This window comes from Mustelus asterias, chromosome 1 (assembly GCF_964213995.1).
Source record: "Mustelus asterias chromosome 1, sMusAst1.hap1.1, whole genome shotgun sequence".
NCBI classification, from domain to species: domain Eukaryota; kingdom Metazoa; phylum Chordata; class Chondrichthyes; order Carcharhiniformes; family Triakidae; genus Mustelus; species Mustelus asterias.
The window spans coordinates 37307917-37448757 of NC_135801.1; the positions used below are offsets into that span (position 1 = coordinate 37307917).

General features: G+C 42.2%; 1 protein-coding gene across 1 annotated transcript; it reads right to left on the reverse strand.

The window, feature by feature from the left end:
- Nucleotides 1–56403: 56403 nt before the first annotated feature.
- Nucleotides 56404–119871, reverse strand: adad1 (adenosine deaminase domain containing 1 (testis-specific)). The gene is made up of 10 exons (XM_078231865.1): nucleotides 119697–119871; nucleotides 112402–112590; nucleotides 112161–112313; nucleotides 101841–101966; nucleotides 92087–92213; nucleotides 81765–81932; nucleotides 79910–80142; nucleotides 62092–62329; nucleotides 57176–57308; nucleotides 56404–56520 (listed from the first exon to the last, which is right to left on the reverse strand). Exons 1-10 carry the CDS (start codon nucleotides 119869–119871, stop codon nucleotides 56404–56406), a joined length of 1659 nt encoding a protein of 552 aa, XP_078087991.1.
- Nucleotides 119872–140841: the final 20970 nt, after the last annotated feature.

The following is a 140841-nucleotide window of genomic DNA, read 5'->3' on the forward strand; positions in this document are numbered from 1 at the left end:
TCTGAATGGAGACAGATCATGACTTGGACCACAGAAGCTTACTACCTGTAAATCTGTGCATAGTTACATTGCAAAATCTCGATTGCAATTTTTAACAAATGACCGGAGTGTGCACCAAGCGCACTTAGTTGAGTGGTTGCTGAACAAAAGTGCCTCAAACTTCTTTTCTTTGATTTTTTTTTGTTACAAATCGGAATGAACAGGAATGTTCCTCCTGGCTACAACAAAATACCAGTTTCCCACTGTCCAGTTCTCTCTACCGTCCTTGATGGAGATGCATGTGTCCAAGATGCATGTGTTCTTGGACACACGCATCTCCATCAAGGACAGTCACCTCAGCACTTCACTGTACCATAAATCCACGGATAACCTCACGATGCTCCACTTCTCCAGCTTCCACCCTAAACACATTAAAGAAGCCATCCCCTACGGACAAGCCCTCCGTATACACAGGATCTGCTCAGATGAGGAGGATCGCAACAGACACCTACAGATGCTGAAAGACATAAGAACAGGATATGGTGCTCGACTCATTGATCGACAGTTCTGACGCGCCACAGCGAAAAACCGCACCGACCTCCTCAGAAGACAAACATGGGACACGGCCAACAGAGTACGCTTCGTCATCCAGTACTTCCCCGGAGCGGAGAAGCTACGACATTTTCGCTGGAGCCTTCAACATGTCATCGATGAAGATGAACATCTCGCCAAGGTCATCCCCACATCCCCACTACTTGCCTTCAAACAACCGCACAACCTCAGACCATTGTCCGCAGCAAACTACCCAGCCTTCAGGAGAACAGTGACCACGACACTACACAATCTGCCACAGCAACCTCTGCAAGACATGCCAGATCATTGACACGGATGCCATCATCTCACGTGAGAACACCATCCACCAAGTGCACAGTACATACTCTTGCAACTTGGCCAATGTTGTCTACCTGATACGTTGCAGAAAAGGATGTCCTAAGGCATGGTACATTGTGGAGACCATGCAGATGCTACTACAACAGATGAATGAACACCACTCGACAATCACCAGGCAGGAGTTTCTCTTCCTGTCGGGGAACACTTCAACAGTCACGGGCATTCAGTCTTTGATCTTCGGGAAAAAGTTCTCCAAGGCGGCCTTCACGACATATGACAACGCAGAATCGCTGAGCAGAAACTGATAGCCAAGTTCCGCACACATGAGGACGGCCTCAACCGGAATCTTGGGTTCATGTCACACTATCTGTCACCCCCATGACTTGCCTGGGCTTGCAAAATCTCACTAACTGTCCTGGCTGAAGACAATACATGCCTCTTTAACCTGTGCTTAACCCTCTCTCCACTCACATTGTCTATACTTTTAAGACTTGATTACCTGTAAAGACTCGCATTCCAACCATTATCTTGTAAATTGAGTTTGTGTCTATATATGCCCAGTTTGTGAACACAACTCCTCACTCGCCTGAAGGAGTGACATTCCGAAAGCTTGTGCTACCAAATGAACCTGTTGGACTTTAACCTGGTGTTGTGAGACTACTTACTGTCTTCACAAGAGCAGGGAAAAAAATTGCAGAGAAAGCAATGAGAATTAGGTGACCCTGGTGATTGCAAATGAAGTTTCCTTTCCAAAACCTCAAAAGATCACCAGAAGTTAAGATTTTAGATTATGCCACAAGGAAATGTACTATTGCTAACTATCAACAGCACTGAAGTAATTTCCCTTTATCTTTAGAACAGTTGTTTTATTTCCAACTTTAAAAATGGCTTTTGCATTTATTTTTCTTTCAGTTATTTTACTACGTTAATACTTTAAACCAGATTTTATTCTATTATGATAGTAGTTGTTTAATTTTTCGACATATTTGCTGCATTTACTTTTTGTCATGCTTTAAGTTCATAATACGGTAAGTTATTTGAATTGACAATCTACTTACATAATTTTGATTGTTTTTTAAAATCAAACATGGCTTTAAGAAATGGTGACCCTGAACATCCGATCTCCTGATGGTTGTACCCCAGAGTATCCCAGAAAATGCTGGTGGACAGCCCCAGAAGTCCCCAAGCAAGGACTCCATGTAATTACTCAGGAAATTCAAACTTCTGATGGGCAATTTCCCTACACTGAAAACCATCTAATGCTCCAATTTAAATTGGAGACTTCAGGTGGGATTCTCTGGACCCCCACTGTGTTTCTCATGGTGCACCATTCTCTGGGATCTTCTGGCCCCGCCACTGTCAATGGGATTTCCCATTGATTTCACCCCACGCCACCAGGACTGCACCATCAGCAGGACCGGAAGATTCTGCCAGCATGGATGGCTGGAGAATTCTGGCCTTCAGTGGTTCCGCCTCTCTTGGTAGAATGGTTACCCAGGAAAAGTTAGGAGAATTAAAACCACTCCTAGCTCCTGGGTAAATATAGTACTGCCCTAGTCCTGACCCCCACTGGATCGCCCTCCCCCCCTCGACTCCCCCAACACCCTGATTACCCCCATTTCCCCAATTACATTCCCACCCCAACAACCCCCCCCCCCCCCCAACTACTTCCCCAAACCCCTGATTAACCCAAACCCAATTACCTCCTGACTTCATGAACTATCCACCCCTGACTATAGTCCCAGGCTCCCACTCCCATCAGACCATCAGCCCCTCCCCGACTAATCCTATATCCTCACCCTAACTGACAACCCAACTACTCGATGCTCAGCTGGCCAAATGACTGAGCACCTTACCCATCATACCCTTCCTACCTACTCCCTAGCCCTTCAACTACCCTGCTGATCCCCCAACTATTCACCATTCCCAACTGATGATGTAACACTGCTCCTGACCCATCCTAACTCTCCCCAACAGACCACCCAAAACCCCCAACTGGCCTCCTGCTTTCCTCAACCCATCATAACGCCATAACCTGCTTATCCTCCTGGTCTTTTCCAAAAACCAGGATATATCTACTACCTTCCAATTTGAAACATCAAACAAAAAATCATTATTCCACCTCTCAATCTTTAATATTATTTGATATTTTTATGAATTTGACCTTCCAATGGATGCTTTCTCTGATTCAATGCTCACAATCATCTCCATTAACGATCTGATTGGAAATTGACTTGCTCTGCCATTTACCTATTTGTGTGATCGCAGGGTCCAGGAAAAATAAACATCTTCTGAGATCTGCCCTGAAATTTTGGGCTGAATTTTCACCACTGAGGCAGGTAATGAGAATCAGAGAAATTCCCAGCTCAGCCCGCCCACCTCAGTAGAAAGTGCCAGAAGATCTTCAATACTGAGATGTGGGTGTGGGTTGGCTTCCAGCCAACCAGCCAGGGAAACGTTGGAGGCAGCCAAAGAGTCTGCTGGGTGCCGAGGTGGGCTATTTAAAAGGCCTGCCATGAAGCTCTGAGACTACATCCCAGTTAAAATAAAATATAAAGGATTTCCAGCCCTCACCCTCACCTCCATAGCGTCCCCATAACCCATCTACACTATCTCATGCCTTCCCCCCCCCCCCCCCACCTCCTTTGGTTCCTCATGGCCTCATGCTAGGCTATACCTTTCCACCAACCCCATGACTGACCCCTCATGGCCTATGCCAAGCTATGTCCCTGCAGCCACCTCCCCTTGGCCCCTCAATCCCCCTGTGCAAGCTATGTCCCGCACCTATGGCCCCATGTTCCCTCATGTCCACTACCCCATGTTCCCTCATGCCCCCTATGCCAAACTGTGGCACTACCATACCCATTGTCCCACTATATACTGTATAGAACCAATAACATGTGTTTAAAAATATTTTTTAAAAAGGCCTTTGTACATTACTTTCCAGTATGTTTAAAAAAAGCCATTTCACTATCGTCCAATAAATGTGTCAATCATCCAGACCCTTTAAAATACCAACAACAGAAACTTGAAGGACTTGAAACACCTTAACCTTGTGCAAATAAACATTGTGAAATTGAAACAGAGTTCAGAGTGCTAAAACTGTCAATCAAACAATTTTCCACTGGGACTCAGGTGCTTTAGAACTCTAATAGCTGTCTAAAATCGCAGCCAAGCATACATTGTGAGGCTTAGATTAAAGACCAGAAATCCGTTACTCTTGGGTGGGACCCAAAGCAGTAGAGAGACAGAAGAGAAGGTTGAAGAGAAGGTTGAGGACAGCACAGAAGTTAAAGAGAGCACATTAAATAGTAAAGGCAGTGTCAGTAATCCTAATACCAGACAGATCAGGCAAAAACAGGGCAGAGAGCAGGCGAGACCCGATTAAACTGCATTTATTTCAATGGATGGGTACATGGGACTGGGATATTATAGCTATTATTGAAACATGGCTAAGGAAGGGACAGGACTGGCATCTCAATGTTCCAGGGTACTACAGGAAAGATAAAGCAGGAGGTAAGAGAGGAGGGTGGAGTTGCATTTTTGATTAAGGAAAATCTCACGGCAGTACTGAGAGGGGATATTTTTGAGGGTTCACCCACTGAGTCTATATGGTTAGAACTGAGAAATAAGGAGGAGGAAATCACTTTGATAGGATTGTACTATAGGCCCCCAAATAGTGGGAAATTGAGGAGCAAATATGTAAGGAGATTACAGATAGCTCCAAGAAAAATAGGATGGTAATTGTAGGGGACTTTAACTTTCCCAATGTTGACTGGGACAGCCATAATATTAGAGGCTTGGATGGAGATAAATTTGTTGAGTATATTTAGGAGGAATTTCTCATTCAGAATGTGGATGGCCCGACTAGAGAGGGGGCAAAACTTGACGTCCTCTTGGGAAATAAGGAAGGAAAGGTGAAGAAGTGTCAGTGAGGGATCACTGGGACCAGTGACCATAATTTCATTAGTTTTAAGATAGATATGGAGAATGATAGGTCTGGCCCAAAAGTTAAAATTCTAAATTGGGGCAAGGCGATTAGACAGGAACTTTCAAAAATTGATTGGGGGAGTTTGTTGGTAGGCAAAGGGACAGCTGGTAAGTGTGAGGCTTTCAAAAGTGTGTTGATCAGGGTTCAAGGTAAGCACATTCCTTTTAGAGTGAAGGGCAAGGCTGGTGGAAGTAGGGAACCCTGGATGACATGGGACATTGAGGCCTTGGTGAAGAAAAAGAAGGAGGCACATGACAGCGGCAGTAGCAAGTAGTTCCATCGCTGCATGCCTGTTTATTTCCTCACTGTCTGTCCGACGCTTATGGTGTCTGAAGCCATAAGACCATAAGACCATAAGACATAGGAGCGGAAGTAAGGCCATTCGGCCCATCGAGTCCACTCCACCATTCAATCATGGTTGATTTCAACTCCATTTACCCGCTCTCTCCCCATAGCCCTTAATTCCTCGAGAAATCAAGAATTTATCAATTTCTGTCTTGAAGACGCTCAACGTCTCGGCCTCCACAGCCCTCTGTGGCAATGAATTCCACAGACCCACCACTCTCTGGCTGAAGAAATTTCTCCTCATCTCTGTTCTAAAGTGACTCCCTTTTATTCTAAGGCTGTGCCCCCGCGTCCTAGTCTCCCCTGTTAATGGAAACAACTTCCCTACGTCCATCCTATCTAAGCCGTTCATTATCTTGTAAGTTTCTATCAGATCTCCCCTCAACCTCCTAAACTCCAATGAATATAATCCCACGATCCTCAGACGTTCATCGTATGTCAGGCCTACCATTCCTGGGATCATCCGTGTGAATCTCCGCTGGACCCGCTCCAGTGCCAGTATGTCCTTCCTGAGGTGTGGGGCCCAAAATTGCTCACAGTACTCCAAATGGGGCCTAACCAGTGCTTTATAAAGCCTCAGAAGTACATCCCTGCTTTTGTATTCCAAGCCTCTTGAGATAAATGACAACATTACATTTGCTTTCTTAATTACGGACTCAACCTGCAAGTTTACCTTTAGAGAATCCTGGACTAGGACTCCCAAGTCCCTTTGCACTTTAGCATTATGAATTTTGTCACCGTTTAGAAAATAGTCCATGCCTCTATTCTTTTTTCCAAAGTGTACAACCTCGCACTTGCCCACGTTGAATTTGCCCAATTGCCTTGATGCCTGTTGGGAATCAGGGTTCCTGCAAAGGCTGGAGAATCCGCCCATAATGTCCAACATTGTATGTGATTCAACAATTGGACAATACTTGCTAAACAATTTTGATTCTGCCAAGAATTACACTTCCCACCAATTTAAGATTATCAGTTGGGCTTACAGTGTTAGTGTTATCTATTCTAGGAACCATATATAGTCACTCACAGGAGCATGTCCATGTAATACGCCTTTTTTAACTAAACAAAACAAAACCATTCCCTGTTTCCTTCTTCATGGCATTGCCTTGGTCAGTCAGAGTGGATCTGCCTGATCTACATTTGAACCAAACACTTGGCAGTTAACTCTTCCTTGATGCGTTCCCCACAAGAACATCTCTACCAACCAGAATCCATTTGCCAACCAATCAGCACACCCTTCTCATTCTGTATAAATTGTATTTCCTTTTCTATTGGTAGTTTCTTGCATGCTATCCTGATGAGTGCAAGACAAAAAGCTTTGATAGCTTGTCTCTTTTTTCAGCAGTACATCAAGCTGTTGAGAAGACATGGCAGAAGCAGTCAGCAACCAGCAGCATACCACACAGTAGAGGTTCAATGGCTTCACAAAATCAATTGGGCAGGTCTATGGCCTGGTTCCAATACAAATCCAATACCAATCATATGGCTTTCATTCCATTCCTTATTTATAATTTGTTTTCGCTTGTGGCACCTAGATATCAACAAAACACAATTACACGAAGGCCAATATGTACAAACACTCAAGTATCACATTAATGAACGACCAAGGACCCTTGAAGTTTTAATTTAGAAGGCCTGAGAAATTTTTTTAAGTTTGTAGCTCCTTTGGTTTCATGTGGTTGCACACATGGATAACTGAGCTGACATTTGTGTGGCCTGTTCAGGGATTTCCATGTTGCTGCATGACTACATAAACAGGACGTTGTGAACAATTATTCAGTTAACTCACATGCAACAAAGGATTTCTACTAGTCTTCAAGGATGTTTCATTTATAGGAATAGTGATTCACTCATCATCATAGGATGCAAGTGTTCATATAAAGCAAGTGTCCATGCTCCTCGCATGAAATAACCTCATCTTTGTCTCCAAAATACAAGCTCCAGCATACTCATCATCTTTTTGGTCTTTTTGATTCGATGTTGGGGCAGCATGGTGACACAGTGGTTAGCACTGCTGCCTCACAGAACTAGGGACCTGCGTTCGATTCCGGCCTTGGGTGGCTGTCTGTGAGGAGTTTACACGTTCTCTCAGTGTGTGTGTGTGTGGGTTTCCTCTGGGTTCTCCGGTTTCCTGTGATGTGTAAATTAGGTGAATTAACCTAGTAAATGCACAGGGTCATGGGGAGGGCAGCCCTGGGTAACATGATCTTCTGGACAGTCGGTCTAGACTCGATGGGCCGAATGGCCTCCTGCACTGTAGGGTTTCTATGTTTCTGACAAGACTTTAAGCTGAAGTCCCATCTGGTCTTGAGGGAGAATGTAATAGATCCAATGACAGCATTGCAAAAAAGAGCAAGGGAGTTATTTTCAGTATTCAGACCAATACTAGACCCTTTTAAAAATATCACTAAAAACAGATTAATGTGTTGTTATCACTCTGCTGTTTGTGGGAATTTGCTGTGTGAAAATTGACTATTGCATTTTCCACATTAGAACAGGGTCTATACCTAAAGATAAGTACTTAATTGACTGTAAAGCACTTTGGCATGTCCTGAAGTATTGACAGAACTGTATAAATGTAGGCTCTTTCTGTTATCTGAGAAACACAACTGACAGAGGTGGGCCATCCGTGAAAACACTGAGGACATCTGAAGAGTAGACTTTAGGCACCAAAAGCAGACAAATGTGACAGACAGTGGAGTGGGAAAATTGGAGGTGTATTGGCAACAGAATGTTGGTGCAAGTGCATCATATGTAGTCTCACCTTCAAAGTATTTCAGTGCTTTTCCTCTGTGCAACCTGTGCATACCTGAACATGCATTAATCTAGGACAGTTATTTTTTAGCTATTTGAGGCAATAGTTTTCAAGAACCCATTTTACTCCATTTCATCCCCCCAAATAGGTAATATTTCAGAGGAGAATTCAAATAAAAATTAAGGTTTTTCATTCAGCTAACTGAAAACCTCCTCTAAGCACTGCCTTGTTTTTCTCAGAAAGGGAACAAAGTTGGCAGAAACAGTTAACCTCATGAAAATCAGCTTTAATCAAGTCCTCAGCTCAGTAAAAGTGCAAAATAAAGGCTTAATAATTCTTGTTCACCAGTTAAAAGCAAAACAACAACACATGTATTCACAGTTAAAGACTATGCAGAGGCTTGCAGCCTCATAGTTGAAGTCAGCTTGCGAGATCATTCTGGAACAGAAACCTCTGCTTGTCAGAGTCAAAGAACAAAGAACAATACAGCACAGGAACAGGCCCTTCGGCCCTCCAAGCCTGCGCCACTCATGCCCAACTAGACCATTCGTTTGTATCCCTCTATTCCCAGTCTGTTCATGTGGCTATCTAGATAAGTCTTAAACGACCCCAGCATGTCCACCTCAATCACCTTACTTGGCAGTGCATTCCAGGCCCCACCACCCTCTGTGTAAAATACGTCCCCCCGACATCTGTGTCGAACCTTGCCCCCCTCACCTTGAACCCGTGACCCCTTGTGTTTGTCACCTCCGACCTGGGAAAAAGCTTCCCACTGTTCACCCTATCTATGCCCTTCATAATTGTATACACCTCTATTAGGTCGCCCCTCATCCTCCGTCTTTCCAGGGAGAACCCCAACCTGGTCCCTGATTGGTTTCCTGGGTCATGTGACCTTTAAAAGAACAATGAATACACCCCCTCAAGCTCTTTTATACGTTTGACAACAATCATTTTACTCAGTCCCCAATAATTGAACACTTAACACATGAATCAAGTCCATTATAAATTAAGTCTTTCAGGTGGTTTCCAACTCCCAGTGGAGCAGCATAACACCCCTGTCAGGGGTGCTTCCACTGGCGTATTGTCAGTAGAAATCACAATCACAGGTGTCTCTTCAGGCATGGGCATCTCAGTTCCATCTATTTCCATGGGGATGAGAGTTGCGTCTGTAATAAGATGACCTGGTACTTCAATTCTTGGAAATGTCGACGACATTCCCAGATGGCAGTATTGTTCCAGATGACCATACTGGCTGCAGGGGCAATTCTTGCTCTCTCAAATGGTCTATGTGTTTCTGATTACCCTTCCTTCTGTGTCTATTTGATAAAACAGGAGTTTTGGATACAATGACTCCATGGATCCAAGTGAACCAACCTCCAAAATTCCTCACCTACACGGCTTCATTCAGTGAAAACAACCGTGTTGCCGGTTTGTCTTCTGACTGTTTTGGCTGGATTCTATCCTCCCTGGCAAATTTGGAAACACGAAGCTCAGTCTTGTTCCGAGATGATGGTTCATTAACAAATCTGCTGGTGGGACTCCCATTGTTACAAATGAAGTGATCCTATATCCCAGAAGGATTCTGGGATATAGACTCCTTTCCTGTCTTAAAGGTTTGAGTGGCACATTCAGCTAGTCTGTTGGATGCTGGGTGGCAAGGCACATTCCTAATGTGTTTGATACAATTGCGGGTGGTGAAGTTCTGAAACTCAGCATTCATGAAGGCCATTCCATTATCAGACACTATGAATTCAGGTATTCGATGGGTGGAAAAACATTGACGTAATTTCTCAACTGTAGCGTACGATGTCAGAGACTTCACCATAAAAACATCCATTCACTTTCAATGTGCATCAAAGGAAGGATAAACATTGTGCCCATGACTGGACCAACATAATCAATATGGACTCATAGCCATGGCTGGCCAGACCTCTCCCAAAGATGCAATGGTGCTGCAGCAGGCAACCTTTGTTGTAATTGGCACTGTTCACAGTGCTTGACTAGACTCTCAATGCCAGCATCAATGCCAGCCACCAGAATAGTGTCCAACTGGCACTGTCAGGGTGCCAAGTGGGTACTGCCCAACCATGTCCCCAACCACCTAGGAGCTTCAATGGCCCCCGTGAAGGCATGGCCATCACGCCTGGTCTTCGCTACTGGAGACCAGCAGTGATTCTCGCCGGATTGGTGCTGCGCCTGAGGGTTGGGAGATCTCAGGGACTGGGAGAATCCAGTGTTGAATGGACTAAGCATATTTAAATGCTACTTTAAATATGCTAATGGGCCTTGATCCAGTTTGCGTTCATAGAAAGGGACCGGGGAGATTTCAAAACATTTGGCTCCGGGCGTGAAACCAGTTTTTAGGCCCACATGCTATTTTCTCAGATTGGCACAATCTGTGCTAACCGCAGCGAGGCCAGAAAATCGCCCCCATGATTAAACAGCTTAAAACACTAATTGACCTGAATTTCATGTTGTCCGTGCAATTTTAAGCTCTTTGCATGGGCAGGAGGTGACCCAAACTGATCTATCTTCATTCAAGTGCAGGATAAAAGGACGCTGAAGTAAATGCTGGCTCAGGAGTTAAGCGTTTGTAGGGGTGAGGTGTTCTGGAGTGTTGATAGGATGTTTCCTGTGTTGGGTACATCAGAGTGTTGAGTTAAATGATATTTCTGTTAGCTGACACCAAAGGTTTGTGTCTCGCTGTCACCCTTTGTGCATGGGTGAGCCCCATTAGCCGACCTGCTGATGGGCATTGTATACATGGCAAGGAGCATTTCCTCCTCTGAGGAGGAGAGGAAACAAAGATTGAGATCTGGTGATCACAGGCACCTCCCTTTGGGCAGAGGTACAGACACAGGATGGTCAGGGCCATCAAAGAGAGCAAGGAGGCTGCTGCCACAGAAGGTGCCACTATCCTCCTGCCAGGGTGTACGGACAGTGGTCAAATTACCTTGACATGACCGTGTAGCAGGAGGCTCCAGCTTTCAAAGGAAGCCATGACGAGCGTCTGCCAGATGATTGGGCCTGAGATAGTCTCCAAATATGTGGGAGTTACCCAATGTCCGTGGCTCTCAAGGTCATGGTAGCACAGCTTTTATACTTCTGGATCGTTCCAGGTCGCTGTGGGTGATCTTTGTGGAGCCTCACAATTAGCTGCACACAGCTGTGTCAGGCTGGTCACTGATGCCCTGTCCCAGCGTGTGATAGGATTCATTCATTTCAGGACAAACCAGGTCAGCCAAGCTGAGTGGGCAAAAAGATTTGCAGCCCTTGTAGAGCTCCCCTGCATCCAGGAATCCATCGATTGTACCCATGTGGCCATCAAGTGAACAGGAATGGCTTTCACTTGATCAATGCTCAGATTGTATGTGACCGCAGGACCTAGATTCTGCATGTGTGTGCAAGGTACCTGGACAGCTCACATGATGCATACCTGATGCATTTGTTGCCCTCAGGTGTCCAGGTTCTTCGCTACTCCAGCTCATCTAGATGGACGGTTGATTGACGACAAGGGTTACCTGTTGAAATGGTATCTGATGATACCTACCAGGGTGACCAAGGACAGGCGCCAAGGAAAGAGAGAGAACGATGGGGGCTGTGGTGGAGAAGCTTGCTGAAGATAAGGTTCAGATGCCTTGAAAGATCCAGGGGTGCCCTACAGTACCGCCCAAATGAATGTCACTCATAGTAGTCACCTGCTGCGCTCTTCACAATTATGTTGTCTCCAGGGGGGAGCCTCTTGAGCAGGAGGATAATGATGCAACGGCTCCAACCACAAATATGGACACAAATGCAGGCTCCGATTCTGATGCCAGGATGCAATGTGGAACCTCCTGAGGGCAGGAACACCAGGGAAGCACTGATTTAGCAGTTCATCAGAGAGGCTGGCATGCCTTCCCTGCCTGCATTACCAATTTCCACAATAATCCTCAACACTAGTGCCCCACAAGGCTGTGTCCTCAGCCCCCTACTATACTCCTCATACACCTATGACTGTGTGGCCAACTTCCCCTCCAACTCGATTTTCAAGTTTGCTGATGATACCACTGTTGTGGGTTAGATCTTAAACAATGATGAGACAAAGTACAGGAATGAGATAGAGAATCTGGTGAACTGGTGTGGTGACAGTAATCTGTCCCTCAATATCAACAAAATGAGGGAGATAGTCATCAACTTCAGGAAATATAGTGGAGAACATGCCCCTGCCTACATCAATGGGGACAAAGGGTCAAGAGCTTCGTGTTTTTAGGTGTCCAGGTCATCAACAACCTGTCCTGGTTACCCTCCCCCACACTATAGTTAAGAAAGCCCACCAATGCCTCTACTTTCTCAGAAGACTAAGGAAATTTGACATGTCAGCTATGACTCTTACCAACTTTTACAGATGCACCATAGAAAGCATTCTTTCTGGTTGTATCACAGCTTGGTATGGCTCCTGCTCTGCCCCAAGACCGCAAGAAACTACAAAAGGTTGTGAATGTCACCAATACATAATGCAAACCAGCCTCCCATCCATTGACACTGTCTGCACTTACCGCTGCTTCGGAAAAGCAGCCAGCATAATTAAGGACCTCATGCACTCGGGACATACTCTCTTCCATCTTCCTACATCAGGAAAAAGATATAATAATCTGAGATCGCGTACTAACCAACTCAAGAACAGGGTGTGCTTTTTTGTGCTTCCAAAACTTGCTCCAGCAGATGAAAATAACATCGGGAAGGAAATTCAAACTTCCTGTGGTCCTCACAATGGGGACTCAAACCTCAGAAGAGGTGCAATTGCATTTTGCACCCCAGGCCTTACTGACTTGTGGAAAGGTCACATAAAAATAGCATTGGGGTTGGGAGTGCAGAGTCATAGTATTTTTTTCCAGCAAGACCTGGACAACATTCAGGCTGGGTTGATGACTTCTGCACCATATAAGTGCCTGGCAATGACCATGGCCAACAAGAGAGAATCTAACTACCTCCTCTTGACAGTCAATGACATTATCATTGCTGAACCCCCACTATTAACATCCTGGGGAGAGAGAATGCTGAAGAGGTTTACAAGGGAATAAGAAACTCCAGTTATGAGGATAGATCGGGAATGCTCTCCTTGTAGAGAAGAAAGCTAAGAGGAAATTTGAAAAAGGTGTTCAAAATCATGAGGGAGCTAGGCAGAATAGATAGGGAGGAATGTTCCCATGCGTAAAAGGACTTTGCATGAGTGGGCACAGATTTAAGTGATTTGCAAAAGAATGGGTTGAGTCTGGAATTTACTGCCTGGAAGTGTGGTGGAGCCAGGTTCAATTGAGGCATTCAAGAGGGTATTTGATGATTATTTGAGTAGAAGCAAGGTGCAGGGCTTTGGAGAAAAGGCAGGAGACTGACACTAAGTCGTAATGCTCATTTAGAAAGCAGGAGCGAACACAATGGCTTTATGGCCTCCTTCTGCATGTAACAATTCTGTGATGTAATGAAATCATTGTGCCTGGAAGATAGTTTGAGGCTAATATTTTAACTAAATAAATATAACCAAAAGCACTTCTTTATCGCATATCACTAATACCAAATATGAAAACTATTATGAATCTCATTATTGTTTCTCACATAACAATAGGTTTTCATTTTCACTTGTGCTTTGTTTTCTGTGAGGAATTCATACCAGAAAAGCACAATTTTAACGTATTTGTATTAATTTATCAGTTGCCTGAAATAAAAGCTTTGAAATTCAATCTCCAGTTTCTTTCAAAGTTTATTTTTTAAGACAGAAAAGGAACTCTCAAATCAGAGGATGCTATATACCCTGTTACCCTTCATTACCCGTTGAAGCAAGATGTGAATGCCTGTAAACAGAACACACTCTGAATGCATAGATGTGATTGAAAATTTTTCATGGCTGTTACAAAATACAAATACTGAAAACCCAGGCTTTTATGACATAAAAGCTAATTCAATGATAAATAAAGTTATATTATTGTGAATTATGTTATATCTTCAAATGTTATTGTGATCAGCCAGGCTAATGAGGTTGGCTTGCTCGAGTATGAACTACCTGATGACTCTCCCACGCAACAGTCCTGTGCAACTGTAGGTTCTTCAGGTTCACGGGCTCCCAAGTTTGCCCCTTCTGTGGTCTTGTGGAGTCCGTGGACCATGTCTACATTTTGTGTCTTAGGTTGCACTCCCTTTTTGTTCACCTGAAACACCTTTTACTGATGTTTTGTTTGCACTTCAGTCCCATGCTCCTGATCTAGGGGCGGAGAGGGGCGGGTCGGGAGGGCGACCTCCTTGTGAACTTGCTCCTGGGCCTGGCGAGACGCACCATCAATAGGTCCAGGCAGCGGGCGATCGACGGGGCCGTCCATCCTGACTGTCTGCCCCTCTACCGCGGCTACATTCGCGGCCAGGTGTCCCTGGAGAGGGAGCATGCGGTGTCCACAGACGCAGTTGACGCCTTCCTCGATCGCTGGGCACCGCAGGAGCTGGGATGTATTATCGACCCTGACAATCACCTTTTGGTTTGATGTTTTAAGTTTCCTTTCGACTTTGTTTTTGGTTCGGGCTGTCCCCCCTTCCTTTTGGGGAGCTGCCCCTTTTAATTTGCCCCTAAGTTAATTTGAGTTTGTTTACTTGGTTGGTGTGAAAAGACATACCTGATGACTCTCCCACGCAGCAGTCCCGTACAACTGTAGGTTCTTCAGGTTCACGGGCTCCCAAGTTTGCCGCTTCTGTGGTCTTGTGGAGTCCATGGACCATGTCTATGTTTTGTGCCTTAGGTTGCATTCCCTTTTTGTTTACCTGAAACACCTTTTACTGATGTTTTGTTTGTACTTCAGTCCCACGCTCCTGATCTAGGGGCACCTGGTGCGGAGAGGGGTGGGTCGGGAGGGCGACCTCCTCATGAACCTGCTCCTGGGCCTGGTGAGGCGCGCCATCAATAGGTCCAGGCAGCGGGCAATCGATAGGATCGTCCATCCCGACTGTCTGACCCTCTACCGCGGCAACATTCGCGACCAGGTGTCCCTGGAGAGGGAGTATGCGGTGTCCACGGGCGCAGTTGACGCCTTCCGCACCCGATGGGCACTGCAGGGGCTGGGGTGTATTATCGACCCTGACAATCACCTTTTGATTCAATGGTTTAAGTTTCCTTTGTGATTTGGTTTTTGTTCGGGCTGTTCCCCCTCCTTTTGGGGAGATGCTCCTTTTCATTTGTCCCAAAATTAATTTGAGTTAGATTATTTGTTTGCTTTTCAAAAGAGATACCTGGTGAGTCTCCCTAAGTTAATTTGAGTTTGTTTATTTGGTTGGCGTTGAAAGAGCTACCTGATGAGTCTTAATTGATGGTTAAATCAGGGAGCCTCATGCTCCCTATTTAAAGGAGGTGTGTCAGCCTCCTAGTCTGCATTCAGCAGGAAGCAACTGGAGAGCTGCCTGCATACAGATGTATGGTGTAAATAAAGTAACTTGGTGGTGGACTTTCACCTCCGTGAAGTTATTACAGTTATTTATACTTTTATTTGAGCTGATAGATATTTCAGTTATTGAGAAACAAATTGGTGAATGGAAAATATTTCACTTTGAGGGAAATCCTCAAAGCCCAGATTGTAATGTAATATATCTCAAAATCGTGTTGCAGGGTGATACTTCTAACATCGAAAATAACTGTCACAGCACCAACAATAGAACTAATGGATACAGGAGGTAATTTTCTGTAATTCTGATAACTGGTGATTCAGACTTGAAACGTTGGCTCTACTGTCAGACCTGCTGAGATTTTCTAGCACTTTCTGTTTTTGTTTCGAGCATCCGCAGTAATTTGCTTTTATATTAAAAGGAGAGGTCATAGTTTTAGGTGAAGGGGTTTTAGGTGAAGGGGTAGCAAATTTAAAACAAAGATGAGGAGAAACTAAAGGGTTGTGAATCTATGGAAATCACTACCTCAGAGTGAGGTGGATGTTGGTACATCGAGTAAATTTAAGGAGGATAAAGACAGATTTTTAACTAGTTATGGGTTGAAGGGTATGGAGAACGGGCAGGAAAGTGGAGTTGAGGCTGATACAAGATCTACCATAATTGTATTGAATGGTAGAGCAGGCTCAAGGGCTGAATTGCCTACTCTTGCTCCTAGTTCTTATGCTTTAACATGACTGGCCAGAGCACACGTTCCCGCTGTCATTTTATGCTGGTGGAAAACTGACTTTTTGGTTCCTGTGCATTGCCCCCACACCCCTACTCCTGTTCTCCATTAAACCCTCTGCGAGGAGTCTGGAAAATTCTACCGTAAACCCAGGAAATTCACAAGTGCTCCACCTTCTCTCAGTTTGACAGTTGCAACTGAGGCATGTGAGGAATGAATGATGAGGTTGTGGTGGAAAGGTGCAAGAGAAATCTGTGGTGAGTTCTGAAGGTGCAAAATGGGTGAAAATTCAATATGTAAACTAGTTGTTGACAGATGATAGTGAGGAAATTCTCTTGTTATATATTAATTACATCTTTACAATCATACTTATTGAAGTTACCAAATAGGCTGAGTTCTAATTCTCCTGCCACACCAAATGGCAGAATTTTGTCAGTTTCCATAGCTAGTTATTCACTTTTTGAAATTCACTTCTTTCATTAAATCAAATTTATTTAAAATGAAATTATAGAATGTTATTCCTGAAACATGTCGTCAGTCTGTTGTCAGAAGCTTAAGGGGGCATCACTTCACATCAAGTTTGGCTGACCAGGAGTCTCTTACCACTAGCCATTGGCATGTTTGAAAGGATTTGCATGTTGACACTCAACCTGTTTGACCACATTGTGAATGCACCTTCCTTAGCCATCAAGTCCTGAACTTTCTGGCTCAGAGGCAAGGATGCTACCCACTGTGCCACCTGCCACTAAGATTGTGTGTTACTTGCTAAAGAGTGTATTGACGCATATAGGCAGTGGAAGCATAGTTAGGGCTGTTTTGCCCTTTTTCATGTCATTACTTAAAACACCAGATTACACAAAATCAGTTGTAACAACCACAGAATCAAGTCTTAACAAACTCATGTTACATGGTGCAACTTGAATATTCAGGTAAATTATATTTCACTATTCCAATATAATTTCCTACATTCATAGGAAGGGGATCATTCTCAGTAAGCAAAAACAAAATACATTCAAGCCTTGCACCTTTTTTGAACGACCAGCGAGCTTGGGGAACATATAGTCCTCGTTTGCTTTCTCCACAGTAATGCCTCAGCCAATTAAAGTCAAATTGCCAACGAATCAGTACCTTTTCTCTGCTGATATAAATTGTGATGGATTAAAATTTGGCATTCTTGCTTTTGTCCTGATGAGTGCAAAATGAAAAGCTTTACTAACCTGTCTCTCCCTTCAGCAATAAACCCAATCAATTAATTAGTACAAAAATTAAAATCATCCAATTTGATAAAATACATGAACATATTGAATTTTATACTTTGTATATTGGATAATTAATCATATAATAACCAATATTTGATTAATTCCAGGAGAATCTTTCATTAAACTAAAATCTGGGATACATAGATAATAGAACAAAGAACAACAAAGAACAATACAGCACAGGAACAGGCCCTTCGGCCCTCCAAGCCCGCGCCGCTCCCCGGTCCAGGATTGAATCCTGAATCCAGGATCCCCGCCCAATTTTCCAGTCTATCTACATACCAATATCCTATCCACCGAGCTGTCCCTCACAGCTACGATGCTTTGTTCATCACAACAGTGATGAAGTTGAATAAAAAGTTAAAATCAACCTACCTATAAAATAAAGTGATCTCAGTACAATGGAAAGAGCTGATTGGTGAGTAGCTGGTGAATGTTTATTTAAATCTTGAAGTTTTTTTCTCTTATTTTGTTAAATAGGTAAGTAAGCCTTTGCCAGTTCCAAATTAGATATATTTTATAATCCTGAAAGCCAAATGTGAAGGACAGAACTGGAGCTAATCTTTAGAATGTTATCTTTATTTACAGTACTACACAGTACAAGCATAAACCTTCTAACCTACCAAATACAGTTTTAGACTTTGTCTGTTTAATGGGTTCAAGTAAATCTCTAGAAAATGCCCCATCTGCATACAATCAAACAGAATTTGTATAAATTAGATTCCCTTCGTGCTCTTTAAATTAAAAATTAGAATTAATATGTACCTGCAAGAACTTCTGCTTCTAGTTTTGTTCAGAAATTGTTTTGTGGTCTTTACTGCATTGTTTAATCTATTGAGGGACTGTTCCTCATTTTGGGTGACTGTGTGGAGTTTGCACATTCTCCCCATGTCTGTGTGGGTTTCCGCTGTGTGCTCCAATTTCCTCCCACAGTCCAAAGATGTGCAGGTTAGGTGGATTTGCTATGCTGAATTGCCCTTTAGTGTCCAAAGATGTGTAGATTAGGTGGATTAGCCATGGTAAATGTGCAGAGTTACGGGGATAGGATGGAAGGGAGGGCTTGAGTAAGATGCTTTTTCAGAGAGTTAGTGCAGTCTCAATGGTGTGAATGGCCTCCTTCTGCACTGTAGGGATTCTATGGATTCTATAATTTATATAGGCCAAGGGGACATTGCGATGGGGAGTCTGATGTAGATTGCAATTGGGCAATGGTGGCTCCATGTAAGGTTGGGGAAGTTTCTTTTAACTGAAGTGAAGCCTCACAATACCGTCCCATTCCTCATAGAAGATCATAGAAATCATAGAAACCCTACAGTGCAGAAGGAGGCCATTCGGCCCATCGAGTCTGCACCGACCACAATCCCACCCAGGCCCTACCTGCTAATCCCTTTTTTTTTTACCCGCTAATTTACCCGCTAATCCCTCTAACCTACGCATCCCAGGACTCTAAGGGGCAATTTTTAACCTGGCCAATCAACCTAACCCGCACATCTTTGGACTGTGGGAGGAAACCGGAGCACCCGGAGGAAACCCACGCAGACACGAGGAGAATGTGCAAACTCCACACAGACAGTGACCCGAGCCGGGAATCGAACCCGGGACCCTGGAGCTGTGAAGCAGCAGTGCTAACCACTGTGCTACCGTGCCGCCCATCTGGTCTCCTCCCTTCCTCCTCCCGCCCCCCCGCCACCGCAAGGTGGCCTCTGGACTCTAGGCAGTAGTGACAACACCCTCAGAATGACCAACGTGTGGAGGATGCAGCACGCCCCTACAAAAATGGGCACCCTCACTGGTCTGCAAGATACACCTCTCTCCAAATGATCTCAGCAGTGAAACTGTTGCTTGAAGAGGTCAGTGGCTTGTTCCACAGATTTGCGGGTCACTTCATGACTCTCATTACAGGCCTCTGATCTCACATGGCGGAAAGGCTGGATAGCAAAGCTGGATTTACAGGTGATGGGGCCTTGTGCTCAGCCTCATTTTCAGGCTCCCCCCTCCCAAGCCGGGATCTGAAGGCTGAACCCCACCCCTCACACACACACACACACACACACACACACTCTTCCCCCCCACCCCTTGCACACCCTTTCTTTCCCCGACCCCTTGTGTCTGGCTTTTCTGGCTGCAGTAAGAGTTTTAACAACACCTGGTTCAAGTCCAACAGGTTTATTTGGTAGCAAATACCATTAGCTTTCGGAGCGCTGCTCCTTCGTCAGGTGGAGTGGAAATGTGCTCTCTGTTTGAGAGCACATTTCCACTCCATCTGACGAAGGAGCAGTGCTCCGAAAGCTAATGGTATTTGCTACCAAATAAACCTGTTGGACTTTAACCTGGTGTTGTTAAAACTCTTACTGTGTTCACCCCAGTCCAATGCCGGCATCTCCACATCTTTGTTGGCTGTACCAGACCCCAGAGGAGGCTAAATGTTCATTTCCCCCCCCCCCCCCTCATTATGCCCAGGAGTGTAGGAGCTTTTTATCCTCTGCTATCTTGTTAGCTTGATCAAAATAGTCAAACCATTCCATATACAAGCTCCTTCATTCTGTATTCTTGTCGAATGATCCAACAGTGCCAATAACCTCTGCCATTTTCTCTCTATGTGGAAGGACCTGAATGTGCAGAGTGTGCTACATATGTTTAGCGCTACCTTGCTTCCTACTTCCCAAAGCAAGACACACTCTAACACAGCCCCAGCTCAAAATTTGTTGTTGCAGGGTACTTGCTACTCACTGTTACCGTGTTTGTTTCAGGTGGTGCATGTGGTAAGCTTCTCTTCAAAGATTTTTTTAAAAGGTTTTTTCCTTGATTTTTGTTTCCTCCATAGGATGAAGCACTGTTCATCTTCCTTGTCACAGTTTTTGTGTGGTGTTCACAGGTTTGACTTCAGCAGGCTGGGCAGGTTCAACAAAACTAAGAGCTTTATTCAGGAGCTGTCAACACATAGGCTGCAATATCACCAGTTTGCCTTTGTAAACAGCCAAAGATGTCATCTCTGATGACATCATGCAATCATTCTCTTAAAATGCCCCTGTTAAGTTGCAAGGCTGCTAGTAAAGAAACATGAATAATACACAACAGATACCTATAAATGCCATTTTGCAAATCATTTTATACTTTGTGAAATATTTATTTTTGAGGTTACTGTGGTAAACCACTGTTAGCTTATTGCCTGTGTGTGTGTGACATGCCTGGACATGCCCCTGCCAGCCCTGCCTGGGACTCCTCCCCCCCTGATCCAGGTATAAACGTGACTGCTCCCCACCCCCTGCCTCAGTCTCTGGACCAGTTCATCGGCATGGGTGTGCTCCAAGTCTTTTGCTAATACAAACTAGTCTTTGCTTGATTGATAGTGCATCAGTTACTTTCTGACTATTTATGTAAATAACTTTATTTTTCTTCTCTATAACTTATTTCCATCAAACTGCACACCCCAATCTCCATTTTTGAAACCTTTTTTTATTCCATGAAAATTGAACCCATTCTTAAAGCAGATAAAGCATGTTGTCTGCAGCATTAGTTTTGTCAACCAATGAAATATGGTGATACAATGACTACTGATAAGAATTGAGGGGTTGTTAGGACACAGAATGTTCCTTCCAGAAACAATGGCAGGAATAAAATCCATCAAACATTTTATATCTGATTGTTTTAAAATAGAGAAGTATGGGAAATGGGATAACGTGAATAGTTATTGAGAGCTGTGCAGTTACAATGGTAGGCCAAGTCACTTCCTTCTGTGTTGTGAATTTCTACAGCAGCAATAGAATATTGTTGCTGATTAAATCCATTACCTCCTAACATGTTGGGGAAGGAAGAAATTCTTGCCCGTATCCTCAGCTACCTTTTACCTGCATTAACACATATTGATTAAAGTAACGCACCCTAATTTCTGACCAATTGTCAGCGTTTCATAATATACGTAGCTAATTTTAAATATTGTGGTTCTAATAGGATAAATTAAGTGATTGACAAAACTTGGATCAAAAGAAACTTCTGTATTCTTAAAGAATTTGGCTTAAGTCTTGATCCTTATAAAATATTTAATAGGTTGGGAAGCCTAAAGAGATTGCAACCCTGGTGCTAAGATTTGATAATAGAGGCCATTGCCTTGATATGCACCTGTTTGCGATAACACACAAGAAGAAAGGACATTAATTGAAAAGCAGAATAAATTGTTCTTTCGGGGGAATGCAGTCCTAAACCTAAAGTGGACTGACTTGGCCTTACCTCAGTGGTAAGTTAAAGGATTTACCTGAAGAATGTGCTTTTCTCTCCCAGTGAGCTGGTGGTGCACTCCTGTACGCCACATCCTACTGTGATAGTGCTGCCCCTTAAACAATTCCGATAGCCAAATGCATCACAATGCCAGGGGACACCTCTCCAAGTAGAGGCCACTGTCAGGATCAGCTCACTGTTGAAGGAAACTGGATACAAATGGGTCAACACACACATATATGTGGAGGACATGCCCTGTCTACATCAATGGGGATGAAATGGTCAAGAGCTTCAAGTTTCTAGATAACCAACAACCTGTCCTGGTCCTTAAAATCGATGCTATAGTTAAGAAATCCCACCAACGTCTCTACTTTCTCAGGAAGCTAAGGAAATTTGTCATGTCTACTATGACTCTCACCAACTTTTACAGATGCACCATAGAAAGCATTCTTTCTGGTTGTATCACAGATTGGAATGGCTCCTGCTCTGTCCAAACTGCAAAAAACTACGAAGCTCGGTTTATCATGCAAGCCAGCCTCCGATCCATTGACTCCGTCTAAACTTCCCGTTGCCTCGGAAAAGCAGCCAGCATAATCAAGGATCTCCACACTTCCTGGACATACTCTCTTCCACTTTCTTCCATCGGGAAAAAGATACAAAAGTCTGAGGACACTTACAAACCACCTCAAGAACCGTTTTTTCCCTGCTGCCATCAGACTTTTGAATGGACCTATCTCGTATTAAGTTGACCTTTTCCTACACCTTAGCTATGATTGTAACACGACATTCCGCACTCTCTCCTTTCCTTCTCTGTGTACAGTATGCTTTGTCTGTACAGCGTGCAAGAAACAATACTTTTCATTGTATACATGTGAAAATAATAAATCAAATCAAATCAGACACATATGCACACATATACACATACATACGCACACACACTCACTCACTCCCACACAAGCAGCGTTTTCTGACTGGGGAATAGGGGAGGGGTTGAACGGGAGAGATGGAGGAGGGGGATGGCAGTGTCAAGGAGGGGGGGAGGAGTGAAAGAGGGGGCAGGAGAGAGAAGGAAGGGTTGGTGGTGTGAAGGAGGGAGGATGGGGAGTGAAGGAGGGGGTCAGGCAAGTGAATCTTAAAATCCCTACAGTGCAGAAGGAAGCCATTCGGCCCATTGAGTCTACACTGACTCTGACAGAGTATCCCATCCAGGCCCTATCTCTGTAGCCCACGTATTTACCCCACTAATCCCCCTAGCCTACACATCTTGGGACACTAAGGGGAAATTTAGGGTGGTCAATCCACCTAACCTGCGCATCTTTGGACTGTGGGAGGAAACTGAAGCACCCAGAGGAAACTCACGCAGACAAGAGGTGAACATGCAAACTCCACACAGTCTGGAATTGAACCCAGGTTCCTGGCACTGTGCGACAGCAGTGCTAACCACTGTGCCACCCTGAAGGAGGTGGTTGGGGGAGTGTGAAAGAGAGAGGCATGGGGGGTGAAGGGGGGAGAGGAATCGGTGGGTGAAGGAGGTGAGAATGGGTGGGTGAAGGGAAAAGAGTTGATGGACAGGTCATGGGGGGATGAATGAGGGGGTCTGGAGGTGAATGTGGGTATGGGTGGGTAAAGGAAGGGGGCAGTGAGCCGGATGGGTTTTCACAACAATCGATGATAGTTTCAGGGTCACCATCATCGAGACTTTCTTTCAATTGCAGATTTATTAATTGAATTTAAATTCCACCAGCTGTCATGTTGGAATTTGAATGCATGTCACAGGAACATTAACCTGTTGTTCTAGAATACTAGTCTTGGGTCATTACCAATAGGTCGACATCTTGAATCATTCAGAGAGCGATCGCCCTTATAGGTCCAATATCACTTCCCATTGACAAAGAGGCCTCATAGTTTAAGTTTTTTAAAGTTTATTTATTAATGTCACAAGTAGGCTTACATTAACACTACAATGAAGTTACTGTGAAAATCCCCTAGAAAATCATAGAGCCAGATTCCCACAGCCAGTGGTTTCCTGTACAGTCAGTGAATCCATGTGCACTTTCATCCTATTGTCCCTTCCTCAATGAGAATAGCATGAAGTCCTTCTCCTCATATGCAATGCCTCTCTAGCTCCTTCATGCATGTTAATAACAAACAGTTCCTTATGCTTCAAGCTGCTGCCTGGAAATATCCACTGATGCAGAATGTGAAAGTCATGGTAACCTTCGTGGTTACTGTGCTTCAAGTTTCTGAGCAGTGAAGGAGTTGGACAATGTTGTGACGACCTCTTTGATGAAGCACAACCTCCTTGGATGCTACCTCTGATTAGGTAAGAGTGGTGGTCCCAGAAGACCCCTCCTCCTCCTTTATCCTCACAGAGCTTCCGCTCTGCTTTTTCCTCACCTTATCTTGCTTATGCTGCAGAGCAAGATGTACTCTGTCACCAACAGAGGATTCAGAAGACACTTATCCACAAAAACAGCAGCAAGAATGTGGAACTCGCTACTACAGAGAGTATTGGAATTGAATAGTATAGATCACTTAAGGGGAAACTAAATGAGCACATGAAAAAGAAGGAAGTAGATGGTAGAGAAAATATAGGTGGAGTCTTGAGTGAAACATATGGACTGTTTGGGTTAAATGGTCTATTTCTGTGATGTATATTTTATGTAGTCATGCCCCCAAACCCATGTAAAACACTGGTCTTACATTTTTTACTGTGTGTAAATATTTCCAAATTGCTCCAGCAACTCAAAACAGTGCTTCCACAAACATTGCCATAGCAAATGTCTAAAGCACATCATCGGCACCTTGCTGAGTGACCCTATAAGTATCCTCAGAACAGAGCCCATCTTGCTTTGGGAACAATTAAGAAACTGCTGTCTGCACAAGTTGTCCAAATTTAGTATTGTTTGGTAGCTTGCTGCATTCTCCATGGCAGCACCTTCACCAATTGGTACCCAATTGTCAATCAATCAGAACTCTCTTTTCCTGCAGTATAAATTGTTGTTCCTCTGTAACTGTTGGGAAATTCTTACAAGCTATCCTAATGAGTGCAAAATTAAAATCTTTGATAGTGTTTGGGTTTGGAAATGTAATCCTGTTCTGCCTGACTGACTTGTTACAGTCATGTGACCATACCTTGAGACTCTGCCTCTGGAGGCAGACATCTTGAGATCAAATCAATAAAGTGTCTCAAAGAAACACACTAATGAAAACTGCTGAACTGCTATCCTTATACTTGCAACATAGTGTCAGAGAGTGGTAAAACATACATTTTTGAAACCTGCAAGGAGCAAAGAAGACTGAGAACCCATGAACACAAAGGTTCAAAATCTGCAAACAGCTACTAAAAAAAAGAAAGGTAAACAAAGTCTGCAAGAGACAAAAGAAAAGTGACAACAGGCTATGAGTGAAGTTACTGGCTACAGAAAAATGGAGAAAAGAATAGTACATGCAGGCTGCAAGTAAGAAAGGACAAAAGAAAAGCGCACACAGGTTCCAAGTGAAATTACTAGCTGCAGTAAAAAAGTACAAAAAAGCACACATAGGCTGCAAGTGAAATCACTTTCTCCAGAGAAAAAAGAAACACAGACCCAGGTTGTAAGTAATTCACTGAGTGAGCAGAAATTGTCGCTATAAATTTTCCAATCCCATCTCTAGTTACATTGGATGGTGATGCATGACAAACTCGGCTGTGTTTCCACTTATAATGGTAAAACTGTGAAATTGCAATAGCTTTAATTAACAAGCCTGATGTGGCTCAACATGGTGATCTGAAAATGAAGCCCTCGAAGGTGAAATTGGGGCCATATAATGGTATAAGACTCAAACAAAGAGGACAAATTAATCTGACAGCCCAATGCAAAGGCACAAATGAAACAGAAAGAATTTGATTTGATTTATTATTGTCACATGTATTGGAATACAGTGAAAAGTACTGCTTCCTGCGCACTATACAGACAAAACATACCATTCATAGAGCACATAGGGGAGAAGGAAAGGAGAGTGTGCGGAATGTACAGTTGCAGCTAGGGTGTAGAGAAAGATCAGCTTAATAAATTGCAGGTCCATTCAAAAGTCTGATGGCAGCAGGGAAGAAGCTGTCCTTGAGTCGGTTGGTATGTGATCTCAGACTTTTGTATCTCTTTCCCTACAGAGGAAGGTGGAAGAGAGTATGTCCAGGTTGTGTGGGGTCCTTGATTATGCTGGCTGCTTTTCTGAGGCAGCAGGAAGGATAGACAGAGTCAATGGATGGGATAGTTTGCATGATGGACTGGGCTACGTTCACAACACTTTGTACTTTCTTGCAGTCTTGGTCAGAGCAGGTGCCATACCCAGCTGTGATATAACCAGAAAGAATGCTTTCTGCGGTGCATCTGTAAAGGTTGGTGAGAGTCGTAGCAGACATGCCGAATTTCCTAAGCCTCCTGAGAAAGTAGAGGCTTTGGTGGGCTTTCTTAACTATAGCATTGGCGTGGAGGGACCAGGACAGGTTGTTGGTGATCTGGACACCTAGAAACTTGAAGCTCTCGACCATTTCCACTTCATCACCATTAATGTAGACAGGGACATGTCCTACACTATGCTTCCTAAAGTCGATCACTATCTCCTTCATTTTACTGACATTGAGGGAAAGATTGTCATCACACCATTTCCCCAGATTCTCTATCTCATTCCTGTACACAGAAAACGTCTCCAGAGAGAGGTAGACAGAAAAACCCAGATAGCAGGACACAATATTCAAGCAAACCACAAGATGATTGCCAATCATGGCAGTGCAATGAAACATAAGGCTGAAGGTAAATGTTCTCCAAGAAAATGATCACATCAGAGCTGAACTGGAAGACTTGAAAGGCAAGATTCCAGCTGAGTCTATACCTTTGAAAGTGCATAATAAACTGAAGGCTTCAATGAACCAGGCTGTGCGAGATCTGGCGGAAGAAATTTCAGGTACAACACAAAAGTACCAAGAGGAAAGAATGATCCACAATTCCATAGTTGACAGTTCGAAGAGGGAGTTGAAAAACTCAACCAGATATACAGGCGGAACTGCTGGCATATACGCTCAATGAGTGAAGTTGCTCCTTCACAGCAATTGGGTGGTCAGGGAGAGGCGTCTCACTAGCTGTACTGAATACAGAAGTTCACACATCCCCAACAGCCAAAATGGAACAACAGTCACCAAGGCAACAAGTGGCACAGGAATGACATTCTCTGGACAAAGAATATTATCCAGAAGAACAGCATGCATTTCATTGAGTGACCTGCCTGGTTTAAAGACAGTGGGTGGGGTTTTCTAGCCCCTCCCATTGGCAGGATCTTCCAGTCCCACTGAAGCCAACCTCTTGTGGCAGGTTCCCCGACAGTGGGACATGTGAGCCATACAAAAGCCCATAGTCTGCAGCAGGACAGAAGATCCCATTGGCAGCCAATGGCTCATTGTATCCACCGCAGGAAATCCTACCTTGGGGAGTGGGTACTGATGGAAAATCCCAGCATTTGTGTGAAATGCATGTGCAGAGACTGACTAATACTCTAAACAGTTGCCAATGCATGAGAAGAGTGGGCATTTAGTGGGTAACCTGAGCAACTCACAATCACACAGGATTATGCATGCAAATATGTATTTTGCTCACTGGGGAAAATGGGATGGTTGTATCATTTTTTTAATATGAAAAAGGGAACATTTGGGTTTTAGAAATGCAACCCTGTACTCCCTGACTAGCCAAATTACCAGAAACATGACCATGCCATGTGACTCTATCTGTGGAAGTAGACATCTTGAGATTAGTTCAATAGAGTCTCTCACAGAAATACTCCAATGAAGAGTATTCTCCTTTTACTTGCAGCAGATAGTATGTCGCTTTTTTCAGCAATTCTGAAATTTAGTATTCTGGCATTGCATCAGTCCATTTGAGTTACTCATGTCCATTCAAGATCTTTGACTGCATGCAGGGGTGTACATGCATGTGCTATTCTAATTCAGTAATGCCATATGGGCCTCACAGGAAACTGCCAGTGGTGTGTTTTGTACACAGAAATCTGTAGTAGGCTGGAATCAGTGCTACACTACACAGTTGCAAGACCTGTCACTGGATGGGCTGCTATTGATGTTTTATTTCCTGCTCTGTGGTAGTCTGACCTGTGCTGAGGCAGCTTGAGTATTAAGGTGGGTGTCATAATACACCAAAAAGTAATTCAAATATTAAAAATGTATAATGTTCTAGTTACATTATCCCTATAATTTTCAAGGCCTAAAGAAACGAAAAGGACTTACTCAAGAAGCCAACATACAGTTTGCTGTAATTAGAGAAAATTTCACCAATAAGCTCACCTATTCCATTATGTTTTTGGAAGATATGAATCTGCTGTGACATAATAACAGGCCTCATTTCTTGTAACTTTCCCACAACATTTTAATATGCCTATACAGCATCACAAAAAACACCGGACCTTAGTGACCCAAAAACTTTGCATAAAGGTAGGAAGACCCCCTCACCACCAGTAACCACCTCCCCTTACATATATGCTGAACAGCCTTAGCTTCAAGTTCATGACAACCTTTTTTTTCCATATAACCACTTTACACCCATCAGTCGATTCAAAAAGCCCTTGTGGTGATGCTGTTCCCCAGAGTTTCACTTCAGTGCACACATTGAAGCCAATTACTGACCTCATTTCCACAAGTACCCTTTTCCATTTTGCTGACGCTACAAATGCAAACAAAGGAAGTCTGACTCAGGTTAATGTGCTGCAAGCTGCAGAATACTGTCTAAGAATTCTCCAAAAGCACTAATCAAAGATTAATATTTTGCTTTATCTTTTCGTATGCAGTAACCAAAACAATTTTGATCAATAAATTAACCAGAATGCAAGTTATCTATTTCCATATCTATTTCAGCAGAAAAAACTGAAAGTGCAACAGGTCAGAAAGTTTAGTTGGCTTAAGTTTGGGCCTGATCTTCGACCAAGACCAAAATGAGTGGGAAACATTTGGGACCTTGTTGATAACATCACATGCTCAACCACGAAGAATAAGAGCTCGGAAACTACCTATGCCCGCTACAATTTACTCATATTGAACTGCCTGACCACTGTCATGAGTCAGGCGTGGAGCCAATTTGTAGCACTGCCTGAATACCTACTTATGACCATGAAAGGGTGGGCAGATATCAGGTACCTCGAACATCACTTAAAGCTGGCCAGTACCACTTATAATGGGGTAGTGCATTCTGGCTGCAGATACAAAGGAAATAAATTGCTACAGCAATTTCCAATATGGCAATAAGGCTCCCTGATAGTGTCTTGGAGTTCCTGATGCAGGTAATGGATGGGAGGAGGCAGATCCACTTCTCCTTAGGATCAGGTGAATGTATTCCAAGCATCTACTCTGTCAGCAGTGGGAAGAAACAGAGAAGCATGTGTTTACCACATGCTAGGGCATGACTGCAAGTGGAAGAAATTCAATTATCTCACTGGAGATGCTCTTTTCCACTTTGCTCATGGCTGCACCACTTAAAGTTGCGTTAATCACATGACTCACAGCCCGCAAGACTCCCCTCCCCACTTCCTTTCACACTTGCTCAATCACTGCACCTCAATTTGCTACATCTTCTTCTGCTCTCGCTCATTGCTATCATACCCTCACTTATCCATAACTCACATTTCACACACTAATTATCAGCTATTCCACTATGATAGCCACATTCTCCAAACATTGCAAAATCCTCTTACCAACATATTCCCTTCTTTCTTACAGGAGAATGTTGTACACACCTTCAGAAAGCTGGATGGTTGGCACCAAATGAGGAAGAAGTCACCTGCTGACGCTCTCTTTCTCCTTCTTCAAAGAAAGTGTGTTTGCCATTAGGAGTAGGAGCACAGTGGAGGCCGTGGTGACTGCTGGTACTGTAGGAGTCGTCATGCAGGGTTTCTTTATACTTAATTCACTTTGTTCTTTCTGATTTCCTTCTCATCCCTGCACAATCTGCATGACAAGTTGCAGATACATTCACATCCACTTCTCTCTCAATCCTCTCTCCTCACACCACAAGCTGTTCAATGTTTGGAGATCATTTAGTCCAATGTGGTCTGCTCTGTTTTACAACATTTGCACTCACCATGATAGAACTTCTATTGCCACAGAATCTCAGGAGGCTTTATCCTCTTTTATTTCAGCTATTGAGACTGTGGAAACCCCTCTGCCCAAAGAGGAAGAGGGGGCTCTCCTTCCTGAACATGCAATATCATTCAATCCCATCCTCACAGGCATCAGCTCAGATACTGGCATTTTGCATACTTTAGAGACTCGGTCAAAGGAGATGAATACACAAATTAACTCACTCTGCATGTGTACAGGAGCCTGGCTGGGAGGACAGGATGCCACATCAACCAGGTTATTGAATGGAGAGGTTGTATGCTAGTTCTGCTGCAGATGCTGTGTTTGAGAGGCCAGGCAGCCAAAGAAAGCTGACCAGGAAGTGTTGGGTGTGTGAAATAGCCTGCCCAAGAGTTTATGTAGAATATTAAGAAGCACAAAGGAAACACATTCTAATTTGTCTCAAGACTTTGCACAGACATAGGTCTGGATTTTTGCCATGGAGAAACTGTACACCATGGCAAAAATTCTAAGTTCCACCCCCAAACCCAGTATTTCCCATCTTCACAGGGGACTGGAATTGGGCCAGGGTTTCTATTTGCAGCATTCATAAAGGTATTTGGCCACTTAAATCACCAGTTGGCTCCACTCAAGTACGACTTCTGAACCTTAGCTTTGTGAATCTGGCAGCATGCAGAGCAGACCAGGTAAGAGGAGCTCTGAACTTGGTGGATTATTGTGATAGCCAGGATATCCCTTTGGAGAGGTAAGGTGCTCCTTTGGCTAGGGTCCCGGGACATGTTTGGGAGAAGTAAGGCACTATTTGGGAGAAGTAAGACACCTTTTGGATTGTTAGGATTAAACATGATTATGCACTTCTCATGCACAAACTCATTAGAACTGTTAAGCTGTCCAGGAAGTTTCATAAGATAGTAGATGAGTTGACATGGATGAGGGAAGAGCAAAGAGTGGTGGGTGGTGATTACGGGTTAGCATGAGTTGGCATAGGGGCCATAGGTGGCATGGATGGGACAAAGGAAGTGTGTGGGGATGTGAGGGTGGGTGAAAGCTGAGGGCTGAAGGGATGTTTTTTGTTTTTAAAAAATCTAAACACAGCACTGGAGGACTGAGACATGCCTTGCGCCCACTGCATCCCCACATCCAACAGCCTCCACACTTCTTCTGGGGTAACTCGCCCCAGCTCTTATTTCAGCCCAACCCCTGACTGAAAATCATTTTTAAAGGTCGGGTTTGCTGAACTGCTAAGTTCTCAACTCTGCAAACCCGACCAGGGATGAAAATAGTGACCATTCTGTCTGATATGGTCAGCTCCATCTCCAACACATCAACATCAACCATGATGGAGCCTCTCCAACCTCAGAGAACTGTCATAAACACTCTAGGGGCCAATGTCAACTGAAGCCTCGGAAGTGTCACAGCAGTCTTGCACTCGGTTCTAGAGAGTTCAGAAGTTCTGAAGCACTATGGCAGGAGAGTGACCTTTCTTCTATGGTCACTCTCAGGACTGGTGGGGAGTGGGTTGAGATCCACTGCCATCCAGAAAGGGGCCATTAAATCCTGGCCACTTAGTGCTTCTCTTATCAGAGATGCTGCCTGGCTTCCTAAGTTTTTCCAGCATTTTTTATTTATAACTTATATTTGTTGTTTTAAAAACCACTGTCGAGCTAATCCTATTTTCAGATCTCTTTAAAAAATCAACAGTGAGTGCGTTAATATGATTCAACAAGTCTTATCATTGTACACAATCTGTCATTCACCATTTATATCTGTAGCACTGAAACGATAACTGCAACCAAAATATTGAGTATATCAGATAATAATCAATGTGTTCAAGAACAAAGAACAAAGACAATTACAGCACAGGAACAGGCCCTTCGGCCCTCCAAGCCTGCACCGACCATGCTGCCCGACTTAACTAAAACCCCCTACCCTTCCGGGGACCATATCCCTCTATTCCCATCCTATTCATGTACTTGTCAAGACATCCCTTAAAAGTCTCTATCGTATTTGCTTCCACTACCTCCCCCGGCAACGAATTCCAGGCACAAACCACCCTGTATAAAAAATCTGCCTCGTACATCTCCTTTAAATCTTGCCCTTCGCACCTTAAACCTGTGCCCCCTGGTAATTGACTCTTCCACCCTGGGAAAAAGCGTCTGACTATCCACTCTGTCCATGCCTCTCATATTCTTGTAGACTTCTGTCAGGTCACCCCCTCAACCTCTGTCGTTCCAGTGAGAACAAACCAAGTTTCTCCAACCTCTCCTCATATCTGATGCCCTCCATACCAGGCAACATCCTGGTAAATCTTTTCTGTACCCTCTCCAAAGCCTCCACATCCTTCTGGTAGTGTGGCGACCAGAATTGAACACTATATTCCAAGTGCGGCCTAACTAAGGTTCTATAAAGCTGCAACATGACTTGCCAATTTTTAAACTCAGTGCCCCGGCCGATGAAGGCAAGCATGCCGTATGCCTTCTTGACTACCTTCTCCACCTGCATTGCCCCTTTCAGTGACCTGTGTACCTGTACACCCAGGTTCCTTTGCCTATCAATACTCTGAAGGGTTCTGCCATTTACTGTATATTTCCTTTTTTGTATTAGACCTTCCAAATGCATTACCTCACATTTGTCCAGATTAAACTCCATCTGCCACCTCTCCGCCCAAGTCTCCAACTGATCTATATCCTGCTGTATCCTCTGATGGTCCTCATCGCTATCCGCAAATCCACCAACCTTTGTGTTGTCCGCAGACTTACTAATCAATCCAGTTACACTTTCCTCCAAATCATTTATATATATTACAAACAGCAAAGGTCCCAGCACTGATCCCTGAGGAACGCCACTTGTCACAGCTCTCCATTCAGAAATGCACCCTTCCACTGCTACCCTCTGTCTTCTTTGACCGAGCCAGTTTTGTATCCACGTAGCCAACTCACCTCTGATCCCATGCGACTTCACATTTTGCACCAGTCTGCCATGAGGGACCTTGTCAAAGGCCTTACTGAAGTCCATGTAGACAACATCCATTGCCCTACCCTCATCAGTCATCTTTGTCACTTCCTCGAAAAACTCGATCAAGTTAGTGAGACACGACCTCCCCTTCACAAAACCATGTTGCCTCTCACTAATACGTCCACTTATTTCCAAGTGGGAATAAATCTTGTCTCAAAGAATCCCCTCCAATAATTTCCCTACCACTGATATAAGGCTCACCGGCCTGTAATTACCTGGATTATTCTTGCTACCTTTCTTAAACAAAGGAACAACATTGGCTATTCTCCAATCCTCTGGGACCTCCACTGTAGTCATGATGTGGAGATCCCGGCATTGGACTGGGGTAAACACAGTAAGAAGTCTCACAACACCAGGTTAAAGTCCAACAGGTTTATTTGATAGCAAACGCCACTAGCTTTCGGAGCGCTGCTCCTTCGTCAGGTGAGTGGGAGATCTGTTCACAAACAGCAAACAGAGCATATAAAGACACAAACTCAATTTACAGAATAATGATTGGAATGAGAGTCTTTACAGCTAATCAAGTCTTAAAGGTACAGACAATGTGAGTGGAAAAAGCATTAAGCACCGGTTAAAGAGATGTGTATTGTCTCCAGACAGATCCTGTTCTCGCCCATTTCCTCTGGCTCCACGCATAGATTCCCCTCCCTTGTCCTTGAGTGGGCCAACCCTCTCCCTGGCTACCCTCGTGCTCTTTATATATGTATAAAAAGCCTTGGGATTTTCCTTAATCCTGCTGGCCAAGGCTTTTTCGTGACCCCTTTTAGCTCTCCTTACTCCTTGCTTAAGGTTCTTTCTGCTTCCTTGTATTCCACACTTGCTTCGTGTGTTCCCAGCTTCCTAGCTTTGACAAATGCTTCCTTTTTCTCTTTGACTAGGCTCACGTTATCCAAGGTTCCCAAAACTTGCCATACTTATCCTTCATCCTTACAGGAATGTGCCGGTCCTGAATCCCTACCAACTTGCACTTGAAAGCCTCCCACATGCCAGATGTTGATTTTCCTTCAAACATCTGCTCCCAATCTACATTCTTCAATTCCTGCCTAATATTGTTGTAATTAGCCTTCTCCCAATTTAGCACCTTAACTTGAGGACAACCTTATCTTTATCCATCAGAACCTTAAAGCTTACTGAATTGTTGTCACTGTTCCCGAACTGCGCTCCTACTGAAAAATCGACCATCTGGCCGGGCTCATTCCCCAATACCAGGTCCAGTATGGACCCTTCCCTAGTTGGACTATCTACATACTGTTTCAAGAAGTCCTCCTGGATGCTCCTTACAAACTCTGCCCCATTCACGTCCCTAGAACTAAGTGAGTCCCAGTCAATATAGGGGAAGTTAAAATCTCCCACCACAACAACCCTGTTACTTTTACACCTTTCCAAAATCTGCCTACATATCTGTTCCTCTATCTCCCACTGGCAGTTGGGTGGCCTATAGTAAACCCCCAACATTGTGACTACACCCTTCCTATTCCTGAGCTCTACCCATATTGCCTCGCTGTATGAGCCCTCCGTGGTGTCCTCCCGCAGTATAGCTGTGATATTCTCCTTAACCAGTAGTGCAACTCCTCCACCCCTTTTACATCCCCCTCTATCCTGCCTGAAACATCTGTATCCTGGAACGTTAAGCTGCCAATCCTGTCCTTCCCTTAACCAAGTCTCTGTAATAGCAACAACATCATAGTTCCTAGTACTAATCCAAGATCTAAGTTCATCTGCTTTACCTGTTACACTTCTCACATTGAAACAAATGCACATCAGTCCGCCAGACTCTCTTTGATTAGCAACCTCATGCTGCCTGCTGTTTCTCTGAGTCTTACTGGCCCTACTCTCTGTTTCTCCTTCAGCTAATTCACCTTTGCTTTGGTTCCCCCTCTGCCAAACTAGTTTAAATGCTCCGTGTGACACTAGCAAACCTCCCAGCCAGAATATTTATGCTCTTCCAGTTTAGATGCAACCCGTCCTTCTTGTACAGGTCCCACCTGCCCCGGAAGAGACCCCAATGAAACCCTCCCTCCTACACCAGCTGTTTAGCCACCTGTTGAGCTGCACTATCTTCCTATTCCCAGCCTCACTAGCACGTGGCACAGGGAGTAATCCTGAAATTACAACCCTAGAGGTCCTGCTTTTTAACTTTCTACCTAACTCTCTAAACTGCTGCTGCAGGACCTCATCACTCTTCCTGCCTATGTCGTTAGTACCAATATGTACCACGACCTCTGGCTGTTCACCCTCTCCCTTCAGAATGCTTTCTGTCCGTTCAGAGACATCCTGGACCCTGGCACCAGCGAGGTAACATCCCATCCTGGAGTCTCTTTCACGTCCACAGAAGTGTCTATCTGCACCCTTAACTATAGAGTCCCCTATAACTATTGCTCTAGTCCTCTTTGTCCCTCCCTGCTTAACAACAGAGCCAGTCGTGGTGCCACTGCTTTGGCTGCTGCTGCTGTTATCCCCTGATAGGCCATCCTCCTCAACAGTGTCCAAAATGGTATACCTCTTAGAGAGGGGGAAGACCACAGGGGATTCCTGCACTGATTGCCTGCCCCTTCTCGCGGTCACGCATCTATCTGCCTGCACCTTGGGTGTGACCACGTCTCTGAAGCTCCTAGGTATGACGCTTTCCGCCACCTTCATGCTCCTAAGTGCATCCAACTGCTGCTCCAACCAGTTGGAGTGGTCTGTAAGGAGCTGCAATTGGGTGCACTTCCAGCAGACGTAATCGTCTGAGACGCTGGAAGCGTCACGGATCTCCCACATCTCACACATGCAACACTTAATCCCACTGACTGACATTTCGAGCACCAATTAAATTATTTTAAGAAAATTTATAAAACTCTTACCTTCACTTTTACCTTCTCACAGTGGCCTTTTTTTTGGTTAGAGGAGGGAGGGAGGGAAACACTAATGTAGTGTTTGGGGCTTACTGCTCCTAGACACCAGATCTTCCGCTTCCCACTTCTTGGTAGATATTGCTGGTCCGACTTCTCCCATTCTGCACCAGTGAAGTCCCTCAGCTGCCTTTACGTTTTTGATGGGTAATCTCAATGTTGTAATGATGAAGGCTGGGATAACTCACCTCCTGGGCCTCTGACCTGCAACTAACCAATACCAGCTGCCAGGACCATTCCATTTTGGAAGGAGAGGGAGGCCCACAGCAAAGGTGATTTTAAAAATTCATTTTATGGGATACGGGCATCACTGGCCAGCGTTTATTGTCCATCCCTGGTTGCCCTTCAGAAAGTGGTGGTGAACTGCCTTCTTGAACCACTCTGATCGAGTATTCCCCTGACAATTGGTGAAGCAATCATATGTTCCTATAGTCCTCCTGGAATTTTTTTTTAAGCTTGAGAACTTATCTTTTTGTTTCTCTTCCGGCCCTGGGCATCTTCCCCACTGCTTTCACCTGGCACAAGACACAGTAGACTCACTGCACCATCCTACTCAAATCAACCCATTAAATTCACTCAGGTCCTGATTACCTCTTTGGGACCCAGTGAACTTGGCTGAAGTGCAGTTATTTTTGCTGTCTCCTTTGTTGAGCAGGTTAAAATTGGGAACCATTAACTCCTTACATTTCCAGAGCAGTTGATTTAATGGAACAATTTGCCATCCAGCCATTCAATTTTATCCAGTGAAGTAAGGTTGAAATTGCACTAAATGATTAATGTAGATATGGGGAAGAATAACAGGGATTAATTTATCTACTGACTATTTAAAAACCAAGCTTGAGAAATCCTGAAAAAAATGAATATAATAATTATTATTGCTTTGGGTAAATATGGTTGCCATTTTGTGCTTAGGAAGATGCCCAATGCACCTGGGAACATTGGAAGGTATGCAGAAGAGCTCTGCTCGTTTTCAAGAAGTGCTTTGGGATATTTAACAATCAACTAAAGAGCTTGAATAGTGGCAATGAGCCAGAGAACTGAATTTGTATTAATTCAGCAGTCCTTCAATTCGGCACTGAAATTATGAATCTGTATTATATCCTCAGGTCCATCAGTAACCACCTGATAAGTTTGTTAGCAAAATTAAATTAATATATTCTATAATAACAAAGAGCGGAGAAGAAGGGCCCTAGTTAATATTGTTTGACATTAAAAGGATTAATTTAACTTAAAGGACTAAGACATGGCAAGAGAGCTCCAAGCCGTAATCTGCTCTTCTTGCTAAATGTGGGGAGACCAGGAATGTTTCCAGTTCCCAGGACCAGCATGTGTGCAGGAAGTGTCTCCAGTTGCAGCTCCTGGAAGCCTGTGTTTCAGAGCTGGAGCGGCATCGTGCGACACTCTGGAGCGGCGTCTGGGGACACTCCGGAGCGGCGTCTGGGGACACTCCGGAGCGGCGTCTGGGGATACTCTGGAGCATCCTCAAGGAGGAGGGTATTATGAATTGCACGTATAGAGAGATGGTCATACCGCAGGCTCAGACTCCACAGGTCGGAAAGGAATGGGTGACCACCAGACACAGCAATAGAACTATGCAGGCTGTGTGGGGTCTGTTTAGCTATTCCACTGCAAAATAGATATACTGCTTTGGACACTGTTAAGGGGAGTGGCCTCTCAGGAGTGGTAAACCTTTCAGGATTGAGGTGAGGAAAAATTTCTTCACTACCGCAGAAAGAGGTTGAGGCCAAAATGTGAGATTTCAAAAAGGGAATTAGATATAGTTCTTGAGCTAAAAGGATCAAGGGATGGGGGGAAGGCAGGATCAGGGTTTTGAATTTGATGATCAGCCACGATCATAATGAATGGTGGAGCAGACTCAAAGGGCTGAATGGCCTACTCTTGCTTCTATTTCTATGCATGTTTCTATTTATTAAATCTTGTGAATACAATGTGCACTTCCTTTGTTACATGAGCAATGTAACAGAAAATTTGTCATTAAAACAACAGATAGAATAAAACAGATTAAAGTGGTTTAAATTTACAATTTTGAATTTTCCAGAGATATGCATACTCTGGATGTCCCAAAGTAACAGTATATTCCTGGAATTAATGGTTATTAAAGTTTGTGGAGAAATGGGAACTCTATAGAGCTGCTCTGCTTGGAGTCTGCACCTTGTTAACACATCAGCAAGTCAGTGAAATACTACAACAGTTGCAAGTAACTTGACTTTAAATCTTATACAAATCAGCAAAAATAACTGAACTCTAACAGCGTTTTTAGTTGCATGTTCAGTCAACAGTCAACACCCATACAGGTTAAACCGAGGAAACTCTGTTTTATTCACTGCAGCAGACTACCTGGTAACAGGAAGCCAACACTCTTCCTGTTGTTTAGAAGAACAAACAAGCACATATTTTGTTTTTATGCTTCTCTGAAAATGAACTCTTGCTGCCTGCATTTTAACATCATTTTTGCAAGACAAACTCATGAAATTTTAAAGGATTTTGTCAAAAATGTGGTTGCACGGATAAAAGTGCGAGTCGCTTTTCAAAGCAGGAAAATTGTAGTCATGCTCACACATGAAAGTGTGCAACTTTATGGGTTTTAGTGGTTTTAGTCAGAGGTTAGCCAAAAAGGGATTTTACCAGCATCCTCTACTACTACCAGGCTTGAAGAAATTCCAGAGAGTCATCAGAGAGGAAAGTCTAATATTATTCATCAATCACAAAAGGTACAGAAAACTAAACGGATGACTACTGAACACTCCCACGATTTCCCCCAAGAAGGGTATAAATTTAGATATCTGCAACTATGGTTAAACTTGTATCAGACTCCTGTCTTCAGAACAAATGATGTCTACGATCATGAAGCGGTTACTGTGCACATTCTTTGTTGTGTTAACTTACACCACTTTCACAGGCGCCGACACTCACAGAGTTGCAGCCCTGGTTGAAATAATCAATAATGCTGTGAAACTCAAGGAAATTGGGCAGGTATGATTTAAGCCTTGAAGTATGTGTTGGTGTTTTTAGTGTTACAGCTTGTATTTATTTATTTGCATCTATTAAAGATTAATTTGTGTTGTGTTGCATTTTCCAGGACACCTGGGGCCCTCTACTCACTCCTGTAAACATAGAGGTAAGCATGATTTAAATAGAAACAAACAAGTCTTAATTTACATTGTTGTATAGATTTGTGTGAAAATATAAAGAAAAAGCAAACGTTATACAATGAAATATAGCCTGAATTAATGACCTATCTTTAAGTATTTCTTTCCTGATTGTTAAGTTGATGCCAATAGTAAATTGTTCTTGAATAATGATTCAAAGATTGCCACATTAATTTGAAATGATAAACCTTATATAAATAGAAGAATAAAGAATGTAGCAATTAAGAAAAGAAAAAAAATACCTCTGGCAACTATAGGACAGTGCAAAAGTTAGACTGCTCTACTTGAGTCTGAAAGCCTGGCTATGAATCAATTCATTTTGGTCAGAGAATGGGAGAAAGGTTTCATGATAAAATTGTAACCGAATTGTCATCAAAAGCAGATATATATTCCATTGACTCAGGGATATCAAATTAACAGTCCGTTCTGATTTTGAAATTCATTTTTAATGTTTGGTTAAGATTTAATTGTTGCATTATCACTTTAAAGTGACAGTTAAAGTTTTAAAAATATATTTATTTCTATGCTAAATCATGTTTGTGGTTAAAGTAGAAAAATATTGAAGTACTTGGGTTTAATCTATAGTAAGCTGTAACCATATTCATCATTCTTTTGAGGAATATAGGTGCATTGCTAGTTCAAAAAAAGTTGAAGTATCAAGCTGAATTCAGTCAAAGGTGACAACAGTTAACTATTGCCCTCATCAGTTGCAAATAGTAAATGTTATAGGTATAACTGAAACTGAAAGCTAAGCGTGATTTTACACTCAGTCATGCTTTCTTTAATAGCTTAAAAACTATTCACAATATTTCAAATTATACTTTTACACCAATAGCATTTTCTGAAATGGAAAACATTTCCATCTTCCGGTTTTAGCAAAAAAAATTGTATCTTTGTGCTTTAGGATGCTGCATCTCAATAGGTCATGTCAAATATAATATTTTATTCTAATTTTGTTCATTTTTCAGCTCAATTGTTCTGTGCACCACTTTAAAGAAGGATTGAAAAGCTTGAAACTGAAGTGCATTGAGGTTGCCAGTGAGCAAAAAAATTGTAGACGCTACATAAAAATTATAAGTAGGAATATGAAGAATGTGGTAAGTACAAGATCAAGTTCTAACAAGTAAAATTATTACACTTTGGTCAAATTAACTACTCTATTTGAACTAATGGTTATTTCTTCAGAATGGGTTAGCTTTTTAAAATAATTGCCTTTCTTGAAACACAAGAACAGAAACAAATACCTAGAAGATGGATGGCACAAAATAATTAACAATAGGTGGCAGTACACTAAAGTGGAGGGTCATGTTCATCCATGATGAGGGTACTGATGCTTTAAAAGAAAGTAATGACTGCAATCTTATTTCCAGGAACATTATCCAGAATGTAAATATGAACAGAAGAGCTTCACTGACTTCATGTCTCAGCTGATTTTGTTCTCACAGAAAAAGTACAGAGAATACAATGCAAATGTCCACAAGGTTCAAAGAACATAAAGACACTTTAAGCTATGCATGCTGTCAACAAAGCTGCCATAAAGTAACTTGAAAATTCAGATTGGAAAATTATACTTCACTATTTAATTTGTGTTTTTAATAATCATATGAAGGCTGCTCTGAAAATATAAGGTTACAAACTAATCACTCGTGCTGAATGTAAAGCTGTTGCACTAGTCTTGTTTGTAATGTTCCTGAACCTAGCCTTATTACAATTAGTGTTTTGTAAACAGGTTATTTTTATGTGGATAACTATGATGTTGATATTTATAACTTATTCAAAAATGTCACAATTGTTAAGAGTACACAGTATTTAATCTACCTTATTTATATATGACATGTTTCTTCACTATAAGTTATTAATGTTTCTGGTGTATTTAAAATTTACAGTGTTCTGATTCAAGATATAAACACAAATAAAAGTGGTTAAACAATGCTTTCTTGTGTGTCATTAATGCTGCCAGGCTTACATACTGCCAAACTTAGAAATTGGGATTTGTCTCAATGCAATAGTTGGTTTAATGGTGCACTGATCAAAAATAACACGGCACCCACAGCTTTGTCATTTTAAAATCAAAAGGTGACACAATCTTCAAAGATAATTTTTGTGGCTCATACGTTATAGATCAATTGATTGCAAGTGGTGCAATTTAATGTACACTCAGATACTTGTGGGAAAAAGTCACTTAACTACAAAGTGGGATCCTTATCCTCTAAAGCTTTGTTTGAAAGAGAAAAAGTAAAAGTCTCAGTGCAAGATAACTGAAACCATAAAATTGTCTGGCAATCTGCCCATTTAAAGCAAATGAAATTAACTGACTAGTGCATACAGAAAGCTAAAGATTTTTAAACGTCAAATGATATGCAGGAGTCGACACAAAGGTAGCTGGGTTCTCCACCTACAGAAAGCGAACAAGTCATAACATCTTTTCTTATATACAAGCTGAAAATCCAGATACAAAAAGAAAATTAATGTTCTGCGCTCACACTCTTAACCAACACAGGTATCACTGGAAGAAAATACAGTGGTGACTATTAGAACAATTCTTATTGCTTTGAGAAGGAGCAGCATTCCAACAATTCCTTTAGCATAAAAGCAAAATGCTGCAGATGTGGAAATCCGAAATAAATTCATAAAATACCAGAAATATTCAGCAGGTTAAGCAACATCTGTGGAGAGAGAAATAGGTACTAGGCTGTATTTTTGCAGGGTTGTGGAGACCCTGCAGACCTTTAAAAAACTGGGTGGGACCCATTTATGGAAGTCCCAACCCATTTCCAACAGATCCCATTTTTGCCAGGAAGGGAAAGGGGGAAGGGCGTAACTCACACAGGAGACCCAAACTAAGCAGGGCCATTTGAACTCAGTGCATGGTTTAAACGGACTCCATTTTTACTGTAGTAAAGGCCTTATCCCGCTTTGTAGGAGTTTCCAATTTATGGAGGAGGTATAAATGCTCAGAAAGGTTGGATAAGGTCTGTAAATTTATTTAAATCCCAACTCATCAAAAATGTTTAAATGTATCAGTGAGCGGTCAAAAGACCTGTTCCAGCAGTTACAATAGGTGTTGACATTACCCCAAGGGCTATCATTACATAATTCTTAATGGTTGGCTATTTTCCACAACCTACAAGGAGGTGGTAGGTTCAAAGTTTCATTGGCCAAATAGGTTATTAAATAATTAGTTGTAATGAATACAAGTCTGTTTGTTTTGAGAAGTGACTAAGTATCTGAGTGGCTTTAAAGTTTTGAATTAGCTTTCATGAATATGAGTTTTTTTTATATGAAGGCTGTAATAGATATTTGGATCATTGTTTTAATTCATCTCCACATGGCTGCTGAGGTCTGCCCATGGCAGATACTGGGCAAGTTGGCATGGAGTGTCATGGCAAATGGTTGACATGAGTTAGCAATAATTCAGCATGTGCGCTATAAGGGGAAAGGGATGGTGATTTTGAATGAGATCTCTCCAGAGTGAATTGTGTTTCCTGATTCCACATTATCAGCCCATGTCACCGTTCTCTCTGACAGTAATGGGGGCTGAAAATCACCCCCTACATGTTAAAACATTGTAATTTCATCTGAGCAATCTCGTCAAAACGCTTTTCTTTTGCTAATTTATATGATCATCTCTCCTTTTCTTGCCACAGATTGGAAGCAAAACAGATTTAAAAACAGCTGATTTATGTTAAACTGCATTATGCATCTGGACAGACTCTTGTCAGTTGTAAGGGATAAGGATGATTGTTAAAACATTGTTCTGACTACAAATAGAAGTAAACATATCTAACTACAGATCTATTGTTAATACATCTCCAATTACAATTGCAGAATTGTTAATACAGTTTCAAGCTTATTTACAGCTGCAACGTTGTTCATAAACAGGAGAAATTGCAGGTAATGGGCTAGATTTTCTTGGGCAGGTTTGTTCCAAAACTAAACATCCCCCCACCACTGTAAGTAACCCCATTCTATTTTACTATTGGTGGGCTTCCAGCACTGTTTACACCCTCAATTAGAAACTAGTTTAATTGGTTCTGAGAAGGGAATAATCTTAAAGTTAAAGTCTCAAGTAAGGCTTACATTAACACTGCAATGAAGTTACTGTGAAATTCCCCTAGTTGCCACACTCCGGCGCCACTTCAGATACACTGAGGGAGAATTCAGCATGGCCAATGCACCTAACCTGCACGTCTTTCAGACTGTGGGAGGAAACCGGAGCACCTGGAGGAAACCCACACAGACACGGGGAGAATGTGCAGACTCCACACAGACAGTGACTCAAGCCGGGAATCGAACTTGTGTCCCTGGTGCTATGAGGCAGCAGTGCTAATCACTGCGCCACCATGCCGCCCATAATCTGGTGTTGCTGCTGTAGTTAAATGGCTACCAGCTACCAGGGACAGGTCAGCTATCAACTGGTTATCAAAAATCAGTAGAACCTATATCAAAACATAGGCTTCCATATTTATTCACCTCTTCAGTGAAGTTTAATTGACCCAAAAGTAAGCACCAAGGTAAGGAGTCAACAACAGTGATACTACAGCCTAGCTGACAATCTTGTCTATGTGCTCCACCTTTCACAACCTAGGTATGATTACTCAGAGCAAGACTAGCCTAGTCAAGATGATACAAGACACACAAGCATATTCTCAAGCATCTTGCATTACTATTGAAACGTTCATGAGGAAGAACATGACCTTTTTCCTCTTGGGCAACTGTTCCATCACAGCTTACATGCTTGCAAACATTTCTTTCGATGGAGTGATACAGATGAACCAATGGAAGCTCTGAAAACATCATTCTTTTTGTTCTGATTGAACCACTTTGCATGTCTATGCATTTCTACTTCTGGATCTCAGATTTGCAGCATTTGATGATTTGGACACCAGTTAACACAGGGCCTCCAGGTTACATGAACTATATACAAGAAACATTTAAGAGTAACCAGGACTATTCAATAAGACTGGAGACAGCTGTCTCAGGCACTTCTCATATATATATTAATAAAGATATTAACATCTCCACTTAAGTATGATCTGGAATGCCGTTTAAACTGTTTTTAAATGGAAGGCCTGATTTAACCCATTTTACAATAAAAACAACTGCACTTAATGAAAATTTAATACTAAAGAAGGCAGACAAATGGTAAAGTGATATGGAGTGCACCCAAAAAGGAGATTTGGGAATTAGTCGCTTTTTCAGTGACACTTTGTGCTCCAGTGATATTTGATTTAAATGTTCAATCATATGAGACCTGAGCTTTCTCAATTTCACTGACCTCACCTGCATCTGAGTTATTATTGAATCCGCTTTCACCAGGCACTGCATTCCAGAATGTAACAATTCCCTGTATAAAAATATTCTCCTGATATCAGCTTTGGGTTCTGAAATTGTAGCTCACTTACTCAAATCTATTGTTCAAGATATCCCACAGCAACAAGCTGATGTAGAACACCCAGAGAAACCTCATTAATTGGGCACCAGAATCTCTGCCTCTATTCTCAAAGCTGTTTAATCTTTAGCTTGCAGAGTCCAAAACAGGAAGTGCAAATTAGATTATTTCATTGCAAAATCATACACAGAAAACAAATTAATGAGGAATAGGAAGGTGCGAGTAAGAGACAAAGAGCACTTTTAAAATTTTTAATGGATCTCTAACAATAATTTGGCTATGAAGGAGAGTGATTCCATAAATGTAAAATGTTATTTCCAGCACCAGGAGGTTGTTTGGCAGTAATTATGGCATCACACAATTAAAAAATCACTTATAATGAATGAATTAGCCCTAAGTTTTATTGCCATGTTTAGTGGAGATGGTTAGTAACTTGACACCCTTACATGGATTTCAATGCTGAGTCTATCAGTGAGACACTAATGCAACACAGCTTGCGAAGGAGCAGGGTAAATGGACAGCAACTTCCAGAATTCTATGCTTCACTGCACATTTACTCTGACATGAACTCTGAAGTTGCTATCCAATTTACCCTGAAAAATCACCACTAGCCTCATTGTATTCTTAATGCAAAATCCAGGCCAATGAATGGTTGTCTTCACACCAGCATTGACATAGTCGATAATATTCTACAAAGTGTAAAATGTTGGGTGTAATCGATTACACAAGGGGAAATCCAGTCACAATGTGAAAGCTTCTTAGTTTGAGGAACAGGTTCTGTAGGAAAGGGAAACTGGCCTGTGTACTGTTACAGGATTTTTTACATAGAATATACAGTACAGAAACAGGCAATGTAGCCCAATCAATCCATGCTGATATTTATGTCCAACCCAAGCCTCACCACATTCTTCTTCGTGCTGCAGCCACTGGCCTGTCTGGCCTTGCAGTGGACGGATGTCACCCTCCTCTTCCACAGCAGCCACAAGAATGGCCACCAGGTCCATTGGCTCCATGTTTGCTGGGGGGGTGTGAGAGAAAAGAGAGAGACAGATAGTCCATGAGGTTATCCATCCCAGCAACCCGTGTCCCCGTGAATGTGGACGATGGTAACACACCATCCCCAGTGTCATGCGCCACCTCGTTGACCTTCACTGCACCCTCACCATGGGGGCATGGAGAGCATACGGGGGCTGTGCGGGGGTCCCAACTGGGGAACCCTTGAAGCATGGACATGGGTGCACCCACCTGAATATCTGGTGCAGTGGTTTCCAGGAATGGCTTGCAGTTCTGACAGAGGAGGGGGGAGGGGGGCACCTTGTGGCTATCATGAGATGGGTTCCCATCAAGGGCAGCACTGCAGAGTCCATGCAGTGTGAGGAGCCATGTTAACACCTGCTGAGCTTCCTTGATTGGGGCAGCAGCTGACAGAGCTGCTGTTTGTTACTGTTAGTGGGGTCTGGGGTGGAATGTCAGCAGAAACCACAGAGCCTGTCCAAGGAGACAGATGGCAAGGCAACTGTGGGGTTGATCTCATATGCAACCCCTCGGGGGTCATTCAGTGGGCAGGGAGAATGCGTGCAACATGAGCCTCCAGTCAGTTGTGACCCCAGACTGGCATGAGCCCTCCCAAACCATTGCACCCAGGCAAGACCCCCACCGTGCACCATGGCTGCAGCTGGGACCACCTTCACCGCCCCTTCATGACCTCCACTCAGGCCGCATCTCCTTGGCATTGCCCCAGCACACAGCACCAAGCTGGCAGTGCCCATTTGGTACTGTGCCATGTTCCCGACACTCGAGCTTCAATGGCCTCTGAGCCCACTCCGGCATGGAGACCAGTAGTGTTTCTTGCCAGGTTCACGGCATCTCTGATAGTTGAGAGATCCCGGGAGCTGGGAGAATCCAGCATGGAATGGGCTAAGCATATTTAAATGCTACTTTAAATATGCTATTCAGCCTCACGCCCTTTGTGGGTGAGATCCGGTTTGTGATCGTAGCAAGGGATGGGGATGATCGCAAACCTTTTGGTGCTGGCGCAAAACCTACTTTTAGACCCGCACGCAAATTTGGTCTAACCAAGGTTCAATACAACTTGAGCCTAATTTCTCTTTTCAATTCTACCCCTCTACAAATAAATCCTGGAGTTTGGTTTGCTTTTGTTATTGAACAAAGTACAAAGAAAATTACAGCACAGGAATAGGACCTTCGGCCCTCCAAGCCCGCACCGACCATGCTGCCCGACTTAACTAAAACCCCCTACCCTTCCGGGGACCATATCCCTCTATTCCCATCCTATTCAGGTACTTGTCAAGACGCCCCTTAAAAGTCACTACCGTATCCGCTTCCACTACCTCCCCCGGCAACAAGTTCCAGGCACCCACTACTCTCTGTGTAAAAAACCTGCCTCGTACATCTCCTTTAAACATTGCACCTTAAACCTGTGCCCCCTAGTAATTGACTCTTCCACCCTGGGAAAAAGCTTCTGACTATCCACTCTGTCCATGCCTCTCATAATCTTGTAGACTTCTATCAAGTCGCCCCTCAACCTCCGTCACTCCAGTGAGAACAAACCAAGTTTCTCCAACCTCTCCTCATAGCTAATGCCCTCTATACCAGGCAACATCCTGGTAAATCTTTTCTGTATCCTTCTGGCAGTGTGGCAACCAGAATTGAACACTATATTCCAAGTGCGGCCTAACTAAGGTCCTATAATTCTGCAACATGACTTGCCAATTTTTTAACTCAGTACCCCGGCCGATGAAGGCAAGCATGCCGTATGCCTTCTTGACTACCTTCTCTATCTGCATTGCCACTTTCAGTGACTTGTGTACCTGTACACCCAGATCCCTTTGCCTATCAATACACTTAAGGGTTCTGCCGTTTACTGTATATTTCCTATCTGTATTAGACCTTCCAAAATGCAATACCTCACATTTGTCCGGATTAAACTCCATCTGCCATCTCTTCGTCCAAGTCTCCAACTGATCTATATACTGCTGTATCCTCTGATGGTCCTCATCGCTATCAGCAAATCCACAACTTTTGTGTCATCCGCAAACTTACTAATCAATCCAGTTACATTTTCCTCCAAATCATTTATATATATTACAAACAGCAAAGGTCCCAGCACTGATCCCTGAGGAACGCCACTTGTCACAGCCCTCCATTCAGAAACGCACCCTTCCACTGCTACCCTCTGTCTTCTTTGACCGAGCCAGTTTTGTATCCACCTTGCCAGCTCACCTCTGATCCCATGCGACTTCACCTTCTGCACCAGTCTGCCATGAGGGACCTTGTCAAAGGCCTCACTAAAGTCCATGTAGACAACATCCACTGCCCTACCCTCATCGGTCATCTTCGTCACTTCCTCAAAAAACTCGATCAAGTGAGAGGCAACAAAACCATGTTGCCTCTCACTAATATGTCCACTTATTTCCAAGTGGGAATAAATCCTGTCTTGAAGAATTCTCTTCAATAATTTCCCTACCACTGATGTAAGGCTCATAGGCCTGTAATTACTTGGATTATTCTTGCTACCCTTCTTAAACAAAGGAACAACATTGGCTATTCTCCAATCCTCTGGGACCTCCCCTGTAAGAGTTTTAACAACACCAGGTTAAAGTCCAACAGGTTTATTTGGTAGCAAATGCCATTAGCTTTCGGAGCCCTGCTCCTTCGTCAGATGGAGTGGATATCTGTGTTTGGGAGCAGGTATCCACTCCATCTGACAAAGGAGCAGGGCTCTGAAAGCGAATGGCATTTGCTACCAAATAAACCTGTTGGACTTTAACCTGGTGTTGTTAAAACTCTTACTGTGTTTACCCCAGTCCAACACCGGCATCTCCACATCATGACTACCTCACCTGTAGCCAGTGAGGTTACAAAGATTTCTCTCAAGGCCCCAGCAATTTCCTCCCTTGCCTCTCTCAGTATTCTGGGGTATATCCCATCAGGCACTTGGGACTTGTCTACCTTAATGTTTCTCAAGAACCCCGATACCTCCTACTTTTGATCTCAACATGACTCAAACTGTGAGTTATTAATGTAATTTTCATCAGTCCTCTTCACTATTGGCATGTGACATTGCCTGAAAATTTAGAAATTGTGCTTTTGTTTCCAATGTTTAAATTATTAATGCACATGATATGTAATGGTCCCAGACCTGATCCTTCTGGGATCACATTGTCATTTTAAATAGCTACATTTCCCTTTACCTCCTGCTGTCTTGCAATCAGCTAGCTATCCACCCTGCAACTTGCCCCCTAATTCCATGTACTCTGGCCTTATTTATTAGTCCATCATGTGTTATCTTAACAAAGACCTTAAGTCTACCACATTATCTTGTCTACTCTGTAATCTCTACAAAGAATTCATTGCTCTTGCATTGACTGACCTTTTTGAAATGCTATTTACTTTTTTTTTGGTTTCCAGCTTTTTTTCTATTTTCTCCTTTAGTGGTATTCCATTATTATTCCTCTCACTGAAGTTAAGCTGGTTGTTCCAATCTGCCCTCAGGATGTTCTATTCCACTTCTTAAATATAGGTGTAATGTTAAGACCATAAGACATAGGAGCAGAAGTAGGCCACTCGGCCCATCGAATGCTTCACTATTCAATCATGGAAGATATTTTTCTCATCCCCATTCTCCTGCCTTTTCCCCATAACCCCAGATCCCCTTATTAATCAAGAATCTAGCTAACTCTGTCTTAAAGATACTCAATAACCTGGCCTCCACAGCCTTCTGCGGCGAAGAGTTCCACAGATTCATCACTCTCTGGCTGAAGAAATTCCCCCTCATCTGTTTTAAAGGATCGTCCCTTTAGCCTGAGGTCGTGCCCTCTAGTTCTAGTTTTTCCCTACTAGTGGAAACATCCTCTCCACGTCCAGGCCTCACAGTATCCTGTGAGTTTCAATAAGATCCCATCTCACCCTTCTAAACTCCGAGTACAGACCCAGAATCCTCAACTGTTCCTCATACGACCAGCTCCACATTCCAGGGATCATTCTTGTGAACCTCCTCTGGACCCTTTCCAAGGTCAGCACATCCTTCCTTACTTACAGGACCCAAAACTGCTCACAATACTCCAAACGGTGTCTGACCAGACCTTATACAGCCTCAGAAGTACATGCCTGCTCTTGTATTCTAGCCCTCTCGACATGAATGCTAACATTGCATTTGCCTTCCTAACTGTTGACTGAACCTGCACATTAACCTCAAGAGAATCTTGAACAAGGACTCCCAGATCCTTTAGTGCTTCTGATTTCCTAAGCATTTCCCCATTTAGAAAATAGTCTAGGCCTCCATTCCTCCTTCCACAGTGCATAACCTCTCACTTTTCCACATTGTATTCCAATATTTAGCTAATCAGTCCTCTGGCACTATATTTATTGAATAAAATGGTCTAACAATGCCTTTGCTATTTCTGCCGTACACTACCCAACACTATTTGGTTCAGGATGTCATGGTTCACAAACATTTTTAAAAATTAATTCATGGGATGTGAGTGTAGCTGGCTAGGCCAGCATCTATTGTCCATCCCTAATTGTCCTCGAGAAGGTGGTTGTGAGCTCTCTTCTTGAACCTCTGCAGTCCATGTGATGGAGGTACACCCACTCTGCTGTGGGAGTTCCAGGATTTAAATCCAGTGACATCTTGTTGTGCTGGAATCTTTGAATGGCATCAAGATAGATAAGCCGCCGGGTCCGGATGGGATGTACCCCAGGTTACTGTGGGAGACGAGGGACAAGATTGCAGAGCCTCTGGCGATGATCTTTGCGTCGTCGATGGAGGCGGGAGAGGTGCCGGAGGATTGCGGTTGTGGTTCCTATTTTCAAGAAGGGGAATAGGGATAGCCCAGGAAATTACCGACCGGTGAGTCTAACCTCAGTGGTTGGTAAGCTGATGGAGAAGATCCTGAGGGACAAGATTTATGAGCATTTGGAGAGGTTTAGTATGCTCAAGAATACTCAGAATGGCTTTGTCAAAGGCAGATCGTGCCTTACGAGCCTGGTGGAGTTCTTCGAAAATGTGACTAAACACATTGACGAAGGGAAAGCGGTAGATGTGGTTTATATGGATTTTAGCAAGGCGTTCGATAAGGTCCCCCATGCAAGGCTTCTAGGAAAAGTGAGAGGGCATGGGATCCAAGGGGCTGCTGCCCTGTGGATCCAGAACTGGCTTGCCCAAAGGAGGCAGAGAGTGTGTATAGATGGGTCTTTTTCTAAATGGAGGTCGGTCACCAGTGGTGTGCCCCAGGGATCTGTTCTGGGACCCTTGCTGTTTGTCATTTTCATAAATGACCTGGATGAGGAAGTGGAGGGATGGGTTGGTAAGTTTGCCAACGACACGAAGGTTGGTGGGGTTGTGGATAGTCTGGAGGGATGTCAGAAGTTACAGAGGGACATAGATAGATGCAAGACTGGGCGGAGAAGTGGCAGATGGACTTCAACCCAGATAAATGCGTAGTGGTCCATTTTGGCAGGTCAAATAGGATGAAGGAGTACAATATAAAGGGAAAGACTCTTAGTACTGTGGAGGATCAGAAGGACCTTGGGGTCCGGGTCCATAGGACTCTAAAATCGGCCCCGCAGGTGGAGGAGGTGGTTGTTAAGGCGGCATATGGTGTGCTGGCCTTTATCAATCGAGGGATTGAGTTTAGGAGTCCGGGGATAATGATGCAGCTATATAAGACACTCATCAGACCCCACTTGGAGTACTGTGCTCAGTTCTGGTCGCCTCATTACAGGATGTGGAAAAGATTGAAAGGGTGCAGAGGCGATTTACAAAGATGTTGCCTGGATTGAGTGGCATGCCTTATGAGGATAGGCTGAGGGAGCTCGGTCTTTTCTCCTTGGAGAGACGTAGGATGAGAGGAGACCTAATAGAGGTATACAAGATGTTGAGAGGCATAGATCGGGTGGACTCTCAGAGGCTTTTTCCCAGGGTGGAAATGGCTGCTACGAGAGGACACAGGTTTAAGGTGCTGGGGGGTAGGTACAGGGGAAATGTTAGGGGTAAGTTTTTCACACAGAGGGTGGTGGGCGAGTGGAATCGGCTACCATCAGTGGTGGTGGAGGCAAACTCAATAGGGTCTTTTAAGAGACTCCTGGATGAGTACATGGACTTAATAGGATGGAGGGTTATAGGTAGGCCTAAAAGGTATGGATATGTTCGGCACAACTTGTGGGGCCGAAGGGCCTGTTTCGTGCTGTAGTTTTCTATGTTTTTATCTTCCTCAATGTTCTCACCACCACTTCTGTGGTTTTAGGATACTCTTGCTTCACCGGAATCCATGGTGAGAAGTAGTCCATCACAATGAGGAAGGATTTGCCATTGAATTAGATCAATGCTCAAACATTCCCATGCCTGGTTGAGAATGGTATGGGAATAAGGAGCTCCCTTTAGTCCAACTTGCATGGCACACACGCATGTGTGCACACACGTGTCCTAGCATGTCCACAATTGTTCTTGAAATGCCTGGCCATCACAATGTAGATCTGACCATTGCCCTGCATTTGGTAATGCCCCGGTGTTCTTAGTGCGTATTTTGGAGCATCTCCAGCCAATGATACTGAAATGACCACTCACAAACCAGATCGTTGATGGTAAAGTGCTTCTGCTGTTCAAACCAAGACTACCGCTCAGTCTGAACTCTGACCACCTTTCTTGATAGTAATGGTGGATATCAGTACACTCAACAGACATTTGTCCCTGGTGGAATTGCTGGAGTTTTCCTGTGATAGCTGGCAGATATCATTCCATCAATTGGGAGTATGATTGGAGCTCCTCAATCAGGTTGACATCACATTTCATTGGAAAGTCAATTGCATCTCTGTAGGAAAGTGTGACTACCATTGTGTTTTTCTTCCAAACCTCATGAGTAATAGGTGGACATCTTTCATGCTCAACTCCTTTCATCTAGCAATGGCTGCGGTCGGTTTCAATAATGACCTTTAGGCCAAGAATGAAGCCCAAAAGCTTCATGCGTGCTCATGTGACTGCAAGAGCTGCTTTTCCAATCATGGCGCATCATTTCCAGGTCTGACAAATGTTTGGATGAGTAATACACTGGCTAGTGACACCTGTGCAGTTGTTACTGAAACAAGACTGCTCTGAGCTCTGTGGACGAAGTATTGATTCAGAGCAGCTTTGGCTCTGATGCAGACCAATACTTGCACTGTGTGTGTCCCCCAGCACAATTCCCGTTCTTTCGTGAGAAGGTGTCAGACTGGGTAAAATTTTCACCATCGGATTATCATTCCCAGGAATCTCGAGGTCTGGACTAAAGGATGGGATTGGGAATATGCTATTAGCTTTTATTTTCTGTGGGTCCACCCTGATGCCTTTGTGGCTGACAACATGTCCTAAAACCGAATCAAGGATTTGGAGAATTTGCATTTCTCATCATCAGCCCTGGATAGCTGGTTTGTGATGCAGAGCAATGCAAACAGTAGGGGTTCAATTCCCAAACCAGCTGTTATTAAGTCCCCGCCTAAGGTGTGGTGAATCCCAAGTTAAATCACCAATAATCAGCTCTCTCTCAAAGGGGAGAGTAGCCTATCGTCCTCTGGAACTATGGCATTTAATGTCTTGGTGGTCAGTTTTAAGAATATCTTCCATCGGTCTAACAGACCAACTACAACCCCGCAAATCTTCCATCGGTCTAACAGACCAACTACAACTCCGCAAATGGGTTGACTTACAAAATGGATTAATTCTTAAATGTGAGGGGAAAAAAGACAAAATTACACAACGGAATGTTGCCAACCATTTATTTTTGAAACAATTTTATTTAGCCATAACAAATCAAACATTAACAAATTACCATAAAAAACAAACTCCTCCAATTACTATATCATTACCCCTCTCTTCAAGGTAGGACAATAAGAGGGCATAATTATTTTGGACAGTCATTGCAAATCCGATAAACTTAAACAAGCACTGTTTGCACACCTAAAAGGCTCACAAAAATTGTATTTTTGAATCAAACTTTCATTTACTGCAAGTTGTTCAAGTTAGACATTAAGAACCTTGAGTAAATTCACTGACTGTGACCAAAATAGTTTTACAGTAATGAAGCTGTTCAAATTTCAGAAATATATTTGCTCAACAGAAGTATACAACAAAAAAATTAAAGATTCACATTTTTAATTTTTGTTCACAATATCTCCCCCTCCTAAAGTTGCTTCTTCATTCTATTTCTCTTTATATTTATTATTTTAATCCTAACTTAGTGTGACCATTTATTCATCTAAACACAGCAGGATTCTGCAGGTCACTGCTGTGTTCAGTGACCCAGTGGCAAATCTGCCTTATTACACATCAAGAATCGACTTGGTTGTGTAATAGATGCAACCATATGGTTACACATTCGACTTTCAATTGGCTTAGATAAACCCTTTATGGTCAGTGTTCAGTCAATCATACCACTCTTTGGTAGATGCCTCCACTTAGGAACTGGACTCATTCCCGAGAAAACACCTAAAGAAAGGGATTTGGGGGGTGGGGGGAGCAAGGTTAAAATTTAAAATAAAATCCAAAGCTATATTCGGAAAGAGAAACTAGGCAATAAAGGAAGACAGGGCAAGTGCACTTAGCATTGATTATTTTGTACTTTTAGTCTTAGCTTTAAAGTATACAAATGAATTTGTCCAGAGTAAGATTTCTTGAAAAGGGATTTTCCCCAAAAGCAATTTTGGCTTCCAACCATCATGGAACATATAAAGTCGGCACACAGTCATACAACACATAATTAGGTCAAGCTCTGACAAGGTATTTCAATTTTAAACGTTCAAGGATGAGCTATTGTCAGCAGCACCCGTATCAAAACTGGGCAGCAAAATAATTTTTCCACAGAGTATTAAAGATTTAAGTACAAAACTACTTCAGGTCAAAATATTTTTATACACTTTTGCAATTCTGCTGTGCTTATTTTCAGAGCTCTATGATACTTGAAAGTATTAATGAATAATGTGTGAATGCTGTATTTTCGTGTTACTCTCCCTCATAATTCAGATATCTTGTTTCCTCTTCCTACAACTAGGTTTGCTATCAATCAAAAGTGTGCATTTCTTGTTAACACTTCCCTTTACAAATCCTTGAGCATTTGAGAACCCATAATTGGCAATTTTAGTCTGAAGTCAATACCAATATTACTTTGGGATGTTAAAGTGAAGAACCTTCTGATTTTCCTAACCCTCAACTGGTGTGAAACAGAGTAGGTAGCATGAAGGAATTTCAACAGCTGTCGGTTTCTCACATGGAGAATGGGTAACTTGACAATTGAAAATCAAGACTATGTCCTGTCTACTGCTGCCCAAGATCTGTCTCTGTTACAATATTTAGGATGACCTGTAAATTGGCTAACAATCCACTTACCTGAAACAGATAAAAACAAAATGCTGTGGATGCTTGAATCTGAATAAAAACAGAAAATCCTGGAAAATCTCAGCAAGTCTGACGAAGTATCATCTAGACTTGAAACGTTGGCTTTATGCGCTCTCTACAAATGCTGTCAGACCTGCTGAGATTTTCCAGCATTTTCTGTTTTTGTACCTGAAACAGATGGAAGGTTGCTTAAAACCTGGAACACATTTTAAAAACCTTGCGACTTGTGCACAGTCCAGCTGCCCCTCCTCTCCTGCCTATTGTCAGATGACCAGTCTGATTTCCCATCCTCCCAGATCTAACAAAGTGCGACGGCATAATCATTCCTCCCAGTTTTTATACTTTGCTTCAACATGGACCACAATTGAGAATGGAGAATTTAGATTATGTATCTATATTTTGTACCAGTAGCAATTCAATAATACTTAACTTGTGGGTGTTTCTTTTGAAAGAGAAAATTGGGAGCATTATATCAAGGCTGACTTGTACTTTCTGACACCCAAGAGCAATAATGGCAATGGCTTAGTTGCAAAGCTGCCTGTCCTCAAGAGAAATGTGGCTTTTGGAGGGAATTTTGAGGGAAGGAATGATGGATAAAGATGACGGTGCTCAAATTTAGGGAACAAAAATTCAATTTTCCAGCACACTTACAACACAAGTAGGTACACAAGCTACTGTATTGTCATGAAAATTATTTCTGTCAGCCTTGCTTTCAAATACATCATTATTATACATGGAAAGTAACCTAAAAGAGGTGCCTGAATAGTGTATGGATATATCTCATTATATTCTAAACATTATGCTTTAGTTGTGCACAACATAAGGTAGTGGGTTAAATTTGACCATCAGATTGGTATAAAAAGTTCAAATCAACCAGTTTGATTGTCCTTCTTTATTCCTCAAGATACTTCAAGAACATATGTTGGTAACAGCAGTTTCAACAGCCTTATAAATCATGAATTAGCATTCTCATATAATCATTTCTGGAACCATTATCTCCCGATAAGGGCTGGGGAAAGTGATAAGATACATTGGCAAAGGCAAGAAATAAAATGAAAGTGAAAGGCCGTTCAAAATTGAACATACCAGTGGGAGTTTTGTTAGTACTTGCTATTCTCTACAATGAGTATCACATCGTGAATATACCACTATGGGTACGTGGTGGAAGTTAGGCACATGTGCAGAATGGCCAATAGTCATTCAGTTTCTAGTGTACTCTTCACCAGTTGAATAAATTTAATCATATGGTACCTTTGAAGGATACTGCATTTGTGTATCTGAGGTCAAAGTATGTGTGCACTACGTCTACATCATGGAAAAATAAGCTTAATATCAAACTCTAACATAAATCAAATCTCCTATTTGAACCACATACACATTTTCAGCCACACATTTTCAAGTGTGTCTTTGGTGCAAACAGTGCAATGGTTTTAATGTAGGCAGGGCAAATATTCAAAAGTTTTCAGTTGTCAGTTAAAGTTTACTGTATACTTCTCTTATAACTACTCCAATGCTGCACCAATGAAACAAATATGATTTTGCATATAGTCTATTTCACAATCAAATAGCTAGAATTTTGTCCAGTATTAGCTAGTATACTTATTTTTTGCCATAATACCTTTACAGCAAACATTAATAACGTGCCATTTATCATCACACTGCTTATGCAGAGCTAGCCAGTAAGCAATAACTCCGAAGAGGGGCCTGTGTCTTAAGAATGCTTTACTCTAAAGCAAAAGTGATATTCTAAACTTTAATTTCTTTGCCCAATATTTCAGCAAAGAATATGCAACAGTATGCAGCAGGCTTCTGATGTGAAAAGAGGAACAGTACAAGTTTACGATCAAGATTTTCCCCAAGCATTTCTCCTCATTGCATGTGGAACACTTCTGCATTTGGATTCTTGACTAGCCAGGTACCAAAACCATGATGCACCAGAGATGATTTCAGCAAAGCTTTTGCTTCTTGATATGATTTTGCCATCATCTGAAAGGAATGGAAATTGAAAGACATAAAAAGAATATGAATGCTGGAAATCTGAAGTAAAAGCTTTAAAATCAGTTTCTTTAAAGAAACAGACTAGTGATTTTAATTGGTTAAAGAAGCAGTTTAGAGATTTTAATCATGTTGAATGCCCAACAAATGCACAGCAAACCAACCTACAAGGAAATCCATACAAACTCCACTCCCAAATAACTTCCACTATAATAGGTACAAACTGCACGTTGAAACTAGAGAGACGGATATCAAGCAAATGACGGACAAACTTTGATGTACCAATAATGCTATTAAGTACGAAATGGTAGTGGGTGAAAGAACAATTTTTGCGCAATGATTTTTCAGTCAACATGAATTTCAGCAAAGGAATTGCTCCATCTATGGAACTGAACACACAAAAGCTGGGAATTGCCAGTCATTGCATGAAGGGAGAGTAGGGTGGAAATAAGTGGTCTTCATCATGTAATGAATATGAGGTTATCTTAGGATCAAATGTGACATCAAGGTTGCGAACTTGCTATTGCAGGGAGAAGGACGGAGTCTAGAGTGGCAGCCTAAAACAATTTAATCGAACAATATTTTTCTGAAAAGGCTAGTGTAAATTTGACCGAGAGATGTTTCCTTAACCAGAAAGCAACTTTACCTTTGCTGCATGGTATGTTGGAACCGTAGACAAATCTTCTCTATTTGCTTCTTTTGCAACAAGATAGAAGCGACTCAGCATGGCAGCTTTGCATAAACGACTGGTCATGGAAGTACCACTTTTAAATGGGGAGCTTAAAAACAGAACAAATACCACTTTATTTTTGAAAAGACAATTAAATAATAAAATCAGTGAATAAGAACTGCTTCTAAGTTTAACATTCAAGATGGGTTTGTTTCAGTAGATTAAACTGAGTTAATCATATTCTTACAAGTTCATCTTAGTGGAAACAACTTCAAATTATTGTCCAAACCACTGGAATGGTACATATCATGGAGGGAGGGCTGCATTGGATTTTTAACAAAATAAAATACATTGGTTTGAGGGAAGAGCTGGTTGAGGTTGATTGGATAAAAAGACTGAAAAGGTATGACAAATAAGCAGTGAAACATTATTTAAAAATGTTAATATAAAGATATTCTTTAAAAAATAAAAAACTAAGCAAGGAAGATCCACCTGTAGTTGACTGAGGAAGTTAAGGATAACAAAAGATTAAAAGAGGTTTGTAATGTTTGGAAGAATAATAGAAAGCCTGAAGATTGAGAGTACTGTAGAAACCAGCAAAGAGAGACCAAAACATTGATGGGAACGGGAAAAAAATAAAATGAGAGTAAACAAGCCAGGAAAAAGGCAAAGGATTGGAGGAGCTTTTAAAAGCATACTATAAGGACAGTAGTTAAAGTAAAAGTTGGTCTCATAAGGGGAGAAATCATCATGGGGAATGAAGAAATGGCAGAGCGTTGAACAAATATTTTGTCTGTCTTCACAGGTAAAGGACACAAAGTTGCAGAATTAGACAACAACCAAGGATTGACTTTTACCTTTTGTTTTGCATAATGTGGCAGCAAGCCGCAAAGGTGGGGCTGAAGCCACCGTACCAATGGCGGCTTTCTCTACCTTAATGTTAAGGACATTTAAGGAAAAGTAGAAGGGGCACTTCCCACAATCTCATGCTGGCAGAGCCCGTCCTGCCAGCAACTTAGTACTTTTAAATATTGGGGTGCACTTTTTTGGGCCCCATTGCACAAAAGTTAAAATAGAACCCCCCTGCATTGCCCTGTCATGACCCTTTCCTGCTAAGCAATGCACTCATCTGAGCTCCTCTGGTAGGTTTGCCCGCCAGATGTACGTTGTAGGAGACCAGTTGTAATTCATGCCAGCATGCCCTCACTCCGACATGAACAGATTAAAATGGGGAGGTTGATCAGGCATAGAGGTCTGATAATTATATTCATTATAATGGGGTTCCCGACATTGAACGTTGGGATTCCCATTATCTCACTGGCGTGGGACAGTGACAATCACGCTGAGACTTCACCCTTATGTAAAACAAGATTTGGGCCTATCGCAAGATTTCTGCTCCTATTACCAAACTCATCCAGGAAGAACGGGAACATAAAATCCTGGCCCAAGGAGATTAGAGTGAGTAAATTAAAGTATCTATCAATAGAGCAACTTAAACCAAGAGCCAATAAAGTGACAGGACTTGATGGGCTACATCTTCAGGTTCTCAAAGAAGCAGCTGCAGAGATAACAGATGTTCTGGTTATGATTTTCTAAAATTTGCTAGATTCTAGACCAGTATTAGCAGATTGGAAGTTAGCAGCATCAGATTCAAGAAAGGAGGGAGAGAGAAAACCAGAAATTATTAGTCTACACCATTCCCACGACTAACTCCTTTCCCTGGTGATTAATTCCATCCCTCTACCTGCCAAGTTAAAATTAAAGCCAACTATTAATAACATCGTTGCCATACTTGACCCCGAGATGAACTTCTGATCACACATTTGTGCTATTATTAAGACTGCCTATTTCCACCTCTGCAACATTGCCCGATTCTGCCCATCTATTGCTGAAACCGTCATTCATGCCTTTGTCACCTCTCGACTTGACTATGACGATACAATCGCAGTTGGCCTCACACACTGCTCTCTGTAAACTTGCCCACATCTAAAACTCTGCATCCTGATATTCTATTTGCATCAAGGTCCATTCATCCACCACCTTTGTGCTTGCTGACCAAATTGGCAATCAATCATGACCTCAATTTTGACACACACAAGCTGGTTTTTAACTGCCTCCATTGTCTCACTCCACCCTATCTCTGTAATTTCTTCTAGCCCCACAACCCTCAGAGATAGCTGCTCTCACCTAATTCTGGCTACTTGAGCATTCCAATTCTAATTGCTCTACAATTGGTGGCTATGCCTTCAATTGCTGAGACCTGAAAATCTGGAATTCCCATCTTAAACAGCTCCAAATCTACCCCTCTTTACTGCTTTAAGGCACATCTTAAAACCTACTTCTTTAATAAAGTTTTTGGCCAACTGACCTAATATTTATTGAACAATCAACAATCCATTCCGGACACAAAATTAACAATAACAGTAGGCACTGGTTGTAAAAAAAAACAATGCCGACAGGATTCCTTTACACTTCAGTTATAGAAGTTTTTGAAACAAACTTTTGTCCTAAACTTTTCAAGCAACAGAACAGGATGTTTTACAGCAATTAGCTGTCAACTGACTTCAATGATTAAACATCATGGTCAACATATCCTTTAATTTTCTTTTGGAGTAGTCCCTTTAAATTTTTTGTGCTGCATTGCACAGGCAGTAACACAAATGGACCAATTTGCGGGCAGCCTGCCCAGTGAGTTTTAGGCTGTTGTGTGGCCTAGAGGGAACAGTACTCATGACCTTGAGGAACATTCGAGTACCAGACAGATTCACTGCAGAGCAAGACATTGTATAGTATAACATCCGTTCCTTGCAAAACATATTCTCCAATCTTCACCGAATGTATACAGTGAATATTACATGCATCTCAGTTGTGTTGAAACACCTCGGAGTGCAATTTGAACAATGCAGACAACTTTTAAATACCCTTGCACCATTTGTAAGGGCCATTTTGAAATGTCTCCAATGTTTCTTTGACTGTATTGAAGCACCTCAAGAGTGTAACTTGTGAAGAACCTGAAGATTATTGCACTTCGCATTTTGGAATGATATTCTTTCAGATATTCAATAATTAAAGTTTAATTTTCAAAAAAAAAATTCTCCAATCTACAGTGAGCAACACTGAAGGCCAAATCACAAGAAAGCACTGACAACAGATCAGAAAGCTGTTACTTTGGAAACCAAAGATCCTTTGAAGCACAGCACAGTATTTTTCTTTTACATAACTAGGCAGGGCTCCTTCCCTGCCAGGTTGGTTCGCAGCACTACTACATTGCGTAGCTCATGGCTCCATTAAAAACAGTCTATAGCACCAATTATGTGGAGAATCTGGTCAGCTTTGGCCATTGTTCATTACTTTTTACCCTGGGAAAGGTGGGGAAAGCCACCACTGGTCTTCCACTCAACCTTTAGGTTAAAAACAGCAGATGACATGGCAGGATTCTCCAATCTCGTTCACCATCCCTGCTGCCAGCGAGAATGGAGAATTTGGCATTCAGCCAAAACTCCATTCACTGCAGCAGGCCCGGAGAATTCCAGGCACAGACGAGGACAGAGGTTTCTGGTGCATACTGACATCTGTAAAGAGGACATCAGCGGTTACATGTGAGTTTTCTTACCATTTGCAATTAAAAATTGCAGTCCACGATTCAGATTGGAAATTGAGTGGCTAAGTTCCCTGCTCCAATTTATCTCCAGGATTTTCACCAACTTGGAGGGGTAGAAGGGGGTAAAATACCCTATTCCTTACTAGAACCTGTAAACTCAGGTGTTTTGTTATGTAACATTTGTCCTCAAAATCTAACAAAACTGCTGAGATAAATATCAAGATAACCACTGCAGGCAGTTTCTTCTGAATGTTCTGACAGACATTTATCCTCCATATGCATAAAGGAATCGAAGTCCATTCAGAACTACATTGGTTGGACTATCCCCTTTAAGATGGGAGTCACAAGTCAGGAGACTTCCAACACACCATGATCTCACCTCCTATCCAACAGTACCTTCCCTCCACTATTTTTGCATTGGGACTGCTGCCCCCCAGGGGCAAACTCAGGGTGGAAACAGAGGCTGACAGATACCTAGGCAGGCAGGTTAGGCAGCCTGCCACAGTTCCCTGGGACATCAGCCCAGTTCTACACAAGTGTTAGGCATCTTAGCCCTCAACCCCATGCCAACTCACTAATGACAGAACTCATGAGCCCTGTAATAACATTAGCAAGTGTTTGAGATGCTCACAATACTGCAAAAATCAAATATCCATTCAAAAACCTCTTCAAAAAACCTTAATCCTTAAGTGGACATAAAACTCAGATAAACAAAACAACCATCACAAAGCGCTTCAAAAAAACCCTCTGAATCCAGGTGCTGAAAAAGGAGTAGCATTAATAAAAACAAGAACCGCCTATAAGTTTAAATACTTGGAGCATAGTGACAGATAACCAAGGGAGAGTTGGGCTCTGATACCAGTATGAGTTAATGAGAATTGGGAATTTAAGTTGAGGGGCATAGAGGTAGTATTCAATCACAAATCAGTTTATCAGCATTGTTAATTAATAATGCCAGCTAATGAAAAACAGCAAACTATGCAGGTAACATATCCAATGATCTCATGAGAACAGCTTATGCTAGTCAAAGCAGCAAGAATTCAGATTCTGGCATTAGTACTTCTTAATGAGCAAATCCATTGCACCAGAAGATAATCTAAAGTGAATTATAATTAAAGCAAAATACCACAGATGCTGGAAATCTGAAAGAACTCAGCAGGTCTGGCAACAACTATAGAGAGAGAAACAGTTAACGTTTCGAGGCACACAAACTCAAAATATTAACTCTTTCTTTCTCTACTGATGTCAGACCTGCTGCATTTTCTGAAACATAGTAAGTTAACGGTATTACCTTCCAGCAATCCTTCCAGTTGCACCATTCACCACTTCTATCAAACAATCCGACTGAGACCAGTTGAGGCTGAGGGTTTTAGGAATAGAATTTGGTTGGCAAGGATATGCAGTTTCTGTAAGGCATATTTGCGGTTTGCTGACAATGTAGAAATTTGGAAGCTTTGAAGTTAATGAATCATCCACACGCTGTTTAATTGCAACTTCCACTCCCCGCGTGTCTATGCAGTTAGCATCACCTGGAAGGTCAACGTAAATATGATTTTTAAAAGTAAATTATAGCACGATGCACAATAATACAGATAAGCGTTGACACAAATTGAAGGGGAAATCATATGAAAACTTTTAACATTGTTTAAAGCACAAAAACATAGGAGTAGGCCATTTGACTCCTTGAGTCTGCTCTGCCATTTTACTAGATCATGGCTGATGTTCCATCTCAATGCCATCTTACCACTATCCCCACATCCCTTGAAGTCACAGGTATCCAGAAATCTATCGACCTCTGCTTTGAACATACTCAATGACTGAGCCTCCACAGACCTCGGATACAAAATTCCAAATATTCACCACCTTTTTACTAAAGGTCCTCCCCAACTCAGTCTTCAGTTGCCTACCTCCTATTCAGAGACTGCACTCTCTAGTTCTAGATCCTCCCCACTGCCCTCCACCAACCAGAGAAAACATCCTTCCTGCATCTACCTTGTCAAGACATGTAAGAATTTTGCACACTTCAGGTCTCCCTTGAAAGGGTTAATAATCACAGCAGTTTAAAAATCACATAAGTTGCAAGCTTCTAAACTCAAGTCACACAAGGAAAACTGAGAAAACTACAGGTCTCGATTAAAGCAGACGCAGATAAGAGTCAAGGACCACAAAACTCCCAATTATAAAGGAGGGCTCAGTCACACAACCTATACACAAGGCCTCTGTTGAATTATGCACAGCTGCAGCTTGTTAGTGTCTGTTTTGACAAGGGACAATGAACATAGGATGACACGAAGGGTTGATATACCACTGGTTAGACATATAGCGATCACAATTGTGTCTGGAAGTTCATAGATATATAGAAATAAATACTTGCTTAGTGATATTACAATTAGGTAGACATGCACAAGTTGTTATTGGGCAACCATCCCCTTATGTTATACCATATGTAATCCTAACTGTTAGTTTGAGTTGATACAGATAACTTCTGAGTAAATGTAAATCTCTGATTGATATATGCTAATTACTTATATCGGACCTCAAAGTACAACTGTCTGTGTAATGCTCTATTCGGGGCTCTCTGCTGCGCCACCAGCTGGCATATCAGATTCCTTGCTATAGCTCAAAGAAATAAAGGCTGATTTTTAAAAAAAACTCCAAAATTCTTTGTCTCGTCATTTGAAGGGGACGTCCGAAAGTGGCCGGACAGCTAATTTTGTCCCACAACATCTCTCATTTTTTTTAAACCCTAGAGAACAGCACGGTGGCACAGTGGTTAGCACTGCTGTCTCTCAGTGCCAGGGACCCATGTTCAATTCTGGCCTCGGGTGACTGTGTGGAGTTTGCATGTTCTCCCCGTGTCTGCGTGGGTTTCCTCCCACAGTCTAAAGATGAGCAGGTTAGGTTGACTGGCCATGCTAAATTGCCTCTTAGTGTCAGGGGGACTAGCAGGGTAAATATGTGGAGTTACGGGGATAGAGCCTGGGTGGGATTGTTGTCGGTGCAGGCTTGATGGGACGAATAGCCTCCTTCTGCACTGCAAGGATTCCATGATTCTAATACAAGCCCCATCTCTTCAATCTCTCCTTATAGGAAAATCCTGCCATCCTGGGAATCAGTCTGGTGGAACACCACTACAGTCCCTCTGCGACCTGTAGGTCCATCCCCAAGCAAGGAGACCAAAATTGCATATAATACTACAGATGTGGTCTCACCAAAGTTCTATACAAATGTAGCAAGATTCCTTACTCCTGTATTTAATTCCCCTTGCAATAAAGGTCAACATACCATTTGTCTTTCTAATTGTTTGCTGCACCTGCATGTTAACTTTCAGTGATGTATGAAAAAGAACACCCAGGTTCCTTTGGACATCAAAAATTCCCAATCTCTCTTCACTGAAGAAATACATTCATATTTTTCCTTACCAAATTGGATGAATTCACATTTTTCCACATTATCTGTCATGTTCTTACCCACTTAGCCTATCTAAATCCCCTTGAAGCCTCTTTGCATCAACCTGACAAAGTTTTGTGTCATCAGCAAACTGTGAAATATTACATTTGGTCCCCACATCCAAATCATTGCTATTGATTGTGAAGAGTTATGAAACAATTATACCCATTTGGGTATCCAACAGTTAGAATGGATTTAAAACAGGACAATGGGGTAGGGGCGCTGGAACCCTTTTCTGATGTGGTGACATCAGAAAGATCATCATCATTGAAAGAAGTCACAAAAATGTATGAAAGCAATCAACAATCTCTGTTCAAAAGGTCAAGCAGATATATTTCTTGGATTTAATAAAGAGCAAAGAATCTGCTAATCATTTCACTTTGCAAGCATTTTAAACACTGTAGTCAGCTTTGTTAATTGTAGACTGCAAATCATGCCAAATCCAAAGCATATTGATTTAAAATATTCTATAGTTTCATTATTAACATTTAAGCAGAATTGCTTTCCATGGTAATTTAACACCTCTTTCATAAAACTGTACGAAGTAAATGTTATGATACGATGTGTGTATACGGAACAGGTGCATCAGATGGAAAACCAACGCAAGAGAAGGATTATTTGTGTTTCTCTTGGCGCCACAAAAATCTGTCACAGGTTTTCTTTCCAGTGTTCTGGAGTGGCCTAATTACTGCCAGTTCGGTTCTGCATCCAGTACCAAAACACTGAGTGAGCACTAGTATGCTCTGCCCACTGGTACTGGAAAACTGTATTGATGCCCTGCAACTGGCATAGAGCTATGATTTATAAATTTAGTAAGAGTGTAACCTGTTTTGAGCAAGTTCACTGGCCACCCCATTTTGAGGGTAGTGTGAAAACCAAGTTATACAGGCTTTGGGCAGCATGCAGGTAATAACGTTTTAAATGTCACTCTGCCTACTGTCTCATTGTTCAGATATCCTAGTCCATTCAACATGCAAAGAACAACTATTTAATTCAGCTTTGAGAAATAAAATGGGGGGGGGGGGAGGGGAGTCATTAATGTACAGATGGGAAGTACTGATCACAACATTGTTAGGTTCAGTGTTAAAAAACGGTGCTGCATTGAGAAAAAGCTAAAATCCTGTGGCCTGAACCTTTAGAGGAATGGCAGTCACCACTGGATTAGCACTCAGGTCCTCCTTTTCTCCATCATGCCGGAGCTCCACATTTCTGGCCAGGATTTCAAATTCCAACTTCTCCAGGAAGTGTACCTGAAGTGGAACTACTTCTTTGCAGCAATGGATCGCTGGGAAAAAACAAGCCATGTCCCAAAGCCCCATTTTCCAAATGCCCCAAAGATTTTTTGCAGAGCTATGGAGAGGCAGCCAGTAGGTAAGGTGATTGGGTAGGTGAGGGAAGGACAGGGTAGGTAAGGTAAATGTAGAACTCCAGCATGGTAGAAAAAAATAGGAGTGAAATGGCAATCCAATAACAATTGTCACTCTTCGGAAGATTTAAGTGGTTTGGGTGGGTGGGAGGGTCAGGGGGTAGTTTCGGCGTCAAGGAGGGTGTTGAGTGAAGTTGGGTCAGGTCAAGGAGGAGTTGGGTGATGAGCTCAGGTCAGAGGGGGCTGACAGTTGTACAATTACGCAGGAGTCAGACTAGGGATTTTCTCTCTCAGGTTTCCTGGGTAACTTTCTAGGTAAGTAAGCTGGAACTGTCCAAATACTTTGACTCTTGGAAATCTTTCAGGAGGCCCCAGAGAGAAGGGGAATTGCCCTTCAGAAGTTCAAACTTCCCATGCAATTCCCACAAAATCATTGCAGTTTGGCTTCCAAGAAGTCCCATTGGCAATCTTGGAGGGTGTGTCTATCCAGAGACTACATCATCTTTCTAGGCCAGTGAAATATAAGAGGGGGGGGGGGCGTATTACAGAGTAAAGTTAAGATTAACAATACTAAAAATCATGAGAAGTATAGAGGTGAGAAATAATAAGGAAATTATGAAAAGAGATATAAAAATAGAATGAGTATGCATATAAAAATTAAAAGAATAGTCAGAGGGAGAGAGAGCACTCGGCAACTGAGTGGGGATTGGATCATTGAATATATTCAAGGCTGTATCAGGCAGATTTTTGATCTATAAGGGAGTAAAAATTTATGGGGGGAAGCAGGAAAGTGGAGCTCAGGGCACAATCAGATCAGTCATGATTTTATTGAATGACAGAGCAGGGTTGAGAGGCCAAACAGGCTACTTTGCTTTTATTTCTTAAGACTGCAACTATGAAGGTTGGAAGTTGAATGTAATAATTGAATTTGTCCCAGTTTTACAAGTAATAATAGAAGGGAGAACAAAAAAATAAAATTGTAGGTATGAAATTAGATCTGAAAACAGTTGCAAAATTAAAGGTAGATTTGATTTACTTGATTTATTGTCACATGTATTGGGATATAGTGAAAAGTATTGTTTCTTGCACGTCAAACAGACAAAACACACCGTTCATAGAGTACATAGGGGAGAAGGAAAGGAGAGGGTGCAGAATATAGTGTTACAGTCGTAGCTAGAGTGTAGAGAAAGATCAGCTTAATATATGGTAGGTCCATTCAAAAGTCCGATGGCAGCAGGGAAGAAGTTGTTCTTGAGTCGGTTGATATGTGATAAGACCATAAGACCATAAGACATAGGAGCGGAAGTAAGGCCATTCGGCCCATCGAGTCCACTCCACCATTCAATCATGGTTGATTTCAACTCCATTTACCCGCTCTCTCCCCATAGCCCTTAATTCCTCGAGAAATCAAGAATTTATCAATTTCTGTCTTGAAGACGCTCAACGTCTCGGCCTCCACAGCCCTCTGTGGCAATGAATTCCACAGACCCACCACTCTCTGGCTGAAGAAATTTCTCCTCATCTCTGTTCTAAAGTGACTCCCTTTTATTCTAAGGCTGTGCCCCCGCGTCCTAGTCTCCCCTGTTAATGGAAACAACTTCCCTACGTCCATCCTATCTAAGCCGTTCATTATCTTGTAAGTTTCTATCAGATCTCCCCTCAACCTCCTAAACTCCAATGAATATAATCCCACGATCCTCAGACGTTCATCGTATGTCAGGCCTACCATTCCTGGGATCATCCGTGTGAATCTCCGCTGGACCCGCTCCAGTGCCAGTATGTCCTTCCTGAGGTGTGGGGCCCAAAATTGCTCACAGTACTCCAAATGGGGCCTAACCAGTGCTTTATAAAGCCTCAGAAGTACATCCCTGCTTTTGTATTCCAAGCCTCTTGAGATAAATGACAACATTACATTTGCTTTCTTAATTACGGACTCAACCTGCAAGTTTACCTTTAGAGAATCCTGGACTAGGACTCCCAAGTCCCTTTGCACTTTAGCATTATGAATTTTGTCACCGTTTAGAAAATAGTCCATGCCTCTATTCTTTTTTCCAAAGTGTACGACCTCGCACTTGCCCACGTTGAATTTCATCAGCCACTTCTTGGACCACTCTCCTAAACTGTCTAAATCTTTCTGCAGCCTCCCCACCTCCTCAATACTACCTGCCCCTCCACCTATCTTTGTATCATCGGCAAACTTGGCCAGAATGCTCCCAGTCCCGTCATCTAGATCGTTAATATATAAAGAGAACAGCTGTGGCCCCAACACTGAACCCTGCGGGACACCACTTGTCACCGGTTGCCATTCTGAGAAAGAACCTTTTATCCCAACTCTCTGCCTTCTGTCTGACAGCCAATCGTCAATCCATGTTAGTACCTTGCCTCGAATACCATGGGCCCTTATTTTACTCAGCAGTCTCCCGTGAGGCACCTTGTCAAAGGCCTTTTGGAAGTCAAGATAGATAACATCCATTGGCTCTCCTTGGTCTAACCTATTTGTTATCTCTTCAAAGAACTCTAACAGGTTTGTCAGGCACGACCTCCCCTTACTAAATCCATGCTGACTTGTCTTAATCCGACCCTGCACTTCCAAGAATTTAGAAATCTCATCCTTAACGATGGATTCTAGAATTTTGCCAACAACTGAGGTTAGGCTAATTGGCCTATAATTTTCCATCTTTTTTCTTGTTCCCTTCTTGAACAGTGGGGTTACAACAGCGATTTTCCAATCCTCTGGGACTTTCCCTGACTCCAGTGACTTTTGAAAGATCATAACTAACGCCTCCACTATTTCTTCAGCTATCTCCTTTAGAACTCTAGGATGTAGCCCATCTGGGCCCGGAGATTTATCAATTTTCAGACCTTTTAGTTTCTCTAGCACTTTCTCCTTTGTGATGGCAACCATATTCAACTCTGCCCCCTGACTTTCCTGAATTGTTGGGATATTACTCATGTCTTCTACTGTGAAGACTGACGCAAAGTACTTATTAAGTTCCTCAGCTATTTCCTTGTCTCCCATCACTAGATTACCAGCGTCATTTTGGAGCGGCCCAATGTCTACTTTTGCCTCCCGTTTGTTTTTAATGTATTTAAAGAAACTTTTACTATCATTCCTAATGTTACTGGCTAGCCTACCTTCATATTTGATCCTCTCCTTCCTTATTTCTCTCTTTGTTATCCTCTGTTTGTTTTTATAGCCTTCCCAATCTTCTGACTTCCCACTACTCTTTGCCACATTATAGGCTCTCTCTTTTGCCTTGATGCATTCCCTGACTTCCTTTGTCAGCCATGGCTGCCTAATCCCCCCTCTGATAACCTTTCTTTTGTTTGGGATGAACCTCTGCACTGTGTCCTCAATTACTCCCAGAAACTCCTGCCATTGCTGTTCTACTGTCTTTCCCATTAGGCTCTGCTTCCAGTCGATTTTTGTCAGTTCCTCCCTCATGCGCCTGTAATTACCTTTATTTAACTGTAGAACCTTCACATCTGATTCTGCCTTCCTTCTTTCAAATTGCAGACTGAATTCTACCATATTATGATCACTGCTTCCTAAGTGTTCCCTTACTTTAAGATCTTTTATCACGTCTGGCTCATTACATAACACTAAGTCCAGAATAGCCTGTTCCCTCGTGGGCTCCATCACAAGCTGTTCCAAAAAGCCATCCTGTAAACATTCAATGAATTCCCTTTCTTTGGGTCCACTGGCAACATTATTTACCCAGTCCACCTGCATATTGAAATCCCCCATGATCACTGTGACCTTGCCTTTCTGACATGCCCTTTCTATTTCGTGGTGCATTTTGTGCCCCTGGTCCTGACCACTGTCAGGAGGCCTGTACATAACTCCCATTATGGTTTTTTTGCCTTTGTGGTTCCTCAACTCAGACTTTTGTATCTTTTTCCGACAGAAGATGAAAAGAGCATGTCTAGGGTGTGTGGGCTCTTTGATTATGCAGGCTGCTTTGCCAAGGCAGTGGGAAGTGTAGACGGAGTCAATGGATGGGAAGCTGGTTTGCGTGATGGACTAGACTACATTCACAACCCTTTGTGGTCTTGGTCAGAGCAGGAGCCATACCAAGCTGAGACGCATCCGGAAAGGATGCTTTTTACGGTTCATCTGTAAAAATTGGTGAGGGCCGTGACAGACATGCTGAATTTCCTTAGCCTCCTGAGAAAGCAAAGGCGTTGGCAGATTTTCTTAGCTATGTTAGCGTGGAGGGACCAGGACAGGTTGGTGGTGATCTGAACACCTGGAAACTTGAACCTTTTGACCATTTCCACTTCATCACCATTGATGTGGACAGGGGCATGTCCTCCACTATGCTTCCTGGAGTCAACGACTAGCTCCTTCATTTTACTGACATTGAAGGAGAGATTATTGTTGCTGCACCATTTCACCAGATTCTCTATCTCTTTCCTGTACTCCGTCTCATCATTGTTTGAGATCCAATCCACTACAGTGATGTCATCAGCAAACCTGAAAATGGAATTGGAGCAGAATTTGGCCACACAGTCATAAGTGTATAAGGAGTAAAACAAGGGGCTGAGGACACAGCCTTCTGGAGCACCAGTGTTGAGGATAACCGTGCAGGAGGTGTCATTGCCTAGTCTTACTGATTGCGGTCTATGGTTAGGAAGTCTAGGATCCAGTTGCAAAGGGGGAAGCTGAGTCATAGGCCGTGAAATTTAGAGATGAGTTTTAGGATAATGGTGAAGGCGGCTGAGCTGCAGTCAATAAATAGGAGTCTGACATAAGATACATCACCAGGCCCTGAAAGCATGCAACCTTGGCTCTGAAAGTCAAAAGTAAAGTTTATTTATTAGTCACAAGTAGGGCTGACATTAACACTGCAATGAAGTTACTGTGAAATTCCCCCAGTCGCCACAGCCCGGCGCCTGTTTGGGTCAATGCACCTAACCAGCACGTCTTTGAGAATGTGGGAAGAAACGGAGCACCTGGAGGAAACCCACACAGACACGGGGAGAACATGCAAACTCCACACAGACCGTGACCCAAGCCGGGATTCGAACCTGGGTCCCTGGCACTGTGAGGCAGCAGTGCTAACCACTGTGCTACTGTGCCATCAGAGGAGACAACAAAAGCTCTGACTGTAATATTTTGTAATCTTCCTTAAAATATACTACTGGAGTGGAGAACAGACACTGCATCAAGGGAGAAAAAGTCAAATCATGCAAAACCAATTAATCCAACATCGATTATATATAAATTTGTAGAAATCATTATTCAAGGTAAAATTTGCATGAATTTAGAAAAGCAAGAGTTTATCAAGTATGGATTTGTTAAAGGCAAGTCATACTTGAACAGTTAAATGTTTTCTTTTGAAGGATCAATTAAATAGATAGAGAGAATGAAGTTGCATTATATGAATTTTCAGAGGATAACACCTCTCACATTAGGTTTATTAGGAACATTTGGCTATATGCCATAAATTGGTTGATGGGTGGGGAAGTTAGGATAAATGTTTTGCTAGAAATAGGTATTGGCAACACAATCACAACATTTATTGAAAACACTGAAGAGATTTGACACAAAAAAAGAACATATAAGCCTTCATGATGACACAGATATGTTAGCACAACAGACAATTAGGTGCCAAGTGCAATTTATTAAGTGTGAAGTTCGTTATTTTGCAAGACTAAACAAAGCATGAAAGTATCAACTTGACCAAAAGGTTAGGAATGAACAGAAATGCCAAGAGTTTCAAATACACAGGCCACAATATTAATGCTAAAATGAATTCTGAGCAGGGGAATGCATACTTGAACCCTAGAAGTAAATAGAGTTGGCTGGATTCTGTGGGTTTAGCTTACCAAAGGCAATAAATCTTGGCTCCAGAATTTTGCACTGCAATGCTGCACAGTGGGCATGATGTTTTAAGGAGTCAATTATTTAAAGGGCTAATGCAGAGATGCAAGCTAGAGAAGCCAAGTGGCGTTTAGGAGGATTGAATAAAAAAACAAGGGCAGTGCCAAAGTTTAATGAGTGTCTGCAGATTTAATGTTGCATGCAGTCAGAAAGTAAGCAGCAGGCACCTTGAGCCTTGTATATTGTGCCTTGGAGGTACTGCAGGAAATGATTTAATGACCAAAACAGGTCAGGATAAGGGAGTACATTTGCTGTTTCACCAACATTGTGCAGTGTAACCCTCCAACGTGTCTTTGTAACACAGGCTCTTTAGGGAATAAGAACCACTATCTTGTCAATCACACAATTTCTCACACTCACTCGAGTTTCTGCAGCACCATCCTCACTTTTCTATGTGCTTCCTCACCTCTCCAAGTATTTCATTCACCTTTGTCCCTTATCCCAATCCTTATGTAATGCTTGCATGCAAGTCACTCTCACAGAAGGCACTGCATACATCATTGAATCCCTAAAGTGCAGAAGGTGGCCGTTCAGCCCATCAAGTTTGCATCAACTCTCAAAGAATATTTTACCCTAGCCCACCCTCCTACCCTATCACTAACGGTGCGCATTTACCATGGTTAATTCACCTAACCAACATCCCATTGAACCCTAAGGGGCAATGGACAATCCACCTAATCTGCACATCACTGGAGGACTACCTTTTACTTGCAAGTCTGATTTGCACCCTTTATAGGAAAAGGGAGTGCAAAACACATGGGAGAATATAGAACATAACAGCGCAGTACAGGCCCTTCGGCCCTCGATGTTGCGCCGACCAGTGAAACCAATCTAAAGCCCATCTAACCTACACTATTCCAATATCATCCATATGTTTATCCAATGACCATTTAAATGCCCTTAATGTTGGCGAGTCCACTACTGCTGCAGGCAGGGCATTCCACGCCCTTACTATTCTCTGAGTGAAGAACCTACCTCTGACATCTGTCCTATATCTATTACCCCTCAATTTAAAGCTATGTCCCCTCGTGCTAGCTATCACCATCTGAGGAAAAAGGCTCTCACTATCCACCGTCTAATCCTCTGATCATCTTGTATGCCTCTATTAAGTCACCTCTTAACCTTCTTCTCTCTAACTAAAACAACCTCAAGCCCCTCAGCCTTTCCTCATACGATCTTCCCACCATACCAGGCAACATCCTGGTAAATCTCCTCTGTACCCTTTCCAATCCTTCCACATCCTTCCTATAATGCAGCGACCAGAACTGTACGCAATACTCCAAGTGTGGCCGCACCAGAGTTTTGTACAGCTGCAACATGACATCCTGGCTCCGAAACTCAATCCCCCTACCAATGAAAGCTAACACTCCGTACACCTTCTTAACAACCCTATCAACCTGGGTGCCAACTTTCAGGGATCTATGCACATGCACACCGAGATCTCTCTGTTCATCCACACTACCAAGCATTAGCCCAGTACTGTGTAATCCTGTTACTCCTTCCAAAGTGAATCACCTCACACTTTTCCACATTGAACTCCATTTGCCACCTCTCAGCCCAGCTCTGCAGCTTATCTATGTCCCTCTGTAACCTGCAACAACCTTCCGCACTGTCCACAACTCCACCGACTTTAGTGTCATCCGCAAATTTACTAACCCACCCTTCTACGCCCTCATCCAGGTCATTAATAAAAATGACAAACAGCAGTGGCCCCAAAACAGATCCTTGCAGTACACCACTAGTAACTGAACTCCAGGATGAACATTTCCCATCAACCACCACCCTCTGTCTTCTTATAGCTAACCAATTTCTGATCCAAACCACTAAATCACCCTCAATCACATGCCTCCGTATCTTCTGCAATAGCTTACCGTGAGGAACCTTATCAAACGCTTTACTGAAATCCATATACACCACATCAACTGCTTTACCCTCATCCACCTCTTTGGTCACCTTCTCAAAGAACTCAATAAGGTTTGAGAGGCACGACCTACCCTTCACAAAACCGTGTTGACTATCCCTAATCAAATTATTCCTTTCTAGATGATTATAAATCCTATCTCTTATAATCCTTTCCAAAACTTTGCCCACAACAGAAGAAAGACTCACTGGTCTATAATTACCAGGTTTGTCTCTACTCCCCTTCTTGAACAAGGGGACAACATTTGCTATCCTCCAGTCTTCTGGAAATAGAAGGAATAGAAGGAATAGACTAGAAGTGGTCTTCCGCAAGTAGTGCAATTCAGAACCATAGGAGGGTGCCATGGAGGTAATTAGTACATTTGTGTCTCTCTTAATTAGGGACAAGTCATATTATGTTGAGTCTATAACAAAGAAACAGGCCAGTCGGCCTAACTAGTCTGTACCAGCATTTTTATTCTACACTACTGTCCTTCTATCAACTTAGCCTGATGTTCTTTTCTCCATATGTTTATTTAGCTTGGATTAATTAGTAATTGTCTTATATATATGGCCCCTAGTTTTGGTGTTTACTTCATTTTCTTCAGGGTGACCCATCAAAGCTGTTCATTATCTTAAAGAGTTTTCTGTGGAGAGACTGGGAACTTCAAATGGTTGTTGACAGAATTTTAAAACACAGCTGTACAAACAGAGCCATCATTGAGAATGAGTGATCTGAAGTTTAAAGACACCATGAACTGAAACTTGCCTCCTTTTCACTAGAGTTTCTAAGTCCCGAGAAACATATGCTGGAGGCACTGAATCTCAAGGGTCGTTCAATTCATCTCAAAAGCCTTGTTTTTGCACATGATAGTGAGTTTAAATGGAACAGTGAATGTTGGCCCGCCTGTGCTAATGATTGTGCCAACTCCAGCAAGTTACATTCATACAGCCAAATGTACCAGCCTTAAATTTGAAGTGTGCGGATTGGAGCCAGGTTGCTCCATTTCTCTATCCCTGAGGATTGGAAAACTTTCGATGTAACACCCTTATTTAAAAGGGGAGGCAGACACAAACAAGTAACTATAGGTCAGTTAGCTTATCAGTCATGGGGAAGATGTTAGGACTCATTATAAAGGACGTAATAGCATAGCGTTTAGAAATACATAATATAAATCGAGAGTCGGCATGGCTTCACGGAGGGGAAAATCGTGCCTGATAAATTTATTAGAATTCTTTGAGATGGTAATGAACAATATAGATAAAGGGGAACCTGCAGATGTAATTAGTACAGGTGAAGGCCATTCAGCCTGTCAAGCCTGCTCCACCATTTAATATGATCATGGCTGATCAGACACTTCAATGCCTTTTACACCCACTATCCCCCATAACCTTTTATGTTATTGTTAATTAGAAATCTATTCATTTCTGCTTTAATCATAGACGATCACTGAGCTTCCGCAGACCTCTAGCGTAGAGAACTCCAAAGATTCATCAGCCTCTACATAAATAAATTGCTCGTCCCAGTCCTGAGTGGCACCCCCTTTTTTTGAAATTGTGCCTCCTGGTTCTAGGCCTCCAACCAATGGAAACATCTTACCTTTGATTTGATTTATTATTGTCACATGTATTAACATAGTGAAAAGTATTGTCTCTTGCGCGCTATACAGACAAAACATACCGTTCATAGAGAAGGAAACGAGAGAGTGCAGAATGTAGCGTTACAGTCATAGCTAGGGTGTAGAGAAAGATCAACTTAATGCAAGGTAAATCCATTCAAAAGTCTGGCAGCACAGGGAAGAAGCTGTTCTCGAGTCGGTTGGTACGTGACCTCAGACTTTTGTATCTTTTTCCCAATGGTAGAAGGTAGAAGAGAGAATGTCCGGGGTGCGTGGGGTCCTTAATTATGCTGGCTGCTTTGTCGAGGCAGCGGGAAGTGTAGACAGAGTCAATGATGGAAGGCTGGTTTGCGTGATGGATTGGGCTACATTCACAGCCTTTTGTAGTTCCTTGCGGTCTTGGGCAGAGCAGGAGCCATACCAAGCTGTGATACAACCCGAAAGAGTGCTTTCTATGGTGCATCTATAAAAGTTGGTGAGAGTCGTAGCTGACATACCAAATTTCCTTAGTCTTCTGAGAAAGTAAAGGCATTGGTGGGCTTCCTTAACTATAGTGTCATCATGGGAGGACGAGGACAGGTTGTTGGTGATCTGGACACCTAAAAACTTGAAGCTCTTGACCCTTTCTACTTCATCCCCATTGATGTAGACAGGGGCATGTTCTCCTTTACATTTCCTGAAGTCGATGACAATCTCCTTCGCTTTGTTGACATTGAGGGAGAGATTATTGTTGCCACACCAGTTTCTCTATCTCATTCCTGTACTCTGTCTCATCATTGTTTGAGATCTGGCACACTATGGTGGTGTCGTCAGCAAACTTGAAAAGTGAATTGGAGGGGGATTTGACCTGCATCTACCCTGTCGATTCCTTCAAGTCCTTTGTAGGTTTCAATGACATCACCTCTCATTTTTCGAAACTCAGACCCCAGTTTGCCCGATCTCTCTTCATAAGATATAGACGGAATGGTCAAATGGGCAGATAAGTAGCAGATGGAATTTAACCCTGAAAAGTGAGAGGTGATACACTTTGGAAGGAGCAATGTGACAACGAAGTATTCAATGAATAACATGACACTAGGAAGTTCTGTGGAACAAAGGGACCTTGACGTGTTTGTCCATAGGTCTCTGAAGGCTGAAGGGCATGTTAATTGGGTGGTGAAAAAGGCATATAGGATACTTGCCTTTATCAATCAAGGTATAGATTACAAATGCAGGGAAGTCATGTTGGAGTTGTATAGTACTGTGCGCAGTTCTTGTCACCACATTATAGGAAGGATGCGATTGCACTAGAGGGGGTGCAGTGGAGATTCACCTGGATGCTGCTTGGGATGGAACATTCAAGTTATGAAGAGACATTGGGTTGTTTTCGTTGGAGCAGAGAAGACTAAAAGGGGCGACCTGATCAAGGTGTACAAGATTATAAGGGACATGGACAGAGTGTATAAGGACCAGCTGTTCCCCTTAGTTGAAGGGTCAGTCACAAGGGGACATAGGTTCAATGTGAGGGGCAGGAGGTTTAAGGGGATGAGAGGTTGGTGACAGTCTGGAATGCGCTGCCTGGAAGGGTGGTACAGACAGAATGCCTCACAAGCTTTAAAAAATACCTGGATAAGCACTTGCCATGTCAAAACATTCAAGGTTATGGGCCAAATGCTGGTAGATGGGATTAGCTGGGAGTTCAGGACTTTCTCACGTGTCATGCTATGGGCTAAAGAGCCTCTTCTACGCTGTATGATTCTATGATTCTAAGACAGACTCGCCATTCCGGAAACAAGTCTGGTGAACCTTCGTTACACCCTCACTATGGCAATAATATCCTTTTCGAGGTAAGGGTACCAAAAATGCACACACAACTCCACGTGTGGTCGAACAAAGCTTCTACACAACTGAAGCATGATTTCACTACTCAAAGCGTCTTGCAATAAAGGCTAACATTCCATTAGTCTTCCTAATAACTTGCTGCACCTGCATGCTAACCTTTAGTGACTTATGGTCAAAGATACCCTTTGTACATCTACACTTTATAATTTCTTACCATTAGAAAATGCTCTGCACATACATTATTCCTTCTACCAAAATGGATTACCCCACATTTTTCCACTTAATATTCCATCTGTCATGTTCTTGCCCACTCAAGTTTGTCCAAATCCTCTTGTAGCCACTTCACATCTTCCTCACAAATTCACACCTAGCTTTTATCATCTGCAAACTTGGAAATATTAAATTTGGTCCCCACATCCAAATAATTGATATAGCTAGAGCCCAAATACAGAACCTTGTGGTACCCTACTAGCCACAGCCTGCCAATGTAAGAATGACCCGAATTACTACTGTTTTCTGCCTCTTAGCTAATCCTCAATTGATGACAGTATGTTGCCTCCTATCCCATGTGCTTATATTTTGCCAATTAACTTCCTGTGGGGGACTTTATCAAAAGCCTTCCGAAAGTCCGAATATGTTATATCCATTGGCTCTCCTTTATCAATTTTGTTAGCAACATCTTCAAAGAAAACACCAACATTGGTAAGCCAACACTTGGAATAGTGTGTACAGTTCTGGTTACACTATTATAGAAAGGATATTATTAAACTAGAAGGAGTGCAGAAAAGCTACCAGGACTTGATGGTTTGAGTTATAAGGAGTTATAAGGAGAGGCTGGATAGACTGGGACTTTTTTCTCTGGAGCGTAGAAGGCTGAGGGGTGATCTTATAGAGGTCTATAAAATAATGAGGGGCATAGATCAGCTAGATAGTCAATATCTTTTCCCAAATGTAGGGGAGTCTAAAACTAGAGGACATAGGTTTACGGTGAGAGGGGAGAGATACAAAAGGATCCAGAGGGGCAATTTTTTCACACAGAGGGTGGCGAGTGTCTGGAACAAGCTGCCAGAGGTAGTAGTAAAGACGGGTACAATTTTGTTGTTTAAAAAGCGTTTAGACAGTTACATGGGTAAGATGGCTATCGAGGGATATGGGCCAAGCGTGGGCAATTGGGACTAGCTTAGTGGTTTAAAAAAAAAGGGCGGCATGGACAATTTGGGCCGAAGGGACTGTTTCCATGCTGTAAACCTCTATGACTCTATGTTAGTCAACACGATTTCCCATTTGTAAATCCACGCTGACTATGCCAATTGTCCAAATGTCTATTTATCACATCCTTTATAATAGATTCCAGCATTTTTCCTACTACCGATGGAAGGCTAACAGGTTTTCTCTCTCCCTTCCTTTTTAAATAGTGCCATGATATTTGCCACCTTTCAATCTAAAAAATTTTGGAAGATGATCACCAACACATCTACCATCTCTACAGCAACCTCTTTCAAACCTCTGGGATGCATGATATCAGGTCCCAGGGACTTATGAGCTTTCAGTCAGATTAATTTCTCCAATATAACTTTCTTACTTATATTAATTTCCTTCAACTCTGCATTCTCCCTAATCCCTTGAATTTTTACATCTTGGAGATTTACTGCATCTTCCTTAGTGAAAACAGACTCAAAGAAATCACTTAGTTTCTCTGCCATTTCTCTATTCCCTATTATGAATTCTTCTGACTCTGCCTGGAATGGACCCATATGCATCTTAGCCAAACACTTCCTTCTTACATACCTATAGAAGCTTTTACACTCAGCTTTTATGTTTTTTGCTAGACTGCGTTCATATTCTGTTCTCCCTTTCTTTATCAGTTTGTTGGCCTTCCTTTGGTGTATTCTAAAAACCTTCCAATCTTCAGGTTTACTACTATTTCTATCGACTTAATAAGTCTTTTCTTTTAATCCTATACATCCTGAACTTCCTTTGGTCAGCCATGGTTAACTGGCATTTTGGGTTTTTGCACTTTGAAGAAATGTATAGGTGCTGTAAGCTATGTAATAATTCTTTGAAGACTATCTGTGACCTATGCACACTCATCCTCTAATGTATTTTTCCCAATCCATCTCAGCCGATTTGTCCCTCATGTCTTCATGGTTTTATTTATTCAACTTTAACACCTTGGCTTCAATTTGAACTTTCTCACTTTCAAACTGAACTCAATGAATTTATTCTGTGCTTACATGAATTAGTGTATAACAGTGACTCATTGTAAACTACTTTCTGAAAAATAAGTAGGATGCCCCACTATAATCTTCCTTTGTTTCAGAAGACAGAATATAGTATCCTACCAGATTGATAAGTACAAGGTAAACAGCTTGTTTAGATTTATTTGCACTTAAATGCATGTGAAGTAAAACAACATGACAAGATACTAATGCAGTACAAACTGTCCTGACCATTCAAAATTCTTGTCACTTTTCTTCAGCAAACTCTTGGTGCTGTACACCGGAAACATCCAAACTCATCCTGGGCTGGGATTCTCCAGTGCCACTGCAGTGAATGGAGCGGTGCGGGAACGAAGAAGATTGGATGTCTCACGGTTTATTTATTTGGCCTTAGATTTTCAATTTTAGGCACCTTGTCATCTATTTCATCTAACCTTTACAAAACCCCAAAATGATTTCTAGGTTAGAAGGTTGTCCTCTCTTTGATGCAAATAAAAGCCCTTAAGATTTGTCCTCATAAAATACATATCATGGCAAAGTAATGCATTAAGAGTTCAGCAAGCAAAGTTGTTTCAGGTGCTATTGCAAGTTATACCTGAAGCAACTTCTACCCGATTTCATCAGGAATTGGAAATAACAGAAGCTCGAGTAGAACAAGCTTGACAGGAGTCACCTTCAGTGACCAATGTGAGTGAAGTTTATAAAAGGATCACAAAATACCATCTTTTGACAAGCTGCAAAATTTTTAATAAGTGCAAAAATTTTCAAAATGTATCAAGTTCTTTAATAATGAAAGCTAAATGCAGTACATTTTAGCAGAATACCAAGTGTTGAAATATCACACTCACCGATAAGAATGCTGTTGATGTAGATGGGTTCAATGAAGTGACTCAGTAGAGCTCCCTGAACTCCAAGCACTTCCCAACGAGTAAGCTTATCACTGGCGGACATACTGCACACTTTACTACTGGTTACTTCAGGACTGCAATGACTAATTGCGTACACTTTTCCATCCAAAATAACATGAAGTTCCATTTCTTTGTTAGTGTGAAAGGTAGATATTGAGTGAGGAGCCAAATGCCTATGTAAGGAAAGTTACACATTTCCTTTACAATTAAAGTGCAAATAGTGGAAATTACAGCAGGTCACTTAGCAACTATAAAACAAATAGAAAAGTTAACTTTTTGAGCTTAAGCTTTTGTCATAACTAAAAAATAAGCTGATCCCTTCGTGGGATTGAGAGCAGAACAAACAACAAATACTCAAAACACAGGAAGGAACTTGAGGATTTGAATACCTGCAATTGGCTACATGGAAAAGCAGGAAACCATTAGATAATATAAGCTTGCCTTAATTTACATTGTAATTTAACGTTTGATTCTTCAAAGTACATTAGTGGGTGAGTCCCAATCAGCCATTAGAAGTCAGAAACCAGCCCTAAAATATTAATCTATTTTCTGCATGTGCATGCTGACAGTTTTGCTATGCATTTGCAGAAATCTGTTAGATTTCACTTGAAATAATTTGTTTTGGGTGTAAACATAAAGCTAGAAAGTTTTACTTTTAGAAAGATTTGCTGAAATATTTTGTAATAAGAGTTCACATGATGCATACATCCAAGGCTCGGTGAGATTTACTTCTAGAGATGCTTGTGTTATATATTTTACTTGGGTATAGGATCACTGGCCACTCCTGAAAAATTACGTTGAACTCCAATGTCCAAGAGTAATCATCTGTCAAAGAACTATGGGGTGGGGTTCAAGAAGCAAGCTTAATAATAAAGCCAAGATCATTAAAAAATGTTTGGCACCTGCATCACCTCCCTAGAAACTTTGGAATTGAGACTTCCTGACTCCTCCACCACTGGCAGCCAGAAGAACCCAATTTTCAACAAGCCTCTTTCTTACCATCTTACTGATAATGGTGGACACAGCTGTAATATAAAGTTAAAACAAAACAGCTAGCTGAGCTCAATGATGCAAGGTAGAAGGCCCTTAGTGTTGAAAGGATTAAATATGTAATTTTAAGTTATTTTTAGTGTTATTCATTAGCAGCAGGAATTGTGCACAATGAAGGAAAGTTGATCATCAGTAAACTACCCATAATCAACTGATCAATGCAAACTTCAGTCAACGGAAAACAAAGTGGCGAACATTTAAGTTTATGTAGCTCAATCTAGGAGTAGGAAGCATAGAGCTAATACTAGCGACACCAATAACTGCTCATTTAATAATGGAAATCCTTTTGTGTTGCGGCCCAAATAAATGACAGATTAGTGATCAGGAACATACCAAGTATAAACAGCAAGTTTAACTTGTATATAGATGATTTGTGTACTGAATGGGGTTTGTAATTTGCTAATCAGGTTTGCAAACGTTATATTATGAAATAATTTTCTAATGTTGACGTTGCTGATTAAGTACAGAGAATGTAAAATATTCAGCACACACACACACATATATATATAAAAACTTTCTTTCGAAACCTATGTTCATTGGACATGCTATAGTTAAAAACAAGCAAACATAATCGCCTTCCGGTATTTTATGAAAATGGCCCTCAAACAAGTCACCATTTGGGAATGTAATCTTCAACAAAATATATGAGTACCATTCCTATAAAATAAGAAATATCTTACAGATACAAATCTACACCATTTCAGGAATAGACTATTTCAAAACATTGTTCTACTTGCTGACTTACAATTGTTTAATCTGTGCAGCTCCTTTTGGCAGTTGATTCAGATAAAGGTGAAAGTTAGTACGATCCTTTACAGTAAGAACTTTTCTTCCAGATTCAATGCAAAAAATAGACTGGCTCACCACATCAGAATTTTTGTTGTAGAACATAAGAAGATGTCTGTAAAGATACCTGGAATGTACAGGGGTGCACATGAAATACTTGTTTTGTAATTTACATCATTTTTCACTGATGTAACATAACCTTCAATATAATAAATTTTTTCTGTACTTTGCTCTAAATAAGAAAACGTGAAAATGAATGCATCATCAATAGACACATTGGATATTGTCTTAACAATAAAGCATTGAGGAGAAAACCCAGTGTGCTGAGAAATCAGAATAAGGGATTTTATTAATATTTACATCATGTGAATAGGAATATGATTTACCTTCCAGATTCTCTTCCGAGAAGCATATTTTACACGTCTGGAATGTACCAATACTGGGCCATCGGTGTACGGAGGAAGCAACATAAAGGAAGTTTGTATCTAACACAGGTATTTCCCCATGTGACCAACCATATTCCTACACAGTGCAGAAGGAAGAAGCTTACTTTGGGATGGTAAAGCAGAATACTGCAGATGTTGGAAATCTGAACTAGGAACAGAAATACTGATACACTGAGCAAGTCAGGCAGCAACTGTAGAGAGAGGAACAGAGTTAATGCTTCAGGTTGATGATCTTTCATCAGAACTGGGAAAAATTACAAGGGGCAACTGGAAGGACAAAATGAAGGTCTATGCCAGTGTGGAAGACAGGGGAGATTAAATTTAGTCCTACAAGACCAAAGGCAATGGTGTGGGCAGGAAAAGAAGCAAAAAAGTGCCCAGAGCAGATGTGTTTCTATAAGCAAAAATAAAACCACAAAAAAGGGGGAAAAAAGTTAAGGGGCTAGGGTGGGAATGAAAGAGACATAGAGTTTACAGTCTGAATTTGTTGAATTCAATATCAAGTTCAGAAGGTTGGGGAAGTGCCTAACTGCAAAAAGATGTGCAATTCCTTATGCTTATGTTGAGCTTCCCTGGGACAGCACAGAGGCCAAGGTAATGAGACTCCAGCTTGGAAAGCTAGGTGGAGAATCAAAATGTCAGGTCAATGGAAGCTCAAGATCGTGCCTGCAGATTGAATGGAGGTGTTGTGTAATGCAGTCTCCCAATTCTTTGTTGTAAGCTTCAAGTAGAGTTGTCTAGATGAGTGCAACTCCAACAACACTCAAAAAATTCAACATCATCCAGAGCAAAGCAACCTGCTTGACTGGCATTCCATCCATTCTGTTCATCACCAATGCACATTGGCAGCACTATGCCTCATCTACAAGATGCACTGCAGTAACTCATCAAGGGTCCTTACAGAGCACCTTCTAAACCCATGACGCCTACCAACCAGAAGGGCAGGGTAGCAGATGCATGGGAACACCACCACCTGAGGTTCCCCTCTAAGGCACTCACCATCCTGACTTGGAAATAAATTATTGTTCATTCACTGTCGTTGGGTCAAAATCCTGGAACTCCTTCCCAAACAGCACTGCAGGTGTACCTACATCACTTGGGCTGGTGGCTCAGCTGAGCAAGGCACCAATTCAAGGGCAAATAGGTGTGGACAATAAAAATGTTGGTCTAGCCAGTGATGCCCATGTCCCATGAAAGAATTTACTGCCCCCAGAACAGTGGACAACACTATAGTCTTTAATTTTATCATAAAAATGTGCCAAGATTTCAGAAGAGATGAAAAATTGTTTAATTATTTCATAGAATCCCTAGTGCCATTTGGCCCATCGAGCCTGCACTGGCATCAATCCCACCCAGTCCCTCTCCCCGTAACCTACTAATCCCCCTGACACTAAGGGGCAATTTAGCATGGCCAATCAATCTAACCTGTATACCTTTGCATGGGTTTCCTCCTAGTGCTTTGGTTTCGTCCCACACTCCAGACACTGGAAAATGTGCAAACCCCACCCAAGACTGGAATTGAATCCAGGTCCTTGACGCTGTGATGCAGCAATGCTGACCACTGTGCTACCATGCCGCCCATTTTTGTTGGCAAATTCCAGTACTACCGTTGACCCCATCTCAAAAGTTTTACCTTGACCTACCCATTGACCTCTGCTATATTCGGACGAAATTTGCCAACTTGGTTCACCGTCCCAAGGAATCTTCGAAGTATAGGTGCAGAAATTCTCTAATAACATTCGTTTTCTATGTGGATCACTGTGATTCCAGTCACCTAGAACTTCAGCAAGCAGTGGGATATCCACTGCTTGCTGAAGTCCAGGTCTGAGGCGTTCAAGTCAAGTGACACTGACCTATACAAGAAAGTCAGATATGATCTAAGGCGATCTATCAAAGATGCCAAAAGACAGTACCGGACCAACCTAGAGTCCCAGGCTAGCTACACTAGCCCCCGCCGGCAATGGCAAGGTCTGCAAGACATAACAGGCTACAAGATGAAGGCATGTAAAATCGCCGGCTCCAACGCATCCCTCCCTGATGAGCTCAATGTATTCTATGCCTGTTTTGAGCAAGAGGTCAGCGAGAGCATGCCCTCCACCCTGGAAGAACCTGTATCTGGGGGTCACCATTGCAAATGTCAGAGCAGCTTTCTTGAAGGTCAACCCATGGAAAGCGACTGGCCCAGATGGGGTACCCGGACATGCACTCAGATCCTGCGCGGATCAGCTGGCGGGGGTATTCAGAGACATCTTCAACCTCTCTTCACAACAATCTGAGGTTTCTATCTGCTTCAAGAAGATGACCATCATCCCGGTACCTAAGAAAAACCAAGCAGCCTGCCTTAATGACTATTGGCTGGTGGCTCTGACATCCAGCATCATCATGAAGTGCTTCGAAAGATTAGTCATGGCACGCATCAATTCCAGCCTCCCGGACTACCTGGATCCACTACAGTTTGCCTACCGCCGCAATAGGTCCACAGCAGACGCCATTTCCCTGGTCCTGCACTCAATCCTGGAACACCTAGATAACAAGCTCACTGATGTCAGACTCCTATTTATTGACTACAGCTCAGCCTTCAACACTATTATTTCCAGGAAACGCATCTCCAAACTCCGTGGCCTGGGCCTCGGCACTTCCCTCTGCGCCTGGATTCTGAACTTCCTAACTCTCAGACCACAATCAGTAAGGATAGGCAACAACACCTCCTAAACGATCATCCTCAACATCGGTGCCCCGCAAGGCTGTGTTCTCAGCCCCCTACTATACTCCTTATATAGTTATGACTGTGTGGCCAAATTCCCCTCAATTTGATTTTCAGGTTTGCTGACGACACCACCGTAGTGGGTCGGATCTCAAACAATGACGAGACAGAGTACAGGAATGAGATAGAGAATCTGGTGAACTGGTGCGGCAACAATAATCTCTCTCTCAATGTCAACAAAACGAAGGAGATTGTCATCGACTTCAGGAAGCTTAAAGGAGAACATGCCCGTCTACATCAATGGGGACGAAATAGAATGGGTCGAGCGCTTCAACTTTTTAAAAGGCTAGGGAAAACACATCACCCTATGAGCTGATGCTAAACCATTTTGCCTCTTTACACCAAGTCCCTCACCCATGTTTAGACCAAATCAAGGTTGAAATAGAAACAGTGCAGTGACCAGATGTTATCTAACTAGTCAACATGTCAACACAATGGTGTTCAGGCATGGTTACAGTTCCAAATAACCAACAACCTGCCCTGGTCCCCCCATGCCGACACTACGGATGCACCATAGAAAGCATTCTTTCTGGTTGTATCACAGCTTGGCATGGCTCCTGCTCTGCCCAAGACCACAAGGAACTACAAAAGGTCGTGAATGTAGCCCAATCCATCATGCAAACCAGCCTCCCATCAATTGATTCTGTCTACACTTCCGGTTGCCTCGGCAAAGCAGCCAGCATAATTAAGGAACCCACACACCCCGGATATTCTCTCTTCCACCTTCTTCCTTCACGAAAAAAATACAAGAGTTTGAGATCACGTACCAACCGACTCAAGAACAGCTTCTTCCCTGCTGCTGTCAGACTTTTGAATCGACTGACCTTGCATTAAGTTGATCTTTCTCTACACTCGAGCTACGACTGTAACACTACATTCTGCACTCTCTCGTTTCCTTCTCTATGAACGGTATGTTTTGTCTGTATAGTGCACAAGAAACAATACTTTTCACTGTATGTTAATACATGTGACAATAATAAATCAAGTCAAACTGTGATCTAGAAACTTGATCATTGGTTTGGTGAACTCACATTTTTTATTCAGGCCTACATATTCTAAGGGACTTAGGAATGCTCTGAAACTGCAAACATGTGGGTCTCTCATAGGTTGATGCTGTCCATATGGCATATTATTCTTTCTATGCCTTCCAATTTTTCTTTTATTCATTCATGGATGTGGGCATCTTTAGCTGGGCCAGCATTTATCCCTAATTGCCCTTGAACTGGGGCTTCCATCAGCTATTCAGATCGCATGTAAGAGTCAACCACATTGCTGTGAATCTCGAGTCATGCATAGACTGAACCAGGTTAGAATAGAACATAGAACAGTACAGCACAGAACAGGCCCTTCGGCCCACGATGTTGTGCCGAGCTTTATCTGAAACCAAGATCAAGCTATCCCACTCCCTATCATCCTGGTGTGCTCCATGTGCCTATCCAATAACCGCTTAAATGTTCCTAAAGTGTCTGACTCCACTATCACTGCAGGCAGTCCATTCCACACCCCAACCACTCTCTGCGTAAAGAACCTACCTCTGATATCCTTCCTGTATCTCCCACCACAAACCCTATAGTTATGCCCCCTTGTAATAGCTCCATCCACCCGAGGAAATAGTCTTTGAACGTTCACTCTATCTATCCCCTTCATCATTTTATAAACCTCTATTAAGTCTCCCCTCAGCCTCCTCCGCTCCAGAGAGAACAGCCCTAGCTCCCTCAACCTTTCCTCATAAGACCTACCCTCCAAACCAGGCAGCATCCTGGTAAATCTCATCTGCACTTTTTCCAGCGCTTCCACATCTTTCTTATAGTGAGGTGACCAGAACTGCACACAATATTCCAAATGTGGTCTCACCAAGGTCCTGTACAGTTGCAGCATAACCCCACGGCTCTTAAACTCTAACCCCCTGTTAATAAAAGCTAACACACTATAGACCTTCTTCACAGCTCTATCCACTTGAGTGGCAACCTTTAGAGATCTGTGGATATGAACGCCAAGATCTCTCTGTTCCTCCAGTCTTCAGAACTCTACCTCTGACCCTGTAATCCACATTTAAATTAGTCCTACCAAAATGAATCACCTCACATTTATCAGGGTTAAACTCCATTTGCCATTTTTCAGCCCAGCTTTGCATCCTATCTATGTCTCTTTGCAGCCTACAACAGCCCTCCACCTCATCCACTACTCCACCAATCTTGGTGTCATCAGCAAATTTACTGATCCACCCTTCAGCCCCCTCCTCTAAGTTATTAATAAAAATCACAAAGAGCAGAGGACCAAGCACTGATCCCTGCGGCACTCCGCTAGCAACCTGCCTCCAATCCGAAAATTTTCCATCGACCACCACCCTCTGTCTTCGATCAGACAGCCAGTTACCTATCCAATCGGCCAACTTTCCCTCTATCCCACACCTCCTCACTTTCATCATAAGCCGACCATGGGGGACCTTATCAAACGCCTTACTAAAATCCATGTATATGACATCAACTGCCCTACCTTCATCAACACACTGAGTTACCTCCTCAAAAGATTCTATCAAATTTTGAGGCACGACTTGCCCTTCACGAATCCGTGCTGACTATCCCGGATTAATCCACATCTTTCTAAATGGTTGTAAATCCCATCTCTAAGGACCTTTTCCATCAATTTACCAACCACCGAAGTAAGACTAACCGGTCTATAATTACCAGGGTCATTTCTATTCCCTTTCTTAAACAGAGGAACAACATTCGCCATTCTCCAGTCCTCTGCACCATCGCCGTGGACAGCGAGGACCCAAAGATCAAAGCCAAAGGCTCTGCAATCTCATCCCTTGCCTCCCAAAGAATCCTAGGATACATTTCATCAGGCCCAGGGGACTTATCGACCTTCAGTTTATTCAAAACTGCCAGGACATCCTCCCTCCGAACATCTATTTCCTCCAGCCTATTAGCCTGTAACACCTTCTCTTCCTCAAAAACATGGCCCCTCTCCTTGGTGAACACTGAAGAAAAGTATTCATTCATCACCTCGCCTATCTCTCCTGACTCCATACACAAGTTCCCACTACTGTCCTTGACCGGCTCTAACCTCACCCCGGTCATTCTTTTATTCCTCACATAAGAGTAAAAAGCCTTGGGGCTTTCCTTGATCCAACCCGCCAAGGACTTCTCGTGTCCCCTCCTAGCTCTCCTAAGCCCCTTTTTCAGCTCATTCCTTGCTAACTTGTAACCCTCAATTGAGCCATCTGAACCTTGTTTCCTCATCCCTACATAAGCTTCCCTCTTCCTTTTCACAAGACATTCCACCTCTTTCGTGAACCATGGTTCCCTCACTCGGCCATTTCCTCCCTGCCTGACAGGGACATACCTATCAAGGACATCCAGTATTTGTTCCTTGAAAAAGTTCCACTTTTCATTAGTTCCTTTCTCTGACAGTTTCTGTTCCCAACTTATGCCCCCTAATTCTTGCCTAATCGCATCATAATTACCTCTCCCCCAATTGTAAACCTTGCCCTGCCGTGAATGACAGATTTCTTACCCTAAAGGATCCCAGATGGGATTTAACAACAATCGACAATGGTTTCATGGTCATCATTAGAATTTTCCTTCCAGATTTTTATTAAATTCAAACCATCTACCACGGTAAAATTCAGACCTAGATCCCCAGAACATTCCCCTGGGTCTCTGGATTAATAGTCCAATGACAATACAACAATATTAGAGCTGCTTGGTTTTGGAACTGTAACCATGCCTGAACATCATTGTGTTGACATGTTGACTGGTTAGATAACATCTGGTCACTGCACTGTTTCTATTTCAACCTTGATTTTGTCTAAACATGGGTGAGGGACTTTCCTTGGTGTAAAGAGACAAAATGGTTTAGCATCAGCTCATAGGGTGATGTGTTTTCCCTAGCCTTTTAAATAATTTTTGGAATTCATTTTGGAATCATGTGATGTAATTCTCATTCGCAACTTCTTCCACCATACAAATTAATTTCAATTTTAGATAAGCCTTTCTGTTTCGTAGAGGACAGTACAGATTTTAAATAAGAGGTTTAAGGATTGCTCAATCTTATTTTCAGCTTTGCTTAGAGTTGGCTTTAATCGACAAGGATTGCAAAGTTATTTGAGAAATTAACTTCATCTAATCAAATAGGGACCCCTGCTCTTGTATCTAATTTAAACTCAGTGGATGGCCATCCACTTGTGAGTTTAACTGTAAGACTTGTTATCAGTGTCATTTATATCTCTGGAGAAGATTAATTCCTATTCTTGTGGTTCTTTCATTTATGTACGCGGCTCTGCTTTAAGATTTTTGCTTTTTTATAGGTTGTCAGTGGTTTAATGCAAACTGTTTTGAAGTGGCCTATTTTCTCCACAGTTGTGGCATTGTCCCCGTCTCAGCCTCAACTCCACCTTCCTGTCCATTCTCCATAACACTTTCACCTATTAGGAGTTAAAAATCTGTCCATCTCCTCAAATTTACTCAATGTTCGGCCTTCACAGCACTGAGGTAGTGAATTCCACAGACTCACGACCCTTAGAGAAGTAATATTTCTTCATCGCTGCATTAAATCTGCTACCCCTTATCCTAAAACTATGACCTTTCATTCTAGATTGCTCCACAAAAGGAAACATCCTCTCTACATCTACCCTGTCAATCTCCTTTAGCAACTTATACACCTCAATTATATCTCCCCTCGTTCTTCTAAACCAGTGGTTCCCAAAGGGTGCGGCGCGCCACACTGGTGCGGCGAGAGAGGATGGCAAGTGTGGCGGGAAGATTCAAGGACAATCAAAGAAACATTTAAACATGGTTTAAACAAGCATTGTTTTATACTTTCTGGATGTCCCATGATCATATTATAAAGTAGTTGTGTTCTATATTATGAATCAAGCACTGCTAGTTGTTTTTTTTTGTTTTTGAATGCATTTCTTATCAATAAAAAATTTGGTGTGGCGCGAGCAAATTTTTATTCCAAAAGTGCGGCCCAGTGAAAAAAGTTTGGTAACCACTATTCTAAACTATAGAGGGTATAGGCCGAAACTGTTCAATCTCTCTTCATAAGACAAAGCCCTCATCTCCGGAATCAATTTAGTGAACCTCCTCTGAACTGCCTCCAATGCAATTACACCCTCCTCAAGAGGACCAAAACTGTGCACAATACATCTGGTGGGGTCTCATGAATGCCTTGTACAGTTGCAGCAACACCACTTTTATACTCTATTCCTTCAACAATAAAAGCCAAAATTCCATTTGCCTTCCTTATTACCTGCTGTAGTTTTCTGTGATTCATGCTCAAGGGTATCCAGATCCCTCTGCACCAAAATACACTGAAATTTCTCACCATTTGGATAATTAGTTGTCTTTCAATTTTTCTGACTAAAATGGATAACCTCACATTTATCCATGTTAAACTCCATCTGCCAAAATTTGGCCCACTCACCCAACCTATCCATATCATTTATAAATTGCTTATTTCTTTATTGCAACTTATTATCCCACCTATTTTAATGTCATCTGCAAATTTGGCTATAATGCCTTCTATCCCTGCATCCAAGCTATTAATATAGATTGTTTGAGGACCAAACCCTGTGATACCCCACTTGCTACATCTTGCCAACCAGAAAAATTCATTTATCCCGATTCTGCTTTCTGTTGGTTAGCCAGTCCTCTATCCAAGCTAATAAATTAACCCAACCCCATGTGATCATATCTTGTGCAATAACCTTTTGTGAGGCACCTTATCAAATGCCTTCTGGAAGTCCAGATATATTACACCTATAGGATCCCTATTATCCACTTGGCTTGTTACATCTAGCAAATTAGTCAAACACTATTTATGCTTTGTAAAACCATGCTGACTCTGATGGATTGTGTTTTGACTTTCTAAATGTCCTATTATAACTTCCTTAAAATTTTTAAACACAAATAGAGGGTAATGATACTATGTGACTGCATTACCTAATAAGGGGTTTAAAGTTTATTTATTAGTGTCACAAGTAGGCTTACATTAATATTGCAATGAAGTTATTGTGACAATCCCCTAGTCGCCACACTCCAGCACTTGTTTGGGTACACAGAGAATTCAGCATGGCCAATGCACCTAACCAGCACATCTTTCGGACTGTGGAAGGAAACTAGAGTACCTGGAGGAAACCCATGCAGACATGGGGAGAACATGCAAACTCCACACAAGCCAGGAACTGAACATGAGTCTTTGGCGCTGTGAGGCAGTAGTGCTAACGACTGTGCCACCCATTTTAGTGACAATGAAAAAGGTGCCCTGAAAACTCAAAACATAGCCTCCAAAACAAAGGTAGCTCTCAAGAAAATCTTAAGAGCTTACAGGAAAAGAAATTACTCAAAGAAATATGACAAATACCAGGGTCAATGCTTAACATTGAAATAATCTGTGTAACCACTGACACAATTAAATTTCCTTACAATTGCGTTCAATTGTTGATGAACCAAACGAATTATTCTAAACGCTTTCCACTTACTGAATAAAAAAATACAAATTTCAAATTAAAAGAATGCGTTATATTTATATAATTTTTCCTGAAATCCGAATGCTCAAAATATTGTGCAGCCAATTAAGTACTATTTTTGAAGTGTAATCACTGATAATATAGGAAATGTAGCAGCAAATTTCTGTTGCTATTTGCACGAACGAGCTGTACAACGTATGATCAGTGTCTCTTTAGTGATGTTGGTTGAGGGATAAATATTAGTCAGGGCATCAGGAGAGAATGATCTGCTTTATCAAAAATACTGCCATGGGATCTTTTAAGTCAAGTTAAGCAGGCTGATCAGCCATGGTTTGGGGTCTCCTTATCTCCAACCATGTAGTAACCTCTCACTATTGCACTCAAGCATCAACCTTCTGAAATGGGACTGCAGGTTGTGACAGATGTTATGTAGATGAAAGCCAGTCTCATGTAAATATCACGTGAGGCAGCAGGCGGACTCTGTTTTACGACTTACATTGTAGCCATTCAATGCTAAAAAGCTTTTCTTCAGCTTCTGTACAAATAAAGTCGCGTACACCAAATAACAACTTTCAGAGTTTAAAATATTATATTACCTCAATAGTGAGCGTCTTGCAGTAACTACAGCATGGGAATCATGCACGATTCGGCCTTCAGAAAATAATGGATCGTTGCAGTTCATCTCTCCCGTTCCAACTGCAACAACTTCATAAGGCTGTCCATCTAAATTTGAAAACTTAAATTTAAATTCTGAATGGAAAATTAGTTGCGTAGATTATGCAGCACAAACAGGCCATTGAATCCAAAAGGTCTTTGACTAAGCGTATGCCTCATTCAGGCTTCCTCCTATCATATCTGCATAACATATTCCTTTCTTCCTTAGGTCAATTACTTTCTGCTTAAATGCATCTATGCTATTCACCTCAGCTACTCCTTTGGATAGCAAGTTCTCCATTCCAACTATTCTTCAGTTAGAGGTTTCTCCTGGCTTTCCTACTGGATATATTGGTTATTATATTGTACGTGCCCTTGGCTTTGGTCTCCCCCCACAAGTTGAAACATCGTTTCTACATTTGCCCTATAAAAATGGTAGAATAATAGTATTGTAACTAATAATCCAGAGATGCAGGGTAATGCTCTGGGGACGTGGGTTCGAACCCCACAATGGCATATATTGAAATTTGAATTCAATAAAAATCTGGATTTAAAAGTCTAATGAAGCCATTGTCAATTGTCATGAAAACCATCTTCTTCACCAATGCCCTTTAGGAAAGGAAATCTGTTGTCCTTACCTGGTCTGGCCTACATGTGACTATAGGCCCACTGCAATGTGGTTGATTTATAAATGCCTTCTAAAATGGTCCAGCAAGCCACTCAGTTTGTATCAAACTGCTAAAAGTCAAAAAAGAATAAAATCCGATGGACCACTCAGCATCAAACTCGGCACTGGAAGTGACAATGGCAAACCCAGCCCTGTTGATCGTGCAAAATTCTCCTTGCCAATTTTCACACAAGTTGTCAGCTGTTAGTAGTCTCTCTCAGACTAGGCAAGCGACATAGGCATACTCATGGAATCATACTGTACAGAAAATTGCTGAGATACCACCATCAGCATCCCTGGATGTGTCCTGTGTCACTGGCAGGACAGACTCAGCTGAGGTGGCAGCACAATGATATACAATTGAGTGGTGTTGCCCTGGGAACCCTCAACATTGTCAAGCAGGGCCAGGAAACCTTCTCTGATTACCAAGTCTCCTTCAGCTGTTAAATCAATGCCCCTCCATGTTGAACACCACTCAGAGTAAGCACCAAGGGTGGCAAGGCTTCAAAACACTTCAGTGTCCATCACCAGTATGCCACTACAGACTGAGCTGGTCAAGTCCTAAAGGAGATAGCTGCTAGACTGGGTTGGCAGCAGGTGGTGAGGGATCCAACAAGAGAGAAAAATATACTTGAGCTCACCAAATCACCTGCCACAGATGCAACTATCCATGAGAGTTTCAGTAGAAGCAAACACCACATAGTCCTTGTGAAGATAAAGAATCGTCTTTACATTGAGGGTAGCTGCCATAGTGTTGTGTGGCACTCCAACCGGGCTTCCATGAGGTGCTGTGGGCCATCAGCAGCAGCAGAATTGTACTCAACCATAATCTATAACCTCATGGCCCAGCATATCCTCCATTCTACCATTACCACCAAGCCAGGGGATCAACCCTGGTTTAAAGAAGAGTGCAGAGGGCATGCCAGAAGCAACACCAGGCGTACCTAAAAATGAGCCATCAACCTGGTGAAGCTACAACTCAGGACTATCTGCGTACCAAACAGCATAAGTGATAGACAGAGCTAAGTGATTTTACAACCAATGGATCAGACCTAAACTCCGCCGTCCTGCCACATCCAGTTGTAAATGGTGATGGACAATTGAACAGTTCACTGGAGGAGGGAGCCCCACAAATATCCCCATCCATCACTGCAAAAGATAAGGCTGAAGCATTTGCAACAATCTTCACCCAGTAGTGCCAAGTGGATGGTCCATCTCAGCCTACTCAGGAAGTCCCCAGCATACAGATGCCAACTTGTGATATCAACAAATGGCTGAAGGCACTGGATACAGCAAAGGCTATGGGCCCTGACAACATTCCAGCAACTGGACTGAAGACATGCTCCAGAACTTGCCATGCTATTCCAGCATAGCTACAACACTAGCATCTACCTGGCAAATCCAATGCAGCCAACTACAGCCCCAATAGTCTTTTTTTGACCATCAGTAAAGTGAATAGAAGGAATCATCAACAGTGTTATCAGTTTGGGTTCTGCCAGGGTCACTCAGCTCCTGGCCTCATTACAGCCTTGATTCAAATGAAGACAAAAGAGCTGAATTCCAGAGGTAAGGTGAGAATAACTTCCCTTGACATTAAGGCAGCATTTGACTGAATGTGGTATCAAAGAGCCCTAGAAAAACTGGAGTCAATGGAAATTGGGGGAAACTATTTGCTGGTTGAAGATGTACCTTGCACAAAGGAAAATGGTTGTGGTAGAAATCATCATAGAAATCATAGAAACCCTACAGTGCAGAAGGAGGCCACCCGGCCCATCGAGTCCGCACCGACCACAATCCCACCCAGGCCCTACCCCCACATATTTTACCCGCTAATCCAACTAACCTACACATCCCAGGACTCCAAGGGGCAATTTTTTAACCTGGCCAATCAACCTAACCCGCACATCTTTGGACTGTGGGAGGAAACCAGAGCACCCGGAGGAAACCCACGCAGACACGAGGAGAATGTGCAAACTCCACACAGACAGTGACCCGACCCGGGAATCGAACCCGGGACCCTGGAGCTGTGAAGCAGCAGTGCTAACCACTGTGCTACCGTGCCGCCGTAGTTGGAGGTCAACCATTTCAGTTCCAGGACATCATTGCAGGAGTTCCTTAGGGTAGTGTCCGAGGTCTGACCATTTTCAGTTGCTTCTCAATAACCTTCCTTCCATCATAAAGTCAGAGTGGGGGTGTTCGCTGATAATTGCACAATGTTCAGCACCATTGATGGTCTGCTTCAGTATCTGAAGAGTCATGTCCAAATGCAGCAAGACCTGGACAATATCCAGGTTTTGGCTGACAAGTCACACAGTGGCAGGCAATAGCCATCTCCAACAAGAGAGAATCTATAGGAACACCACCACCTGGAAGTTCCACTCCAAGTCACACATCATCCTAACTTGGAAATATATCACCGTTGCTTCACTGTCGCTAGGTCAAAGTCGTGGAACTCTCTCCCCAACAGCATTAAGCATGCATCTATACCACAGGGACTGCAGCTGTTCAAGAAGGCAGCTGATCACCAACCTCTCTAGGGCAATTAGAGATGGACAATAAACATCGACCTAGCAAACAATAATGAAAATGAATTTAAAAAACCTTGGTTTGCAGATTCCAAAAGAATAAAAATGCTACTGGTCTCTACCAAGATCCTAACAATTAGCACATTGTGGCAAGTTAGTAATCACAACTGTGAGGTCTTTTAAAAAAAATTTGTGATATTTCCTTAACAGGAAGTCTATCCTTCCCAATGTCTTTGGTCCCAACATGATACACATCAGCAGAATCTATCCACTCCCAATCAAAGTTCTTTTGCAGCTGCTCAAAACTATCTTAATCATAGGCAACACACCCTCATGGCTTCTTGGTCGCGACTGCAGAGAATACAATCTATCCCCCTAATTATCAAATCTACCCTGACTACAATCTTGTTACCGTATAACTTGTTTTTACATGCAACATCAATTTAATGCTATTGAAGACTTCATGCTATAGAATAATTCACACAACTATTTATTATATCGATGTTAAAAATAGAAGTTCCTATTTCTATCCACATGGTATTCAATGTATGTGGCCTGTCACATTCGTGCTTTTTCCAAAGTAAAATACAAAAAAAGTTGGTATGGTTTAATTCATCCTTTAATTGAAGGTATGCCCACATACCAGATGACTGAGTTATTGATGGTAATATGGGTAACTACAAAAGGCATATTTGAATAGAGAATACTGCAGCTACAAATAAAAATCACATTGGAGTATTACCTTAGTATTGTTTGTTTGCTTTGCCAACATCGTCCTCAACACCGGTGCCCCACAAGGCTGTGTTCTCAGCCCCCTACAATATTCCTTATACATTTATGACTGTGTGGCCAAATTCCCCTCGAATTTGATTTTTCAAGTTTGCTGACGACATCACCGTAGTGGGTTGGATCTCAAACAATGATGTGACAGAGTACAGGAATGAGATAGAGAATCTGGTGAACTAATGCAGCAACAATAATCTCTCCTTCAATGTCAACAAAACAAAGGAGATTCCCATCGGCTTCAAGAAGCGTTAAGGAGAACATGCCCTGTCTACATCAATGGGGACGAAGTAGAAAGGGTGAGAGCTTCAAGTTTTTAGGTGTCCAGATCACCAACCACCTGTCCTGGACCCCCCATGCCGATACTATAGTTAAGAAAGCCCAACAACACCTCTACTTTCTCAGAAGACTAAGGAAATTTGGCATGTCAGCTACGACTCTCACCAACTTTTACAGATGCACCATAGAAAGCATTCTTTCTGGTTGTATCACAGCTTGGTATGGCTCCTGCTCTGCCCAAAACCGGCAAGGAACTACAAAAGGTTATGAATGTAGCCCAATGCATCATGCAAACCAGCCTCCCATCCATTGACTCTGTCTACACTTCCCGCTGCCTCGGCAAAGTAGCCAGCATAATTAAGGACCCCAAGCAACCCGGACATTCTCTCTTCCACCTTCTCCCGTCAGGAAAAAGGTACAAAAGTCTGAGGTCATGTACCAACTGACTCAAGAACAGCTTCTTCCCTGCTGCTGTCAGACTTTTGAATGGACTTACCTTGCATTAAGTTGATCTTTCTCTACACCTCAGCTATGACTGTAACACTACATTCTGTACTCTCTCGTTTTCCTTCTCTATGAACGGTATGCTTTGTCTGTATAGCATGCAAGAAACAATACTTTTCACTGTATGTTAATACCATGTGACAATAATAAATCAAACCATCTCTAATTGTGTAGAGTAACCTCACTTCCTGCAAACATTTGATTGCTCTGACTCATTTGAGCATTTTTCTGCCAATCTGACTCAATGTCTTGTTCCGCGTTGTTGAATACACTCCCTAAACCTACCACCTCTCTCTTTTCCTTGGAGTCTACTTATCTAACCATGCTTGGCCACTCCACTCCTATTGGGTTTGTTGGCTCAGCATTCACTTTTGCCTTCTATCATATGCCGTGGACCACTTTTTTTCTGAATTAAAGGCACCACATTAATGGTATCTGTTCCTGCATAAGCTCCTTGACTAGCTAGCCATTTATTTATTCTTATAATTTGACTTGCAATTTTCTTCAACTAAACAATAATTTACACTTGTGGCCAAATTCACTTCTCAATGCTGGTAACACCTTAAACCACATCAGTCATTTCCAACATGTTCCTCTGTTGATCCCTGTATTCGTCAACCAATGTCTCTACATTGCAATCACAGCTCTTAGAGGGCTAATCACCATTCAATTACTGTACCCTTTACAACCTTTTGCACTATAAACCTCCCTATCCTCCAAACAGTTCTTAATCTTGTTCCACTCTTGCTCAGACTTTGACACAGCACTTCCAATACCTGAAACTCAGTCGTTACTTTTGTTTTTCATGTTACATCTTTGCGTTTCCTTGTTATCTTAACATCTTTCCCAACTGTAATCCACAATTACAATATGTGTAGCTTGTGATTAGGCTATCAAAGCAAAACCCATATTAACCCCTTAAACAAGGTGCTACTAAAAAATTAAAGTTTATTAGTTCGCAAGAGTTTTAACACAATCGGATTGTCATATCCTCAAAGCCAATACAGTAAAATAATGATCACATTACATTTTAGCCGAGAAATTTGATCATGCAGCAATAAACATCCTCCCAAGTCTCAAATATAATGGGTAATGCATGTTTGTTATGAACTGGAAGTGTGCTACCTGCCAGATTCATGTATGCAACTGTATTGGCATCAGAAGTGCCCAAAAGTTTGCTAAAAAGCTGTAAATGTTATTTAACTTATGGTCTTGTGCCTCTTGCAGGACCCATTAGTCTTGGCATGCCAAACATATCACATGCAGAACTCGATTAGGAACAAGTAGTTCTAACCAGCTGAAGGACCACTCAGCACCATTTAAAGGCATTTTTGTGCTCCTCCAATTCTGGCTTCTTGAGCATCTGAAATTTTACCTGCTTCGCCATTGGCACTGTACCTTCAGCTGCCAAGACCCCAAGCTCTGGAATTTCCTCTATTAACTTACCTTCCTCTCTTTCTTTCTTTAAGATGTTTCTCAAAACCTACCCCTGTTCTGCCCCAATCTCTTGCTAAATGGCTCAGTATTAAGTTTTGTTTGATAGTGCTCCGGCGAAACACCTTGAAGGCACTACACAAATACAACTTACTCATGTTGTTAATATTACAAAGATGGAAGTCAGAGGTCTTTGTAATGGAAAGAATATAGAATTGGAAGTGCAATTCAGGGCCAAAAATAGTGCCAAAGTTGAGAACAGCCTGAATCAGACGGAGATAGTGGTTAGGCAGGGTTGAAATTGGTGGCTAAGGAATGGTGTTTATGGCACGAGAATAGGCTTGCCATCATCCTTAATGCAGGCGCTTCTCCCATAGAGTTAACCACACCTGAGGTATCAAATTTTAATGCTTCTATGCCACTGTATAAGAGAATACAGGAGTAAGGTAAAGCTATGGAAGCCTTTGTCAATACCAGTCCTAAAGCAAAGATGGCAGCAGGCTATGCTTTAATGACAACAAAAAAGTTATGATATGGAGATGGCGGCGTTGGACTGGGGTAAACACAGTAAGAAGTCTCACAACACCAGGTTAAAGTCCAACAGGTTTATTTGGTAGCACGAGCCACTAGCTTTTGGAGCACTGCTCCTTCATCAGGCAAGTCAAAACCAGATAAGTCTTACCTGACGAAGGAGCAGCGCTCCGAAAGCTAGTGGCTCGTGCTACCAAATAAACTTGTTGGACTTTAACCTGGTGTTGTGAGACTTCTTACTGAACAAAACAGTTGGCAGAAGAGGCATGGTCTGCCTGTGGTGTTGACAAACGGAGCTGTCCATTTGGTTCATGTTCAACATCATGTTTAATGCCCTTCTTGCACACTAGTCAGGTTGTTTAACCTTTTATAGTATGGAAACTAAATTTTTGGAATTCACATTGTCACCCCTTCTCTCTCTCTGTTGTCAGAGTTAATGCCTCAAAGACTTCTTTGTGGGAGAGGATGTGCCTTTTCTACCAATGCCTACAGTGAAGCCTCCAAAGCAGAATCTAAGAATCTAAGGACAAAAGTTGCTGGTCTAGCAGCAATTCCTTTGCTCAGAAGTGCTTTTTTGTTTTCTGCTGGGACCAAATTCCACCTTTCCTTTAAAAAGCGCATGATGTCTTCAAATGGCAGTGGAGACATCCAAACTCCACTGAAAAATGTTGACATCATTTGCATTTAACATTGCTCATTTGCAGTCATTTGACATCAATTACACTCATAAGCAATCTTTTAGCCATCATCTGACATCAATTGAGCTCAAGAGCAATCATTTAGCTATAATTTAGCACTCGGTATAAATATCATTGTCATCAACTGCCCCAAACCGCAACACCTAAACATTTGCGATTAACAAATCACTTACATTGAACATTGTGACACCAAAAACAATCAAAGTTAGTTCTCCATTGAAAAGGGGAAATTCAGATGGATTTACTCCTAACAATACTAAAATGCTCAAATAAAGGCAAATTACTGTGGATGCTGGAATTTGAAACAAAAACAGAAAATGCTGGAAAATCTCAGCATGGTGGCACAGTGTTTAGCACTGCTGCCACACAGCATCAGGGACCTGTGTTCAATTCCCAGCTTGGGTCACTGTCTGTGTGGAGTTTGCACATTCTCCCTGTATCTGCGTGGGATTCCTCCGGGTGCTCCGGTTTCCTCCCACAGTCCAAAGATGTGTAGGTTAGGTGCATTGGCATGCTAAATTCTCCCTCAGTGTACCCGAACAGGTGCCAGAGTGTGGCGACTAGGGGATTTTCACAGTAACGTCATTAGTGTGTAACGTACATCTACTTGTGACTAATAAATAAATAAACTTTAGTATCTGTGGAGAGAGAACAGGGCTAATATTTTGAGTCATTTTCTGTTTTCGTGACTAACATGCTCAAAATAGAGGAGGGTGGATAGCTGGTAACCACAAGCACTTGAGTTCTTGTTATTGTACAGGCTACTATCTTATAATACTGCTGGTGCATGTGAAAGGGAAAAGGGTTAATAAACAACCTAATTAAAATTGTATTAAAAGCACTCAAGATGCAGCTGCTGGACCATGTAGGCACTGAGCAGGGTGCGAGTTTTATGGTAAGCTACAAGATGTGGCTTTGTCCATTGTAACTTAGTGTTGAAGGTTGTAGCTACAGTAAATGGGTCTTTGTTGTAAAGATGTAGTATAATCACTGTATACATGTATGAACCTTGATTAGGTATTAAAGTAGCAAATCATGTTAATTTGTGATTGTTATGTGCTAATAATTGTAAAGGATGAAAATGTTTAACAGTGATAAACTGTAACTGATGAGAGTTCATACATCAGCTTGTCTGATGTGTGGTCTCCTTTGTGTATGTTCGAATAAACGTGTGAAAGAGAAATTGAGCCTTGTCTGGTCTGTGAGGAACTGAACTCCATATTTCTACCTTTTTTAACCTATATTTCTGAACTTCTATTGCTTCAAGCATCCTAAAGTTGAGCAAACTTCAGAAAAGCAAACTGATTTAACGTATGTTTTGATAAACTAGTATTTTTAATCAAAACCACAAATTGGTGCAGCACACCCCTGCCCTCCCATCAGTCTCTAGCAGTTTTCTCTCCCAGCACCAACACCCAGAGCAATCTTTTTATGTCCCCCCACCCCAAATGCCCCATCTCACCCCCTCTAAAGATTGCAGCAGTTTTCACCCTCACCCAGAGCAGCTTTCTTCCCCCCCATCCTCTTTCCCTCCCCTCTCTCATCACCCACCCACTAGTGAGCTCAGGTTGCCAGGCTGGCTGAAACCCAAAGTGACGCTGAGGCTGGCTCTACTGCAATTTTCAGCCAGTGTGGATGCAGAAGCGAGGTAAGTATTGGGTATGGGAGATCAGGTCAGTTGAGGGGGGAGGGAGGGCCCATTGGGAGGAGATCTGGGGCACGGGAGAGAACAACCACGGAATGCTGAGGGGGAGGCATCCTGAGACTCAGGCTAATCGTTCCACATGCTGCATGTTTTTTCCCGGGACAGCAATTAATGAATGAATAAAATGAATTAACAATTGATACCAAGTCTGTATTGTGGACAGAACTTTTGGACAAAGTGAAAAAAAGTGAATTAATTCAGAAATTAAGTAATTAATGTCCTTGTACTTTTCAAAGCAGATTGCTGAGCGTAATCAATGCCTTTAAGCACATTCAATGCTTTTGATCACATTTGATGTCAAAATGACAAAACGTTGCTGACTGCATGAAACACTCTTTCCAAATTAGAGCATTTGATGTCAAATGAGATTTGAATACACTTGAATGCAAAAACGTCAACATTTTCTGGTAAGGATATCCACTGACTGACTATCACAGGTGGCAATGGTTTCACACTTGAATGATTATAATCAGCAGGCAGCACAAATATCATGGCACCCCTGCCCATCTGTTTTTGGTGCGATCAAATTTCTGGGCCTTTGAGTTGCAAACTTAACTACATTCTACTTACGTCTTTCAACTACAAAAGCAGCCAAAGAACTGCTACAATTCTGGTGCTCAGGTAGGTTTGCAGTCAGCTTGTTGAAAACATCTCTGCAGGCTATAGAAACGGCTTTGTAATATGAATTCCTTCCTTCTATAAGAAGATATTTAAAAATACTTAAGGCATATCCAAATTTAAACACAAGTAAGCAACATTTATGTGCCTGTATGCAGAGATGTAATAAAACATTAAAATATGATCATACAAGATTACTTTGATTAATAGGTATGGCAGAAAAATTATTCAAACCTTAAAAACTGACACCATATTGCATAGCAATTATCAAAAAGTGAATTAGGTTTAAGGAAATTATATTCCATAAATCAGAAATAGCATGCAGTAGACAGAGACAAACAACTTCTCAATCAATGGACCAAATCAAAGCTCTGCAGTCCTTACCATAACCAGTAATGAATGGTGGTGAACAATTAAAAAACAGGAGGGAAGGAGGCTCCATGAACATCCCCATCCTTATTGATGGCAAAGCCCAGCAATTAAGTGCACAATACAATGCTGGAAGGTTTACAATAATCTTCAGCTAGAAGTGCCAAGTGATTAATCCATGTCAACCTCCTGCCAAGGTTCCCACCACAACTGATGCCAGCCTTCAAGCAATTCAACCCACATGATAGCAAGCAATGTCAGAGTGCAGTGGAAACAGTAAAGGTGATGGGGGCCCTGATTAAATCCTTGCTGTATCGTTGGAACCCAACCATCTCCGCTCTAAGACTGCATGAGTTCCTCAGGGCAAGTTCTAGACCCAACTATCTTCAGCTGCTTTATCAATGACCTTCTCTCAACCTTAAGATTAGAAATGGGGATGTTGGCTGAATGCAAAGTATTCAATTACATTCACAACTTCTCAGATAAGAAAGCAGTCTGTATCTGCATGCAGTAAGACCCAAGTAGCATTTAAACTTGGGCTGGTAAGTGGCAAGAAATATTAGACACAAAAGTTAGGTAATAACCATCCTCACCAAGAGAATCGAACCACCTCCCTTTGACATTCAACAGCATTACTATTATTGAATATCTCACCATTAATTATCTGGGACATGACCATTAATCAGAAACATTATTGGAGCATCCACATAAAAACTGTGGGGATAGGGCAAGAGAGAGGTGGAGAAGGGTGGGAGGAGAGAGATACATGGGGAGAGGTGGAGACAGGGTTGGGGAAAGATAAAGAGGTGAAAGAGAGGAGTGGGAGAGAGGAAAAATAACTGCTGCATTTTGAGGGGGAATGGGAGTTTGGAGACAGAAGAAATTTCTCCGGGGAGTAGGGGATGTTCAGAAATATGCAAAATAAACTGATCAGTTTTGGTCTCTGAATGCTTAAGTGACGTTGCTAATTTAAAATCTTTTGAATGCTGCAGTTTGAGGCATTTGATGACATTGATGTCAGTTACATGCAATGTTAAATGACGGCCTTGAACACAACGAATATCAAAGAATTGTTAAATCATTGCTTTTGAGCGTAATTGATGTCAAAGAGTGCAAATGAATGCTGTTGAACACAAATATCAAAATTTGCAGGTTGGGTAGCAGGCTAATTAGGACATCATACCTGAAAGTTTCTCTCCAAGCCACACACCATTCTGATTTGTAAACATATAATCATTCCTAAATTGTCAATAGGTCAAGGCCCAAACTCCCTAAGCAGCAGCAACTTGAGATTGCTTTCGTCACATGAACTGCAGTGATTCAAAGTGATGGTTCATCATCAACTTCTCAAGAGCAATCAAGAATGAGAATAAATGCCAGCAACATTTACATTTCATGGAGAGATATGTACAAGTTCTTTGCTCCACCTCCATTCAAAGAACAAATGATGAGTTATTTTTAGACTGCGTAAACAGTCAGCAGCTGTAACCATAGCTTACAGCAAAAGAAAGAAGGATGTCTGCCAACAAAACAATTCTTACCGCTTTTTCTCAAACCTGATGTTCCAGCAACCCTCCTTATAATTTTCCTAGCATTCCCATGTACTGCCATTTTTAGATCACAAACCTTCTGACCTTCTAAACTACTTCTCCAATTTGACCTCAACTATATGCCAGATTGTGGACTATAGCACCTGGCTGGAAGTTTCTGCCAAAATTAAATAGTAACAAAATTAAATAGGAGTACAGCAGGAAAAAAAAGGACAATTTGCTTTGTGTTAATGTAAATTCTACCCACCTTTACACCCGTAGACTAGACCGTAGGCCAGGTTTACTATCTGTAGTACTATATATTAGGGTATTAACAATTATTTCAATAGATCATCAGCACAAAAAATATCAGAGGTATTGTTTTAAAATGAAACAACCATTTTTCTTAGAGGACCACTGATTCTAAGTTTATTTTGGGGGCAGGGGCAGAAAACTTTTAAAGTGAAAAGAATATCAGCAAGAGGTCCTCCAGTACTGATATTTCACTTTTCATGCTCTACAGCTTTGCTCGACATAAAATGCTCCTCATTAGTAACTGATATATCAATTTTAGGTTTCACCTGGTGGATTTTCATGCGAGGGCATTGCTGGCAAGGCCAGCATTTGTTGCCATCCCTCATTTCCTTTCAACTGAGTGGCTTGCAAGGCCATTTCAGAGGGCACTTAAAAGTCAACCACATTAGATCTGGAGTCACACATAGGCCGACCAGGTAAGAAGAGCAAACTTCCTAGTGAACCAAATAGGTTTTTACAATAATCAACAACAGTTTAATGGTCACCATTAGTGAATCTAGCTTTATATTCCAGACTTTTAATTAATCAAATTCAAATTCCACCAGCTGCTGTGATGGGATCTGAACGCATGCCCTCAAAACATTAATTTGCGTCTCTGGATTACTAGTCAATGACATTACCAGTACTATGTTACTCTTTATGTCATGTTTTAGTAGCACAGCAAGATCTGCTCAAATGATAACCTGAGTGACAAAGTTAATAATTGCTCACCATAACCTAACTTTGAAGGCTGATTTCTTGGAGGCAGACATGGCGAAGGTATTACCCTTCGTTCAACAGGTATTGGAGCAGGACCTGAAGTTGAAAGTAAATATTCAAAATGTGTGTGTGAGAACAATTATACTTATTTTTGGAAATCAGCACTGCCATAACTAGAATAGCAACATTTCCTTAATCTTTCAAATGCAAATTGTCTTTCTTATACTGGTGGCAATCAACCCAGTGACTTACTGTGGGAAAGCAAATCTAAAGGACACATTTTCTTTAAGATACTAGAGGAGATAGATATCGTTGTATAAATACACATTTATAGAAGACAATAATGGAGAGGCAGAACATAGCTAGTGGTACATAAATTGCCAGAATGTTGGAAAACCAGATCCATAATTAAACGATAAGTGAGCTAGGAGTAATACAAAGGCTTCAGGCAATTATTTAGGTGCCCCCAGTTGCTATAATTGAAAACTGTAGAGTAGATATTTAAGTTTGAGCTAAAATAACAATCTGGTGACATTAAGATATCGGCAAGGCATTATGTAGTAAAAGCAAATCAAAAAATTACATCTATACACAACACTGGGACCAGGTGGCATATATCCTAAATTCTTCAAGAGTATGACACAAAAATGATGATGAGATGACTGGGGTGAGCACAGTAAGTAGTCTAACAACACCAGGTTAAAGTCCAACAGGTTGACCTAATGACCTCACCTGAAGAAGGGGCAGTGCTCTGAAAGCTCGTGATACCAAATAAACCTGTTGGACTTTAACCTGGTGTTGTGGGACTACTTACTATGATACAAAAAGTAAGAGGAGCATTGAAAATTTACAGCATAAAAATGCTGTCTTTATATTAGTGGATTAATAATCCAGTGGTCACAAGTTCAAATCCAATTCACTAAATCTGTAGTGTATGTTAAGGTTGATTGGCCATGCTAACTTGCCCCTTAGTGTCAGGGGGACGAGCAGGGTAAGTACATAATACATACGATTATGGGGATAGGGCCTGGGTGCGATTGTTGTCAGTGAAGGCTCAATATAAAGGATGTAATAGCAGAGCATTGAGAAATACATAATGTAGTCAAGCAGAGTCAGCATGGTTTCATGAAGGGGAAATCGTGCCAGCAAAATTTATTAGAATTCTTTGAGCTTGTAATGAGCAGAATAAAGGGAAACCAGGAAATGTAATATGCCTGGATTTCCAAAAAGCTTTTGATAAGGTACTGCACAAAAGGTTACTTAGCAAGATAAGAGCCCATGGTATTGGGGGTAGTATATTCACATGGATAGTAGGTTGGCTAAGTGATAGAAGAGAGTAGAAATACAAGGTGCATTTTCAGGGTGCCAACCTGTAATTAGAGTGCCACAGGGATCCGTGCTGGGCCACAATTATTTACAATATATATTAACGACTTAGTCGAGGGAAGTGAATGTACTTTTGCCAAGTTTGTGGATGATGAAAATAGGTGGGAAAGCAAGTGGTGAGGATGATACAAAGTCAGAAGGATATAGACAGGTAATGTGAGTGGGTAAAAACTAGGCAGATGGATATAATGTAGAAAAATGTGCAGTTATGTGCTTTGGTAGGAAAAATAAAGGGGCTGAGTATTATTTAAATAGAGAAAGACTGCAGAAAACTGCAGTACAGAGGGATTTGAGGGTCCTTGCGCATAAATCCCAAAATGTGAGCATGCAAGTTCAGCAGGTAATTGGAAAGGCAAATGGAATGTTGGTCTTTATTTCAAAGGGAATGGAGTATAAAAGTAGGGTAGTCTTGCTAAAACTATACAAGGCAGTAGTTAGACCACACCTGGAATATTGTGAACTGTTTTGGTCCCCTTATCTAAGGAAATATATTCTGGCATTACAGGCAGTCCAAAGAAGGTTCACTAGGTTGATCCAGAGACTGGAGGGATTTTTTTTAATGAGGAGAGGTTAAGTAGGTTGGATCTGCACCCATTGGGGTTTAGAAGAATGAGAGGCAACCTTATTGAGACATATAGAATTCTCAGGGGGCTTGACAGGATGGATGCTGAGAGGATGTTTCCTCTTGTGGGAGAGTCTAGGACCAGAGGACATAATCTCAGAATAAGTGGTCACCCATTTAAAACAGGGATGAGGAGGAATTTCTTCTCCCAGAGGCTAGTGAATTTGTGGAATTCTTTACTGCAGAGAGCTGTGGAGGAAGGGTCATTAAGTATGTTCAAGGCTGAGATAGACAGGTTTTTAATTAGTAAGGGAATTGAGGGTTATTGGAATAAGGTGGAAAAGTGGAGTTGAGGATTAGATCAGATCAGCCATGATCTCAGTGAATGATGGAGCAGTCTTGATAGGCTGAATGGCCTGTTTCTACTTCTGTTGGTTTTATAACTAAACAAGTTGCAGAGCAGCCACCAAATCCTTGGCAGCACCGTCCTCATCCTACTTCAAGGCTGTACGTCTAATTAAGAGGGACAGCAAAGTTTTGTGAGCACCTCCTTTGTAAAGTGCGCATGGTGCAAATACCGTTAGTGGTGGTTACAGAAATACTCCCAGAAGACCTAGGTGGATAAGAATGTAAATGAACAGATGTGGACAATGCAGAGTGTACTTCAACAGAGGCCACAAAACTGGGCTCCATAGTGCCTCCAACATCGTATTACAGTGGAACCCCGATTTAGCATGAAATCGGATATGATGCGATTGCGCGACGGGCCCTTTTCTTTTGCTATTTCTGGTTTAGTGATTTAGCGCGACCCCAATAACATTCGCGATAACATTTTATGGACCCCAACCATCACGTTAAAACGGGGCTGCACTGTACGAGTGCTGTTTTGGTACCAAAATGACATGCATGTGGCACACACAAATTCTGGAGTAGCCCATTTGAGTGCAAATCTCCCTGTCTCTTCTGCGAGCAACTTGTCCTCTTCTTTGCTGCCTTTCCAGCATCATCCTCTCATTCTGCTCCTAAAGGAAATTATAACCATAGTAGCCATCCCTGGGAACAAGTGGTGTGCCCAGAACCCTTGCAGTTAGAACCAAGAACTTTTCCACATGCACGACCACTCCCTGAAAACTTCATTAATTTTAACCTACTCCTCAAAACACCAAGCACCTCTATAAACTCCAACAGCCAAAGAAGAAGAATCAGCAACTACCCTTCAGGTTGCTGCACTAACACCATCACCATAACAGAGGTTGTCACAGGCCATGCCAGCAATGTGCTCATGCAAACAGTCCGGCTACATGGCAGAATCCTTCCAGGTTGGAGCAGCAATATTTCGAATATCTCCCAGTTTGCCATTGTGGCCAAACGGGCCATCTAAAATGGCGATTTGTAAAGCACTCTGGGACAATTGGGCAAGAACTAAAACGACAGGCTACAGCCTAAAAGACAGAGATAACCAGGCTGCAACCCAGACGGGCGAATACACAGGCTATGGGTCATCTCCAGGACAAAAGAGACTTTCTGATCAAACTGGGTTGTTTACCAGACATAAGGGCGCCGTAACCTCTCATTTGGGAGGGAGGTGTGTATTCTACGTGCCTCCAGCACCTGCAGACATGGCCGTTGGGGACACACCGAGAGATTGGTGTGGCAGCACCTGATTGGGCTTTATCGATAAGGGTGATCAAGTCCTGATCGATTGATTGGCAATGGCCAAAAGGAGTGTGAAACCCAACGGGGTATAAAGGGTGCTGCACAACCAAGAACCTCTCTCTCTCTCTCTGACCCCATGAATGAACTACAACACCGGTGACCATCTCCAGCGACGACCAGCACGAGGAGAGCCACCACACCCGAGAAGGAAGGAAGACCAGAACGCCAGACCAGACCAAAGGACCAGACTACGCAGAGCACGACCGAGACCAGCGCACAGATAAAGGCCAATATCTGCTTGGGTACTTGCCAGTCACATAAAATTAAGTCAAGGTCTTGTATTGGACTTGAACTCTAGTATTTTCTGTAAGATAACTTATTGTTGGTTGGGTGGGTGATTGTGTGTCTTAAATAAATATTGGTTGTACTAACAAGACGTCTACTCGCAGTTATTTGTCCACCGTATAAGGATTAAAACAGACTGTGCGGCAGGCACAACACCATTCACTGCTGTATTGATACAAGATGCTCTTTATGCCAGTAGATTCATTGAATTCTCTCTGAACAGAGAAGCAGGCATGGTATCCACATTGCCTTGCCAAGATAGTGCATTTTCTCATAGTGCAGGATGTTATCAACAATATACATATGGTTTTATGAACATCACATCTTAATGCTGAGACATCTCAGGACCACAAAGGTTACCAGTCGGTGGCATGATCAACACATCATGCTGGTGAATGCCTACTAAACTGCCACAGTCATAGTACTTTCAGTTTGAGGCAGTCTGCTCTTTCCTCCTGCATGTCAAGCCAGAGAATGAATGCTGGACGACAAGGGCCAACTGCTTTACATTTAGTTCATAATGTCATCTACAACACAAACACACATGGTGAAGATGTGTAGAATGAGAGCCATCTTGTAACAAAACGTCATAGAGCAAACGATAGTCCTGTTGCCTCAACCAGTGCTCCAGTACTCACTGGCGGCCATCAAATGGGCACAGATCGTTCCTGCATGGATGAAGCAAACATTGCAGGGGGCAAAAAGGGGACAGGAGCAGGGGGCGGAGAAAGAAACAGAGGAAGCACACACTTTCACTTGCCAGCCAGGCTGTTCATGATTAGCCTATTTGTCTCCCAATTTCTATGAAAATTCCCAATTCCAAATCTCTGGTTTAAACCATCACAACATCTCTTACAACAATGTTAAAATAAAAGCCACCACAAAGCAATAATTTACACTGACTTTAGCCAATAAATCATCCAACGTGCCATAAAAAACTAAGTAATCACTCTTGTGCATTCACCTATTTTTTTGCCATATTATCTTGCAAAACAGATGATGTGATGCAATGTGGGCAATGGTAAAATAACTGATAGCAAGGTTGCTATGAGTCTTGCAGCGGTTCGAAGAGTGAGGATGAGGTTAAGACATGCTTGATTAAAAAATTGAGCGGTGTGAGAGGCTAGTTACTCAGCTGTAAGGCTGACATTTGAAGATAAATTCACTGCCCCCTGGTTACAAATTTGAGGTCATTAAACTTCTTGCGGCACTGCATCAGGTCCTTGGGATGACACTGTTTCTTTGCCTTTCATGGTTCTCTTCTCCTGTGCCCTTCTAAATGTTCATCGTAAGGACTCCTGGCTTCCGGTGAAAACAGGGCATCTCCCCCTTAGTCCTCTCCCCACACACCCCATCCCCGCACCTTCCTGTCCACCCTCTCCCAACCCCGCCGTCTTCCCCCCCCCCTTTGGCTATAACTTGTACCAGGGCTAATCAAAATATTTTGGAACCCAGTCTGTTATGTTACAAATCTTCACTCTTCTACCTACCACAGCCAGAATGCACCTCCCCTTTTCTAGCCTTGCATATATATATATATACATTAGCCCTGGCTTAGATGCATCATGTTTAACCCTGGGTTGTACACCACTATCATGTAAATTAGCAACAGCACTGAGTTTCTGCACTGCTTGCATTACTTTGGTACAGGTTAATTGTGTCATAATCCTCTTGCCCGGATTTTTTTTTAAACCATAATCTAGTTGGCATGTGATTTTAAATCCATTACTGGATAAGAGAAAGCAGTTTCAATACGGAATATGCTTCTTTGGCCTATTTACTCAAGTTCATTGTATTTAGCCTTTTCATTTTCCAAGTTTTTCAAGTACGTGCTCTTGTGAAAATTAGAAACTCATGCTTGGCATATATATTACAATTTGGTGTCTCATCTTGCAAAAGACACATGCAGTGGATTTATACTAAATTTTTACTATGAATATAATCAAGGACAAGATCCAATTCTGGAGAATCCATTCAGATTTAGCACTGATATCTTTAGAATTCATGAAACGCAGGAATTAAACATTTTGTTTCAATGTTTGCAGTTTACAAAATACAACGGAAATCGTGATAACATGAAAAATCAAGGAAATCCAGTACTTTGGAAATGTGTTCGGATATGTTTCTTTAACTATTTAAAAATAGAAGCAGCGTACTGGTAGACAGTTTGGTTAGGTTGATGGAACTAATGCTTTTGATATATTGATGAGCCTAGCAATCCTGTAAACAGATGTTTAATCAAGGCAAATTTATAACAATGGAGAATAGAATATCAAGGGTTTGAGTAAGATGTTGGAGGATCAAAGGAGACAAGGTGTAAATTTTACAATTACATTCTAAAAGGTAGACTCACAAAATTAGGACAACTGAGAATAACTTCTGAGGAGGTTCAATAGATACGGGAAGATCAAAATGGTTCATCAGAAGAATGGGTTTATTAGAAGCAATTTCAACCTATGCAAATTAGCTGCTTTGGGAACTCAGCCCACCGCAGGAAAAGATGTGTGAACTCCCAGCAAACTGTATCAATAGAAAAGCCTGTGTGAACAACTAGTTGTTCTGCCCTACGTCAGAAGCAACCCCAAAAGATACAAGTGCCTGGTGTTGTAACTATTACTAGATTTTGCTTGTAGTTTTTAAAACCCTACAGGATGTTGTTTGGGGAGGTTAGCTCTGAAGTTAGGAAAATAAAAGGGGTTTAAGAACTGGGTAAATTTAAGGATACTGTGCTTTTTAATCCAACAATGGGTTCAAAGCATATGCCAATTAGATTAAGACTACAAAAAACCATCCAAAAGGCGCATGAGGATTCTGACACATTGAGTTAGTTAAGTGTATGTCTAGTTGAGTTTCTTCTGTGTGTTTCATTGTTTTACAAACATTTATTGCGTTTGTCATCACAAAGACATCCTTCTCTGGTTTTCACATATTTCCTCACTTTACATCAAATTGCAAAAACAGAGTTGAGACCAGGTGTTTCAAATTTCCCTTCTGGGATTTAGAATACACCAGCATTTAACATCAGCTGTGCTCTTAACAAGTGTACTTCGATAACTGAAGAATTTCAGAAGTTAATGCAGTATTACATTGGATTCACTGACCTAATAAGAAAACATTTTCCTACAAGGTTGATTCGGATGCATGCTGAAAACAGTTGACTGAACAAAATATTAATCTTTAAATGCATGATTTTGTTCCTTACAACGTATCAATTTTCAGTTGAAAGGAAGTATGCCCAATAGGTTCACTGAACTCTGCCTACATGGCTTTGTAAGTAGCTGCCTGGAGATACACAATGGTTAATAACACAAGCCAAACTGCAAAGCTATTTTCTGGTTAAAAAAATGCTATATATTCCATCGCATCTTGTTTTGGCATAAAGAGCCCCAGCCCCAGAAACTTTTTACTTACGTGAAGTTTTGCTCAGTTCTGTGTCCAAAAGCTCATCAAGAGCTAACTGTGAAGCATTGGCTTTTGCTTCTTTCTTATTTTGACCCATTCCAGTTTTATATTCAACATCATCTACCACAGCACAGAATGCAAAATATTGTCCAAACACATTGCCTAGAAAGCAAAATGTAATAATCTCAGTTAAATGAATATATAAAATATTGTTCTGGTCGAAAATCTGCAGTAGAAAAATCTCACGTACCTGTAGCTACAGTTTCTTTTAAAATTAGTTGCATTCGCAGCATTTGTGCATACTGATGTAAAGCTGAAACTGGGTTGATCTCACCACGTCTGTATTTATCAATAAATTCCCTGGAAACTTTCTTAGGAGGTAGTGCAGTGTTTGGGAGTGGTTTAGTAAATTCAGCAAATTGTGACTTGGGATATTGACCTGAAAAAATGTAACTATAAAATTATAACATACAACTAATTATAAAAACAGCTGTAAAGTGAAAACATTAGTCCTGGTCAGACTATTATAGGGAACTAGAATACCACACACACACTCTCTAATGTAGCATAACAACCCAAGGCATCTGCCACTGACCTTTTTAAGTGACTAAATGGCACAAGATGCCACTGGCCTTACCAAAATGAAGCAATGTGGAAATCTTGCTGGCTTTCACCCCAAGATTGCACCCCAATGTTAGAGTTGGAAGTAGGCTGTTTTGGTGATGGAGCAGATGAGTGCTTAGAAATTTATCTCCGGGTCAAACATCACCAATATTGCAAATGTCTTGAGGTGGGTGTCAGCAATGGAAACGATGGTTGGGAATAGCATTTGTGATGGGGAAAACGCAATCTTTATTTATTATATATCAACCTAGACAGCGCCAATCAACCTGCAGCTTCCAGACAGTATATGCAGTTCAATCAATGCTAAAGGTAGATGTTCTTGGGCCTTACTTATATAAAGTGCTTCAGTATATATATATGTTTCAGCATATGATCAAAGACCAAACAATCATTAAAAACCTGTCTGCTGGAAAGCATTAGATGCTCACTGAGACTAAATTCATTTCCCAACTTTATCCCAAATGTATGTATTACAGTCTGTCATACTCACAGGATTTGTGGCCTTCATTTGCTACAGGCTGTCCTGGGCCATTTAGTTTCAGATTGAACCTTGGACCAGAGCTGCTGAATGGGGAACTCTCCTGAGCCTCACTCTAATCTAGGGCTATAGGTTCAATTACTTTCATTTGGCTCAGCCTGTCCCCTAACAGACCAATAGCTTCTCCCGTAACAGACCAAATAGCTACCACAGAATTTTCCCGAATCCTTTCCCCCTTCCACAATCTCTCGACTATCAAATCCAGAGTGCTCTCATCCTCTGAACTTCAGTCTCCACTAGGGTTCTGAACCTTTGTCAATTCATTTTCAGTCCTTCTTGATGCAGTCCTCACTTCCATACTGAATTCCCTTCCTCATGCTCCAGCTTATAGCTCCACAAAATACAGGTTTCCTCCTCTCCTACTCTCTCAAGTCACTTGCATCTTGTGGTTAGAGCTCGATGCGAAGTCTTGCCACCAGCTCAAACTCACTGTTGTAAGCAACTTCTTCAATGCATAGTATAATCCAGATTCTACATGGCTGCGTATACATGTACCTTAGACAGAACATAACAGAAAATCCTCCAAGACCACTTCTCCAATGCTTGTGCGCCCCTAATTTTCTTTACTCCACAGCTGCTTAGACTCTTACTTTGGAATTCCCTCTCTTTTCGTCATCTGTCCCGTTATCTGTGTGTGGTTCAGAGTTCAACTGAGTTTGATAATGCCCCTGTGAATCACCGTTTCTATGACATTAAGGGCACTATAAAAGTGCAAGTTGGGATCCTGCTTTTAGAGGCTAGATAGTTTCAATACATGAAGACTTAATGAGGGAAGAGAAACATAGAAAACTACAGCACAAAACAGGCCTTTCGGCCCCACAAGTTGCGCCGAACATATCCATCCCTAACTTTTAGGCCTACCTATAACCCTCCATCCTATTAAGTCCCATGTACTCATCCAGGAGTCTCTTAAAAGACCCTATTGAGTTTGCCTCCACCACCGACGGCAGCCGATTCCACTCGCCCACCACCCTGTGTGAAAAACTTCCCCCTAACATTTCCCCTGTACCTATCCCCCAGCACCTTAAACCTGCGTCCTCTCGTAGCAGAGAAAGAAGATAAAAATGAGAGAGGAATAATAAACTGTTTAAAATGATGCTTTATATTAAATGCCACAACTTTCAAATAGATTTATTATTGTAATATTGCTGCTTATTTCAGCTTTAAAAAATAAAAGACTACCTGTAGAAATAAGTTTCCAATGTATGGGGAGTAAAACTTCACTGGTTAATTTTCTGAAACTCACCCAAAGCATTATCCTTCATATCTGAGGAGAGGGCAGAAAAGCTGCTCGCAAGCCTCATAGTGGACAGTGCACTTGGCAATTAAGGTCGGGTCATTGAGCTTGCTAATCCTAATGGCTAGGTCTCATTTTAACAATTTATTTCCAGAACCTTGACTAACAATTGGTGACGTTGACGACTTGGCCAAAGGGAAGCAGGTCTGGCTGCGATCAGGTTAAGGAAAAATGCAGGAGTACTCTTGGCCCTTCCTATTCCAAGGAAGTCTAAAATAATTGTTATTTTTTCCCTGCAATTAAAATTACAGATCAGATTCTGATGATAATAGGTCCATCTGCATATTTAAAGTAGAACCCTGGTTCCTTGCTCACCAAATCAAATCAGCTGGTTAACATTGGAACATGGCAGGAAAGCAGGGGATCAGAGTGGCTCAGTGACAGGCCTTATTTTAATTACCCCATCTTATCCTTGCCAAGTTTGGAAAACGCTATGGATTGAGGAATATAGTTAAACTTTTCCCATTATTCATATCTGTGCACTTTCTGCCAGAGATTACTATTATGGGAAACGTGAATATATTTTCTTCCCCTTTTGTACCCCAAAATCTCAGACAGTCAATTCTCATGCAACTAAATTAAGATCACTGATTAAATCAAGTTGGCATACCAATGACGCATGCAATCATAGTTTAAAATTCTTCTTCTTGAAATAAGCTGCCACCATTTTGCAAAGCTGGCAAAAATTGGCAAGCATGGGAAGGTAACACCATCTTGGATGCATTTAACCTCTTAAAGTTGTATGCACACTTTAAAAATCTTCAACATGGATTACAATGCACACTTCTAACTCCACTAGGACGCACTCAAATCCCAGAACAAGTCACAAGACTGGAATCTTCTGAGGAAAATAATAAGATACAGCACTGTTTCAGGTTTAAGTAAAATCACAAGTAAACAAAGAACAAAGAACAGTACAGCACAGGAAACAGGCCCTTCGGCCCTCCAAGCCTGTGCCGCTCCTTGGTCCAACTAGACCAATCGTTTGTATCCCTCCATTCCCAGGCTGCTCATGTGACTATCCAGGTAAGTCTTAAACGATGTCAGCGTGCCTGCCTCCACCACCCTACTTGGCAGCGCATTCCAGGCCCCCACCACCCTCTGTGTAAAAAACATCCCTCTGATATCTGAGTTATACTTCGCCCCTCTCAGCTTGAGTCCGTGACCCCTCGGGATCGTCACCTCCGACCTGGGAAAAAGCTTCCCACTGTTCACCCTATCTATACCCTTCATAATCTTGTACACCTCTATTAGATCTCCCCTCATTCTCCGTCTTTCCAAGGAGAACAACCCCAGACCCAATTTCTCCTCATAGCTAAGACCCTCCATACCAGGCAACATCCTGGTAAACCTCCTCTGCACTCTCTTCAATGCCTCCACGTCCTTCTGGTAGTGCGGCGACCAGAACTGGACGCAGTACTCCAAATGTGGCCTAACCAGCGTTCTATACAGCTGCATCATCAGACTCCAGCTTTTATACTCTATACCCCGTCCTATAAAGGCAAGCATACCATATGCCTTCTTCACCACCTTCTCCACCTGTGTTGCCACCTTCAAGGATTTGTGGACTTGCACACCTAGGTCACTAGGTGTGCAAGTAGAACAGGTATATACAGTTATTTACTCAATATGGCTAATTGCAGACAACATCACTGAACAATAGGATATTGAGGAGTCATCTGCCAAATTTGAGGACGTTTTCAAATCTTTTGATGTTTATTTCGACTTGAGCTCCAACAAAATATTAAAAGGAACAAAATTCAATAAGTGTCCAACTGCCTGGAGAACCTGTTGATTCCTTCCTAAATGATCTCCACAGGATGCCAGAGAGATTTGAATATGGAGGTTTAAAGTCCGAGCACATCAGAGACAGTTCTGTGGTGAGAATTGCATACGATTCACTTTTGACCTACGTGCTAAAGATGATCTTAGTTAGACAAAGCAATCCAGTGAATTAGACTGTCTGAACTACATGCACAACACGGGACAATCCTAAAGGAGGAGAATGCAACATAGTGCAGAAATCAGTCCACTTATCAAGTCATGGAAAGCAGTTCATGAACTGTCCTACACATCAATTTTGCCTGTGTTGCTGTGTGAAGTGGCCTCAAGAGATCAGGGTCCCGCAAGTACAACCCAATGCTCCCACTGCAACAGACAGGGACACTTTGGCAAACTGTGCAAGTCTAAACCTCAGCACCACAAACATCCCAAAGGTAATCTATGAGGTCGAGATCGAAAACCTACATGACACACCGCCATGCTTTTTGGGCAAGGCCGAAGATTATGATTCTTCAGTATTGAATGCAGACATCATGGTAAATGGTCACCTAACAAATTTTAAATTATATTAAATGCCCGTGCCACAGTCCTGTCAGATGAGAAACTCTGGCTTGAAGGCCTCGACTTTGAACAACAGTTACTCCACTTTATGGAGCAGGGGGAATTTGACTCTCAGAATCCCTACACTACAAAAGGAGGCCATTCGGCCCAGTGAGCCTGCACTGACAACAATCCCACCCATGCCTTATCCCCATAACCCCACGTATTTACCCCACTAATCCCCCTGACACTAAGGGGCAATTTAGCATGGCCAACCCACCTAATTTGCACACCTTTGGACCGTGGGAGAAAATTGGAGCACCCAGAGGAAACATGCACCAACAGAGAGAATGTGCAAACTCCACACAGTCACCCGAGGACGGAATTGAACCCGGGTCCCTGGCGCTGTGAGGCAGCAGTGCTAAACACTGTGCCGCCCCTTCCCAGCATGATCTTAGAACCATGAGGTATGGCAGCAAAAAAATCTTTTGAGTTGACGAATGTCATCCATAACAAGCCCCTCTCTCTTCTAAGCAGGGATGCCTGCTTACCCTGGATCTCCTCCAGATGGTGGAGGATGTAAAGACTGTCATCCAGAACAACACAGTCCTGAGTACTCAAACACTAACATGCATTTATATATGGGTTTTCCTTTTGATCTCTCTTCTCTCTATTTAGAGCAGGCTTGTCCATTATCTTTCCAGGTCTCAAAGTCCCTAGTTGTCAGACCAATCTACTGCCCATGAGATTATTGTGGCACCTCTGGTGGAAGTGATACCAGAAAATGATCAACAGTATGAGAAATCTCTACCTTTGACTACGATGATGGACACAGCAACCATTGTGCACACATTGAAATTTCCAGCCAGCATGCCACAACCACAAGGGATGCTGCAACCAGATTTTAGTTTATCACCATTGACAACAATGGGTGAGGATCTGAGGATACCATACAATCTTCTTCTCACCACTGGAACATTCTTCCTCAGCCTCAGAAGGCTTCCAAATAGTCTACATGGAAAAAGAAAAAGCAGTGCCAAGGGGACAAATACCATCTTTGTCACCTTGCAAGAAACAATCCAGAGTAACAGCAATCATACTTGACACAATAGGTGAATTGATCAAGCATGGTTAAACATAAAGCAATGGAAGAATGAAAGCATGCCCAAATGCCAGTCCAAAACCATAACAAAAACCAGAACCAACAGAGCCTACCACTCTCCTAACAGAATGGCAATTGTGATGTGGAAGCTTTTAAGGCCACCTGAACCTTTAATGCAAGGACTTGAAATGTAAAGATGGGGTACTGAGAATGTTGTTAATGCGAATACTATAACAGCAATATGCTGGAACAGCATTAAGGCAGCAACAAGATAAACGGTTAATATTTACAATAATGGAAGACTTGAAGTTAAGTAACTATATTCATGGGATAAAATCTTTGGGACGAGGTGTAGTAGAAGGGTCTACTATATACAGGGTTAACATGTGACTGAGTACAGTACCACCCACAAGAAGGCACATGACCTAGAGCCAGCTTGCTGCTGGACAGAGATATGCTCAGACCTACCCCTGCCGATACAATTTACTATATATTTATATAAAGTTAAAAATTTGCTGTTAACATACAACTGAGCATGAAGACTTCTTTAACAGCCACATTCTGTAACCAATGGGACGAACTGAGAGTCTTCTCATTTGCTATTCTTGAATATAATTAATGTCAGCCAAGTAAACAAAAAGCCACTGCCAAGAAACTCAACTGGACTAGCCACATAATGTCATGGATAGTAGAGGAGGTCCAGAGACTGGCATTCAGCAGCAAGTGGCATGAATCCCAAAAGCTCTTACCAGCAACAGGAATGCACAAGTCTGGAGAAGATTGGAATAGTCTCCACTTCAGCTTGAATGTTGTAGCTGTTGTACAGCTACAACATTCAAGAGGCTTGACACAATCCAGGACAGGACGTATTACATGTTTGTAAGCCCATCCACCACTAAGACACTAGACACAGCATGCACGATGTATAGGATACACTACTCACCAAGTTCTCTTAGGCAACACCTCTCAAACCCCATTTCCACCAAACAAGGGGATAATGGCAACAAGCATTTGGGAATACCATAACCTCAAAGTTATCTTCTAAATCACAATAACTTGAATATATTAGCACCATTCCTTCATCATCACTGGGTCAAGAACTCCTTCGCCAACAGCATTATGGGCATATCTTCACCTCATTGACTGCAGAGGTTCATGGGGGATTCGTTGTCAATGCTTCAAGGATAACAAGGAATAAGAAATAAATCCTGGCCCTGCTAGCAAGACCTATAACTGAAAATGATTTTGGAAAAAAAAAAAATCGCAATAACTCAAGTCAATAAATCAGGTTAATAGAGGACAGGAGCCCAAGTTCAGGTTATTTGTATATTACAATTATCCACACTGTGCCTAGTCAAAAATAAGCAAATTAAAACCCAACATGTTTGAAATAAACATCAAAAATGTATTTAACAAGTTGAAATGCGACAACCCTTCCCAACCTTTTGCATTGGCAGCCCTTGAACTTTGTTTAGTTTCTAAAATATTGCTATTTAACCCTTGATGTTTCCTGAATACAATTCCTTAAAACAAGTAAACTGTTCAGGTAGGATATCGGTACATGAAAGAAACACTGATCAAAGAACAGATATCCCTTTGAAATAAAGGCAAAACTACCTGAATGTTTTCTTATGCAGAGAAAATGAGAAATAATTATCACACCTGAAATCTGAATTACCCTGGATACACCAGAGTCTAAATCTTCTGTAGTTCCAACCTGCGATGTAAAAGTTACACTTAATGTTTGCTGTGGTGGCTTTGGAGGTATGTTCTTCTTTAAAATTTGAGCAAAACTAGGTTCTCCTGAACCCTTACGCCAGGCACTGTCACTGGACATTCTGAAACAAAAATTACAGAACATAGTTAGCATAAATAGGAATGGATATCAACAGTACTTGCTGAAAAGTTACTAAAAAAGTTGAAGTGTGCAACCCTTCTCCATTTGTGCAAGTTTGCACCATCATCCATTGATGTATGCTAAATATATTCAACATTAGGAAGCATACTGACAACAGTGGCAAGTATGAAAATTTAAAAGAGGCTTCCCCACCGACAGAACAAGTTTATCCAGCGAATTGGGAAGGTTGCTATTCTAAACAACTAGCTAGGAGGCTCTTATGGTCAAATGTAACTTTTTGTATCAGGGATTAGAGCTTTTTGTATTTAAGATATATATATATATATATATAGTGGTTTTCACAGTAGATGAAATGGAAAATTTTAAAATTACTCTTTCCCCATCCCTGCCTGGGACCTGCTTTCCGTTGGACCATAGACACAGAATACTGAAGCGCAAAAGGAGGACTTTGGTCTGTCCTCCAGCTCTTTGAAAGGGCTGTCCGTCCAATGTAATCCTACTTCCCAAATTTGCCCTACAATCATGAAAATTAGTTCTCCTTAAATACATGTTCCATTGCCTTTTATAAGTTATGATGCCACCTAATTCCATCACATTTTCAGGTAGTGGACAGACCTTCACCCTCAGAAGAAATTTTTATTTTCTCCTCTAGCTCTTTTGCAAATTATTTTAAATTACTGATCTCTGGTTGACAACCCACTTGCCAGAGGAAATAATTTCTCCCCAGTGTCAAAACTCTTATTTTGAAAACCTCTAATTAGGTGTCCCCTCTGCTGCAAGGGGAACATCCCAGTTTCTCTAATCTCTCCACATAACTGAATACCCTCACCCCTAATCTCATCCTGGTAAACCTCCTTTGAACCCTCCCCAAAGCCTTGACTTCTTTAAAAAAAGTAGGATACACAGAATTTTGCACAGTGAAACAGCTAAGGCTTAACCAAGTAAAGTGACTTCCTTATTTTCACATTCAATACCTTGATTTACAAAGCTAAGTAAACTGCCTCATCATGTTGTTTCGGTCAAAGTGCAACATTTTACACTGATCAATAAGTCTGCTATTGTATTCACTAATTAGAATGTTGCCATGTTTTGTTTCATCAGCAAACTTTGAAATTGTACTCCCTTATTCAGATACTAATATACGAAAGAAAAAAGAATGGTTTGAACAGTCTGAAAAATTAATTCACTTTTACTCTTTTGCCTCTCATCTTTTCACCAATTCCATATCCAAATTACTACTGAACATTTAATATCACATGCTTCTATTGTCAAAATAGGTGTATGTGGTATTATATCAAACAACATACTGCATGATCTTCATCAAAGAACTCAATCAGGTTAGACAATCATAATTCACCATCAATAAACCCAAGTTGCCAAGCTCATGTTAACCCATGCTTCTCAAAGTGAGAATTAGGACAATGGTCTTCAGTAATTTTTCCACCACTGACATTACACTGATTAGCCTCTCCTACTTGTGGACAAAGGCCACAATCCTCCAGTTCACAGGCATGCTCCTGCATCCAAGAAGAATTGAAAGATTGTGGTCAGAACTTCTTCTAACTCTACTCTAGCTTCTCAACAGCAACTTAGGAAGCATCTCATCTAGCCCAAATTACTTAGTGGCTGCTAGTTTTTAAATTGAAACATTTGTGTCTTTTATGGAACAAGAAATCTTGCATTTTGTGGTGACAGTTCTTAGCCTTCCCCCTCAAACTAAAACTTCTAACATTTTGTTTTTCTCAACTTTTCAATGTTCAAATCAAAAATACACTTGCACATTAGAACAAACTAGTTTAATCTAAGTTGACATTAACAGATCAAACTACTTAGCATTCATAGCAAGGGCAATTACAGCTACTACATCTATAGATTTCACAGCAGATGCGGTCATCTTATTCTTTTCAAATAATCCAACTGATTTGTGGTAGTTTTGTTTTGTTGCCTGCTTGTTGGGTAATACAAGGGTTTCTCCTTGCATAAATGGACCATAAGATACAAGAGCAGAATTAGGCCATTCGGCCCATTGAGTCTGCTCCGCCATTCAATCATGGCTGATGATTCTCATCCCCATTCTCCTGCCTTCTTCCCATAACCCTTGATCCCCTTATAGATCAAGAACCTATCTATCTCTGTCCGATAGGCACTTAATGATCTGGCTTCCACAGCCCTCTGTGACAATGAGTTCCACAGATTCACCATCCTCTGGCTGAAGAAATTGCTCCTCATCTTAGTTTTAAAAGAGCGTCTCTTCACTCCGAGGTTGTGCTCGAGTTCTAGTCTCTCCCACTAGTGGAAACATCCTCTCCACGTCCACTCCATCTAGGCCTCGCAATATTCTGTAAGTTTCAATTAGGTCCTCCCCCTCATCCTTCCAAACTCCATCGAGTATAGACCTAGACTCCTCAACCGCTCCTCATAACAAACCCTTCATTCCTGGGATCATTCTTGTGAACCTCCTCTGGATCCCCTCCAAAGCCAGCACAATATTCCAAATGGGGTCTGACCAGAGCCTTATACAGCCTCAGCAGTACATCCCTGCTCTTGTACTCTAGCCCTCTAGAAATGAATGCTAACATTAAATGCACCTTCCTAACTGCCAACTGAACCTGCATGTTAACCATAAGAGAGTCGTGAACCAAATCCGTTTGTACTTTGGATTTCCGAAGCCTTTCCCAATTTAGAAAATAGTCCATGTCTCTATTCTTCCTACCAAAGTACATAACCTCTCACTTTTTCACATTGTATTCCATCTGCCACTTCTTTGCCCACTCTCGTAGCCTGTTGAAGTCAGCCTCCCCAATTCCTCAACACTACCTGCCCCTCTACATACCTTTGTATCATCCGCAAATTTAGCAACCGTGCCCTCAGTTCCATCTTCCAGATCATTAATGTATATAGTGAATAGTTGTGGTCCCAACACTGACCCCTGTGGAACACCACTAGTCACCAGTTGCCATCCTGAAAAGGACCCCCTTATCCCCACTCTCTGCTTTGAACCACTTCCAAACTATTTATACCTTGTGAAAATTAATTTCAGTTGACCCATTATTGATTTTTGGCTGAAAAGTTTATAGTTATTCATATAATTAATGTAAAGGTTGACCTTGGATTTAAGAAAAAAATCAAGGGACACATGGGCAGGAGGCAATGCCCGAGTGAGATTAAGACCAAATGAGTAGTGAATTAGGTTCACATGGGAATTCAGTGTGGGGCTTGGTGTGTGTGTGTGTGTGTGTGTGTGTGTGTGTGTGGGGGGGGGGGGGGGGGGGGAAGAGAACTGGAAAGAGGTGCTTAGTATCAGTTGATTTATCACTACTAATAATGTTCATCAACAGTTGTTGCATTTATTAAGATAAAGGTGAACTAAAATAAAGTTAATATAAGGAAACCAAAGTAAAATAAAGTTAATGAAAATGATGTTTAGGCATGGCAGGGCAGCTTGGTTATGTGGAATGCGTGTTCTGTAGTATCTGGGAAGTTGCAGGCATTACTGGTGACCTAGACGGCCACGTGTGCAGGAAGTGTCAGCAGCTGCAGAAAATTGTGCTCTGGGTTTTGGAGATTGAGTGGCGGCTGGGGTCACTGTGGCGCATCCAAGAGGCTGTGTGGATAGCACAATCCGAGAGGTGGTCACACCACAGGTTAGGAGCAAGAGAACCAGGCAAGTAGCGCAGGAGTACTCCAAGATCTCGTTCAGTAATCAGTTTTCCACTTTTGATATTAGTGAGGGTGTTGGTTCCTCAGAGGGGTGCAGTCAGACTCAAATTTGTGACACCACAGGCAGTTCAGCTGTACAGCAGGGGAGGAAGAAGAGGGGAAGAGCAGTAATGTTGGAGGTTCATTAGTTAGAGGGACATAAATGTGATTCCAGAATGATATTTTACCTCCTTGGTGCCAAGGATGCCACAGAGCAGCTGCAGGACATTGTTCTGGGGGAAGAGGTTGTGGGCCATGTCAGTAGAAATGACTTAAGTTGGAAGGGGGATGGGGTTCTGAAAGCGGATCTCACATCTCGAAGGAGATTGAAAAGCAGGACTTTTAAAGCAGTAATTTCAGGATTATTTCTAGTTCCATATGCGAGTGAGCATAGAAACAGGAGAATTGAGCAACTGAAAATGGGGCTGGAGAACTGGTGCAGGAGGGAGGGCATTAGATTTGAGGCATTGGGACCAGTTCCAGGGCAGGTGGAATCGAATAGGATGGATGGACTACATCTTAGCAGCACTGGGACTAGTAGTCAAGCAGGGAGGTCCTAGCAGAGCCAAATGGCTGACGAAGGGCCATCTAGACTCAAAACGTTGGCTTTATTCTCTCCCCACAGATGCTGTCAGGCCTGCTGTGATTTTCCAGCATTTTCTGTTTTTGAAACTATGGTGGTAATGTTGGGCACAGTAAAAGAAGAAAACTGCATGCAACACAGTAATAATGCAAGAGTTGAATTTACACAGACTGGGTTAACAAAATCAGCACTATGCTGTAGTGGCGAATTCCTAGAGTGCGTATGAGATAAGATTTCTGGAGCAGTACGTTGAGGAGCCAATTAGTGATCAGGCTATTTTGGATTCAGTCTTGTGTAATGAAAAAGGGCTGATTAATAACATTTCTGTAAAGGAGCATTTGGGAAATAGTGACCATAAAATGTTAGAATTTGCATTAAGTTTGAATGTGATATAGTTCATTCTGAAACTAGGGTCTTAAATCTGAAAAAATATTTTGGAACCCAGTCTGTTTCTGAGGCTATGGTGGATTGGAAAAATACACTAAAAGATTTCATACGAGACAGGCAATGGCTAGTATTTAAAGAAATGTTACATGGTCTGCAACAAATCTGCATTCCTCCAAGGCATAAACATTCAAAGGGAAAAGTAAATCAACCATGGTTAACAACAGATGTTAAAGATTGCATTAGATCGAAGGAAGTGGCTTAAAGGAAGATGCCAGGAAAAGTGGTACACGTAAGGATTGGGAACAATTTAGAACCTAGCAAAGGAAGACCAAGAGATTGATCAAGAAAGGGAAAAAGAGTGTGAATGCAAATGAGCAAGAATGTAAAGGCAGACTGTAAAAGCTTAATTAGGTATGCAAAAAGGAAAAGATTAGCTCGGATAAAAATGGGTCCATTACATGTGGGGACAGGAAAATTTATAGTGGAGAACAGGAAAATGTCAGAGAAACTAAACAGTTACTTTGCCTCTGTCTTCACAAAAGATGATACAAAAAAATCTCCTCAAAATACTAGACAACCAAGGGACTTTTGAAACTAAAAGAAATTATTAGTGAAGAGGTAGTAGTTGAAAAGTTAACTGGATTGAAGGTTGATAAATCCCCTGGTCCAGATGGTTTAGTCAGAGTCCTGTAGGGCTGCAGTCGTCAATAAATCATCTTGAACCACTCCGTGAATTTTTGCTGGCTACTTAACTACAACAAGTGAAACATCACAGCAGTCCCTCAACAATCTCCATCAGGAGGTGGCTCAGGAGACAGTTATCTTTAAAATTCTATAGATTTTGGAAAGATCCTACAGACTGGAAAATAGCAAGTCTAAGCCCACTATTAAGGGAGGGAGAGGGAGAATGGAGAACTACAGATGTTAGTTTGATGTCAGTAGTAAGGAAAATATTATGAGTCTAGTGTGAAGGATGAGATAACTGGACATTTAGAAAAGATTTGGAAAGTTGGGCAGTGTCAACATGGATTAATGAAAGAATTTAAAAAGAAAGAAGCAGCTCTGAACCAGAGGTCTGCTTAACAAACACCTATCAGGATTTAAATGAGAAAGTTTCCAAACCAGCAGATAGACAGGGGGAGAAACCTCACCCAAAGTGCCACAGAGCTTTGCAGAGCAAAAGCTGGACAGCCACCTGCATGCAGTAGCGTCCCAAAGGGCAGAATGGGGACAAATTTATCCACAAAGTGACAGAACAACGGAAGTTAATATTCCAAGATAAACCGTACTTGCGAAAGTTATAAGGAAAGTACATGCATAGCTAATATAGGGGTAACCACCATCACAGGATCAGTCCAAAACATAAATCAATCTGAACCCAGCTGTTCAATTTCCAAGTCCACAGATAAGGTGCCGGCAGAGAACCCAAACACCTCACATGGAGTTTAAATACATCTCTCACCATCATGCTAGAAATAAGAATCAGTGAACCAGAACCAAAATTAAGAGACCCATATGTTAATGTTGCAATCCTGTCACAATGAAGTGAATGCTGTAGTTGCAAATGACAGCAGCTATTAGTAATTGGGGAAAGGTTAGGACATAATTCTTAAGTATGGATAAGAACATGTTTCCACATGTGGGAAAGGGAGCCCATGCTTGTTTTCTCTGGGTTTCCACTCAATGAATGGACAACAAATTATAATATCATGGATTGTGGAAGCAGTCATGAATGGATTAAGAGCTTTTCAGACACCACAACAAAACAGGTATTGAGTTTGAACTTTCCACAATTGCAAAATGCATTGAGAATCATGTCTGTTATAAATAAAGTTCCTTAAACCTTGTGTACAGATAGTGAACACGCATTAGAAGACGGGTAACTGGGGTGTTTATCATGGAATAATAGAATCTCCACAGTGCAGGAGGGCATTTGGCCCATTGAGTCTGTAATGACTCTTTGAAAGAGCATCTTAGCCAGGACCTATCCCCGTAACCCCACATATTTACCCTGCTAATTCCCCTAACCTGCACATTATGACCAATCCACCTAACTTGCACATCTTTGGGCTGTAGGAGGAAAACAGAGCATCCAGAGGAAACTCATGCAGATACAGGGAGAACGTGCAAACTCCACACAGTCGCCCAAAGCTGGAATCAATCATGGGTCCCCGGTGCTGTGAGGCAGCAGTGCTAATCATATGCCACAATGCTGCCGTGTTTAAAGGAATGCAGCAGATAAACTGTTGCAGTAGCAGATAACTGTGAATGTCTGCATGTATGAAGTGAATGTAGACATTTTTAGTTTGTTTTGCAAGGAGCCCAGGTAAAAAAGTAATCAGATTCCATTTTTTCCCTGTGCAGTCCAGATGTGTCATTCACCAGTATATTTTGAACTTCAAACTACTTTTTATCTTTTAAACCTGACCACAAAACGTTGTAATATGACATATCATATTGCAAAAGTTAGTGGCACTCTGGAGGATTGGGAGAACTTTAAACATTAGCAAAGGATTACTGAAAGCAAAATCATAAAAGCTAATACGAACTACGAAAGAAAATTAGCAAAAAACATAAGCACTGATATCTAAAATTTCTATAAGTATATAAAAAAGAAGAGAATAGTGAAAATAAATGTTGGCCCTTTAGAGGACGATAAAGGCGAGGTAATAATGAGAAACTCAAAAATGGCAGAGGCACTAAATCAATACTTTGTCTCTGTGTTCACTGTGGAAGATAATGTTTTCCCCCCTTACCACAGAGGAACTTGGTAAAATTAACTAGGGAGACGGTATTAAGTAAACTGATGGGATTAAAAGCAGATAAGTGCCAGGGGCCTGATGGCCTGCACCCTAGGGTACTGAAGGGGCTGGCAGCAGAGACAGTTGATGTACTAGTTGTGATATTCCAAGATCAGGGTTGCCTGATTTGAACGCCTTAGGCCTGGACTTCAGCAAGCAGTGGATATCCCTGTTCATCCATAGTTTCCAGTTGGGAAACAAGCAGATTTGCTTCTTTGGCACACAGTCTTCTATACACTTACTAAAGAAGTCAGTTACTGTAGTGGCATACTCATTCAGGCTGGTCACAGAATTTTTAAATACTGACCCGTCCACTGACTCGAAGCAGTCCCGTAGGAGATCATCTGATTCCTCAGGCCAACATTGCACAACTTTGACGGATTCTCCAGTTTCAGTTTTTGCTTCTAAGCTGGGGGCAAGAGCACAGCCTTGTGATCGGATTTACCAAAGCGTGGGCAGGCAACAGAGTAGTAGGCATTTTTGATATTTGTGTAGCAGTGGTCTAGGGTGTTTGGGCCTCTGGTGGAACAGGAGATGTGTTGGTGGTATCTTGGTAGAACACGCGAGCTTGGCTGATTGAAGTCCCTGGCCACGATGAACAGGGCTTTGGCATGTTTCGTTTCAAGACTATTTGTGGTGGTGTATATTTTGTCCAGCGCACCATAGTTCAAATGTCTACCCTGCCTGTTTTTTATTATGGCGCCTTCATTTATAAAATGGCCTCCAAAACCTCTGTTCTTAAGTCAGATGTTCTCTTTTACTCAGCAATTAGATTAGTGACTGGTGTTCCTTTTCACTCATCACTGTGACCTGTTCTCTCCGATTAAATGGCCCTCATTGCACACACGGCACCAACTTCACTGGTTTCTGTTAATTTATCAAACATTGCTAGGGAAAACACCTGCCTATTTGAAAAGAATGCTTTATTTTATTTACTGTTTCCTCTTATAATGAAGTCACGTGACTCGATCAAATTGGTCACCGCAGGTTGTAATTAATTTCAGTTTGCAGCGGCGAATGACTGGGACGAGATACAACTAAAGCTGAAGTTATCTAATTTTATTACTGTGGATGCCCTTCACCGAAGACCTAAGGCTCTGTTGACTGAAACTTACACTTGCTAAAGTGTCAATAATTCTTTCATTGCTAATTTGTATTTTATCATTTTTAATGTATTGCTGTGTAATTTTTGTTGCTATGACGTTTGCCTCTTGCCCAGGTCATTATTGCAAATGAAAATTTGTTCTCAATTGACTTATTTGGTTAAATAAATAAACACTCAATGTTACCATACCACTTATATGGAAAAGACTTTGAACCTTTTGGGCACAGTGAGAAAGCCATGTTTTCTGTCAGGTTTTAACTTAGCAATTTGTTGAGAGAGAGAGATAATTCTATCAAAGCCACTGAACTAGCAGGAAGTCATCCAAGCAGCTATGATAATAAACAGCAATAACTTGAAAATGGGAAAAGGGCCCCCCAATTGTTCCAGTTAAGGTTCACCTGAGAGCCAACCGCCTAGAAATTTAATTACAAGAAACTTCACAGCCTCATAATCCTTTGCTTTACAAGACCTTCACTTCAATTATAAAGCTTCAACTGCATCTAAGAAATCCAAGCTTACATGAAAAAGACTGAGATGATTAGAAGTTGCAACCATGTTGTCTTATCTTCTGTGTCCAATCTTTGGTGAGCAACAAATGAGTGAAATGGAACATAAGAACATAAGAAATAGGAGCAGGAGTAGGCCATCTAGCCCCTCGAGCCTGCCTCGCCATTCAATAAGATCATGGCTGATCTGAAGTGGATCAGTTCCACTTACCCGCCTGATCCCCATAACCCCTAATTCCCTTACCGACCAGGAATCTGTCTATCTGTGATTTAAACATATTCAACGAGGTAGCCTCCACCACTTCAGTGGGCAGAGAATTCCAGAGATTCACCACCCTCAGAGAAGAAGTTCCTCCTCAACTCTGTCCTAAACTGACCCCGCTTTATTTTGAGGCTGTGCCCTCTAGTTCTAGCTTCCTTTCTAAGTGGAAAGAATCTCTCCATCTCTACCCTATCCAGCCCCTTCATTATCTTATAGGTTTCTATAAGATCCCCCCTCAGCCTTCTAAATTCCAACGAGTACAAACCCAATCTGCCGAGTCTCTCCTCATAATCAACACCCCTCACCTCTGGTATCAAACTGGTGAACCTTCTCTGCACTCCCTCCAAGGCCAATATATCCTTCCGCAAATAAGGGGACCAATACTGCACACAGTATTCCAGCTGCGGCCTCACCAATGCCCTGTACAGATACCTTTTACAAATCTAGGCCAGGAGTATGCGTGATAATAAATAACCTCTCATTTTAAAACTCACCAAAAGCCTGCTGCTGCAAATATTTAATTTTGAATGCTCACTTTGAAAGTAAGAAAACAGATGCCTTTTACATACCAATGCACTAACCATAGGTGGTAAAAGGGAGCACATACATTCTTCATGCCAGAAAGGATATTCTAGGGGAAATTCAAGCAATCTCAGCTGGAAACCAGTGATTCTGAAGAATTTTAACATGAAATAGAGTTATTACTGTGCTTGTGATGTACCAGTAGAACGTAATGATCTTGTGATTAATCCATTATATACCATGTCAGAATGTAAATTGCATTGGAGGTAGATAATTCCTTGTGTCATAACATCTTATAAAATATCTTCCAAGGAGTTGCAATCACCTCTGGATTGCCACTCAGCTCCTAATTTCTCCATTATGTCAGAGCTCCACATTTCTGATTGGGACCTCCAATCCATGCTTCGCCAGAAATGTCTGAAATAGAGCTGTTTCCTTGGAGGAAGACAAGCTATACAATCTTTTTATGGCATTACTGCCATATTCTGGTAAGTGATTTTAAATGTGTCAAAGTTGCTTTGAAAAGCTCCAGGGAGGTAAGTTGGTAAAGGGGCAGAGTATGTGAATGGGCATAGCGGCAGGTGGATGAGTGGAGTGGATAGGTGCGTGAAGGGCTAGTTAAGTCAGGATTCATCAGTCTCAGGAGTGTAGTCCAGCATGGGGGGAGGTGGAGGTAGTTGAGTGGTGAGGCGACTCAGGTTGGGTTGGAGCTGGTCAAGCCAGATCAGGAGTGCAAGTTGCATCAACAGGAGATGCACTAGATTTTTTTCCCTAACAAACATTTCTGGGTAACTATCCAAGTAAGCCAGAACTATCTGATGTCTCCAACTCTTAACTCAAGAATTGAAGATATTTTCCAGGTCTCAGGAGTGGAATTACACATTAGAACATAGAACATAGAAAAACTACAGCACAAACAGGCCCTTCAGCCCGCAAGTTGCACCCAACATGTCCCTACCTACTAGGCTTACCTATAACCCTCTATCTTACTAACTTCCATGAACTTATCCAAAAGTCTCTTAAAAGACCCTATCGAATCCGCCTCCACCACCAGTACCAGCAACCGATTCCATGCACCCACCACCCTCAGTGAAAAACTTACCCCTAACATTTCCTCTGTACCTACTCCCCAGCACCCTAAACCTGTGACCTCTTGTGGCAACCATTTCAGCCTTGGGTAAAAGCTTCTGAGAATCCACTCTATCAATACCCTTCAACATTTTATACATCTCTATCAGGTCACCTCTCATCCTTTGCCTCTCCAAACAGAAAAGACCTAGCTCTCTCAACCTATCCTCATAAGGCATGCCACCTAATCCAGGCAACATCCTTGTGAATCTCCTCTACACCCTTTCTATGGCTTCCACATCCTTTCTGTAATGAGGTGACCAGAACTGGGCACAGTACTCCAGGTGGGGTCTGGCCAAGGTCCTATACAGCTGCAGCATTATCTCCCGATTTCTAAACTCAATTCTCTATTGATGAAGGCCAGTATTCCATACGCCTTCTTAACCACAGCCTCTACCTGCGACGCTGCTTTGAGCGTCCTATGAACCCGGACCCCAAGATCCTTCTGATCTTCCACACTGCCAAGCGTCTTACCCTTAATATTATATTCTTTCATCCTATTCGACCTGCCAAAATGAACCACCACACACTTATCTGGGTTGAAGTCCATCTGCCATTTCTCCGCCCAGTCTTGCATCTTATCTATGTCTCGTTGCAACTGCTGACATCCCTCTACACTATCCACAACACCACCAACCTTCGTGTCATCTGCAAACTTACCAACCCATCCTTCCACTTCCTCATCCAGGTCATTTATAAAAATCCCAAAGAGCAAGGGTCCCAGAACAGATCCCTGGGGCACTCCACTGGTGACCGACCTCCATGCTGAAAAAGACCTATCTACAACCACTCTTTGCCTTCTGTGGGAAAGCCAGTTCTGAATCCACAAAGCAATGTCCCCTTGTATCCCATGCCTTCACTTTCTCAATGAGTCTTGCATGGGGCACCTTATCAAACACCTTGCTGAAATCCATATAAACTACATCTACCGCTCTTCCCTCATCTATGTGTCTAGTTACATCTTAAAAAAATTCAATTAGGCTCGTAAGGCATGATCTGTCTTGGACAAAGCCGTGCTGGCTATTTCTGATCATACTATTCCTCTCCAGATGTTCATAAATCCTGCCTCTCAGGATCTTCTCCATCAACTACCAACCATTGAGGTTAGACTCACTGGTCTATAATTTCCCGGGCTCTCTCTTCTCCCTTTGAATAACGGAACCACATCCGCAATCTTCCAATCCTCTGGAACCTCTCCCACAAAGATCATCGCCAGAGGCTCAGCAATCTCTTCCCTTGCCTCCCACAGTAACCTGGGGTACATCCCATCCGGTCCCGGCGATTTATCTAACTTAATGCTTTTCAAAAGCTCCAACACATCCTCTTTCCTAATGTCCACATGCTCAATCTTCTCAGTCCACTGCAAGTCTGCACTGCAACTCATAGAAATCATAGAAACCCTACAGTGCAGAAGGAGGCCATTCGGCCCATCGAGTCTGCACCGACCACAATCCCACCCAGGCCCTACCCCCACATATTTTACCCACTAATCCCTCTAACCTACACATCCCAGGACTCTAAGGGGGAATTTTTTTAACCTGGCCAATCAACCTAACCCACACATCTTTGGACTGTGGGAGGAAACCGGAGCACCCGGAGGAAACCCACGCAGACACGAGGAGAATGTGCAAACTCCACACAGACAGTGACCTGAGCTGGGAATCGAACCCGGGACCCTGGAGCTGTGAAGCAGCAGTGCTAACCACTGTGCTACCGTGCCGCCAACTACCAAGATCCTTTTCCACTGCGAATACTGAAGCAAAGTATTCATTGAGTACCTCTGCCATTTCTACTGATTCTATACAGACTTTCCCACCGTCACATTTGATAGATCCTACTCCTTCACATCTTATCCTCTTGCTCTTTACTTGTAGAATGCCTTGGGGTTTTCCTTTATCCTGTCTGCCAAGGCCTTCTCATGACCCCTTCTTGCTCTTCTAATTTCCCTCCCTACTAGTCGTATACTCTTCTAGATTTCTAACATTACCTAGCTCCCTGAACCTTTTGTAGGCTTTTCTTTTCTTCTTGACTAAATTCGTTACAGCTTTCGTGCACCATGGTTCCTGTGACCTACCATAACTCCCTGTCTCATTGGAACGTTTCTGTGTAGAGCTCCAGACAAATTTTCCTTGAAAATTTGCCACATTTCTTCTGTACATTTCCCTGAGAAAACCTCCTTCCAATTTATGCCTCTAACTTCCTGCCTAATAGCCTCATAATTGCCCTTACTCCAAATAAACACTTTCCTCGCTTGACTGATCCCATCTCTCTCCAACGCTAATGTAAAGGAGATAGAGTTATGATCACTATCCCCAAAATGCTCTCCCACTGAGAGATCTGACACCTGCCCAAATCAATACCAATATTAATACCAAATCAAGTACAGCCTCTCCTCTTGTAGGCTTATCCACATACTGTATCAGGAAGCCCTCCTGAACACACCTAACAAACTCCTCCCCATCTAAACCCCTTACCCGTGGGATATTCCAATCGATATTTGGGAAATTAAAATCTCCCATCACGACCACTCTGTTATTATCACATCTCTCCAGAATCTGCTTCCCAATCTGCTCCTCCACATCCCTGCTACTATTGGGCGGCCTGTAGAAAACACCCAGTAAAGTTATTGACCCCTTTCTGTTGCGAACCTCCACCCACAGAGATTCCGTAGACAATCCCTCTGTGGCATCCATCTTTTCTACAGCCGTGACACTATCCCTGATCAACAGTGCCACTCCCCCACCTCTTTTGCCTCCTTCCCTGTCCCCCCTGAAACAGCTGAAACCCGGCACTTGAAGTATCCAGTCCTGTCCCTGAGATACCTGAATTGTAGCTCCGGTGTACAGGAGGTTGAGAGTAGTGAGGTCATGGATGAGGTTTCAGAGTCGCAGGAGTGTACTGGCAGGCAGGAAGTCGGTTTGAAGTGTGTATACTTCAACGCCAGGAGCAGCTGGAATAAGGTGGGTGAGCTTGCAGCATGGGTTGGTATCTGGGATTTCGATGTTGTGGCCATCTCGGAGACATGGATAGAGTAGGGACAGGAATGGTTGTTGCAGGTTCCAGGGTTTAGATGTTTCAGTAAGTGCAGGGAAGGTGGTAAAAGAGGGGGAGGTGTAGCATTGTTAGTCAAGGACAGTATTACGGTGGCAGAAAGGACATTTGATGAGGACTCGTCTACTGAGGTAGTTTGGGCTGAGGTTAGAAACAGGAAAGGAGAGGTCACCCTGTTGGGAGTTTTTTTATAGACCTCCGAAAAGTTCCAGAGACGTAGAGGAAAAGATTGCAATGATGATTCTGGAAAGGAGCGAAAGTAACAGGGTAGCTGTTATGGGGGACTTTAACTTTACAAATATTGACTGGAAAAGCTATAGTTCAAGTACTTTAGAGGGGTCGGTTTTTGTCCAATGTGTGCAGGAAAGCTTCCTGACGCAGTATGTAGATAGACTAACAAGAGGCGAGGCCACATTGGATTTGGTACTGGGTAATGAACCAGGCCAGGTATAAGATTTGGAGGTAAGTGAGCACTTTGGTGACAGTGACCACAATGCGATTACGTTTACCTTAGCAATGGAAAAGGATAGGTATATACCAAAGGGCAAGAGTTATGGCTGGGGGAAAGGAAATTATGATGCGATTAGGCGAGATTTAGCTGGCATAGGTTGGGGAAGGAAACTGCAGGGGATGGGCACAATTGTAATGTGGAAGTTGTTCAAGGAACAGCTACGACGCATCCTTGATAAATATGTACCTGGCAGTCAGGGAGGAAGCAGACGTGAGGGGGAACCGTGGTTTACTAAGGAGGTTGAATCTCTTGTGAAGAGGAAGAAGGAGACTTATGTTAAGATGAGACGTGAAGGCTCAGTTAAGGCGCTTGAGAGTTACAAGTTAGCCAGAAAGGACCTAAAGAAAGAGTTAAGAAGAGCCAGGAGGGGACATGAGAAGTCTTTGGCAGGTAGGATCAAGGAAAACCCTAAAGCTTTCTATAGGTATGCCAGGAGTAAAAGAATGACGAGGGTAAGATTAGGGCCAGTCAAGGACAGTAGTGGGAAGTTGTGCGTGGAGTCTGAAGAGATAGGAGGGGCACTAAATGAATATTTTTCGTTGGTATTCACACTGGAGAGGGACAGCGTTGTCGAGGGGAGTACTGAGATGCAGGCTGTTGGACTGGATGGGATTGATGTTCATAAGGAGGAGGTGTTAGCAATTCTGGAAAGGGTAAAAATAGATAAGTCCCCTGGGCCGGATGGGATTTATCCTAGGATTCTCTGGGAGGCTAGAGAGGAGATTGCAGAGCCTTTGGCTTTGATCTTTGTGTCGTCATTGTCTACAGGAACAGTGCCAGAAGACTGAAGGATAGCAAATGTTGTCCCCTTGTTCAAGTAGGGAAGTAGGGACAACCCTGGTAATTATAGACCGGTGAGCCTTACTTCTGTTTTGGGCAAAGTACTGGAAAGGATAAGAGATAGGATTTATAATCACATAGAAAGGAATAATTTGATTAGGGACAGTCAGCACGGTTTTGTGAAGGGTAGGTCGCGCCTCACAAACCTTATTGAGTTCTTTGAGAAGGTGACCAAAGAGGTGGATGAGGGTAAAGTGGTTGATGTGGTGTATATGGATTTCAGCAAAGCGTTTGATAAGGTTCCCCATGGTAAGCTTTTGCAAAAAATACAGACACATGGGATTGAGGGTGATTTAGTGGTTTGGATCAGGAATTGGCTAGCTGTAAGAAAACAGGGGGTGGTGGTTGATGGGAAATATTCATCCTGGAGTTCAGTTACTAGTGGTGTACCGCAAGGATCTGTTTTGGGGCCACTGCTGTTTGTCATTTTTATTAATGACCTGGATGAGGGCGTAGAAGGATGGGTTAGTAAATTTGCGGATGACACTAAAGTTGGTGGAGTTGTAGATAGTGCGGAGGGAAGTGGCAGGTTACAGAGGGACATAGATAAGCTGCAGAGCTCGGCTGAGAGGTGGCAAATGGAGTTTAATGCAGAAAAGTGAGGTGATTCACTTTGGAAGGAGTAACAGGAATACAGAGTACTGGGCTAATGGTAAGATACTTGGTAGTGTGGATGAACAGAGGGATCTGGGTGTCCATGTGCATAGATCCCTGAAAGTTGGCACCCAGGTTGATAGGGTTGTTAAGAAGGCATACGGTGTGTTAGCTTTTATTGGTAGAGGGAGTGAGTTTTGGGGCCAGGAGCTCATGCTGCAACTGTACAAAACGCTGGTGCGGTCACATTTGGAGTATTGCGTACAGTTCTGGTCGCCGTATTATAGGAAAGATGTGGAAGTGTTGGAAAGGGTGCAGAGGAGATTTACCAGGATGTTGCCTAGTATGGTGGGAAAATCATATGAGGAAAGGCTGAGGGGCTCAAGGTTGTTTTCGTTAGAGAGAAGGTTAAGAGGTGACTTAATAGAGGCATACAAGATGATCAGAGGATTAGATAGGGTGGATAGTGAGAGCCTTTTTCCTCGGATGGTGATGGCTAGCACGAGGGGACATAGCTTTAAATTGAGGGGTAATAGATATAGGACAGATGTCAGAGGTAGGTTCTTCACTCAGAGAGTAGTAAGGACGTGGAATGCCCTGCCTGCAGCAGTAGTGGACTCATCAACATTAAGAGCATTCAAATGGTTATTGGATAAACATATGGATGATATTGGAATAGTGTATATTAGAGGGGCTTTAGATTGGTTCCACTGGTCGACGCAACATCGAGGGCCGAACGGCCTGAACTGCGCTGTAATGTTCTATAACCAAGTTTCTGTAATGGCCACCATGTCACACTTCCAAGTAGTGATCCACGCTCTAAGCTCATCCATTTTGTTCGCTACACTCCTTGCGTTAAAATACACACATCTCAACCCTTCGGTCTGAGCGCTGCCCTTCTCCGTCACCTGCCTATCCTCCCTCTCACACTGTCTACAAGCCCCTTTTATTTTTAAGCTAACCTCCTCTCTCCCAGTCACCTCATTTTGATTCCCACCCCCCAACCATTCTAGTTTAAACACTACCCCGTAGCCTTAGCAAACCTTCCCGCCAGGATATTGGTCCGCCTGGGATTTAAGTGAAACCCGCCCTTTTCGTACAGGTCGCACCTGCCCCTAAAGAGGTCCCAATGATCCAGGAACCTGAATCCTTGACCCCTGCTCCAATCCCTCAGCCACGCATTTATCCTCCACCTTATTTCGTTCCTTCCCTCACTGTCTCATGGCACAGGCAACAATCCCGAGATTACTACCTTTGCGTTCCTTCTTCTTAACTCCCTATACTCTCTTTTCATAACCCCTTCCCTGCCTATGTCAGTGGTACTAGTATGCACCACGACCTCTGGCTCCTCTCCATCCCACTTCAGGATGTCTTGGATACGGTCAGAAACATCCCTGATCCCGGCACCAGGGAGGCAAACCACCATCCGCATTTCTCGACTTCCTCCACAAAAACGCCTGTCTGAGCCCCTCACGGTAGAGTCCCCGATCACCACTGCCTTCCTCCTCCTTTCCTTACCCTTCTGTGCTACAAGGCCGGACTCCGCGCCGGAGGCACGACCACTGCTGCTTCCACCAGGTGGGCTGTCCACCCCAACAGTACTCAAACAAGAGTACTAATTTTTAAGGGGCACAACCACTGGGGTACTCTCTACCACCTGACTTTTCCCTTTCCTGACTGTGACCCACTTGCCTGCTTCTTGTGGCCCCGGTGTGACCACCTGCCTATAACTCCTATCTATCACCTCCTCGTTTTCCCTGACCAGACGAATGTCCTCGAGCTGCAGCTCCAGTTCCCTAACTCGGTCCCTTAGGAGCCGCAGTTCGACGCACCCAGTGCAGGTATGCACTTCTGGGAGGCTAGGAGGCTCCACGACCTCCCACATCAGGCACTGAGGACAGCAAACTGGCTTCACATTCATAATGCCCCTTTTCCTCAGATTCCGCAGGGAAAGAACTGAAGATTTAAAAAGGTGAAACAACTAAAAACTAAACCTATCCTGCCTCGCCCGTTTCCTCCTAAACAGGTTGAGCCAAAGCCCTTCAGCCCTCACTCTGCTACCTGCTCATTCTGCTGCCCGCTAACGACGCTGCCCGCTGGATACTGCGGCCTGCTTTTTAAACCTCCCGCACGCTTAAAAAGATTTTCTTTTTTCTTTTTTTTCCCCCCCAGGTCACCCCACGCCCAGCCTACTTCCACTTTTCCCTTAAACTCATTGAAATTTCAAACTTCCCAGGCAATTCCTAGAGCCCTTCTGATGAAATTTCTGTGCAAAAGGTTAAATCACATGGCATCAAGGGTGAACTAGTTAGATGGATTCAGAACTGGCTTGGCCATAGAAGTCAGAGGGTAGCGGTGGAAGGGTGTTTTCCTGAATGTGGATCTGTAATTAGTGGTATCCCGCAGGGAACAGTGCTGGGACCTCTTGTTGTTTCTACTATATATAAATGACTTGGAAGAAAATGTAGCGGGTCTGATTAGCAAATTTGTGGGTGATATTAAGATTGCTGGAGTTGCGGATAGTGATGAAGACTGTCAGCGAATTAGGCAGGATATAGATCGGCTGGAAAATTAGGCAGATGGAATTTAATGCGAGGTGGTGCATTTTGGTAGATCCAATTCAGGCGGGAGCTACAAAATAAATGGCAGAACCATCAGGAGCATAAGACACACAGATCTGGGAGTACAGGTCCACAGATCCTTAAAAGTGGCAGCACAGGTGGAAAAGGTGGTGAAGAAAGCATATGGCATGCTTACCTTCTTCGGCCAGGGCATCGAGTATAATAGTTGGCAAATTATATTTTAATTCTATACAAGGTTGGTCAGGCCACATATGGAATACTGTGTCCAATTCTATTCGCCACACTACCAGAAGGACATGGAGGCTTTGGAGGGAGTACAGAAAAAGATTACCAGGATGTTGCCCGATATGGAGGGTATTAGCTGCGAGCAGAGGTTGAATAAACTGGGATTGGTCTTCCTGGAATGATGGAGGTGGAAGGGTGACCTGATATAATGAAGGGCATAGATCGGGTGAACAGTTGGAAGCTTTTTCCCAGGGCAGAACTGACAATTACAAGAGGGCACATGTTCAAGGTAAGGGGGGGGGAAAGGTTCATTAGAGATGTGCAGGGGAAGTTTTTTTTTTTAAAAACGAGGGTGGTGGGGGCCTGAAATGCACTGCCCACTTGAGGCAGACACGTTAGCAACATTCAAGACATATCTGGATAGACACATGAACAGGCGGGGAAAGGGATACAGGCAGTGGGTCTAGATAGGACAACATGATCGGTACAGGCTTGGTGGGCCAAAGGGCCTGTTTCTGTGCTGTACTCTTCTTTGTTCTTTACTTCTGCAGTGCATCTTCCGGGGTACATTCAATCGTCAACTGTCCGGAGATCAGAAAGTTAGAGCCAAATTGATCAGTGTTTTCATGTTATTAATATAGTGTATTTTACACAGTTTTCATGGCGCGTATTGTTAGATAAATTGTGCTACAAGTGCTAATTATGTTATGGTCTAATATTATCTAAATATTAGATCATTAATATTAATTTTTAGTGCTGTTTTTGGAGGACAATTGTGGTAATAGCCCGGGTGTGACACGGCGTCTGATAAAGGCAAGAGAGAACATAAAAACTAGTGATTCTCTAAATATTTCTTCCTTACTGGCAATTCAAAATGCTGGTTATCTTCTTTATTCGAATCTGAAAGTAAAATCAGTTATGACAATAGATTTGCAAACATGGATTGCAGACTGCACAATCTGAATCTGGAAGGCAAACATCTGTACTGAGTGAGAGTGGATATTGCTAGGCAGTTTTATGAACTGCTTGCGTTTTCCTCATTTCAACTGGAATTTGTTTGTTTTTAATCTTATCCTATTAATTATTTAAAATATGAAAACCAATCATGGAAACTGATTGTACAACAGAGGAGGAACATCATGGTTGGCAACAGGGGAAAGTAAGCCTATAATTTTGTGGTTTTTAGTGATGGAGCAATGGTCTGTTTTTGTGACTTCACTCAAGATTTTGTTTTCTTTGCTGCCGGCTATGTGGGACCCAAAACAAGCGTGCATGTTAACCTCTCAAAAATATGTAAAATTTAATCCTTCAACTTTTGCTGAAAAAATGGTCTCAAAAATTGAACTTTTATATTCTATAAATCTTCATATTTGTATATCAAGAGTTCTCATTTGCATTGGTCATCTATATTTTTCCTCAAGCACTGAATGAATTTCATTTCAATCTATGATTGTTTGCTGAATTTATGCTTGCCTAGTAAATTATTTTGGCACCTTGTTAGAATATTGGAAAAGAGGTTGTGATTTTTTAAGATAATCAAGCCAAAATTGACCAGTTAACATAAATTTTCCAAGTGATTACTAAGAATAACATGTCAAACCTAAATATAAATAATTTGATTAGAATGAAAAAAAAACTCATCTTGTTGAGATTCACATCTTAGAAAGGCAAAAACAATTAAATCTTGAGGTAAGCATAACACTTCTAAGGAAAATTGATAAGATTTGAGACACTGATAGTACTTATGATGGATTCAATGCAACCTATTAGTTTCACATCAATACCTGGTAAAATTGAGTTATTAGGTGCAAATTGCACAATAAACTAGTGAATTGCTGCAATGTCGATTCAGAAACCTACTTGATTTGTTTTTTTAAAGGCAGTAGCCATCATAAAGCTTCTACAGAAATCTCTACAGCATGGTATAACTTAGATGTTTAAACATTTGACAACAGCCTATTCAGAAGCACTAAATTAAAACCTATAGAATGAATAAACGGGCTGCAAAGATTTATGCTAAAGAGGCAGTACTGATAACAGTGTCCTTGAGGTTGTGCTGGAACCCTTATGCTTCTAATTTACATCAACTACCTTGAATTAGAGCTTAATACAAAATGGTCAGGAAGAAAAATAAATGGATGACAAAGAATCCA

Excerpts from the sequence above, each read along its gene's own strand:
- adad1 (XM_078231865.1), bottom strand. The coding sequence starts at position 119,871 with ATGTCCAGTGACAGTGCCTGGCGTAAGGGTTCAGGAGAACCTAGTTTT. Across the intron at positions 112,591-119,696 it reads CAGGGTAATTCAGATTTCAG|GTCAATATCCCAAGTCACAA; the intron begins GTGTGATAATTA and ends ACATTTTTTCAG. Across the intron at positions 92,214-101,840 it reads TGCTTTTGTAGTTGAAAGAC|ATGGACAGCCTTATGAAGTT; the intron begins GTAAGTAGAATG and ends TTTCAAATTTAG.